This window comes from Hippopotamus amphibius, chromosome 2 (assembly GCF_030028045.1).
Source record: "Hippopotamus amphibius kiboko isolate mHipAmp2 chromosome 2, mHipAmp2.hap2, whole genome shotgun sequence".
Taxonomy (NCBI): domain Eukaryota; kingdom Metazoa; phylum Chordata; class Mammalia; order Artiodactyla; family Hippopotamidae; genus Hippopotamus; species Hippopotamus amphibius.
The window spans coordinates 53,247,860-53,390,361 of NC_080187.1; the positions used below are offsets into that span (position 1 = coordinate 53,247,860).

Below are 142,502 nucleotides of genomic sequence, written 5' to 3' on the forward strand. Positions count from 1 at the left end.
GCTGGGACATGGGTGTGGGCGAGGCTATGGACAGGATGGCTGAGCCTCCCTCAACTGGGAGAAAGGCAGAGCAGAAGGGAGCTATTAATCCCTTTATATGTCATTGACAAAGCCCAGTGTCAACCAGGACTTCCAGTGGCTTCTGGGTGCTAGAGCAGTGTTCCTAGCCCAGCTGGTTCCCAGGCTGGCCAGGGTGCCTGGTGTAGGCTGGAGTGGTACCCATTTTCCCTCTCCACCACCCCTTCCGCCCCCCCACACACACTCCCCATCCACACAGGCTGGAATCCTGGTCAGGTCTGGACCAGATAGGACAGTAGCTCTCACACTTCCCTCGGGGCCATAGCAGTTTCAGCCACACAGTAGATGTGGGTGTTGAGAAATGTTTGTGGAGTGAAGGATAACTACATGAATGAATGAATGAAAAATTTAAGAAAAACCTGGACCCTCCTTCCTCTGTCTAAAGAGGTATTGGGAAGCCTAGCGCACTGCTCAGATATGGAACACACTCCCTGTGGCAGCAAGGTACGATGGGCAGGAGAGTCTGGAGTAGTCCTCCCAGAGGGGCCCCCTTCCCAACCGGGGGCTTCCTGCCTCACGGACTTCTCTCAGAGGTCCCAGGGCTGACGACATGCCCTCTCCAGGGCTCCCTCAACATAGATCCAGCATGGCCGCCGAAGGCAGGCCAACTCTGCCTGGAAACATGTAGACCCAGACACACCTGAGTAGGGAGCAAGACCCAGAGAGCAACAGTGTCCCTGGAGAGCGGGGCATGAGGGATGGGAGCCCGTGCAGTGGCCCGGCCCAACGTGAGTGAGGACCACACGGCAGACAGCAGAGGAGACAGAGCGGGTCATTGGCCTGGCAAGAGGAAGTGAGTGGTACCATTCTTTCTTCCCTGATCTCGGAGGCCATGGTCACCTGTCAGTGATATAGCTGCATTACTAAGCCAACAACCAGCAGGTTTGTGAGGCTCTTTGCACAAGGTCCAGTGCTGCAGGGGAAGGAGCACAGATAAGTGTCTGGCAACCTGAGTTCCAGTTCTGATGCTTTCACTGCCTCGCTCTGCGGCTTTGAGGAGGTATTCAACCTCCTTGAACCTTGAACCCCTTGAAAACCGTGAAGAGTCAACCATGCTTCATCTCTCCCTTAGGATGTCAACCTGGGAGAGGGGACTTCCACACTAACCAGCAGGCCTCCTACTTGACAGGAGGGAGACCTAGACTCAGAGACGGGAGAGACACGGGCAAGATAACAGAGCTGACCAGCGGCAGAGCTGGGTTAAACACCAGGTCTCTGACCTCTAGGACGGTGCCTGTTCCCCTGCCTCAGACTAAACAATGTGGATACAAACAGAAGAAAGTGTTTTCCAGAGACGTGGGCTCTGCTTCCTCCAGCAGGAGACCAGGCGGGCAGGGCAGGCTGCATGCGGTGCATCCCCTTGTACAAGCCTCAGAGAGGAAGGAGTCCCAGCACCTATTCCCCACACTGTGCTGGCTGAAGGTCCTCCCTGGCATCCGGGGTCACCCTCCCTTTTACCTGCTGAAACCCTCTGGGGGCCATTCTGTCTTCCGTGTGTGAGCCCAGGCTTAGTCAACAGTGATGTTTGCCTGGGCTCACAGGACAGCCCTCTCTGCCATGCTGGGAAAATCCATTTGGGTTGGGTTTTCAGGTGGTGAAAGATGGTTTCCAGCAAGAAGACAGAGAAAATACAAGTGTTGTTTGGTTTTGTTTTAATGGCTAGAAATCTGTGATCTATTACATCACATAATCCTTTCATAATTGCCAGTGGCTCTTCAATCAGAGTCTTCAGACCATGGACACCAGGGGCCTTCTACTTCTTCTTTGCTTTTGCTTTCTTTCCTTTGTTTGCTTTGTAAAACTTAAAAGCTTCATCTTGGCCTGACTGGCCAGTGACGGGAAGTGGGGAAGGGATGGGAGCGTTGAGGTTTAAAGTTTTCTTCTGAAGTTTCAGGTCCAAAATATCAAAGGTTATCTGTATCTTGTACTGCAGCAGCTCCTTCAGGCATTCGATCTGGATGTGAATGGCCTCGTTGATGAGGTTTTCTAGCTCCTGGAAGAAACGGAATGTGGCTGATGAATAGGGCCCTGGGGAAACCTGAGGCTGTCTGCAGCCAGAGTCCCACTGCAGTCACCATTTCTCAACACAGTCACCTCCTTTCTCTGTGTGCTGGGACCTTCTATTCCACCCCCAGACCTACTCTCCATCCATTTCCACCCCACTCTGGGCCCTGGGAGACTGACCTTTAAGGGCTGCATCAACCAGCTGCCTAGACCTGTGGGTTCTGGCTGAGTTCAGCCAATGGGAGGCCCTGGCAGGAGATCTGAGGGTGGGGAGAGGATGAAATCTCTCACCTTCCTGCCAACCAGCTGGGAGTTAGTCAGGGGTCCTCTACCTGCAGCGGCACCTCCCACCCCGTGGCCCTCTCCTACAGCTTTTAGCTTCTTGCCTCCTCTCTCTAGGCTTACTATGACAATCACCCCCACCTGAGTGCGTCATTTACTACAAACACTGTTCTGGGCCAAGAGGCCGGTCCCATATCCCCTACTTTCTGGTTAAACTCCATTTGTTTTTTGTTTTGTTTTATTTGGGTCATACCATGTGGCAGGTAGGACCTTAGTTCCCTGAGCAGGGATGGGATCAAACCCCCGCCCCCTGCATTGGAAACGCAGAGTCATAACCACTGGACCATCAGGGAAGTCCCTGGTTAAGCTCCATTTGGATGCCAACCTCCTTCCTTCCTCTTCTGCCCTCATCTCATTCTCACGTCTCAAAGTTCCAGTCGCAGGCTTCATCTCAGGGGGCAGGGAAAATTACTCAGAGAATGGGTGTGTCCCCCAAATAGCCAGCCTGGGGAAGAATGAAAACTCAGCCACCATGCGCCAAGTTAAACAGGAGACCCTGTCTGTCATCGCAGTCAGGGTCGTGGCATCATGGAATCCTGGCAACATGGACCATGTAACTGTTTCCCCAAGTTCCCTGCCCAGCAACCAATCAGTAGCAGAGAGGTCATGCTTGTCCTAGGAGGGTCAGGGAAACATACCTGGAGTATCTGGTTGCCTACAAGTCATTTTTTTGAGATCTCATATTTTAACTTAGAATCTCATGCAAAATCTCACATTTGCCCTAGAACATCTCCTTGGTTGTTTTTATATAAAAATAATGTTCTTCGCCTAGATCATTGGGAAGAATTGTGCTCCAGGAAGATGCACTATGTTTATGCTATGGTGCTGAGTGTCCCCAGCTCAGGGGCACAGAGTGGAGGGAACTCTAGCCTACCAGCTCCACCTGGCAGGGACCAGCTGGCAAGTAACAGAGACCCCCAGGGGAGCTGGGGGGAGCAGGAGGGAAGGCGGCCCCTTCCACCTGTGGCCTTGCCCACATATCTAGGCAGGTCCCTGGAAGGGGGTGGAGTCAAGCCGTTTCTTGTGTTCTGTTGGGTCCCTGCTTAACGCATGAAGATTACAGGGTAACCGAGGTGCTGTTTATCGGGAAGACTTAACCTTAGAGGAGTATCACTTGTTCTGTTGTGTTAGTTGTTTAGAGATTTCTTCAATGTTTTATGTATGTTTAAAGGAATGCTTCCCAAAGCCACACACTCCTTGGCTGATAACTCAGAACCAAAATGCTTTTTGGAACACAGAGTCCCTGGGACTCCCCTCCCACCCCCAGCCCAGCCCTCCCCCACACCTGCACACACATATACACACGCGCACATACTCGTGTCTGAGTTCAAAGACAGGCAACAATGATGCAATCAGTGCCTACATATAGTTAAAAAATGAATTTAGACTCAGCCAGGCCCTCAAGAAGTTGGTTGCCTTGGGACCAAGCTAGTCATCATCTATTGAAGAGCTGGTTGTTGGGGATGCTGGCTCCTGGAGCCCCAGTGGTCCTTAAGACCTGCCAGGAGGGCAGCCAGTTTCTTAGATCCACACACACTGGACTGTTCGAGGTTCTCCCTGCGCCCCTGGCTGCACCCCTCCCCCACCTCATCACACCCCACCCCTGCGCTGTCTGCCCCCCGTAACCCTTCCTTCGACCCCCCTGCCCCACCCAGGCAGCGTCCATGGGGGCTGACTCTGCAGCAGACGAAAGGCGCTGTGGGAATCTACCGTGGTTCAGAGCCTGGGGGCTCTTTTGGCAGAATCTGCAGTGGAGAGAACTTGGGCTTGGAGGTCGCCCAGACCTCAGTCCAAATGCAAACTCTACCAAATGCTAGCTCGGGGAGCTTGGGCAAGGCGATTAAAATCTCTGAGCCTCAGTTGTCTCATTACTAAAATGGGGACGTGAATTACATGTCTGAGGGATGTTTCATGAAACATGCATGCAAAGCCTGTCCCCTTCTGTCCCCTCCCGGATGTGAGGATCACAGGGTCCAGCCCAGACGTCCTCTTGGTTGGAAGGGACATTTGCCAGGGCAGAAGGGCCTCCTCCCCCACTTCGGGCCCCACCTCACCTCTCTCTTCAGGGCCTGGTGCCGCCGCCCAGGCAGCTCTGAGAGCGTCTCCTGCAGCAGGTGCTGCTGCTCCAGGTGCAGGGCCTCCTTCAGCAGCAGCATGTCTGTCTGCTTCTGCACCTCGGCCGTGCTGAGCTTTGCCACCTGCTGCTCGTGCTTCCAGACATCCTGGTCCTTGCCCTCGGCCAGCGGGAGGGGCTGGGGCGGCGCACACACCTCCAGGTGAGTGACGGTCAGGTTGACGTCCTGGTCCTGGCTCAGGACATACTGGTAGAGTTTGTAGTGGCGGATGAAGGTGTTGTGGAAGTAGTCGCACATGGCCAGCAGATGGGTGGTGTTGAACTGCCCCTGATAATCTCTGAGCTTGTTCCCCAGGATCGTCACAGCCTCAGTGATGGAGCAGCCTGTGGGCACAGAGGGGCTGGACATGGAGCGTGAACTGGACTGAAGCTGCACTGATGGCTGATGGATACAGGTTTGGACCCCAGAGCCCACGTCCTACCAGCTATTCTATGTCACCATTTATTAGGTCTTGAAAGCCATGGAGTATATCACATTTCCCCTTTTACCTTGGCTTCTGGGATGCTCAGAGGCAATTTTATGCAGTAACTTACATTTATCCTATTTTTTCTTATTTGGTTATCCCACGCCTTACCTACATTTTGACATTTAACTCTTGTTTTAAAGACATCTCAGCTGTGCTTTCTGTTGTTTCCACTTCAAACCCTTTGGGAAGGAGATGAGGGTATAAAAAAGGGATTCTGATATGAGTGAAGCATAAGATGACAGGAGAGACAGAGACATTATATTGGTGACTTGGGTCACAGAGTTAGGCAAGTGTTGTTTAGACCATGCAGAGATCTAAACAAGGTAGCACCTGGCAACGCTCCTTGGAGGGTAGACTGTCTTTTCCCATCTCCTCCCTTTCATGCCTCTTGCTCACATCTCCACCAGAAACCCAGGGTAGGGGAGTCCTGAGGGGGCAGGACTCTCTCCAACACATGATTGCGTCTTAAGGCAGGGGTGGTTCGTTAAAGGGTCGTGGCTAAATGAGGTGCATGCCCTGTGGACAGACCTCAGGCAGAGAGAAGGCAGGACAAGGGACAGAGAAGGACCCTGGCCCCAGGGGGGGAGCCCCGAGTCCTCACACGGATGCCATCCCTGAGGCGAACTATGAACTCGGCCAAGTCTCTCCAGCCTCCTGACTCAGGGTCAGCTCTGCAGAATGGGAGCTTGGGCACAGGCTTTGGGGGATTCCACAGCTCCGTATACTGAAGACAGAGACCAGGCATTGCATGCAGGGAGCCTGGCTTTCCTCCTGGGGTGGAGGCCAGCCTGCCTGCAGATCCCTGCCCTCATCTTCCCTGGGCGACCCACCCCCGCCCCACGGGGTCCTGCTGGAGCCTCCCTCTGCCCCTAGACATCCAGTCACTCATCATCCATTCCTGCATCTCCCTATCCATCCACAAGGAGTCAGACTGTTACCCAGGGCCTATTAATTACGAGGCACTATGCTGGGTTCTAGCAATCTTATTAGGTTCTAGCATCTTATTAGACACAACTCTTGCCCTCAAAGTTCTCCCAGGAGAGGTTCATAAGCAGACGTTACTACATGCGTGAAGAGGAACAGGATCAGGTGATAAAGAATGCTCAGACGAGGAATGCGCAGTCAAGGACGTGGGTTCTCCTGGAGAAGATGACGCATGAGCGACATCTCAGAGGCAGAGTAGGACTGAGCCAGCAAAGGTGGTGGGATAGGCATGGCCTGGGTGTAGCCTGAGCAAGACCAGAGGGGCAAGCAGCCACATGACACAGGTGGGGAACAAGACCGAGTGTGGTGTTGTTGGCACCTAAAGGTGGAGGCAGAAAACGGCAAGCATCAAATGGAGAGGTGGGTGGAAGGCAGATGGGAGGGCTTTAAGTGCTGTGTTCAGAAGCCAGCGTTTTGTACTCCAGGCAGTGTAGGGCCTGCCCAGGGAGACTGTGGTCATGTGGTGGCCTGTGGGGAGAGTGTGGCCCAGCCTGGACCGGAGTCATTGTGGTCCGGAAGTGCTAGGTCAGCAGGCGTGGGCAGAAGGGGCAGATGTGAATGGCAGGACTGAGGGCTGCATGTGGAGGGGGATAGAGACCTCCCTGAATCCTAGGCTCTTCCAGGGACCCTTGAGGAATTGGGGGGACCACCAAGAGAATATGATACGGGTGGGACATTTACCTCTGTCGTGACCCCTGCCCTCAGAGAGCTTCCACTCTGTTGAAGAGGAGAGAGTTGAACAGATGACATCCCCTCTTTGTTCCCAGCCCCCAGCTCAGGGCTCTGTCCTCAGTAGGGGCTGATAGATATCTAGTGAGTAAATGAACAAATTCTGACATGTGAAGTGTAGTGATGGAGCTGTTCACTTATCCCTTCAACAAATATTCATTAGGGACCTTCCTTCGGTGTGTCAAGAACTCATTTATGGTCCAGGAAGGTGGTGAAGGGCTTGTAGAAAACACATAGATAGTATAACCCTGCTCAGGGCTTTGTAGGTCTAGGTGGGTGCACAGTAGGAAGAGGTGACTTTCTTAGGGAAATCAGGGGGCAGTTCCCTGAGGAAGTGGTGAAGGAGCTGAGATGAGCAGTGTCAGAGGAGTTACTGGGCAAAGAAAGGCGGAAAAGAATGAAAGCATTCAGGGGAAACAGCATGTGCAAAGGCCCTGTGGTTGGAGAAAACATGGCTCATTTGAGGAACTGAAAGGCTGGGTGTTGGGGCAGTTGACAGGTTAGAGAACAGCCAGTGGGTCCCCCTGGTTCTCACAGGGGCCTCCTGGACCACCCCACCCCACACCCCTTATCAACTGGTTACTTTGCTGTCTCAAGCAAAAGTTGAAAGTTAAATTTACTGAAAATAACTTTCAAGAAATTAATTTTGTCCATTGCTTTCCCAGAGAATGGACAGTTTTGAATGACTTTTTAAGATTTGATTGCATTGCTTTTATTATATATTTATATAAATTGCTTCTTTGCATATGGAATTTAACAACTACAACTTACGTATGTAAATAAGTCACTTAAATTAAAAGTTATTCAGAAAGTACATTTAAGTTCGATGTTGAGAGCTTTTCAATTTTTAATTTAACTTTAAAATGTTATTTAGTCATCTTTAACCTTGTATCAAATACAAAGAGTAAGCTTTATAATGTATAAAGCAGACATACATATAGTTTGTAATCAGGCATACAGAATACCTATGATATTAAAACCTGATCGCAGTGGGCAATTAGGGAAAAATATCTAAAATGGCTTCTCAAAAAGACCCAGCAATCCCACTTCTAAGTATATACCCAGAGAAATAAAATCAGGATCTTGAGGAGATATCCGCACCTCCGTGTTCGTGGCATTATTTACGAAAGCCAAGATTTGGAAACAGCCTAAGTGTCTGTCATGTCTGTCAACAAATGAATGGTTGAAGAAATTGTTATACACACACACACACATACAATGGAATACTCTTCAGCCTTAAAAAAAGAAGGAAATCCTGTCACTTGTAACAACATGGATGAACCCGAAGGACATTATGCTAATTGAAATAAGCAAGACATAGAAAGGTAAATACTGCGTGATTCTACTTGTACGCGGAATCTAAAAAAGTGGAACTCGTAGAAGCAGAGCGCAGAAGGGTGGTTGCCAAGGCTGGAGGGAGGGGGACATAGGAAGCTGTGAGTCAAGGAGGACAGAGCTCCAGTTAGGAGGGCAAGTAAGCTCTGGAGATTGACTACAGAGCATGTGCCTATGGCTCACAACATGCTTTGCATATTTGAAATGTGCTATGAGAGTAGATCTCAAGTGTTCTCACTACAAACAGAAGTATGACTCTGTGAGGGGACGGATGTGGGAATCATTTCACCATGAATATGTTCATTGAAACGTCACGGGGTGCACCTTCAACATTTATGTCTCAATTACTGACAAACGGATACATCTTTATTTGTCAATTATTCCTCAATAAAGCTGGGGAGTTGGGGAATCACACACACACAAAATACATACAACAGCTTCTCAGGGAAATGATAGTGAGAAAACCAGGTAGAAACGCAAGTCCAGAAGCTACAGGGCACTTTCCTCCTGTTTCTAATGGATCCTCACGGCTTCCCACCTTTGTCACCAAGACCAGTGACCTACACGTTCCTTGGACTGTCTCTTGTGCTGGGAAATAAGCCGGCCAGGCTGTTGAACCCTGGGTGTTGACCAGGCCCCTTCACCCCTGAACCTGGGCCCCAAGGACCATTGGGAGCTCTGGGTTCCATCACCACCCAGAGCTTTCTAAAAATACAGGCCCCCCACCACCGCCAACATATACATATACTCCCAACCATTTCAGAAAAAGAAGTGCTGATTCCAGGGTGGGGGCTGGCTTCGGAATTGCTGCCTGACTTTGATCAGAGCTATAAGCCAGATTGAGCCAGAGAACTCAGACTTTCACATCCAGGGGCCATCACAAAATGACCAACTAGTGGAAGGATGGAGCCGAAGCCCCATAAAGCTCTTCTCTGCCAGTGACCATGACGCGTGGTTTTCAAACCGCTCCCTTCCTGCACAGGCGTGAGCTTTGCACTGCTTGGATCTGGTGGGCATTTGTTCTATTCCTTTTTGCTTTTGCAGAGGGATTCTTAAAAGTGACTCAGTCTCTGGTTTTGTTCTCTTTTTATGACACTCCTGTACACGGACATAATTACATAAGAAGAATTGAGGACTCCTCTAAATGCAATATGCGAGCAAGTGCCTAGGCTTAGGGCAAAACCAGGTACCAGGAGGGGAGATGCTTGCATGGGGGAGGCACCCTGACCCAGGATGCTGAGGGCAGAAGCTAGGGAAAATTTCCTGCAGGGAGGATGTGGAGCCCAAGATGGGAGAACGAAGAAGAGTTTGGCAGGAGACAGTGGGAAAAGGCACCCCAGCTGAAGGGACAGTAGGGACAGAGGCCAGAGGCAAGTAGAGTGAGGTATGGGCGTAAGCAGGGACCACATCTGGTTCAGAGTTTCTGGGAGGCAAGGCTGGGGCACTAGGCTGGGGACAGAAGGGCTTGAGATCTTCAGTCTGCAGAGGGTAAGTGGTGTAGGTCATGTGAAAGAGCTGGACTTTATCACAGAAGCTGGGCTCTTGAAAGGGGAATTCACAAAAGACAAGGACATCCAAGGAAGGGCTTCAGGATAAACCAGGACCCCAGAATTGCATGTAGAACTTAGCATGCACTTTTTTTTCTGGGGAGAGCACACTTAGAGAGAATCATCGAATTCCTAATGGAAAGGTTAAGAATCTCAGCTAAGAGCTGCGGACCACTCAGAGGCATTAAGCTGAGAAATGAGACATCAGGCGGGTATTTCCGTAAGATGATATGTGGAGGACGGCAGGGACAGCCAGCGGAGGTGTCCCAGAGGGCAGGCAGCAGCGTGAGGTCATCGGTTTCTGAAGGCTGTGCGGAGGCATCTTTGTGTGAACTTGGTGAGGTGAATCATGGAAACTTCTCTGGGCTCTGTGGAGCTGAACTTGCTGGAAGGCGCCCTGCTCCTCCTCCCACCTGGCCAGGCAGCACGTGGGGCTGGGGTCACTGCACCCTCCAGATGTGGGCAGACACGGCTGCCTCATTCAGACAGGCCAGCCCTGGTCTTCTCCACTTGGCCCCAGCAGCCATGCACGGAGCCCAGGTCTGAATTAAGAAGTCCGCGAGCCCCATTGTGCTAACACCCACAGGTGTCCCAGCTGCCTGTGATCCTGGCAGATGCCTTCCTATGGGCTTGGCCGTGGCCTCAACTGTAAAAAGCAAATGTGGGCCTTGTTCCGGGTCAACAGGAAAGGACCCCTGGGCTGAATTCTAACTTTCAACCCCAAGACACTCATTGGACCAGTCCTGGTTTGATCCAAGATTGTCCCAAGCTGGCTCACGAGACACACTTGACCCCCAGACCATATTCCGTTTGCCATAGGTTGAGAAGCCCCTGATGACTCAGAAAGCCAAAGATTTAAGTCTCAGGGAGAAGCCTCTGGCTGCCAGGCAGACAGATCTGTCTTTGCAAGTTGCTCTTCAATTACAGGGAGTGGCCTTCATTTGCATTGGCTGCTGGGAACTTCCTGAAGACGGTCCCCAAGGGCCTGGAGGCCAGCACCTGCACCGAGCACACGGGAGGGGAGGAGGGGAACGTGGGGGAAGATCGTGGGTGGGATGACAGCCCAGGCACTCCAGAATCAGAGCAAAAAGGCACTGGGCCTGGACCAGGCACTCTGGGCTCCCTCCCTCCCATCCCTCACGTGCCGTGTCTAGGGCTGGGCAAGGGCGAGCACGTGGGTGCATCCCAGAGGGGGATGGGGAAAGGAGAAGAGGGGCTGCTCCTCCCGGGTGGGCGTGAGGAGGAGGACCCAGGTGCCACCAGTGCCCCCTGACAAACCAGTTTGTTTGCCCCCGCCTTGGCTGCGAGGGGAGGAAGCCAGTCAGGCTGGAACCTGGCCCGGCTTACCCTTCTCAATACCTGAGCGCCTACCAGGGCAGCCTGAGCTGGTGGGAAGCAGAGGAAAGCCTGGATCTTCCACTCCACCCCCATCCGGGGTCCTGAATGCTGCCCCCTGCCTCCCTTTCTTCTCTCATAAAGGTTCTGCCAAACTCATCCACCCCATGGCACCGGTACCAGCTCAGAAGTGGGGGTGTGTTTTCTTTGGGGTGGAGAGGACTCTTGTTCAGGGAGCTCCGCCTGTGGCCCGCAGGCCCTTGGGGTCATCTCAGGCTCTGCCCATCTCCTTCCAGCAAGGTGAGCATGTGGGGCCACCATCCCTACTTCACCTGTGAGAGAAACTGAGGCTCCAAGAGCTCAAGGGATTTGTTGCAGGGCACAGGGCTGGTGAGTGGCAGAGCCAGAATTCCTACCCAGGCCTGACCTGGGGAGGCCCCTTTTAGCATTCAGATCAAAGCGGCTTGGGCTCGCTTTGTAGACCCTGGAGATGCATACTGGAAGGGGCCCCCAGCCATCTCAGTCATAGTTTTCCAAAGGTTGTTTTGCAACAGGTATTACATAGAAATGCATAGCCTTGAACACGTATCAGGGAAATTAAACAGGCATCCTTAATATGCTAATGAGCTCAGCAAGATATGCTAAAAGGATCAGCAAATGGCCAAAAAGTGTTGAGCCTATGCAATGTTTCTTAGATTTATTTGAGGCAAATACAGGCAGACCTTGGAGATATTTCAGGTTCAACTGCAGACACCGCAATAAAGCAAATGTTGCAATAAAGCAAATGTTGCAATAAAGTGAGTCACCCAAAGTTTTTGGTTTCCCAGTGTGTATGAAAGTTATATTTACGGTATACTGTAGTCTAAGTGTGCAATAACATTATGTCTAAACGATGTGCACACCTTAATTAAAAAATATTTTATTTCCAAAAAGCGCTAATCATCATCTGAACCTTCAGCGAGTTGTAATCTTTTTGCTGGTGGAGGGTCTTGCCTGGATGTTGGTTGTTGCTGACTGAGCAGCTCTGTGACCACAGTACCAAGGACCTGGTCACACTGCACTTTGTCAGCCATGTGCTCTGTTCTCAGCCACCATTCACAGACATGAGGAGGCCCCCAGTGAGCCCAGGGCAACCCCCGGCCTGAAGATGGCCTTGATGCTGGGGCCATTCCTCAGAGCTTGGTGTGGTTGTAAGAGCACAGACTAGGAATTCATACAGCTGTAGGCTCCCAGCTTGCTTCTGCTTCTTAACCACGTGCACAAGTTATTTTGCCTTTCTGGGCATCAGTGTTCTCATCTATGAAACGGAAGCAATAAAACCATCTTCGTCATAGGGTTACATGCTGGCATATGTGACAGAGCTTCCCAAAGCGCCTGGTATACAGTGGTACTCAATACATCATGTGGTTGTGATCATAGTCATCGTGAAGATTCTAGGCATCCCAGCTCCTGGGGTCTGTGAACTACTGTGGGATAAACCTGGCTTTCCAGACGACCCTGCATGCTCTTAGGGCAATGCATTCCCAGAGGCTGGTTTTCTTCAATCCACTCCTTCCTAGGTCCTCACGTGGAGACTCTCTCTACCTTGCTGGGGGTGGGGCATGGGATGCTGATGTGCTTTTTCTCCTGGCCACACTGGCTTCTGAGGGCAAAGGATGGCTGGGAGTTGGCTGTCCCCAGTTAGGAGGTTACAGAGGGTGGAGCAAGGGGCAACCCTTCTGGTCAGACCATTTACTGAGTGACCCAATATTTCATAGCTCTCCCCAACATTTCTGGAGCATTCTCTTCTCCCCCTGCTACTGTGGGCTCCTCGGTGTCATGAACCTGTTGGAATGGACTAGATTTCCCATTTCCAAAGGATTTTTCCAAGAAGCTCTGGACCTGAAGTTGTTGCCTAGTGCTCAGCTCTCAGTAAATAATAATACAACCAGCCTACACTGACGTGCTACTTTACAGTTTTAAAGCATTTAATTATTCATCAATTTATTTAATTGGTCACAGTCAACCTATGATGGAGGTAAATGCTGCCATTTAACAGATGAGGAAACTGAGGTTTAGTGGACCTTTGCAAAATCAGGACTCAAACCCAGATTCCCCAACTCCAAGGCGAGTATACCTCAGCTACTGAAGCATTTTTGAGGCGCGAACAGAAGATATGGAATACACAGAACTATAGTACTTCCACTAGGGCTTTTTAATTTTATTTTTATTGTGGTAAAATGTACACGATATAAAATTTACCATTTTAACCATTCTTAAGTGTACACTTTGGTGGCGTTAAGTCCATTCGCATTGCTGTGCAATCATCATCACCATCGATCTCCTTTTTTCATCCTGCAAAACTGAAACTCTCTACCCATTAAACACTAAACATAATACAACCAACCTCTCCTCCCAGCCCCTGACAACTCCTGTTCTACTTTCTGTCTTTATGAGTCTGACCACCCTAGGTAACTCAAATGTAAGTGGAATCATACAGTATTTGTCTTTTCTTTCCTTTAGCAGAATGTCCTCAAGTTTCATCCATGTTGTAGTATGTGTCAGAATTTCCTTCCTTTTTAACGCTGAATAAGATTCCATTTTATATATGGATCACATTTTGTTTATCCATTCATCTGTTGACAGGTCACTTCTACTCTTTGGCTATTGTGAACAATGCAGCTATGAACATGGGTGTACAAATATCTGTTCCAGTTCCTGCTTTCACTTCTTTTGGGTATATACCCAGAAGTGGAATTGCTGGACCTTAGGGTAATTCTATGTTTAATTTTTTGAGCGAGTACCCTACTGGTTTTCTATTCACTAGGTTTTTTGTGTTTGTTTTAAAGATAAACCAATAGCCACATTAAAGGAAAACTCTACCTGCATATTAAAATTTAGAATGATTTTGTCCTTTTAGAGAATTCCCCCCGTTCACTTTCCTGGGACTCAAAGGGCAAACACAGGGCCGGGTATTTTAAAGATTGTCATAAGCTTTTATCCAAGCTCTTCTCTTTGCCCATAGTGGTCCCCTGTCTTGTCTGCTTAGCAAATTCACCCCTCACTGTCCCTCACCCCAATTCCTCAGGAAGTTGGCTAATGCTAAAAAACTTTGGTAAGAAGGACAGAGTCTGGGGCCAGGCAATCTCAAGATTAATGCTGATTTTGTTCTTTACTGTGTGACAATTTGCAAATTACCTAACCTCTCTGAACCTCAGTTGCATCATCACAAAATGGGGACAGTGGTACCCACCCAGCTGAGCTTGCTGTGAACATTAAATGAGATGATCCATGTGGAGAGCTTGTGCATCATGACTGCTGAGTGGATGTCTGACCTTCTCCACCCCCAGCATGGTGCTCTGGCAATGCTTGCTGTAGAATAGCTGAGTGAGTGAAGCAGGATTAAACTGACTGATTTTGGAGGGTTCAGAGGTCAGAATGGGAACCATCATGCAGAAGGCTCAAAGACACAGATTTCAGTTCAACAGCAGGAAGAACTTTCTAGAAGCAAGAGATTTATCAGCGTGAGGCTGGGAGAAGCTCCAGGTGACCCAGTTAGGAACCCAGCCCCCAGATGTGCTGCTTGGCTTTCCAGGTGCTCAGCACCCCATTGCACGCCTGCAGACTCCTTCCACTCACCACAGGGCTAGGTGCTCCTCAGAGTCTCACGTGCCCTGTGTACAGATCCCTCAGGGTCAGGACGGAAGGTCGCATGCCCAGGGGTCGGGGCGCGAGGGGGGTGTACAGTGTCCTCTGCTGTCAGACAGACCTGGGTTCAAATCCCAACTGATGTTCGATCTGGGGCAAGTTACTTAAATTCCTTGGGCCTCAGTTTCTTCATCTTTAAAATAATGCCTATAATGCAAGGTCACAGTGAGGCTCACAGATGCTACGTGTGAAAATTCCAGGATCTCTGTGCCCTCCTCTGCAGCAGGCACAGCCCTCCAGGGAAGGTCGGGCAAGGTTACGATGGCATGGTTTTGCTTTCTGGCTGATTGGCTGGCTTAGCCTCCCCTGGTGGCCTGTGACCTCACTCGGTGTCACGGGCTGTATTAATGCAGTTCCCCCCTGCCCCCGACTCCAATTCATATGTTAAAGTCCTAACTCCCAGGCCCTCAAAATGTGACTACTTGGAGATAGGGTCTTTACAGAGGTAATTAAGGTTAAACGGGGTCATGTGGGTGGCCCTAATCTGATATGACTGATGTGTTTATAAGAAGAGATTAGGACACGGACACGGACACAGAGAAGAGAGGCCATGTGAGGTACATAATGAGGAGACAGACATCCACAAGCCAAGGAGAAGGGCCTTGGAAGAAAGCAACATTGCTCACACCTTGATCTTGGACTACTAACCTCAAGAACTATGAGAAGGCTGCGTCAGAACCCAGGGAGCCAGGGAAGGGGAAGCCCTTTAAGCTCTTAGGAATTTTAGATGTTGAAAACATTCCCTGTGCACGAGATTCGATATTATATGGTTCGTTAGGATCCGTTGTGGCTGGCCTTGGACATTTTTTGTTAACTAGTAGCATTAGAAGATCATGATGTTGGAGTAGGAGGATTTATCTTGGTGACTTTAGGATGCTGGTTCCATTGTAGGTATAATTATGTAAAGCTAAGAATCCAGGAAAGACTTACCAGAGAAGGAATTAAAAACAAGATTTTATATGAAAGTACCCACCTTGATCTTGAGAGAAAACAAACCTATGGTGAGAGCAGCAGCAACTGAGCAGTCCTGAGAATAGGAGACCCAGATACAACTCACCTTCAGTGTGAACAAAGCTGAGATCAACTACAGAAAGCATTTTATGTACCATAAGGCAGCTTTCAATCAAGTAAATAAAGCATGTGTAAGTTGTAGCCTTTTTTTAAAAAAAAAAAAAAGAACTATGAGAAAATACATTTCTGTAGTTGAAACTGCCCAGTCTGGGGAACTTTGTTATGGCAGCCCTAGCAAACAAATACGCTCAGGGAGGGATCTCTGAAATGAGAGTTGCACTTTTGCATGAAGAGATGCTCTTCTAAGATCTCAGTCAGTGGCTTCTGCGGAAACTTCCAAGCTCCATCAGCAAAGTTACCTCCAAAGGCCCCTCCGCCAGGTTTAGTTCGAGGGGTGTGGGGTTCAGGCTACCCAGTAGAAAGCTCCTGGCCAGACAGACTTTCAGGAAGGTGGAAGGACACCTGCCCTCTGTGGGGCCAGTCCTGAATCGCTGGAGGCTCTCCGATGTGGGCGAACGCTTGGGGGCTGGCGGGGTGGCCCCTGGGCAGGGCCATAAGTGTGCTGGGCGGGAGAGTTCACACAGGGAGCTTGGGGGAGTCATAGCCTCCCTTCAGCCCCAGGCTGTCGGCGGTGGCTGAGGTGGCTGCCTTCCATCCTACAGCTGCCTGAATGACATTTTCTGGAGAGGCAGGAGTGGCCGTGGGTGGGACCATAGATACCAGGGCCGTGACGCACTTTACCAGACACTCGCCTGGTCGCCTCAAGCCTCCACCGACTGGTCATCAAGGCCCACTTCCTCCCAGACTCAGGATTTGGGGATCAGGCCAGCAGGCAAGGGGTTCTTCCTAGCCCAGATGTCCAGGTGGAGCACCAGAGAGAGGCCAGGGCTCGCCAGATGTTGACGATGACAAGAAGCAGAAGCTGCAAAGTGGCTGAAGTGATGGTGGGCAGGTGGTCATGGGCCCTGGGTGAGCATCTGTGCTGGCCTGGTGCCTCCAGCCCGGAGTGAAGCCTGAGACCAGGGAGGCTGCTCCCCGCCCCTCTCCCCTGTTGCAGTGTTCCAGTCGGAGAGGAGAATCGTGGGGCCTCCCTGGGCACCCTAAATCTCTGCAGCTCCCCAAGGTCCCCAAATGCCCCAGCATCTCTCTCCTCTCCTCTCCTCTCCTGGAGCCGAGGCAGGGTCTGCAAAATCTGCCGCTTCCTGTGATTTCCTCCCACCAGGGCGCAGCTGGCAGCCTTCTCTCTCTCTGTGCAGAGACGGGTGACTTCACCCTGGGCCCCAAGGACACAGCAGGATGGGATCTGCCTGGGGCTTCCCAGAGGCTGGCAGAGGAGGTGCCGACAAAAGGATTCTTTCTTCTGGCCTGGAGCTGAGACCAGAATGTCCTGGTGAGCCATTTGCCAGCATGGAATCAGCTTATGCTTTTGAATAAAGAGCCACACTTTCCCTCTGGTTCTGAGGCCCGATTGGGCCGGGAGATAAGCTGAGCTGGCGGCTGTCCTGGCAGAGCTCTGAATCATTGTTGTGCAAACATGACTCTCCTTAAAGGCTGTCTGCCAACTTTGTTACCTAGTATGCAAACAGAACTCAACCATCACGAGCCCCAGATTAACCTGACTGACTAACTAACTAACTAACTAACTAACAATAAAGAAAAAAAATCATCCCCGGAGAAGCTAGCTTCCAAGAAGAGTGACAGCCCAGTGTGGACTTCAGCTGAAACAGAAGCTGGAAGGTGAGCCAGCTGGCAAGTGGGACCCCCGCTGTCTGCATCGCATGCCCCATGACCTGTGACGGGTGGGATGTGCCCAGGAGAATGGGCAGGTGGGACACGAGATGAGAAGGACTAGAGCTCATCTGGGATCTGACCTTCCTGCCCCTTACAGCCCGGGTCCCCTAACAGAGGAGTGAAGAGACACTGTGTCCTCATGCTGGTGGACACTGAGGCTTCCTCACCTGTGTGCCCAAGGGTGGGCAGCTGCCTTAGGGGCCAGTCTGGACCTCCATCCTGCGGGCTTGTGACTCAAACACATCTGCAGTCCTTCCTGCAGGCCGAGGGGGAGACAAGAAATGGCCCAGACAGTGAGCCCCCGGGGGGTCAGTGAGTAGCAACCTGTGGTCCTGGACTGGGGGGAGCTAACATTTGCTGAGCACTTCCTACGTGCCTGTCGCTTTGCTATACTCTACAGGCCCTGTCTCTTTAGTTTTTCCACCTCCACTATGACTTGGAACTATTATGGACCTCATTTTAAAGATAAGGAACCGAAGGCACAGAGAGATGTAGTAATGTTTCCAAGATTGCAAAGTAATGTATTGGAGGCAGACTTGAACCCAGGTCTGTTGACTGCGGAGCCAGAAATACTGAAAGCACCAGTGTGATCTAATCTCCTCGGATTGAAGTTGGGTTATCATCATAATTGACTGTTTTTCAAGGGCTCAGCCTGTGGAAGGTTCTGATGGAAACTTGAAAGAGCCCGAGTTTGCACCTGCTTGAGGCTGACATTCTTCTCCTGCTCGTCAGTGTTTGTTCTGGCCATGACCCACTACAGAGCTCAAACAACAGGGCTGAACTCTGGTACCCAGGAGTTGCTAGTGAGCAGCAGGGAGCAGGACCCAGATGGATGCCAAGAAGGCCCCAAGTGAGCAGGGGGTGTCTGGGGTGGGATGAAATTTCCCAAGGATCTCTGAAATCAGCCCATGAGCATTGCTATGTCTTGCTTATTAAGACCTCAGGTTGGGGCCACTGGGTTGGAACACTGGCCTGGAGGAGAGACAGAGAAGGGCACCCGGACAGCTCAAGAAATTAAAAAAGGCTGATGCAAGTGCACATAAGATATGTGGTAGGAACCTTGAGTGGCTTGGAGCAGAGGAGTGATGGGATTTTATTTGTGTCTGAAAAGAACCATGGTGCAGTTTGGTGAATGGGTGTAGAGATACAAGATGTGAGAGCAGTGGACTGGTTAAGAGATGGTGGTTGGTTAGAAAGGGTGGTAGATGAGGAGGTGGTGAAAAGTGGTGAGACTGGACATTGAGATGCTGATGATAGGATGGTTGGGTGAGCTCTGGGTGCATTGGGAACAAGGCATCATGAGTCCTGTTTGCTTGACAGTTTACGATCTTGGTCAGAAGGCAGGTAGAGGACCTCAAATTACCTATTACAAAACTTTTATACTTAAAAAAATTGAAAGTAAATAAATACAGAAAAGTTTCCCCAAAAGTACATAAGGCAATGTAGTGTTGGCAAAACAATAGACAAACAGACCAATGGAGCAGAATAGAGCCCAGAAATAGACCCACGCAAATGCAGGTGATTGATCTTTGACAAAGGAGTGAAGGCAGTGCAGTGGCATAAAGACGATCTCAACAGATGGTGCTAGAACAAGTGGACATCTGCATGTAAAGAAACAACAGAAAAAGAATCTTTAAAAACAATTTTTAAAAGTTGTTTTGGCCATGCCTCGAGGCGTGTGAGGATCTTAGTCCCCTGACCAGGGATCGAGGCCGTGCCTCCTGCAGTGGAAGCACGGAGCCCTGACCACTGGGCTGCCAGGGAATTCCCCCCGAGAAAGAATCTTGACACAGACCTTACACCCTTCATAACCATTAACTCAAAATGGATCACAGATCTAAATGTAAATTAAAAAACTATTAAATTTCTAGAAAATAACATAGGAGAAGATCTAGATGACCTTGGGTTTGGCAATGACTTTTTATATACAACACCCAAAGCATGATACATGAAAGAAGAATTGATAATCTGGACTTCATGAAAATTAAGAAGTTCCACTTTGCAAAAGACAATGTTAAGAGAACAAGACAAGCCACAGACCAGGAGAAAATATTTGCAAAAGACACATCTGATGGAGTGCTGTTATCCAAAATATACAAAGAATTCTTAAAATTCAACAATAAGAAAACAACCTGACTGGAAAAGGGGTAAAGCTCTTAACAGACATCTCACCAAAGATATACAGATGGCAAATAAGCTTATGAAAAGATGCTTCACATCATTTGCCAGCAGGAAAATGTAAATTAAAACAATAAGATACCACAACATGCCTATGGCAATGGCCAAAATCCAGAGCACTGACACCACCAAATGCTGGCAAGCATGTGGAGCAACAGGAACTCTCATTCATGGCTGGTGGGGATGCAAAATGGTGCAGCCACTGTGGAAGACAGGTTGGCAGTTTCTTACAAAATTAAACATACTCTTACCGTATGATCCAGCAATTGCCCTCCTTGGTATTTACCTAAGGAGTTGAAAGCTTATGTCCACACAAAAACTTACACACAGGTATTTACTGCAACCTTATTCACAATTGTCGAAAGTTGGAAGAAACCAAGATGTCCTTTAGTGAACGGATAGTGAACGGGTACAAACACTGTGATACAGCGAGACAATGGAATATTATTCAGCCCTTAAAGAAATGAGCTATCAAGCCATGGACAGACATGGAGGAGATTAAAATGCATATACTACTTGTGAAAGGAGTCAATCTGAAAAGGCCACATACTGTATGATTCCAACTATATGACATCCTGGAAAAGGCAAAACTATAGAGACAGTAGAAAGATCTACTTTCTGCTCCTTGAGGGGGAGGGAAGGATGAATAGGTGGGTCATAGAGAATTTCTGGGTAGTGAAACCATTCTGTACAATACTCTAATGGTGGACACACACCATGATACATTTGTCAAAACCCACAGAATGCGTAACACCAAGTACGGACCTTGATGTAGACTATGGACTCTGAGTGATAATCGTGTATCCATGTAGCTTCATTGATTGTAACAGATGTACCCACTCCGTGGAGGGGATGTTGATAACAGGGGAGGCTGTGAGTGTGTGGAGGCAGGGTTTCTGTGGGAAATCTCTGTGCCTTCTACTCTATTTTGCTGTGAACTTAAAACTGCTCTAAAAAATAAAGTCTATTAAAAAATAGTACAGCCTGAAACCATAAAAATCCTAGAAGAAAACAATGTGAAAGCTCTTTGACATTGATCTTAACAATGATTTTTTGGGGGTATGACACCAAAAGTAAAGGCAACAAAAGCAAAAATCAGCAGGTGGGACTACATCAAATGAAAGCTTCTGCACAGCAAAAGAAATGATTAACAAAATTAAAAGGCAGCCTACAGAATGTGAAGAAATATTTGCAAACCGTATGTCTGATAAGGGGTTAGTATGCAAAATATGTCAAGAACTCCTACAACTCAGCAGTAAACACCTGGATAAAATATTAAAGATAAAATAATAAAAATGGGGCAAGTAGTGGAATATGGGTTTTCCCAAAGAAGACATACAGATGGCCAGCAGGTACATGAAAAGGCACTTGACATCACTAATTATAAGGGAATGCAAATCAAAACCACAATAATATTTCACTTCACATCTATTAGAATGGTTATCATTAAAAAGACAAGAGATAACAAGTCCTGGAGAGGATGCGGACGAAAGGGCACCCTTGCGCACTGTTGGTGGGAATGTAAATTGGCGCAGCCATTATGGAAAACAGCATGGAGGTTCCTCAACAAATTAAAAATAAAACTACCACACTAAACCCACTTCTGAGTATATATTCAAAGGAAATGAAATCACTCTCAAAGAGATATCTGACCCCCATATTCATTGCAGCATTATTCACAATAGCAAAGACATGGAAACAACCCATGGAACTATTGACAGATGAATGGATAAAGAAAACATGAATATATACTATACATGTGTGTGTATATATGCATACATACATATACATATATATATGTATACACACACACAAAGGAATATTATTAAGCCATAAAAGAAGGAAATCCTGCCATTTGTGACAATGTGATGAACTTTGAGGGCATTATGGTAAGTGAGGTAAGTCAGAGAAAGACAGTTATTGTATGATCTCACTTACATGTGGAATCTAAAAAAACGAACTCATGGAAATAGAGAAGAGATAAGTGGCTGCCAGAAGCATGGGTTGGGATGTGGGCAAAATGGGTGAAGGTGGCCAAAGGTACAAACTTCTTCGCGATATATTCATATCTCCAATCATGTTGCACACCTTAAACTTATACAATAATTTATGTCAATTATAACTCAATGAAGCTAGAAAAAATAGTACAGTACAAAGAAAAATTTCCCAAACTACTTAAAGAATAAGTGATCCACATAACGCCCCACCAGGATCCTTTACGTGTGCATTTCCTCACACAAGGACATTCATAACCACAACCACCAGGATCCAGAGAGCACCCTCGACACATCACTACCGTCCATCCCCAGACCAGACCCAAGTTTCTCCAGTTCTCCCCATGACATCCTGTACAGCAAAAGGACCCAAATCGTGACCACCTGTCACGTTTAGTGGACACGTTGCCTCGGTATCTTTCAGTTTGGAACAGTTCCTCCATCTTTCCTTAGTTCTCGTGACCTTAATGCTTTGAAGCTTACATGAGAGGAACTTTGTTCAGTGCCCCTAATTGGAAGGATTTTCGTGATGACATCAGGTTCTGAGTCTTTGTTAGAACCACCACAGAAGGATGCTGGCTGCTTCCTTTGTGTCCCATCAAGTGGCACAGAATTCTATGTCCTCTTATTGATAGATCATTTGATTAAGGAGGTGTCTGCCAGCCTCCCTCACTGTAAAGGTATTCTTTCCCCCTTTGCAATCAGTGAGGATGTTGTGGGGAGGTTCTTGGGAAGTGTGTAAATATCCCATTTCCCATCAAGCATTCACCCACCGGTTTTAGCACCTACTGATGATTCTCGGCTGAGTATTACTATGATGCTGGTCGTGGAGGGGATGCTCCACGTATTTGTTTAACGAATGAAGCTGCATCTCAGAGCCTAAGGGGTGGACAGATGTGGCCACATCCCCTCTTGGCGTGGATCACAGGGAGAGAGGCTTACCCTCTTCTCCTGAAGCCCAACACATGGGAGGGGTGGGAGAGATGCTCTCTCCATAACCCTCCATAACCTGACTGCAGGTCCCCATCCCTGCCGGCAAGCTGACACTGAGGCACTCAGCAGAGCAAAAACTGTTACTGGAAACAATTTGCAGTCTCTCAGGAATACATTGGAAAGTCAATGAAGGGTTTTAAGCAGAATAGCGACACACTTATATTCAGCAGAAACCAAACAACAGTTCTGAATTATGGTCCCTCCTCTCTCTTCTTTAAAACAAAAATTGACTTCCCTCTGAGCCTACTCTCAACTAGCTGCCCAGAGGTATGGGTCTAATGATGAAGTTCATACTAAAGTGTAAATGACTGACTGAAAGGCAGGCACCCCTTGTTGCTTTGTGAACAGCTTAATGTGGTACAAGAGTTTCCACCAGGGAGATCAGGGATAAGACTCAGCAAGGACATTCTGTTTGCTCCACTTTCCAGAAAGACTAGACAGGGACCCTGTTTGTGAGCATATGAAGAGGCTAAATGCCAGGGGAAATAGGAAGGGGCTCCAGGCTCCGCGGAAGGCTCCTGGGGTTTTGTGCCCTCCCTAAGCCTCGTTGACTCCTGCCCTGGATGCCCCGTACCTTTGGTTTCCTTGAGCAGCTCTTCTGTGAACTTGACCACCTGGGCCACCTCTACCCAGGGGAAGCCTTTGCCCACAGCGAAGATGATGCTTTCATAGAGGGTGTCCAGCAGGATGCTTCTGCGGGAGTCTCTGAGCTCATCAAACTCTTCCCAGTTCAGCAGTTTCCGTAGGTGCTCCCGACCTTCTGGTTTCTGCAGGGCATGATATGAAGGGTGGGGGATGAGACTGAGGAATCAGGATGCCATTGTCACTGGGCAAAACACTACTGGGAGCCTATCATGGGCTCCCCAGCATCCTGAAGAGTGACCAGGAATGGCTGTACACTTGGGCAGAATTAGTCTTTCATTTCTGGAAGCTTTCCCTCACCTTTTTAGCACTGCTTCTTCCTCTGGAAGGAAGCTGCTGCGACAGCTCCAGATTCTACACCTCCAGCGGGCCCCAAGTCCTGAATTACTAGGATCCTTGCTTTCTCTTCCCTCAAACAAAATTTGACATCCCTCTGAGATGACTCCCAACTAACTGCTCCAGAGATAGCCATCTGATCATGAAATTCATACTAAAGTGTAAGTGACTGGCTGAGAAGAGGCTTGGGGAGGCAATGCTTTAGCAGCAGCAACGCGTCTTGCTTGGTGAAGCTAGGGGATAGAGACTGGTCAGGGTACCTTTTATTCCTCTCTGTAGGTTAGAATTCATTTTACTTGAGAGTTCACCTGGTCCTTCTTCCAGAAATGTTCTTAGAGATCACCAGCGCATGTAAGAGAATCAAGTGCCTTTCAAAGAGGGGGTAAGAAAAGTTGTGGCGTGACGTGGGGACCCACCAAACACAGGAGTGTTGCTCCCCTGAGGTGATGGAACGGGGAACTGATGGCAGATGTTGCCCAAAGGAGGCCCAGAGCCTTGTCTCAGCCTCCGGGGACTCCTCTCCCCTCCTCTGCAACCCTTGTAGAGCCCTAGGTCAGCACCTGATGGGACAGCTGGCTGGAAGATCCAGGGAAGGTGGTGAAAGCACATGTCCCGGGCTGGGGAAGGAGGGCCCAGCGGGGGGCAGCCTGGCCTGGTACCTGCTGTCAGCTCAGGGCTGCGGGTCAGAGGCCAATCTGTGCACACAGCCGGCCTGGGGTCTTCTTGCCTAAGGTCTGCAGCAGAGCCCTGATACTCCTCTGTGGATGGCCCAGAGGCCCGGGCCCTACAGGCAGGATCCTCTTCACGCCACAGGTGCCCACCTTGCTCATGCCTTTTGGCCTCAGAAATGGTTCTGAGAAACTGTTGAAATCTGCCCCCTCCACTGCCCTAAAGACACAGACCCCCAACCCCCACTATATACACAACCACACACACACTCCCTCCCTCCACATGTTGGCATACAATCCCAGAGGGCTCACGGGGCCCTGGGGCTCCTGGTGAAGGTGGCATCCCTGTGACCGGCCCCAGGGTCCTCCTGGGTCCTCCTTGGAGTGCAGGTGGGCACAGTGCCTGCGTGCCCACCGCCTCTGTCCCTCCAGGTGGGCTCTGCTCCACCAGGGGCTGTCACTGCAGGCCCGGAAAATAGCCCCCAAGCTCCAAGGGCTGGGAAAACTTAGGCCTGGCACCCCCCCAGGCACATCCCCGTGGTGGACAGGCCTCAGAGCTGGCCTGCTGGGACAGGAGTCCCTCGGAGGACACACCTCTCTCTTAGACCAATCTGAGCACACTTCCTTTTACAAGTCACATGTTCTCTTCACCTGAAATTGGAAGACTTTTTTCACTCCCTGGGGTGCTAGGAGTGCCATGGCCCCTGCCTCCAGTTGCTAGGAGACCTAGCCAGGACTGACTCAGAGCTTCAGGAACGCTGGGTGAGGGGACTGCTTTGTGAGGTCATGAAGACCCACTTCCATGTGGCTCTCAGACTCTTTCCTCTGGCCCCTCCTCTCCAGCTGGCTCTGGGCCTCAGCCCCCCACACCTGCCCAGTGACCTGGAGCCCTTTCCTATCTCCAGCCTCGCCTTCACATGCCGCTTTGCTTCAGGCAGTGAGCCTTCCCAGGCTTTCCTGTGAACACACACAGACACACACACATACACACGGCCCCCACACTCCACATCCTTCTAATCCAAGCCCTGCTCCTCTCCTTCCTTGCCCAGCAGGGATTTGTCTCCATGGAAGGGTTGTCCTCACCTCCTCACCAACTCCTTGTCCCACCAGGATCTGTCTTCCCCCCACTTCTGCACTGGCCCATGGCACTGTGACTTCCCACTTCATGTATCCCGGCTTTGCGTTGAGTGCAGAAAACAGCTCTGCCAGGGTGTCCCTGTGCAGTGCCCAAACACCCACGTGCTGAGATCCGTGGGGATCTGGTCTCTCTTCTCCTGGTCAGCCTTGCCCTTCTCTGTCCTGGAAGCCCTGCTGGTGACCTGAGGAGCGAGCTCTGCTGCTCCTGCCTCCCTACCCATAAGCCCTGATTCCCTGCCCAGGAGCCTCAGGGAGGAAAGCCTGGGATGCCGCAGGAGATGGTAACGTAGTCTTCTGGTCCTGGGATTGCCTCCACTGATACCTGCCCAGGCTCTTCGGGATCAGGCCTGGCCAGGGGTGTCCTGGTCAGGAGTGAGAGCTTGCAAAGATCCCAGCTTCTGCCACCGCAACCATCGGCCATCATCCCCATCAGCCATGTGACTCCACCTTTCTTGCCCTTGTGGTCATATTACCTCAGGGCCCTCTGCCTTTCCTGCCACCAGGAAGACCTGGGTGAGGGCTACTTTGTTTCAGTCCCACAGATTACTAGGGCCAAAGGTGGTGGTGGGGGGGCTCCCTCGGGCTCCGCAAGTGCACTTACCCATTTCCTCTTCAGCAACCATCACACTCTTGTTTATCTCATGGAGGGAATGAATGGACCAAGTGTGCTCCTTTGCAATGTGCAGTTGCTGTGTCACTGTCCCTTTCTGCCCTTGTTATCCTTGGCTGATGCCTCTGTTGAATATTTGTTTACTTCTTGGCTCCTAACAAGCCTCTCTCTCCTGAACCATCTGTTTCTCCACCCATTCCTTCTCTGCCTTCTGTGAAGGCTTCTCTGCATCTGGTGGTCCCTTACATGTTGCCATGATCCAGGATTCTGTCCATACCCTCCTGTCTGTCTAGGCTGTGTATCTTTTTTAAAATTCTAATGGTAAGAACACTTAACATGAGATCTACCCTTAATACATTTTTTTGGTTGTCTACTTAAAAAAAATTTTATTGGAGTATGGTCGCTTCACAATGTTGTGTTAGTTTCTGCTTTTCAGCAAAGTGAATCAGCCGTATGTATATGTATATCCCCTCCCCTCTTTTTTGGATTTCCTTCCCATTTAGGTCACCACAGAGCACCGAGTAGAGTTCCCTGTGCTATACAGTAGGTTCTCATTAGTTATCTGTTTTATACATATCAGTGTATATATGTCAATCCCAATCTCCCAACTCATCCCACTCCCTCTTTCCCCCGTTGGTGTCCATATGTTTGTTCTCTACATCTGTGTCTCTATTTCTGCTTTGCAAATAGGTTCATCTGTACCATTTTCCTAGATTCCACATATATGCGTTAATACGCGATAGTTGTTTTTCTCTTTCTGACTTCACTCTGTGAGACAGTCTCTAGGTCCATTCACATCTCTGCAAATGACCCAATTTCATTCCTTCTTATGGCTGAGTAATATTCCATCGTATACATGTGCCACATCTTCTTTGTCCATTCCTCTATGGATGGGCATTTAGGTGGCTTCCCTGTCCTGGCTATTGTAAATAGAGCTGCAATGAACAGGAGGTTCATGTATCTCTGGGAATTATGGTTTTCTCTGGGTATATGCCCAGGAGTGGCAGAGTCTTGTTAGCTACAGGCACACTGCTGTACAGCAGGCTTCTAGAACTTATTCACCCTGCATACCTGAAACGTTATGCTCGTTGGTTAACAACTCCCCATCCTCCTCTCCCCCAGCCACTTACAACCACCATTGTATGCTCTGATGATACGATCTGACTATTTTAGATATCACACATAAGTAGAATCATGCAGTATTTGTCCTCCGTGACTGGCTTATTCTACTTAGCAAAACGTTTTCAGCAGTCATCCCGTGTACTCTCTTTTTATTTTTAAAATTTAATACTTTTATTGGGGTAAAATATACATAACATAAAATTTACTCTTTTTTTTTCTTTCTTAAAGCCTTTACTTTTGAGACATGACAGAAAAATCTTACAGGTACACATGGAAAAGAAATACGTGATCACAGCTGAAAGCGAAGACAGTTTAGTCAGAAAGCTTTTACTCCTGTCCAGCTAATGCTGAAGCTGAAGTTCTGAGTATGACATGCTGTAGGGATGAAAGGAATCGTAATCAGTACTCTTCTCCTTCTTCCTCTCCCTCTCCTGCAACAGAATTCACACCAACCTCCTCATAATCCTCAAGGGCAGCCATGTCCTCATGGGCCTCAGCAAACTCTCCTTTCTCCGCGCCCTCACCCACGTACCAGTGAACAAAGGCACGCTTGGCGTACATCAGATCACACTTGTGGTCCAGGCGAGCCCAGGCCTCAGTGATGGCTGTGGTGTTGCTCGCTGTACTTTGACCAGGTCTCCACCAGATACCACGGTGGGAGGCTGGTAATTAATGCCAACTTTGAAGCCAGTGGGGCACCAGTCCACAAACTGGATGCTGCACTTGGTCTCGATGGTGGCAATGGCAGCACTGACGTCTTTGGGAACCACGTCGCCACGGTACAACAGGCGGCAAGCCATGTATTTACCATGGCGAGGGTTGCATTTCCCCATCTGGTTGGCTGGCTCAAAGCAAGTGTTGGTGATCTCTGCTACAGAGAGCTGTTCATGGTAGGCTTTCTCGGCAGAGATGACAGGGGCATATGTGGCCAGAGGGCAGTGGATTGTGGGGATAGGGCACCAGGTTGGTCTGGAACTGTCAGATCAGCATTCAGGGCTCCATCACACCTCAGGGAAGCAGTGATGGAGGACACAATCTGGCTCATGAGGCGGTTAAGACGCATGTAGGTTGGGCGCTCAACATCGAGGTTTCTACAACCAGCGTCATAGATGGCCTCATTGTCTACCGTGAAGGCACAATCAGAGTGCTCCAGGGTGGTGTGGGTGGTGAGGATGGAGTTGTAGGGCTCAGCTACAGCTGTGGAAACCTGAGGGGCTCGGTAAATGGAGAACTCCAGCTTGGACTTCTTGCCATAATCGACAGAGAGACATTCTATCAGCAGGGAGGTGAAACCAGAACCAGCTCCCCCCACCAAAGCTGTAGAAAACCAGGAAGCCCTGAAGACCTATGCACTGGTCAGCCAGTTTCCGAATTTGGACCAAGACGAGGTCAATGATCTCCTTGCCAATGGTGTAGTGACCTGGGGCATAGTTATTGGCAGCATCTTCCTTGCTGTGATGAGCTGCTCAGGGTGGAAGAGCTGGCAGTAGGTGCCAGTGATAACGTCATCCATGTCTGCGGGTTCTTGGTCTATAAACACTGCCCTGGGCACATGCTTGCCAGTGCCTGTCTCACTGAAGAAGGTGTTGAAGGAGTCGTCTCCTCCTCCAATGGTCTTGTCACTTGGCATCTGGCCATTGGGCTGGATGCCGTGTTCCAGGCAGTAGATCTCCCAGCAAGCATTGTCGGTCTGGACACCAGCCTGGCCAACGTGGATGGAGATGCACTCACGCATGTTGGCTGTTGGTCAATGGGTGCAGACAACAGGAGTAGACACCAAGTCCTGGTTACCATCCCCGACAAGCTAAGAGTTGAGGTAAGTAACGCACTCAACTCTTTTTTTTAAACCATCTTAAAGGGTAAGTTCGGTGCCATTAAGTACATTGACATTGCTGTGCAACATCACCACCATCCATCTCCAGAAATTTCCCAACTTCCCAAACTGTCCCCATTAAACACTAACTTCTCCTTTCCTCCCTACCCCCCAGCCCCTAACAATCCCATTCTGCTTCTCATCTCTATGAATCTGACTCCTCCAGGACCTCATGTAAGTGGAACATACAGTGCTTGCCCTGTGACACCAGCTTCTTTCACTTAACATAATGTCCTCAAGGTTCACAGGTCACATATTCTTCAAGGATTTTATCCAGTGCATGATGTTGACATCCGTCCATAGAAATGACTTCCAGATTTATATAATGGAAGTGTCTACCATCCTCTGTCCCGGCTTGGGATGTGCTGATGTCTTTTCCCAGAGAATGGATGATTGACAAGCTATGCTACATCATAGGTTTCCAGGGGTCCCTGGGGTTTATGCATGTTGGGGTGTGTTGCCAGAGGGAGTCCTCATGCAGTGGTCCAAGGGGGTGAGTCTCCAAGTTCAGGCCTGCCTGGCAGGAGCCGTCCCTGCCTACAGGCTGGCCACCATGACTGAACTCTCAGGTGATGCCCCTTACTTGAGTTCTCTCACAAGTCTGAGGTGCCAGGCATGTTGCAGGACACATCTGGATTCCAGAACCAGAGCTGGGGTGGGGCTTGATGCCCCAGATCTAGAGCCCTTTCTCATTTCATTTCCCATCCCTTTCAATGTTCTCCTTGGGGTCTGTAATTCACAACTCTCTTTGTTGCATCAGAAGCTCAAACTGGCTTAGACCAAGTGAGAATCTATCGTTTCACGGAACCAAAGTATCTCAGGGTATGCTTCAGGTGAGGCTAGATCCAGGTGCCCAAATTTGTGTCCATTCCCAGGATTGTCCCTGAGCTTTTCCTTTACCAGCCCCCTTCCTGAAATGCACTTCTAACCCCCATCACCTAGCTAACTCTTACAGATTCTGCAAAAGTCTGCCTGTGTATCAGCACTTCTAGAAAGTCTTCTGAACCCTCTTCTCCCCCAGCCGATTCAGTGTTTCCCCAGCTGCTCAAACAACTCAGCAACCTGCAAGTCATTCTTACCTGCTCCTCCCCCACCTCCTTCCCAGTCACTCCAAGTCCTACCGACTTTACCTCCTGAATATTTTCCAGTCCCTTCTCTTCTCTCCACCCCCATCACTACTACCCAAGGATAGTCCTCCATCATTTCTTGCCTAGATACTACCATAACCAGACCCCAAATACCTATTCTCCACACTGTCACCAGAGTAAACAAAGAACTGTTTATGGACTGGAAATTGGTGAAGGGGAGCTTGCTGGGGTGGTCACAGTGTTCTGCATCTTGTTTGTAGGGTTGATTATTCTGGTATAACCAACTCACTTAAGATCTCTGAATTTTATTTTATATAAATTATATTGTCCCCTCTCTCTACACACATAGGTACGTGCACACTAAGTCCATTTCTTGCTTCAAAACCTTCAATGCTTGCTTGTAGAGTAACCCCCGAACACTTCATAGGCCTTACAAGGCCCTTTATGATCTGGGCCTCTCTTTTTTCTCCAGTCCTTTCCTCTCCTCCTTCCAGAACTTTGCATATGCTGCTTCTCTTCCTGGAAGCTCTTCTAACCTCTCTCTGCCTATATACTTCTGTTGCCTCGGGTATCAGCTTAATCATCTCTTTCCCAGGGAAACCTTTCCTGGGTCCCTGCAATTCTGGTAGCTGGATGCATTACCTGCAGCACTTTGCATATTGTAAGTGTTTACTTAACCATTTTGATGATTTGCTTTGGTACCTGTTTCCTCTAGGTTGTAAGACATGAAGGCATTTCCTCTTATTGATGACTTTTGCTCACCACTCTGTATGTCATGGTATACTTCACTGTTTTTGTTTTTTTGTTAAGATTTATTTATCATTTATTTATTTATTTATTTATGGCTCATTGGGTCTTCGTTGCTGCGCACGGGCTTTCTCTAATTGTGGTGAGTGGGGGCTACTCTTCATTGTTGTGCGCAGGCTTCTCAGTGTGGTAGCTTTTCTTGTTGCAGAGCATGGACTCTAGGCAGGTGGGCCTCAGTAGTTGTAGCATATGGGTTCAGTAGTTGTGGCTTGTGGGCTCTGGAGCACAGGCTCAGTAGTTGTGGTGCACAGGCTTAGTTGCTCCACGGCATGTGAGATCTTCCCAGACCAGGAATAGAACCTGCATCCCCTGCATTGGCAGGTGGATTCTTAACCACTGTGCCATCAGGGAAGTCCCTGCTCCACTGTTTGTTGACTGGCTGTGACTATCTTTATCATGACCCTATGATGTGGCATTTCACCTTTCTACTGAACAGTTGCCTCCCTGTCCAGCCTTCTTGTCCCATGATGGCGTGGGCAATGTCTTCTTCAGCCCTGGGCCCCTGGGGCCTGGTGCACGGCCTGCATGGTGGCCGGCACTCAGGAAATGTTTGCTAGTTGAATAATTGGAAGTATCATGAAGTGATATTGACAGAATGAAAACAGGCTATGGACCCAGCCTACATAGGCACTTGACTCATTTTGGCCACCCCCAGTGTTCTTTTATTAAAAGGGACATTCTCAAATCTCCCTTGAGATCCATACAAAAGCCACATAGTCTGACTTTGAACTTAATGACCTTTCCTATTTACTATTTGTGTAATGAGTATGTGTACCTCAACTTACCTACCCTGTAGGCCTGTTTAGTCGTAGAAACAAAACAAAACAAAACAAAACAAAAACCTCATAGAATTACCAAACAATGCTAAAGAGTGTTTTTAGTTAGTAAATAATGGGAGTTATATTCCAGGAGCTTTAAATACATTGTCTCTTTTAATCCTCCCAACAATTCCATGAGAGCGATATAATGATTATTATTCCTGGTTGACAGATAAGGAGATTGAGGTCTAGAGCGATTAGATTATGTATCTTACAGAAGACCGCAAAACTAGTGTTGGTCATGAAGATTGGCCATACTAACTGCTACTGCAGAATTCCAGAGTTTTCTAGATAAGTTCAGGACATTCAGGATTCAGAAACTCTAGTTAACACCCAAGTAGAGCTGACTTCACTGCTTGTTCCAGGCTACAATATACACAACAGCCAGGAGATTTTGACTATCCTTGAGTGATTCAGGGCAGATTTGGCCCCTATGTTTTCTTTTTATCCTTTATCATCATCATCAACATTGGTTTTATTTTTTTATTTTTTATTTTATAGTCACCATTAGATTCTCAGACCTCACTCATCTTTTCCTTTTTTTTTTTTCTGGCCGTGCCACACGGCATGTGGGGTCTTAGTTCCCCGACCAGGGATTGAACCCGTGCCCCCTGCATTGGAAGCTCAGAACCTTAACCACTGGACCACCAGGGAAGTCCCCTTACTCATCATTTAGCTGAAAGTTTGTACCCTTTTACCAACCTCTTTCTATTTCCCCCATTCCCCAGCCCCTGGCAACCACTTTTCTACTCTCTGTTTCTATGAGTTTGATTTTCTTTTCAGATTCCACATATAAGTAAACACTATGCACTATTGTCTTTCCCTGGCTTCCGTATCTCACTCAGCATGACGCCCTCCAGGTCTATCCATGTTGTCACAAATGGCAGGAATTTCTTCTTCCTACTGTCTGAATGATATTCCATTGTATCATTATATATATATGTAGCATCGACCGACACATTTTTTTCCCCCATCTTGGCTATTGTGAATAATGCTGCAGTGAACATAGGGGCACAAATATCTCTTCAAGATCCTGTTTTCATTTCCCCTGGATACAGACCCAGAAGTGGGCTGGATCACACGGTAGTTTCATCTTTAGCTGTTGGAGGAACCTCCATACTCCGTCATGTCGATTCTCATCATCATTATTTTTAATCATTTTCTCATCAGAACTAAAACTCTGTTAAGACATGAGTTTGGATGCTAGAAATACACAGAGCTACATGGTAAGGTCACATTATCTAAATATACTCCTTCTGGAAGGGAACACAGAGGTATTTTTGTCCAAACCCTAAACCTTATGGATAACAGCATGAGGCCCTGAGCAAAGGGGGCAACACTAGTTAGATATCAGAGTCTGGCCTGGAACTCAAGCCTCTGGCCCCGTCTTAGTGCCGTTTCATCTGCCTCATTTTACCTGCCTGTGATGGTGAGTTTTATGTGTTGACTTGGCTGAGCTGAAGTACCTCAGTTCTTTAATCAAACACTAATCGAGGTGTGGTTATGAAGGGATTTGGTAGGTGTGATTAATATCTGCAATCAGTTGACTTTAAGTAAAGCAGGTTACTCTCGATATTGTAGGTGGGCCTCTTCCAATCAGCTGAAGGTCTTAAGAGAAAAACCGAGATTTTCTGGAAATGAAGAAATTGTGCCTCAAGACTGCAGCATCCACTCCTGCCTGAGTTTCTAGGCTGCCAGCCTGTCCTACAGGTTTTGGACTTACCAGCCCTGGTAACCACATAAGCCAGTTCCTAAAAACAAATTTCTTAATATCTATCATCTGTCTACCATCCATCCATCTATCTATCATCTATCTATCTACTTATCTATTTAGCTATCATCTATCTGTCAATCATCTACTAATTTATCTATAATTATCTATCAATCTATTATCTAGCCACCTACCTATCATCTGTCTATCTATCTACCTACATATCCCTCTACCTATCTCTTATCTATCTACCTACCTATCTAGCATCTGTCTATCTATCATCTATCATCATCATCTATATATCCATCCATCTGTCTATCTATCTTCTTGGTTCTGTTTCTCTGGAGACCCCTGGCTGATAACACTACCCTAAAGGGACTTTCATGGCACATATAGTTTTTTGTTCACGTATATACAACATATATAAATTTAAAGTAAATACACAAAATAATCAAATTATCTAAAAAACCCATTTTACACCCATTAAGAATGCACAAGGAAAAGTTGAAAGCAGTCTAATAGGACAGTTGACAGATTGGCTGGGAGATGCTGCCTTGTGGTATTGAGAGAACTTGAGTTTCTTCAGTAGAATTTCCGAGATGCTGATTTTTATCCAGCATTTATTCTTCCCCTTTGCCTTGTTATCAGAACCCTTGTGTTTCAGGGGAAGGAGCAGCAATGTGTTCAGCTGAAAGCTACATTTCTCAGCTTCTGACTCAACTAGGGGTGGACATACAATAAAGTTTTTCCCTGTAAGATATAAGCAGAAGTTTCTAGATGGAATATCAGGGAAGGGTTTTAGGAGGAGCATACCCACCTGGAACACACATTTTCTGCCTTTTTTTCTCCTTTTTTCCTGCTTGAAGGTCATGGCTGAGACCTCAGAAGCATCTTGGACTGTGAATAAAAGGCCAGTTGAATCAGAGAGGTCTTGACCTTGTCACACTGAACCAACATCATTGGTTACCTACTTCTGGACTGTTCATTAACTGACAAAATCAAGCCCTTGTGTGTTTAAGCTACCACAACTGGGTCTCTGGTACTCACAGCTCTCACACTTCCTGACTGTGCAGACTATGGTACCAGGAGTGGAGTACTATAAGTAACAGAACCTAATATCTGAACAAGAATAAGACTGAACAAAGAAAGTAGGTGGGGAGATATTCATGTATCAGACCTTACAGACTAAAAGCTGGGGATCTTGTGATGCATTTGAAAACACTTGTTAACACTGTCTCCTGTTATACCTTGGAATGTATACCACCTTCCAACCAAGCTGTAGCATCAGGGAATTTGGGAAGAAGAATTCAAATGCTGGCAGCAAAGTTCAGGGAGCGAGATGAATTCAGATTAGAGTGAGACAGTCTGCAAGCAGAGACAGATGGAAATACTGCTTTCCTAACAGATATACCTTCTGCCTGTGATCTCTAATCCATGTTAGCTGTGAGCACTGAGATTTTTTGTTCATATATTTAAGATGATTTTTTAAAAATTGTGGCAAAATACACATAACATAAATTTTACCATTTTAACCATGTTTAAGTGTACAGTTCAGTGGCATGAAATACATTCACATTGCTCTACAACCATCACCACCATCCATCTCCAGAATTTTTTAATTTCTCCAACTGAAACTGTGTATCCATCAAAGAATAAACCTCCCTTCTCACCTCTCCCCAGCCCCTGGCAATACCATTTTACTTTCTGTCTCTATGATTTTGACTACTCTAGGTACCTTGTAACTCACTGGAATCATACAGTTTTTGTTTTTTTATGACTGGCTTATTTCATTTAGCATAATGTCCTCAGGGTTCATTCATGTTGTAGCACATATCAGAATTTCATTCATTTTTAAGGATGAGTAATATCCCATTGTATGGATATGCCGTATTCGATATTCATTCATCAATGGACAGAGGTTGCTTCCACCCTCTAGCTTTTGAGAACATGAGTGTACAAATGAGAGCACAGAAATTTGGAGTCTTGCAGCATCAAAACAAAACTCCAATTGCTTCTATACTTCAAACTGAACATTTTATAAATGGCGGATTCAAAATGGCAGCCACAGTGGGATAAGACTGCTATCCCATCAGGCAAAGGCAGTGATCTCATAGTAAAGATAGGATTAAACCTTCCAACTAGAACTTACTGGTGAAAATTACCTCAAGTCAGCAGCCATAGTTTAAGGGCTAAGGGATGACACAGTGGCCAATTAAAAAAAAAAAAGGCAAACAGCTTTAGCCCTAAAAATTATGTTTCGATAGGATTTTGGTTCCATGTGGTTACTTGCATGTGGAATTGACTAGAAGCAATTAGAGCCAAAGTCAACTAAATTATGAGAGAGACATGTGCCATTGTGACCTGCAACATTCTATCATTCTTAAATCCCTAGAACAATTCCTGAGCATCCAAACCCAAACAGGAGGTGGGTTCTAAGGGCTGTGAATTTCTAAGGGAAGTTATGCTCCCAAACTCTGTTCTGAGATGCAGCTGAGGGGAAAATGGATGAGGAGGAGCCTTCCAGAAAGGAGAACAATGGGGAAAATGTTTAAGGGAGGGTGAAGCAACTACCCAGGCTGATTAACCAAGAACTGAAGACCACGGCCAAGGCCAGGAGCCCTCATTAGTTCTGTTCAAATTTCCCATAATTGCCATGGACCAATGACTGCTGTGGTCTTCCCATTATTTTCTGTCCTTGATGGGAGCTTTTATGACAGTTACCTTCTGTGCTGGGGCAAACTCCCTGACTTTTAGTTCTTAGAACTTTGGGCCACAGGCACCACATCTACACACGATGGAAAGAAGCACATTGCCCTTAGTGGACATGAATATCAATGTGAAGAAGGATATCTATGGTTGATAGGTGGCACAAGAGGGTGGATCTGAACAGAAACTGTTTGTCGTCTGACTGGTATTTATTCTTCCCTATCCTTATCAATAGGACCCCAGTTTTCCCAGGGGCTGCGATGTACACAGCTGAAAAACACTTTCCTGCCTCCCTTGCAGATTGGAGTGGCCATGTGACACAGCTCCTGCGTACCTTTTCCAGGCTTTGAAAAGACCATTTGCCCTTTGCCCCTTTCTTTCTTCCAGTTGGGGATGCAGAGATGATTGCTGGAGCACCAGCAGTCATATTGCAAGCACATGAATGGGAATCCCATCCTGGGGGCCCTGATGCTAACCAAGGTCTGCTGCACCACCCACTGACTACTGGCCTCAGGACTTTTCGTGATGTGAGAGGAAAAACCACCTCCATCTTGGGACTTCCCTGGCGGTCCAGTGGTAAAGAATCCACCTTCCTATGCAGGGGATGCGGGTTTGATCACTGGTCAGGGAACTAAGACCCCACATGCTGCAGGGCAACTGAGCCCCCATGCCACAAGGAAGATCCCGCAAGTCGTAACTAAGACCCGACACCGCCAATAAATAAATAAATAAATACACCCTCATCTTGTTTAAGCCACTGTTATTTGGTTTTAGAGTTATGCGTAGCTACACTCAATCTCTCAGTGTATGGAGACTAGTTCCTGAAGCTCTCTTTGGGTGAAATCAGGTCATAAGAAGCGTTCTTGTTCACAGAGGTAAAGCGATTTGCCAGAACCAGGAAGCGGGGGCGTTTAGATTTCAGGATACGTCCCCTGGTCACCAATATGAGCTGCACGTCCTACTTCCTGGCAGGGCCCTGAGAAAGGGACAGTCAGGCAGTCACCTTGGGAGATTTTTCCAGGGCTGGGGAGGGTGGGAAGTCTGGTCATTAACATAAAAGGAGCCTCATCAAGGACACATCATCCTGATGAAACAAGAGTCTACCCGACTGTGCACACTTCTTAGAAGGCAGATTTAGGCTTTGTGAGCACATATCCCTTAGACAGGTCAGAACACTTTGTTTCCCTGGGAAGGACCCCTGGAGTGAGGGGGCCCATACATAGCTGGAAAAGGTCATTTTTAAGACAGTGTAAACCTCAGGGTGATTCTAAGTGTTCATTCACTCATTCAGTTCAAAGAATGTTAATGGAGCACACATTCTTTAGGCCTTGGGGCGCGCTCCTTCTCAGGGCTTTTGTATGTTTTCTTGCCTCTGTCTGGGAGGCTCTTCTGCCGGGTGCCTGCTTGACCAGCTCACTTCACTTCAGGCTTGACCACAGGTCACATCCCAGAGATGCCTCCCCTGACCCTGCCTCCTTCTCTCTCTAGCCTCTCATCCTGCTTTATTTCTTCACAGCACTTATGACCACTGACACTTACTGGTTTACTCTGTGTTTGTCTCCTCCCACAAGAACGTAATCTCCATGACAGCAGGGTCTTTTCTGTGCTCGCTGTGTGGACCCTGTGCCTAGAACAGTGTCGGGCATGCGGCAGTCACTGCACTTGTATTTGCTGAATGAATGGACGCGGGCCTCAACCTTGCGTGCTCCCAATCTCTGGCAGGAGCAGACCAAGAGAGTGGCTGAGGCCATGCCCTGAGGGTGGTAGCCTGGTGCAGAGCTTCTCGAGCTGGGAAGGGGCGAAGGGGTCCAGGAGGGTGACTGAGGTCTACAGGGGGTGAAGAACGGAGGCGGTGGGGGGGAGAGAGGAAGAGCCAGAGCCAGACGGCCGGGGCCGAGACTCACCCCACAGCTCTGAGGTTCCCAGAGTGGGGCCTGGAATGAGGGTTGAGGCCTGGGGAGTGGACGAGGCAGTGAGCTGGTGAGGTTGGGTGTAGACGCAGGGGGTTGAGTCAAGGGGATTGGAGGCCAGGTTGTGGGCTGGGTGCCACACAGAGGTCGCAGTCTCAGGGCTCGGTGGTAGGACTGGAGTAGAAGTGAGATTCTCCATCAAAGGTACCTAAGGGGAGCTGAGGAAGAGAGTGCACGAGGCGAGACAGGACAGGACAAGGGACTTTGCGCCACTGTGAGAAATGTGATCTGGAGGCCGCGGTTGCGGAAGACCAGCCCCGTCCCTCGGAGGGCGCAGGGGGGTGATGCGGTGTCCCCTTGGGGAAATTAGGAGAGTGAGCGGGATGCAGTGACAGCGAAGAAGTGGAGGGTTCACTCCACGAAAGGGTTGAGGAATTGATCTCAGAGGACACCACGCATGGGGGCAGGGCAGCATCCTCTGTGCAAGGAAGAATGAGCTCAACAGCCACATGGGGCAGCGTGTGCAATGCCCATAAGGGAAGGAGGGTGGGCCAGAGAGCCCCGAACTTGGTCTGGTGCTGGCGTGATAGGGACAGGCACATGGGAGGAACTGCAGTCAGGAGGCTGCAGTAATCCCCGTCCCGGGGATGCAGAAACCCACTGAGGTCTCTCCCCCAGGTCTGAATGGTCTGTAGCTGAATTCACAGGCTGGTCCCAGGTCCCAGTGGTGAGCGGTGACCCGTCCACTCACTGTCCCCTCCCTCCTGCATCCTCAGTCTTTTCCATTCACTGGCAAGTCCCTTCTGCCTTCAGGCTCTCCCCTCTGGTTACCATCTCCTTTCCTGTCTTCACTGGCAAACTCTCTAATAGAAACACTTTGCAGCCACAGCCTCTATTTTCCCAGCACCACCTCACCCACAGTGGCTCTCCTGAAGTTCGCCGAGGCTCTCTGAGCTGCCCACGAACAACCAGAGCTGCACGTCCCCCCAAACTTTCTTTTTGACATCTCGACAGCCTTCACTGGGTTACCGTTCCTTCACATCTGAAACAAGCTTTTCTTGGTTCTCATAATGCTGGACTCTGTTGCTTCTCAACGACTGCATCCCTCCTCGTTCCCTCGTGACACTTCACTCTCTTTCCTGCTCCTATAAGAAGAGCATTCCCTCCTTGGGCATGTGCTGTTCTCTCTGCAAAAAGCACAGCACAGGGATGAGACACATGGTGGCTGAGGCCAAATTGCCTGGCTCCAAATTCTGACTCCGCCACATACCAACCAAGTGACTTTGGCAAAGTTAGTTAACTTTTTCAGGACTCAGGTTCCCTGTTCATAAAGTGGCATGTAATACCTGCCTCAAGGGCTTTAATGCACTTTGATAAGGTAGTGTGTCTGAAGTTCGAGGGCAATAGCTACTATACAATAATTACAAAGCCTGTCTCCTTTGGAGCTCTCTCATCAGCTGCTTCAGCACCACATAATGCCCATTTTGAAGTCTTTGTCAGACTGTCTCATGAAATTGGCTCAGTCTGGAGTGAATTCATGTTCTAATTGCTGGTTTTGCCATATGTGTTTTTCCTTACGCTGTATTTGTCTTATGTTTTTAAATTTTGGTTTGCAGGTTTACCTTGAGTGGGAGGTTTGTTTTTGTTTTGTTTTCCCTCCTTCTCTCGCTGCTAACTCTCCCTGTGTAGTAGTTTTATGGTTGCCCTCATGTGCTTGTTGGTCTCCAGTCAGAACCAGTCATGACGTTTTTAGGGTTCTTGTTCTACAGTGATATCGGGGATATTCTAGAACCAGTCACCAGTAAAGAGACCCCCTACCCTTCCCACTTATGCCAATCACGTCTCAACCCCAGCACTACTGACATGTTGGGTTGGGTAATACTTTGTCGTGGGGGACTGTTCTGTGCATTGCAGGATGTCTGGCAGCATCCTGGCCTAACCCACTGGACGCCAGTAGCTACCTCCCCTCCAGCTGTGGCAGCAAGAATGTCTCCAACCATTGCTGCGTGTCCCCTGGGGGCAACCCCTGCTTTACCAGTTGAGATCCACGGTCAGTCATGTTGTCATAGGGGGTCAGCGTTACCTTTTACAGCTTTGTTTTCCTAAGAAAAATGGGTGCGCCCAGGCTGAAACTAGCCTATAGTTTCAGCCCTAATCACTGTTTCGTGTTTTTCTTCTCATTTGGGGCAAAAGAAATGTTTATCTTTTTTTTTTTTTTGTAAGCCTAGCTGTACTTTTTTGGTTTTCCTTTTTTTTTTTTTCCTTTTATCTCTCATGGCTATGAACTGGGAGGGGAGCATGTGAATTCATGTGTGAATATACCGCCTTAGAATCAGAATATATTCAGAATTCCTCTCTTTTGTATGTTTCAAGAATGGCATCCTCCTTTGGGAAACCTTTCCAATCACGGTACTCCTTCTAGCACTTTCTGTTTCTAATACTCACTTGGCATAACCTGCCTTGGGCCACTCAAAAGGTTGTCGAACTCTGGGATCGATATTTAGTTTTTGCTTTCTTATCTCTTGTCTCTATAATTTAATGCTAGCTTACCTATCTAAGATTTCTTTGGGCCTTAAATAGTGGCTAAAGAGGCAGTTGGAATACAGAAGTTATCTCAGAAACCTATACAGTCGTGAATCCCTTATTGCTTGATGCAGAAGCCTCTGAGGGCCAGGCACAAAAGTTCTAGTTACCCTCTTACCGCTTTGGTTCTCTGTAGGACAAAATCTATTTGACCACACAACTCATGGATTTGTAGATGTTTTTTACACATGGTTGTTCTTTGAGGTAGCTTAGCCCTAGGTCCAAATTGCCTGGGGCAGTCCTGGTTTATTCCTGTTGTCCTGAAATAATTAATAATTTCCTATTTCCCTCCCCAAAGTGTCTTGGTTTGGCTGATAAAATACATGGTCCCTCCACTTAGAGGTCACTTGGTTCACTCCCTTCATACCACAAATGTGGACCTTGAACAGATTATGTTTTCCCTTTGCTTGTAATGGTTTCCCACACTCCTCTGGGGTGGGGGAGAAGCCAGTGAATGGTTTGATTATCCTTGTGGGCTTATTCATATGTTCAGAAGAATTGGCAGTTACTGAATACCAATGAATGTTGTACACTTTGCAGGTGCTCAATAAATGTGAGCCAACACACACCACCTGCAATTTCTTTGTGCCGCCCATATTCTGTACTTTGCGTGAAGAATCTGCAACTCAACCAGTGATGCTTGTTTTTGTTTTAACTTATTACAATTATTTGGGAAAGTGCAGTGTGATGGTTCATTTTATGTGACATCTTGACTGGGTAAGAGATGCCCAGATAGCTGCTAAAACATTGTTTCTGGGTATGCCTGTGAGAGTGTTTCTGGAAGAGATTAGCATTTGAATTGTTACACGGAGGACAGCAGACTGACCTCACCAGTGCAGTGGGCACTATCCAATCTGCTGAGGACCCCAACAGACTGGCTGAGGAAGGGTGAACCTGTTCTCTGTTTGAGCTAAGACATCCGTCTTGGACATCGGTGCTTCTGATTCTTAGGTCTTCAGTCTCAAACCAAGATTAGTCCCATCAGCTCTCCTCATTCTCAGGCGTTCAGGCTTGGACTGAAACGACACCACCAGTTCTTCTGGGGCTCCAGCTGGCAGGCAGCAGATTGTGGGACTTCTTAGCCTCCCAAACTGCATGAGCCAACCTTTCCTACTAACTCTTCTTCTGTGTGTCTTTATGTATTTCTACATGTATCCCATTGGTTCTGTTTCTCTGGAGAATTTCACATACAGTGTGATCTCTACACTATAGCCCACATCCACCCGTATCTGGTCATTTGGACTGAGTTACTGCATCCGTCCGTCAGAAGCAAGCCTCGAGTGATTTTGTTTGAAGAATTTGTCAGGCATATCGACGCTGAACATGCAGTAGCTAAGACTTTGCCTCTGGCTGACTCAGCACGCTCAGGCCCAGTAGTTTCCACAGGTGGCTCATTAACCTGATTCATTTCCAGTGAGGAAACTTCTGGGCTTCAGATCACATAGTTCCTCCCTGCCTAGAGGCAACCCTGCACCACCTAACCACAGTATTCTAAGAAAGAATCATTTTCTGCCCTCAGAGAGAGTGGATTTGAAAATTCCCAGCTTCCCCCAAAGCATTGCCAACACAAAGCCAAAATGATCAGTTTAGTCTAAAATAGTAAGGGGAGGCCTCCCAGGGGAAACTGGCCACTCAGCCCTGGTAGGGAAGACAGCTGACGGATGGGTTTGTCAGCTGGTCCTTTCAGGTTTCCCTGCACCTAGTTCCTGTCTCATGAGATGGCATCATATTTCCTTTTCTGATTTATTCAGGAATGTGGCAACCAGCCAGCTACCTTTTTCCCGCATGTCCCCTACTCAGGACTGTTCTTTTCCTGGGGTCCCCCGGTGTCCCCTGCCAGTACAGGCTGCTTGTGGCCCAGGCAGGCAGCTGGAATCGGGGCGGGGGACGTCACTGGTACCCCTGGTGCTCAGAGGGCTCCCCTGCAAGCCCAGAGGGTGTGTTTAACTGTCTTGAAGAGTGTACCCTTGGGCAGAGGGCCAGGAACAATCTGTGTAACCCACTAAACTAATTATTCTCTCTACAGATGGCGTCCCCCTAATCCTCTCTGGGTTTGTCATAATCCAGCTCTGCTCCGGAGAGAGCTGCCAGGTGTCTGGCCTCAGTGCGAATGGGCAGAGGAGGCAGGGTACCTGCTCTGTGGGGCTGGGGCTCTGGGCTCTGGGGCCAAGAAGCGCGGCCGTGAAGAGGACCCAGTGGAGGACCGTCAGCTGCGCGGCCCTGGGAGGCTGAACCACACTGGCCTGACTTCCCTCCGCTGGTCGTTCTCCACGGCTCAGAGGACTCAGGAAAGCTGGCCGTGCCCTTGTGCTTCCCGGAGGATGGTGAGTAGGTAGCTGTCGGTGTCCCACGGGGCCGGTCACCGGAGGGGCAGAGTATCTGGGGTCTGGGAAGTCACAGACGAGAGGGAGGCGCTTCTGCCTGAGACTCCAGGACAGACGTCCTGAACGGGATGCTTGTGTGATGCAAGGCTGGGTCTCTTCCCCCACCAGCTGGGCTGTGTGCTGGTAGGTCATGTTGAAACACGGCGCTGCTGAGATGCAGGTTCCTGCGCGTTGATTTACGGGATGTTAATATCATAGCCTGTCTGGTTCTCCCACCTGGACCTGGAGGGGGAACAATGCAGTCGCTGGAGCCAGAGAGGGAGAAATCCCTCCTGAGGACCTTCCTCAGGCTCCTAGAGGAGGGGACTGCCCCTCCACACCTGCAGGGGGAGAACCCCCATGTAGGAGTCAGAGCATATTTGCTTCTCAGAGGATCAAGAGCCAGGGCAACAGAGAGAATGGCAAGGAGTGGGTCAGGGTCCCTAGGCATTGCCTCTTTGATTTTTCTCACTTCAAGGCTGGCATTGCTACACCCGTTTCTACAGGAGAGGAAAGGGAGGCGCTGAGGGATTAAGTTACGGAAAGGCCACAAAGCCAAACCTGGATCTACCTCTACCCTCTTTCCTCCTTGTTGCTCTTTTCCTGTTCATCCCTGGATGAGGCAAGAGCCAACCTCCTGTCCCGGGTTTGCCGACAAAGAGACCATGGCCAGGGGAGTAGGGTGATTGGCAGAGGGCGCTCCACCAGTGAGGGCCAAGCCCAGCATGACTGCCACTAACTGTGCCTCTGCCTCGGGTCTGTGCCTGCCCCACGCCCCTGCTGAGGGCTCCCTCCAGGGAGGAGGAACCTGTGCCCTAGCGACAGGGAAGGGCAAAGCCTCTGCTTCCCGGCGGTGTGACGGTGGAGGGGGCCCTGCGAGGGCATCTGGTCCTTTCTTCAGCCAGAAGGGCCCCTCAGACAGTGCAAACACCCCTGCTCAGGGCAGCCTCCAGAGAAGTGTAACCTGCGCTGTCCTCTGTGTGCTCTCTTAGTTGTGACAACATCATCCTGAATTCCTCTTATCAGTTACCGTGACCCCGGGCAGGCCTGCTCGCCTCGGCCAACCTTGGGGGGAAAGAAGAGCTTGTTGCCATTTTCAGCACCTCGGTGCTTAAATGCATATGTATGTGTGTGTGTGTGTGTGTGTGTGTGTGTGTGTGTGTGAGCCTGCATATGTATGTATGTGCAGGGGTGTCCTTGTGTTTGTGCATGTGTGCAGGTGCTGGCTGGGGAGACATGGCACTGGGGAGAGATCGTTGCTACCAGCAGCCACGATGCCCAGCCCTGCTCTGGCTGGCTGCGTGGTACCCCTGCTCTCTGGGCCCTGGTTCCCAGGTGGGAAGAGACTTGGTTAGACACGACCAACCATCACTTCTTTCCAGCAAGATGGCCTGTGCATACAGCCTTCAACAGCTTCTCAGCTCCAAGTTAAATAACCCCAGTCCCTGTAACCTTTCCCTGTAAAGCACATTTTCCAGTCCTTTAATCATCTTGGTTGTTTTCCTCTGAACTCCCTCCAAGATACCTATGTCATTGGATAAGTATGTCATATAAATTAGTCAGTAAATCAATCTGTCAACAATATCTCTTGAGCAACCACCCTGTGGCTTACAGGAGGTGCTGGGCTGATACAAGCCAACAACACAGGAACACAAAGAGTGTTCACTCTGGCTCAGATCATGGGTTCATTTGTCCAGCAGTGGCTGGGGGCATGGGGGGTCACGCTGGGAGGACATTGTTCCTTTAATGCCAGCATCCCCCAAAGAGCAGGGCCTTCTCCCAACCTCAATGTCTGAAAATATTTTAAAGAATCATTGAAGGAATCACTGTGAGGGTTACAAAAACAGGCTGGATGCGGTCCCTGACCCCTGGAACAAGAGGCAGGGGTGCAGGTGGAGAGTGGGGAGGGGGGTGTGGAAGTAAAGAGGGCTAAGATGCTCCTCAGTGGGGACCTAGCCAACCTCAAGGTTGCGGACAAGACACTGGTGGGCTGCTTTGAAAGGTTTTCCTCCCAGGTGTAGCATGATCAATAATAAAGTGAAGCAGCCAAAAGAATGCAGAATTTGGAGAAAACCAGACCTTTATTTGAATAGTGATTTCACCACTCATTAACTGAGTGAAGCTTGGGTGAGTGATTTAAGCTTTCTGAGCCCCAGGTTCTTTAAGGATAACATGGCAGGATTATACCTACCAGGAAGGATTGTTTGAGCTTAGATGACATCACATTTGTAAATGGCTGGTGCATAGTAGGCAATCCGTACTTATTATCTCTTCTCTGCCCCAAATTATGGATCTGTTTCTGAAGAGTGAGTGGATATCCATTGTTGGCCATCCCACTAGCTGGGATTCAAAGTTCTGTTAGTCGACTATGTGATATACACAATAGTACTGTCTCTGCTTATTGATACTAAGATATTTTCTTTAAGATTGAAGGACAATCTTCTCTCAATAGTACAGTGTATGCTTCACAATTATATAGTCTTAGGTCAATAGCTGTTATCTTAGCTTTTATCTTTATGGTTCGGGGTCCTTTTGTTTGTTTGTTTGTTTAGTCTCAGTTTTCTGTATTAGAAAGAGCCCTTGGCCCTTGACTGAGACCCCTGCCTCATGGGCAGAGTGACTTTGGACCAGTCATCGAAGAGACAGTTGTGGTACAAAGCAAATGTTTCTCAAACATAAGTGTGCATCAGAATCTCCTGGAGGTCTTAGTAAAGGAGATGGCTGGCTCCACCCTGGAGTTTCTGATTCAGTGAGTCTGGGTGGAGCCCTGTAATTTGCATTTCTAAGAAGTTCGCTGGTGATGCTGAGGCTGCTGGTCTGGGGCCTGCACCGTGAGAACCACTGATGTAGGAAGAACAGCCCTGGAGCTTAGTGGAGCTTGGCCAAGTGAGCTGACCCTCTGAGCCTACCTCTTCATCTATAAACTTCCACCTTACAGATTGGATTGAAAGGTAATAATTAGAAAATTTATGATGCGCAAAGCACTTTATAAACTGTAGAACACAACACGATTATTAATAGTTTAATATTCCCCATCAGCTTTAGCTTACTAACCTATAAAGTGGGGATAATAATAGTAATTTTTGTAAAGATTAAGTGTGATGATATATATAAAAACAATTTGTGAAACACAAAGAACCATGGAATCTTGTTCTTATAACTTCCCTAAGCCTCAATTTTCTCACCCATCATACGACAGGCTGGCTGCTGGGTTCTTCTTGTGTGCCAGCGTTGGTCATGTGTCAGTGCATCATTCTAGATGTGGATAATGCAGGTTTGTGTTTGATACCCTGACTGGTGCTACCCTGTGTCCTTGGGCCCCTTTGGTCAAAGCTTCATGTTGGGCCACTGTTGCAAGTTAGGATGCTTCTGCCTGCAAGAAACAATTTCCAGCTAAAAGCAGTTTTCAGTTATGGGGTTTGTTGTCTCATCTAATGAGAAGTCCAGAGGAGGGTGGTTTCAAAGTTGATTAATTCAGTGGCTTGACCAAGTTAAGACTCGGAATTTTGGGGGCTTTTTCCTCATGGTCACATGGTGGCTGCAGCAATGCCAAGCATCATATCCACATTTGACAACCATCAAAAGCAGGAAGAGATAAATCTTTGACTTGTATTCCTTTTAATGGATAAAAATTTTCTTAGAAGACTCTTATAGTCTGATGTTGTATCACATGCCCTATGACAAGGAAATGGAATTGCATGATTGGTTTAGACTAGTCAATATTCAACCCTGCGGCTGGGAAGAGGCTCATGAAACACGTGGTCGGTGTCTGCTGCACTCTGTGTCTTTTTCCGACAAGAATCATATTTATAAGGGCTTGACTTGCACGTCTACCAAACAACATGGTGAGATCTTCCTGTAGCTGGGGGCATGCATCAGAATCTCGAAAAGCTGTTTAAAGAGGTATTCTCGAGCCTTTACAAGAGCGACTGAGCTCCCTGAACCAGCCCTCTGTCCTGACGGAGCAGCTTCCCGGTCTAGAGAGTCAGGACAAGACCACAGCCTAGTGGACCCAGCGGCCACAGGGTCCTTCCCAGGCAATGTGTTTGATCTTGAGGATATATAAATCAACATCACAGCGTTACTGTCGCATGTGGTGCTTCCTCCTGAATCCAGTGTAGGGCTAGTACCGGAGCAGGTGCTTGACAGACACCTAAGTGCTTAAGAAAGATGCTCGAGGGACTTCCCTGGTGGTCCAGTAGTTAAGACTTTGCCTTCCAATGCAGGGGGTGTGAATTCCATCCCTGGTGGGGAAGCTAAGATGCCACATGCCTCGCAGCCAAAAAAACCAAAACACAAAACAGAAGCAATATTGTAACAAATTCAACAGAGACTTTAAAAATGTTCCATGTCACAAAAAAAAAAATCTTAAAAAAAAAGTGCCCCAACTGCCGCAATTGAAGTGGTCTAGTCAGCAAGTGGGGGTGGGGAGAATGAAGAAGGCTTTGTGTGGAATAGGTGTTGCTAGCTTCTGAGACAGTCGTGTCTGTGGGTGGTTCCAATCTCCTTCTTCCTTCTCTGTAAGAGCTTTGTGGACCCATGAGAGTGGTGGATCCAGGAATTTTCTAAGGCAAGGGGAGACCCCACCGGATTTCTATTCTAAGAAGCAGGCTCAGGAATGGCTCCACTCTGAAACGAAGCAGGGCAGGGAGGGGAGAGGACGGTGCAGCCTCACTTCCCTGAGCCCTCAGGCCTGCGCGCTGGGTGTTCTTGGGCCTGGGGCCCCCTCCTAGCTTCTATGAAGTGCGGTGGGAAAGCTGTGAGGTAGAGACCCTCATTGGGCGGGGGTGGGGGGGTGTCCCTAAGGGAGGTGCGTGCAGGATTGAAGAGGATAAACACCGAGAAGGAGGAAGATTGTGTCTGATTCCCATGTGTCTGGGGTGTCTCCGTAGAAATGATTTCCCTAAACAAGTTCCTAGCTGAGTCTCACAGATAGTACATGAATTGGAGAGCAGAAAAGTCAAACGGGTCTTATTGTTCTTCTTGTTTGAAGCTCCTGTTATACTGGCAAAGCCGTGGTGGCCGCTTCACATTGGGAGATTGGGCTTGACATGTATACATTACTAATAAGAAAAAAAAATCAAATTGTACACTTTAAACATATGCAGTTTATTGTATGTCAATTGTATATCAATAAAAGTTCTTACAGAAAAAAGAGAGACGGAGGGCGCAGGTCTTTCGAAGTTAGGATCCCAGCCCTATTCCACTATTTCTTGTGATTTGTTTCAAAAGCTTGGAAACACATTATCTGATCTGTGCAGGAGTGGGATGCTGTGACTGCTGGATTTCAGAGCTGCGGTTCTCAAACCTGTTTGTGTGTCAAACCTGCCTGGGGCACCTAAAAACACAGCACGTCTAGGAGGGGCCTGGGAACCTACATTGAAAAACAGTAGCAGCCATTAGGATGGCTACTATCAAAAAACCCCAGAAAAGAACAAGTGTTGGTGAGGATGTGGAGCAGTTGGAACGCTTGTGCACTGTTGATAGAAATGCAAAATGGTGCAGCTGCTGTGGAAAACACTACGGTGGGTCCTCAAAAAATTAAACATAAGATTATCATTAGCAATTCCACCTCTGGGTATATACCTAAAAGAATCAAAAGTAGGGTCAAAAAAGATATTTCTACACCCATGTTCATAGCAGCATTACCTGTAATAGCCAAAAGGTGGAAGCAATCCAAACATATATCAATGGATGAACGAGTAAAGAAAATGTGGTGAGTGCATACTTGTACATACAAGGAAATTCTGACACAGGCTACAACATGGATGAACCTTGAGGACGGTATGCTGAATGAAAATAAGCCAGTCACAAAAGGATAAATATTGTATGATTTCACTTTTATATTCTTAGAGGAGTCAAACTCATAGAGACAGAAAGCAGAAGGGTGTTTGCCAAGGGCCAGGGGAAAGGAAAAGGGGAGTTAGTGTTTAAGGGAGACAGAATTTCAGTTTTGCAAAGATGAAGAGCTCTGGGATGGGTGGTGGTGATGGTTGCACAACAATGTGAACCTACTTCATGTTACAGAACCGTAGACTTAAAAGCGGTTAAGATGGTAACATTTATGTTATGTGCACTTTATAGCAATTAAAAAAAAATTAGCAACAGTAATAAAAGCACATCCTCAGCTGTCAGAGATTGTGTTCCCCAGGAAGCAGACTCTGAGAGAGAGGTTAGGGAGCCGAGGTTTATTAGGGGAGACCTGGGGACCAATCCCCATGGAGGGGAGAGAAAGAAGCAGGATGGGAAGGAGAAGCAGGGTTACCGTGGAGTCCCAACGGAGACTCAGTGAATTTCACAGGGTGTCTGAAAGCGGGACAGCTCTTTACTGCAGCTCCAACTTGGGGCAGGAGGACAAGCGTTCAGAGCCAGGAGTGAATCTGTCATTGGATGTGCGCTGCCTTGCAAAGGGTGTGGTCTTGGGCAAGATGGTCTTCTGCTGAAGCAAGCTCTAAGGGGGGGTAAGAGCTGAGAGCTGTTATTTGAGATAAATGGATGCAAAGTGCCTAAAAGCAGGGGCACATCATAGGCCTTCAGTACCCATCCTTTTGTCTTCACTATAGCACTCTCCGAGGAGAGCAGTATCTCCTTGCTTTGTATGTGAGGCACTGCTCAGTTGTCACTAGCTAGGAGCTAGGGAATAGCTGAGCTGGTTTAGAAGTCCAGCCTTCCTGTCTGAGTCCAGGGCTTTATCCACACCTTCCACCCTCAGGTGTGGCAACAGAAGCTCTGCCTTGGGCCCTGGACATTTGAGGGGCTGGCTCTAGACTTCTTCTATCTACACCCCTCCCTAGGGGATGAGAAGTCCAGAGCGACAAAAGGATGAGCCCCACCCGGAGCTCATATCCTTCCCTCCCTTCCTGACCACACGCTGGTGACCTGGAATTCCCGGGAAGTTTCTAGGGTTTGCATCACCTCTTCTCTGAGTCCATCCTTCCAGGGCCCCTGATAAGGTAATGCAAAATCCTCCGATAGCTCATGAATAAAAGACAAGGTCTTAATAGAGCACAAAGGGCACCTAGCCATTCAGAAAACCAGCACTAGTGTCCTCGCTTCTGCGCTCCTCAGCTGTCACCTGCCTCTAGGTAATTTAAATCTCCGAGCCTCCATCTCCCCCACCATCAAGTGTCGATGACAAGAGTGGGTTGTGAGGACACGTTGGTAGGGTGAGCCATCCACAAACGGATGCTGAGGTTGTGAGGTCCCCATCACAGCAGACTCTCAGGAATGTCGCCGGACCTGATGCCCATTGGTGCTGCTCCCATGGTACCTTCTACTTTTCCTGACACAGCCTGGCCCTCACCTGTCTCCCAAACTAGACTCTAAACTCCTAGGTACAGGGGAAGCTTCTGTCATGTTCTCTGCAGCGGCCCAGTGCTGAGCCTGGAGCTCAGTCTGTGTCTACTGAGTGAAGGGATGAGGATAGGGCAGGATGGCCTGCCGGGTGCTGAGGGAATCAGGCTTTCTGAGTGAGAGGAGGATCAGGCAGGAGGAGGGAAACGTGGAATCTGTTTGCTGGTGGCCTCTACCTGGTTCTGTTGTAATGGAGCTGTGCTCCCTTGCAGTACAGGAAACTGCATGTAGGCTCTGTCTCCGAGCATCACCAGAGTCCATCATTTACGTGGTCCCATTTCACAGCTGGGAACATGGAGGCCCAGTAAGCAAAAGCTTAAGGCTCAAGGTCACACAACCTCCTCCTTTCAGAGGGCGCTCTTTCCTGGCAGGATGTGCCCATCCCAGAAAGTGTGAGCAGAGATTCTCCAACCTGGCTGTGCTTCAGAACCACCAGCAATGGTGGTTCATATTCCTTCCCCACTCAGAAGTTTGCACTCACTCTATGGAGTGGAGTTTGGAAAATCTGTAACTTCTACCAAAACCTCTAGTGGTTTGGAAATATTTGGTCTTGAAGACTGATGATTGGAAATCACTGGTTTGTTTGGGGATCTTTACAGAGGTTAAGATTTTATTTTTTTCTATTTGTTTATTTCTTCCTTTCTGCAAGAATCTGAAGCATTGTAGAAATCCAAGCGAGCACAGTATCTGGTCACTCAATATTATGTAGAACAATGTTAACATAAATGGTCATTAGGACAGAAATGGGTCAAACTGGTTGTTAGTTTTGTATAAACTAAATAATTGCTCAATTGAAATTTTCACCTTCATTGGCAGTAAGAGCCCCCATATTTGTGCAGAGTTGGAGGGAAGTGTTTCTGTTCCTGACTGTACATTAGAGGCCCATAGGGAACATTCAAAAAGTGCCATTTCAGTAGAGGTCTCTGAGGGGGTGGATTCTAACACACAGCCAGGTGTGAGAACTACTGCCCTGGCATCCACAGAGCTCCTCACCAGCTTCATGGCAACCTTGGGGCAAGCCTGTGAAATAGGCAGGGACTTCGTTTTTATTTTATTAATGAAAAAGCTAAGGTCCAGAGAGGTGAAAGGACCAGCCAAAAGCTAGAAAGGGAAGGGGCTGGTTTCATGTCTCTCTTCGTGGATATGGTAACCTCACCTTGACCTGGTTAGCTCTTAGTCATCACAGCTCTCTGCATAATTGAGAGCAGGAGTGAAGCAGACCTATGTGGCCTCATGTGCACCTTCTAAGGGCGGGGGGTGGCAGGGATGGACTGCCATAGGCTGCCCTACAGTTCAGGAGAACTGCTGGCTTCCTGCGGAATCACAGACTTTGAAGATAGGCAGGCTCTTTAGGGACCACCTTGTCCGGCCTCATCCCTTTTTGGAGAAGAAATAAGAAGTCCAGAGATGAGGCGTGAAGTCCCTGAGTCCTCACCACCCCAGGGAGACAGCATCCGGGTCACCCAGCCCCTGTCCTGAGCACTCTATGGAGCCAGTTGCCCAGTCCTTGAATGGAGCTTTGGTCCTCCAGGAGCAGCCAAGCTTTCCCAGAGGGCAGAATTGGGCTGGATGCTCTCAGAACCCACTAGGGCCTCCCCACATCCCAAACCAGCCCCTGGCAACACACGCCCTTGTTGACAGATGCTGGAACAGTCGGCTACCCTCCCTGACCACCTCCCAATCTCCTTCCACCCACCCCTGGCTGTGTTTGACAGAATGACATGCAGTGTATCCAGTTTTATTGCTCTGGTCTTGTAAATCAGTCTCTTGTAACATTCCAGTTGCTTCCATTCTCTGAATTTCCGTGGATCTATCAACATGCTCCTGAAACTGAAGGCTTTGCCTAGTACCACCACCTGCCCAGGTGAGAGGTAGCCGGCAAGCCCCAGGCAAGAAAGGAGTGTTTTGCCAGCACTCACATTAGGTTGTTGGCTGAACCAGGATCTCTCTTTCCTGGTGCAAGAATTGGCTTTCCTCTCCAAGGCAGGAAGGATCACATTCCAGCTTTTTCCAGATTCTTTGTTACCTGGCAAGAGAAACAGATAGGAAGACAGTGCTTTTTCCCTAAGACTTGAGTATACAAATGCTTTTTCCTCCTTTCTGAGAAGCTAAGAATCAGCCCATCACTGATCCTCACGTTTTTCAGGTAGCTCAGAGCAGATTGGCATCCTATGGAAGAAGTTGGATTAGGAAACCTTACAAGAGAGACAGAATTGACACAAGTACTTACTCTGTGCCAGGCATCTTCAAATGCATGCTCTCATGTAAAACTTGAGGTTGTTTTTATTTTCTTTTTCAGATGAGAAAACTGAGGCTTGGGGTACTAGCTAATTTACCCCAAATTACATAACTAGTAAGTGGGGGGGAAAGCAAAACCTGATTGTACCTGTGCAGCTCTAAACTTCATCGTACCTTGACTGAACATCAGGTCTGCATGAAATAAAGAAGAAAAAGAACCTCCCTGACTTTCTTCTTAAAACTTATTTTTTGTACTTTTAAAAAGTTGATCATGGTTTTGCTAGAACAGAAGTTCTCCTGCCTGTGCCCCCTAAAAGAATGTGCTTTCTTCTTATCTTTCACTTACATTACTGAGCATCAGTACAGTATAGCTCAGGATACCCCGGACAGGTAGGCAATTCAGGTGTAGCCCAGATACACCTGGGCTGCCTGGTGGCACTTCTCAGCATGCTGTCACACTTAGGGAAACACCGTTCTGATATTTTAAAAATAATTTTTCAAAAGCCAAATCTTTACTGAAACTTCCCTAAAAGGCCCCAATGGGGTTATTTCACAGCAAAACATCCAACAGATCTTTATTGATCATCCCCCCCCCAGAATTTCCTAGAAGCTTCTCAAAAATTTTCTCTCTGGATCTTAGCCAGTACAATTCACTATTCTCTCTTCTTTTCCCTCACTCTCAAATTCCCAATTATTTTTGTTCTTCTTAAGTTTCTTGAGAGTTTTGCAGTATAAATGAATCGAGCCATTCTCTGCTCTTTCAGTTCTGCAGACTTACTCATTAACTGTTAAGCAAGACTAAACCCTAAACCAACAAATCACCTTTCCTCTCTGGGGGGTGGGGGCAGTTGGGGTTGGGCAGGGGGAGATGAGGTAGAGAGAAGTATGGTGAATTATATGATATACCAATTAGGATTAGGTTTGACTTCACGTGACGGAAAATCAGATTTCAGTGGCTTAAATGAGAAACTCAGAGGCAGTCCAGGGCTGGTATGGTGTCTTCATAGCCATTGGTATCTAAGCTCTTTCTGTCCTTTATCCCTCATCCTAGATTCCATTGTGGTGGCAAAATGGCGTCTGTAGCTCCAGCCATCGTGTACAAGTTCCAGGCATCTGGAAAGAGAAAGGAGTGAGGGAAAAGGATTTTAGCATTCCCATCTGAAAAAAAATCTTGGAAATGTAGTTTTATTAAGTGGATATATCGCAGCCTCCAATATAGGACTTCAGTGAGTAAGAAAAAGGGGTGAGTCTTTAACAGTCTTTGTCACGCATGGTAATAATTTCTTTTTTTTTTTTGGCTGCATTGGGTCTTTGTTGCCGCACAAGGGCTTTTCTCCAGTTGTGAGAGGGAGCTATTCTTCTTTGCAGTGCACAGGTGGCTTCTCTTGTTGTGGAGCAGGGGCTCTAGGCATGTGAGCTCAGTAGTTGTGGCTCAAGGGCGTAGTTGCTCTGCAGCTTATGGGATCTTCCCAGACCAGGGGTTGAACCCATGTCCCCTGCATTGGCAGATGGATTCTTAACCACTGCTCCACTAGGGAAGTCCCATACACGGTAGTAATTTTTATCTCTGTCATTCTTGAGACTTAAAAAAACACTCAAAAAATTAAACATTTTATTTTGAGATAACTGTAGATCTATATGCAGGTGTTAAGAAACAATACAAAGAGCTCTCCTGTACCGTTACCCAGTTTCTGCCAAAGATAACATCTCATAAAATTATAGTAGCATGTCACAACCAAGAGACTGACACTGATGCAGCCGAGAAACAGAAATTATCATAACCACAAGGATCCCTTATTTTACCCTATTATGGCCACATTCTCTTCTCTCTTTAACCTCAGCAATGGTTCAATCTGTTCTCCATTTCTATGATTCTGTCATTTCAAGATTGTTACAGGAATGTCATCATAGAATATGTAATACTGTACATCACAATGTGCTGTGAGCAACAATAATTTGTTCCTTCTTGTTGCCGAGTAGTGTTCCGTGGTATGGGTATACCATTGTTTATTTAAGTATTAAGTCACTGAAGAATATCTGCGTTGTTTCCAGTCTGGCTATTATGAATAAAGCTGTGATGAATGCTTGTATAGAGGTTTTTGCATGAACCTGTTTTCATTTCTCTGGGATAAATGCCCAAGAGTGCAATTGCTGGATTGTGTGGTATTGCTTGTTTAGTTTATAGGAAACATTTCCCCCCACATCCTCACCAGCATTTGATAGAATTTTTTTTTTTTGCCATCCTTATGGGTAGGTAAAGATATCTTATTGTGATTTTAATTTGCATTTCCCAATGGCTAGTGTTGTTGAACACCTTTTCATGTGATTATTTGCTATTCATATCTCTTCTTTGATGGAGTCTCTGCTCATGTATTTTGCCTATTTTCTAATTGGATCCTTTGTTCCCTGTTTGTCTTGAGATTTCTTTATATAGTCTAGATACTACTTCTTTGTTGGGTATGTGGTTTGGAAATATTTCTCCCATGCTGTAGCTTATCTTTGCATCCTCTTTACCGAGTCTTTTGCAGAACAAAAGTTTTACATCTTGATAAGGTCCAATTTAATCAATTTTCTTTTTCTGGATCATGTGTCAAAGAATTTTCATTTAGCCTTAGATCCTGATGATTTTCTCCTATTTTTGAAAAAGTTTTATTGTTTTACATTTTACATTGAAGTTTGTGATTTACTTTGAGTTAATTTTTGTATAAGGTATGATGTTTAAGTGGAGGCTAATTGATTGATTGATTGATTTTTTTACTGTGGATGTCCAATTGCTCCAGCACCATTTGTTGAGAAGCTATTCGTTCTCATTTTTTTAAATTTTATTTATTTATTAATTATTTTTTGGGGTTACACCAAGTTCAATCACCTGTTTTTATACACATATCCCTGTATTCCCTCCCTCCCTCGACTCCCCCCCCACCCTCCCTCGAGTTATTCGTTCTCATTTTGCATCTTTGTCAAATCAGTTGAACACATTTCTGTGTGTCTTTTTCGGGGGGGTCTCTATTCTGCTCCATTCATCTTTATGTCTATGCCTCTAACAATAACTTTGGGGACTTTTAAAAGAAAAGTATTGTTTCCACTTTAAGTAATATATTACATTATAGAATATTGAAAACATCCAAAAAGGTTTTTAAAAAAAATTACATGTAGATACCACGATCTGCAAACAGATTTATAAATATTTTGAAATGTTTTCCCCATGCATCTTTTAAAAATGTGTGTTTTTATTTTTGTTGTTCTCATATTTATATTATGCATTAGTGTGGATAGGCTAGGTTATGCTGTAGTGACAAATCTCAGTGGTTTAATCCAATGAAGTTTATTTGTCATTTACGTAGGATTGTTGTCAATCCAGGCAATCCTCTGGGACTATTGTCCTATAAGTGGTGACACAGGGATGGAAGCTGCTCTAATTGGCCCTGCTGTCCCCACCTGAGGCCTCCGTACTCACCGCCTCAGCACCCTGATGACACACGTTATGTTTGTTCTCATTTCATTGGTGAGAGCTGGTCACATGGCCCACCTGCCTGCAAGGGGCAGAAAGGGTGGTCACATATAGGAAGAAGAACTATGACATAGGATTCAGTGAGCTGTGGCATTGCATCTGCTACACATTGTATGAAAAATGTTGTATTTTATTTTATAGGTTAATTTTATAACACAACCTCTTTCCTACTTACAAATACTTCCAAAAATTTTTAGAATGATTTACAGCATAGAAAAAAAAATATCTTAGAACAGTATCATTGCTAAGATGAACGAGACAGAGGGAAGCATTTGGATCATGTAGCTTTACATCCTGGGCCTGTTCAAGGCTCCCGTCAACTTCACTTTAGAATCTTCCAGTTTCAGTACTTTCTTTCTAATGACTGGATCACTCCAAGGTAGCTTTATTTTTTTTTTCTTTTTAACTAGAATAGAGTAGAACCAAAAGACAAACAAAAAACTCTAACCATTTAGCACCCTATAATAAATACATCCCATGCAACATTCTGCCAATACCATCTCCTAAAAGGAGGGAAATGTCCCAGGGCCTTTACCCGTGCCATTCCTTCTACTTGAAATGCTTTTCATTTTGTCTTTGCCAAGTTAAATGCAATTCATCTTTTGAATTTGTTGTCTGGGGATATTTTGATGCTTTGGTAGTGTATATAGTATTCAGCCAAGTTTTCCCAGGGGTCATGAAATAGGCTCACAGTAAGATGCTCAAATAGCATAGTTTACTAAATAAATTAAAAACATCAGCAAGGGGCTTCCTAGGTGGCTCAGTGGTTAAGAATCCGCCTGCCAATTCAGGGGACACAGGTTCGATCCCTGATCCAGGAAGATCCCACATGCCGCGGGGCAACTAAGACTGTGCGCCACAGCTATTGATCCTGCACTTTAGAGCCCATGAGCCACAACTATCGAGCCCATGTGCTGCAACTACTGAAGCCCACGCGCCTAGAGCCCCTGCTCCACAACAAAAGGAGCCCACGCATTGCAACAAAGAGTAGCCCCCACTCACCGCAACTAAAGAAAGCCTGCACAGGGCAAAAATAGACCCAACACAGCAGATACATAAATTTAAAAAGTAAAAAAAAAAAAAAAAAAAGCCATCAGCAAGAAGCAAAAGGAAGAGATGGGACAGGTTGACACCTAGGATAAAGCTGCATTACCTGAACCTTGGATTACAAATATCCGTATGCCCTGTCAATGTGTCAATCTCTCTCTCTCTTCTTTCTCTCTCTCTCTCCCCTACATCACCTTTCCTGCTGGTAATGGGGTTACAAGGACCAAAACTGAGGGTGATCAAAGGGCCTCAGCAGAAATAACACATGCCTGTCCCATCAGAGATCAGAGGTGAGAACGCCTGACCCAGCTACCCATGTGTAGCTCCTCCATTAATCTCTTGAGCAGCCGATGAGTTTTATCTGCATCCCTCTATCTGGTGAACCCCCTTATTTGTCCTCAGTTCTGGTCCCAATAATTCCAACCCTCAAACAATTTGAGTAGAAATTTTTATCTAATTTTATGAGAAAAAAAATCAAGGCAGTGAATTACTGCAATTCTTCCTTCAATTTTTTGTCCATGTGAGACAGTCTCGAATTCCTATTTAAGTCCCCAGCATCCATGGAAAGCTCCCACTTCATCCTTGCATTTATACTTTTATCATTAAGGCTAACCACACTGCTTTAATGTCAGGTTAGACCTTGGTGAGAATCACAAGTGCTTGTGGATAAATGGAAATGTGTGTGAATGTGTTTACTTTGCACAGGCAAGCTTAGCCAGTATTTTTGTGTTCACACATGTCATTGATATAAGCCATACCTGAAACTAACAAAATGTTACAAAGCAGGTGTTTTCTAGTTGTTCTTTCTTGTCATGGATTTAGGGCTTTTTCCAGGCTCTGGGTCTGTGCCACTAAGCTTCTCACCGGCTCCAGGAATGGGTGCATTGCCTGCTCTCGCTGCAGAGGGGACCCTGCCCTGGGGCTGCAGACGGGAGGGTGAGGCCATCCCAAGAACCAGTTCCTTATCAAGAGGATACAGAGTCCTGAAAATCCCCCCCCTCCCCCCGCCGGAGCTTGTATTTCCTTTTGGATCTCTGAGCATCTTTTGATCTTGAAACTAATCCATTTTTCCTCTCTCTCTTCCTATTCCCCCCCTCTCTTTCCTCTGCTGTTTCAACCAATTTAGGGAAATAAGAGCTTATGTGGGAGATAAGTGACCACAAATAACAGCTCCATTAACTCTTTCCCTGCAGGAAAGCTTAACTGAGCTGTAATTAACTAGAGCAGCTAGTACACATCAAGTGGGTTGGCTGACTAAAAGGGAGTTCTTTTGAGTATATTTTTTATTGATGTGTTTATCCCTCCATTTAATGTCACAAAGACCCAGAGAAGTCTTCTGGTCCCTACATAAGATTACACGCAGTAAATGTTCCTTAAATGTATCACCTGATTGGCTTGATTTCGGTGCATTAGAGAAATACTGAAGGAGATTGTGGGCTCCACTCAGGGGCAAGAGGGCCCTGTCACTCAACAGATTCTGTGACAAACCTGGGAGGCCAATACCTCTGACTGTCTGTGTTCAGAAACCTGATCCAGAAGGTTCTGCTCTCTCCTTACCTGCTCTGTGGAGCCTCAGCAGGCCCGTCTCTTCTCTGTGCCCCAGGTTCTTTCCCTCTAAACCCTCTGCCTGTCTAGCTCCCTCACAAGGTGACTGCAAGGATCAGCTGAAAGTGGGTGAAAGTGCTTTGTATGTTGCAAAGGGCTTCCCCAAGCAGGGCCTTTTGTCATGGCCTCAGGTCCTGAGGTTGGGTCGGCTTGAGAGCTGTCTCAGGGAGCCGTGTGGATGGGCTGACCCTTGCCCCTGTCACTCCTGCTCCGTTTGGGAATCTGGCATCTTCCCGAGGGGCTTCTGTGCCCAGGCAGCCTCGGTGGCATCAAGGATGGGTTGGTTCTGACCTGCTGCAGGCATCAAGCCCAGCTCTGAATTACCTAATCCCGGCTAAGAGCATTTCTGATTGCTTGACCACTGACCTCCTGCAGCTGGATTATCAGATGTGGCTTTGGGGAATAGTCTTGTTTATAATGCTGGAGACAAAGGGAGGAAACGCAGAACAGTTAAAACAACAGTCCTTCCTGTTGCCCCAGTGCCTTTCATCCAAGGAGGTCATTCTGAAGCAGGCTCCTTGGGGCTGGCAGGGCCTTGAGATGCGAATTGAGGGGGAAGGGGAAGAGGGAAGGCATTGAGCGTGCAGGAGGGCTCAGGGAATCCCCAACACAACCCCGAGGGCAGGTGTTGACGTCATTGCTTCATACAGAAGAGGTGACCGGGTACAGACAGGTTCATTCATTAGTCCAAGTTCAAGGTTTTACAGATGCTAAAAGCTAGCCCTGGAACTTTGAGGGGGTCTGGCTGACCTTCCTGCTTCTCTTCCCTTTGCCTTCAGTATGCTGGACAAAGCAAGCCTTAACCTATCCTGAAAGTCCTTAGCACCCCTCTTCTAGGCCCAGACATGAGATGGCCTGGAGCCTTTGTTATGGATTCAGAAAGGTGAGCATTAGAAAGACCCATAAGCATCACTGAGTCCAAATACCTCATTTTAGAGAGGAGGAAACTAAGGCCCAGAGAGGGGAAGCGACTCATCCCACACCCATACAGCATTCAACACCATACCTCACAGAAGGCGGGTCATCCACAGAGAGCTGTTGAGTAAATGATGGAATTAGTAACAAAGCTGGACACGAACTTGGTGTACCCCCCCCAAAAAAAAAAAAAAAAAGCTGGACACAAGCCCAATCCCCTCCCCCAGCCTGGTTCTCTCAGCCTGTGCTGGCTGCTTCAATAGGAATGGTTTTGTCCACAGGTCAGTGCAGTGGCCTGACTGCGGTTGAGGGGGGCATGTCTTCTCGTGCCTGCTACATCCAAGCATTCTACCCACTGGCCTCCCCCCAATCTATCCCGAGTCCCCACTATTCATGCTCTTTAAGTAACTAATATTTATTTTGAAGTAGTTCCAAACCTACTGAAAAGTTGCAAGAAGAGCACAAAGAACTCCCACATCCACCATCTCCACAAACACCCCATTACCCTCAGCAACTGCTTCCTTGACCAACAACACTGTGCCGGGAGGGGAAGGGAAGAGAAGACTGGAGGAGCTGGGATGCTATTCGTATTGTTTAAATCAAAGGGTTTTCCCTGTCTCAGTTTCATAATTGCCAGGATAGTATAACATTAAACAGATTCTCTGTCCTGAGAAGTTACCTAGTCTTCCTTCTTGACAAAGCCCAGAACTTATTAGGTGTTCAATAAGTCATTGCCTGGGACTTCCTCGGTGACACAGGGGTTAAGAATCCACCTGCCGATGCAGGGAACATGGGTTCAATCCCTGGTCCAGGAATATCCCACAAGCCACGGAGCAACTAAACCAGTGTACCACAACTACTGAAGCCTGCATGCTGCAACTACTGAAGCCTGTACACCTAGAGCCCGTGCTCCACAACACGAGACGCAATGAAGAGTAGCCCCCACTTGCCGCAGCTAGAGAAAGCCCCCGCCCAGCAATGAAGACCCAAGGCAGCCAAAAACAAACAAACAAACAAACAAATAATTTTTTAAAAAGTCATTGCCTTAACGAAGGAATGACTTGGTCTCATACAACAACGTGAGTTTTACTAGTCATGTTCCTTTAGGACACCCAAGAGAAGATAGAAAGTATATGAGGCATTGGGTCTCTAGGGTGGGTGGGGATGAAAAGGTGTGGAAGGTGAGGAAGGCCCAGAGTTCAACTTTGAGGGGGTGGTGTGCGGGATGCCAGAAAGGTCTCCTCGTGGAGGAGGTAACAGAATCACAGGCTACTGAGGCTCAAGGGTCGCTTGGCCCCATCTTCTCCCTCACTTTCCCAGGGAGGTAAAGTGACTTCCTTAAGGACAGGTATTGGTCTGTGGCAGAATTAGGATGAAGACCCAGCCTTCTGACTCTCAAGCCTTTGCTTGTTTGCCTCACCCAATTCAATTGTTCTGTGCATGTATTAATATTGGCCCATGTTATTGTTGCAAAGAGGAGACAAAAAGCTCCCTACACACTTTCACAAGATGCATTTCAGGAAAAAAGTGATTGAGAAGGCTCAACAGTACCCCAGGGTCTTGGTCGATGCATTTCTGAGGGAGGTGGGCCCCTAATTCCCAGTGAAGGGGGTCCCAAGGAGACTGGAAAGGTCATGTCTAATAGTCTCCCTTGAGGAGGGTGAATCCCCATTGAGGCTGGGTGGGCTGATCCAGGTGGAAGAGCCATAATGTCTGGAGGTGGATTTGCTCTGCCCACAGGTGGGGTGGGGTCCCCAGGCCTGGTGGGTTCAGCTATAGCAACTGCCACCAAGCCTGTACACTTGATTCTGGTTGGGATATCCCCCAGCCCCTTGGATGGTGTCCACATCCAGCAAGAACCCAGGGACTTGGTACTTTTCTGCCAAGTGCCCTGCTAAACCCAGAGCCTCCTTCAGCTCCAGCGAGTGGTACCCAAGCAATACCAGTGACTTTGTGGGTGGCCCTGGATAGTCATAGAAACCAGGTTCTCCCCACGCAGCAACACCAGACCCAACACCCAACGTCTATGCTCTGGCTGTTTCACATGCTTTGATTTGCTATTCCTAAGCTTGTCACCATCACAGAGGGTCAGCTCCTGTGTTTGCAGAAGCCTCACAGATGCCAGTGAAGATGAGGTTGGCCTGTAGGGTGCATCTTGTTCTGGGCTCCACGTGTTGAGCTCTTGCCCACAGCCATGATTGCTACTCCTTCTTGAATCCCGGGAGAGCATGTTTTCTGAACTGTTTGCAGAAGAGAGGAGTAGACACGTGATTGAGCTCATGTAGGAGGTGAGTGAGTGGGATGATGTCAGAGAGGAGCCAAGAGAACCTTCTCACCCAGTGGGTGCCGCGTGGCATGAGGACTCGACCCCGTTCCATGCACCCATCACCTCTCTTCCTGTTCAGACAGCTGTGGTGTGGTCCAGTCTGACCCTCTGAGCCCCGTTTACTCTGCTTCAGGAGCCTGAGGCCACCTCAGGACTAGTTGGGGAGCAGGGTGAATTTGGGAGCCTGGTCAGGCCCTCAGCCACCCTTTTTCACAGGTGAAGAGAGAGGGCAGGGTTCCTAGTGTTGTAAAGCCTGGGTTCCCCTCTCATCTGTCAATCAATTTTCTCACCTGAAAAAATGTAGGGAGGGTAGAAAGACATATTAGTTCTTACATCTTTCATGGGACTATGTGGGGATTATATACAATAACATGAAGATGTTACTGGTGACCCTGCCCAGGGTTTCCTTTGGCTGGAAGCTGATCTCACTTGGGGTGTTTGGCTTGTTAAATCTCCATCTGCCTTTCCTGATCTATTCTTAGTCCTTTGACCTAGGAGTTTGACCTCCATGGATTACCTCACAGGCTCTCTTGCCCTCTGGCTTCTGGTTGGGTTTGGCCAATAGGAGGCACCAGCAGGAGATGAGAGGGAAAGAGGAGAGAGAGGTTGAAATATTTGGTCCCCTTCCCTGCCAGGTCATTGCTTTGACAGTGTCTGTGTTCTTCTACTCAGAGCCATTGGGTGGCTGCTCGGTAGTTTCAGCTCTCACTGGTTTAGCAATGCTATCTCCTGCCCGTGCCCCTTCAGGGCATCAGCTTCCTGATGATACCATCACCCAGGCGCATCTTTGTCCCTTGCTGGACACAGAGTGTTGGACATGCTACCCATGTGTCTTCCCTAAATTCTCCTCAATTAACCCTTTGTGCCCTGTATTTCCCATGGGGACACTGACTGACGCAGATGCTGACCGTCCCTCTCAGAGTGGCGCTTGGGGTTCAGTGGCTCCAGGCTCTGAGCTTCCCAGAGCTCAGACCATGGGGGGCGGGGGCAGCCCAACATAATAGCTAAGCAACGGCAGTGGCTGGGGTACCACTCAAGGATCATAGTTTCAGCCCAAGGAGGAGGAAGTAGAAACTGATGACTCTGATAGATGGACCGAGCAGTCTCAAAGGGTAGGTCATTCTTGGCTCCAAATATTGTCAGAACCATCAAAGGGGCCTCAAGTGCTTTTTTTAAAAGAACTTTTATTGAGATACAATTGACATACAATAAACTGCATATAAAGTGTACAATTTGATATTTTTTTTCTTATTAGTAATGTATATATGGCAATCCCAATCTCCCAATTCATCCCACCCCTCACTTTCCCCACTTGGTGTCCATATGTTTGTTCTCTACATCTGGGTCTCTATTTCAAATGCTTTTAAATCCTAACATTGATCTCACTGACCCTATATCAGGTCAACTTCAGATGGAGAATCATAGGCCATTCTGTCTAACGAATGGTCATTCATTTACTCATTCAGATGCTGACCACACATTTCCTAAGCACCTCAAGGCGCTGCACTGTGCCATACACTGGGGACCCCAAAATAAATGACCTGGTTCTCATCCCCAGCCATCTCCTAGTATAGCAGGAGAAAACAAGCCATGCACACACATGCCAATAACAGCATGAAAATGAGACAGGAAGAGATAAAGTGATGAAGGAGTTCAGGTCAGAGAAAGGAAATCAGGGTGAGATAGGGGCAACCCCTCCCCTGAATTTTGGGTGGAGATAAACCCAATAAATAACTTACATAAATCAATACGCTGGACTGGGTACCCAAGAGCTGTTTACCACCAAGCTAAACCGAAAGGGAGGCCTAATGTTTACTGATGTCCTACTATGTGCCAGGTGCTTAATAACATCATCTCAAACTTCCTGGTAAACAGTGTGATCCCCACTGCACAGGGGAGGAAACAGCTTTGAAGGTTGGACGGTTGCCCAGCAAACTCCAGATTCAAGGTCTGTCTCCCTGAAGCCTCTCCTCCCTCCAGACATTACACACAGACTGCTGCCATCCATTTTCCAGAAGAGAAAAGGCTGAAGTAGAATGTTCTGCCTCCACACCAGGGAAGGGTTGTGAGTGGCGTGCTGGCCAGTTGTACCTAAACCTAAGCAGGGGACACAGGGATTTCCCACTGTTCTTGCTCTATGTGGCTTCCCCAGGTTATTTTGTGTCATTTGTTAGAACCGTTGTGTGATGGTTAATTTTGTGTGTCAACTTGATAAGGCTAAGGGATGCCATGATAGAGTGTAAATATTATTTCTGAGTGTGTGTCGGTGAAGGTATTTCTGGAAGAGATTAGCATTCAAATTGTCAACTGAGTAAAGAAGATGGTCTTCACCGATGGGGTTAGGAATCTTCCAAACCACTGAGAGCCTGGATAGAACAAAAAGGAAGAGTAATTCTCCCTCTGCTTGTGCTAGGACAGCCAACTTCTCCAGCCCGTGGACACCTGCACTCCTCGTTCTTGGGCCTTCAGCCTCCACTAGGACCTGTAACTGGTTCTCAGGCCTCTGGACCCAGTCTGATGACATCCCTGGCTCTCCTGGGCCTCCAGGTTGCGGACGAGATGGCAGACTGGAGGACTTCTCAGCCTCCTTAATGCCTTGTGATGAATCTCTTTCTGTGAATCTGTATATATCCCATTGGTTCTGCTTCTCTAGAGAACCCTGACGAACACAGTGACAGGACTGTGAAATTAGGACCCTGCCCCAGCCGCAGCCTAAACCCCTGGGCCTCCCCCCGAGGCTGGGTCTGCCCCCTCTTCTCTGCCTCTCCTTCCTCAACAGGACCGGCCTCCGGTGGCCCCTCCCACATCCCTCCCCCATAGCCCTGATCACAGATGACAAAAACATTCTTGAGGAAGCGCCCTCCCTGCTCGTGGAGGCCACCGTGAGTGTCAGAGAAAGCAGGATTTGGAGTTATTCATTCCACTTCCATGGAACCATTCCAAATCTGCCCTGGGCTGGTTTCCCCCTTCCTGTTTTTGAATCCGGACACTTGCGGTCACAGTGTCTTCCCCTCGGTGGGTGCAGAGTCTTTAAGGGCTGGCTGTCCTTGGTTTCCATTTCATCAAGAATGGGCTGCTTCTCTTTTGCCTTCAACCAGCCCCCATTGGATAGAGGCCGTGCTGTGGATGAGAAGGCCGAGGAAGGCTTCCCAAGGCATTTGGTCCACGACCCAGGGCTAAGAGACCCACAAACCCTGGAACTCTGCCCACCATGACGTCTCCTTTGTTCAGTGCGGTTTCCCGGCCTCTCCTCTCCTTGGAGGTCATTGTAGGAGCAGTGAGATAACCCATGTATCTATGTTTATATTATATAAAGGCCATTACATTTATATATTATTTAAAAATAGTTCTATAAATAAATATTAATTTACATGAAATCACTTTGTAAGCTGAAAAGAGCTTTACACATGTTGGCTTTAAGAGTTCTTTTAAAAAATTTTTGTGTTTGCAAGGGCATTTATTTCGGTGTCACGCGTAATAACCTCAGTGGGAAATGCCCTCCCGTAGGGTATTGGTTACATATATGTGGTAAATCTCTTCAAAGGGTTATCGTGAAGCTTTTTTCTCAATTCAAACTTCATTTTTATTGAAATATAATGTACATACAAAAAAGCGTCTAAAATCGGGAGTAGAGAGCGGGATGAGTTATTGCTAAGTGAGCCAGTACAACCACCACGCAGATCAAGAGTCAGAACAACACCGGCACAACATGGTAATTCAACTACACTTCAAAAAAAGAAAAAATAAATTAAAACAAAAATAAAGAAAAAGAATCAGAACATCACTGGCTTTCCAGAGCTGTCCTCGGTATGCTCCCAGTCTCTAATCCCTCCCTCTGCCTCACACAGAACTACTGTCCTCTCCTCTAAGAGCATAGATGCATTATTCCTGTTTCGAACTACATAAACAGTTACATACTCTATGATTTCTTGTGTCCAGTTAAGGATTCTTTAGGCTTTGTGAACTCTTGCTGAGCTGTGGTTGCCTGTTCACTATGTGTTCTGTGTGTATGTGTGTGTGTGTGTGTGTGTGTGTGTGTGTCTGTGTGTGTGTAGGTACTATTGTCATGACAATATCCCGCCTGGGTGTTACTCCCCACAAGCCCTCCAATCCATCCTGCTAGTTGATCTTGGGGGATCACCACGTTTAGGACATTCTGCCCCTGCTCAGAAGCCTACCAGGGCTCCTGACTGCGGTGGCTGCTTTATCTACAAACCAGGCAATGCCACCCCTCCTGAGAAGCAGGTATTTGCTCTATCAAGCAAGGCCCCACTCTCAAAGTTGCTGGAGGCCTCACCCTGCTCTGTCAATGTACATCTTCCCATCCCCCTGAACCCACTGGGAAGTCTCTTTAATTCTCTGGCAGTGATGGCCAGACTCTCCTTTTACGAACCTCTGTTGTACTTAGACTTCACATCATCACATGGGTTGGCACGCAGTTAGCATCCAGTCATGTCCGGCTGTTACTTTAGCTCAGTGGTATTCACCACTGGCTGAGAATCAGCTGGGGAGCTTTGAAAAAGAAAAAGAAACTGAAAAGGTCTTTAAATACTAAAAAAAGTAGTTTGGGCCGCAGGCCAAACCCAAGGCTCTGAATCTCTGTAGGTGGACTCTGGATGTCAGTTCTTTCAAAAACTTTCTGGGAGGTATGGGCTGAATTGTATATGCCCCTCTGCATTCACATGCTGAATGCCCCAACCCCCAGTGCACTCTGAGGAATGTGATTGTATTTGGACTTTTAAAGAGGTGATTAAGTTAAACGAGGTAACTAATTAAGGTGGGCACTCATCCAACATGACTGTGTCCAGATAAGAAGGAGATTAGGACACAGATACACGGAGGGAAGACCACGTGAAGACACAGGGAGAAGACAGCTGTCTACAAGCCAGGGAGAGAGGCCTCAGGAGAAACCAACCCTCCTAACTCTTTGATCTTGCACTTCCAGCCTCAAGAACTGTGAGAATATACTTTCTGTTATTGAAGTCTCTCAGCCTATGGGACTTTGCATGGTAGCCCAAGCAGACTAATGCAATAATTCTTCTGCACATCCAGGGTGCAGCCCTGCTGCAGAAGCCAGCCACGTGGATCCCCCCACCCTCACCTCCTATCTAGATGGTTACATCCCTGAGGCTTAAAAGTACAGGGGCTGTACTTTTGATTCCCTTGGTATAAAGCTGGCTATTGACCCATCGGTAAGTAACAGCTCATAGTGCCTTAGGACGTGGCCGCCACGCACTTGTATTCATGGTTCTTTACTTCTTATGCCCCCATCACACTTAGAGATGCTTTGGACCTTTTAAAAAGATTTAATTTGTTTTTGTCTGCATTGGGTCTTCGTTGCTGCGTGCGGGCTTTCTCTAGTTGCGGGGGGCGGGGGGGCCTACTCTTAGATGCGGTGCGTAGGCTTCTCAGTGTGGTGGCTTCTTTCATTGTGGAGCGCAGGCTCTAGGCATGTGGGCTTCAGTAGTTGTGACATGAGGGCTCAGTAGTTGTGGCTCATGGGCTCTAAAGTGCAGGCTCAGTAGTTGTGGCGCACGGGCTTTGTTGCTTCGCGGCATGTGGGACCTTTCTGGATCAGGGACTGAACCCATGTCCCCTGCATTGGCAGGCGGATTCTTAACCACTGCACCAGCAGGGAAGCCCTTGGACTTTTTTTTTTTACAGTGTTTTTCTGCTTATCATCTTGGCTGGTTTTACATCATGAACAAATTTCTAGCATTTTTTTCTATCCCAAGGATCCTGACTTTGTTGGCATGTTTAATATTTTCTTGTATGTTGGGTAAACATCTGACTCTTCTAACCCTCTTTATATGGCCCACTTGGCTCCCTGGCATTAGATAACTTCTACCGATGACTTGCCATTTCTGGGAGGATTTTAATCTTTTCTTTTTTCTTCTTCTTCTTCTTTTTTGGGCCACACCACACAGCAGGTGGGTTCTTGGTTCCCTAACCAGGGATCCAACCTGCGCCCCATGCAGTGGAAGAGCCGAGTCTTAACCACTGGTCCACTAGAGAAGTCCCAGGATTTTAATCTTTTTCGGAGATGCCACTGGCCTTGCCAGCTCCCATCTCTCTGGGGCTGTTGTCCTGTCACTCCTCCCACTGTGTGTGCAGGAGAGAACCTTGCCAAAGGCTCACTTGCCTCCACGTGCCTTGTATGACTCCAGACCATCACGCCCAGGAGAGCTCCTCTTTTCAGAAGATGGACTGTTTAAGAACCACTGGATATGGGGTTTGGAAGTAAACTTAGAGGTCATTTTACTGATGGGAAACTGAAGCCCAGAGGTGGAAGGTGATTTGCCCATGGTCATAGAGCAAGGCAGTGGCCACGTCCATGCTGGAGGCTGCCTGCCTGGGAGTGCAGAGCTCTGCTCTCTGAGCCACTCTGCTACCCTGTCGAGTGGGAATTCTCCAGGGAAACTGTCAGCAGAGAGCAAAAGCAAAGCTCTCCATTCTCCAGGATGCATCTTGAAGTTTTCTCTCTATCCTTTATGGCCCTCAAACTTTATACCACTTTCCCTTTTCTCTACTGGAATGCCAACCACGACCCAGAGGGGTCATCACTGCCAGGCCTCATTTCACCGTCTGCTGCTGTGGCCACTTCCAGCTCCCTGTGCAGGTAGTGATGGCCACGTAAGTAGGTTCTGCAGTGGGATGTGGGCAGAAGTTGTTAGAGGAAAGTTTCAGGCCAACTTTCTAAGGGGCTAACTCAGTAAGTGCCTTGCCTTTTCCCCTTCCTCCTGCCCGGAATGTGGGTGAGTAGGAAAGAGAAGAAGAGCACAGAGCTGGAAAAATGAAGACAGGCTCCAGGTTCCCAGTTCTTCACTCTCCACTCCCAGATTAGGGTCAAATAGAGGAGTGCTGGTGGGACAGGTATCTAGATAAGGTAAGACACACTCCAACAGTAGAGGGCTTCGTTTCAGTCAAGGCCCTTAAATAAGCTCTAAAGGAGACCTCCTTTTGGAATCCTCATCCTACTCCCACTCAGGACAGGGCCTCATCAAGGTATATTTGGAGGATGGATTGGAGGAGTGTCTGATGTTCAGCTTTCCTGAGCCACTTGGGTTCTATGGGGTGTGGACAGAACCAGACAGGAGCCCAGGGGGTGACTGTGAATCTATAGGTGGTCTTGCTCAGCACAGAGACTGAGGAGGTAGACCATTAGTGTCAGGCTGAATGGATCCCAGTCAAACGGCAGGGCCCACAGCAGCCATCTTGTGACTATGAGGAAATTTGAAGAGGGAAGTCAGCAATAAGACAATCAGGAAAGAATTATGGAAGGTGCTAGGAACATTGATGGCATCTTGGAGAATCTGTACTAGCTCAAGAGTGTTTATCTCTAGATTTCTTTTATGTGATAGAAAAATTAACTTCATTTTGTGGGAAGGCTTCTGTTACTTGCAGCCAAAGGCACTTTCTGATACAGCAGTCATCTTGGGATCACTTCACTTGTTTAAAAGTTGTTTCTCAAGTTGAGCTGAGATCAGCCTCAGTGTCCTGGGAAAGTCCTTGCCCTTCCTAACTCCCAGTTCTTCCTCCTAGGGTCACCCCAGAGAAATCTAGTTTCTTCCCTGTCTCTGGCATCTTCCTGTTTCCTTCCCATTGGCTTTATCATGTTATTGTTTTTTACTCTATCTCTTACAGCTGCGATTGTTTGTTTGTTGGACCTCAAGCTCCCTTAGTTGCCTTCTCAGCTGCTCAGGGCCCTGGGCAGCCTGAGGGTGTGTGTCCTGTCTGTCATTTCTCAGACCCTTTCAGCCCACAGCAGCTGTTGGATTTACACTTTCCTTGGTTATTTATTTGTTTCCTCCATGCCCTGGTCCATGGCTGGGCAAGAAAGCTTTCTTCCCTTTGGTTATCCTGCCCCCATTTTGTTATTATCATATTCTTTGCTGACTGTACTCCTCACCCCCCTTGCCACTGCATGGCCTCCCAAGCATCATTTATTCTGCAAACATTTGTCAAGCACTTAGGATGTGTCACGCACTGCCTGGGACAGCAGGGCACAACCAGAACACTTCCTGTCTTCAAGGAGCTCAGCCATCCCACTTTACCCATTCTGCTTTGCATTTTAATCTCTGTAAATCCACGCCATCTCATTAGCCTACTTCCCTTGTTGATAAGCTGTCTAGAGAATATTAGCAAGTGTGGGGGGTGGAGCAGGACAGGAAGATACTCTAATGCTGGTGGGTTTTTTTAAAGACAGTTTCCAAGGATTTTCCTTCCTGTGTCAATATCAGATATCAGGGTTCTTCCAGTGCTAAGTCTCTTTTCCTGAGTTGCCATGAATTTATTGTCATGTGTGTATATTTCCATTATCACCAGAAAGAAAGAGAACCCATCTTTGGGAAAACTTTTCTCAGGAGCTACAGGTTGCACAAGAGGGTTTATATTCACAAACACAATCTCTTTCTTTTTAAGTCACATGATCTGCATATACTATGCAGCCCAGAGCTCCACATTTTTTCTCTCTCCTGTTCTTTCTCTCCTTGCTTTCCTCATCTTCAAGGACTACATCAAATGTTCTTTTTCATTGTTGATGTTGCAAATATTTAAGCTCTCTTCTCTTAGCAAATTTCAATTATACAATACAGTGTCATCAACTGTAATAGCCATGTTATACATTAAATCCTCAGACTTACATCAAAGGTTTATAACTTGGGCTTTGTGATCTCTGGGAGGCTCCTGTGGGTGAGTTTCAAAGGCCCATGTCTGCTGAAATTGTATGCAGTATTTTGTGCACATGGGAAAGTGCTCATTTTTTAGAAGAGGATCACTATTCGTGGTTTAACCATAATTTTGAACACGTAAGGTGTTACCTGGAAATTTTTAAAAACTAATGCCTTTGATATTTTCTCAAGAAGTCATCCAGATTCAAGGGGAATCATTTATAATACAGCATCATGCACTATCTTTTCATGCAAACTCCTAGTGTAATCTCAGCAACCCTTTCGTTTAGCACCTTCCTTTTAGGTGAAAGTGAAACTCCGGGAAGTCAGGTAGCTTGCCCACAGCTGTCAGCTAGTTACGGGCAGAGCCAATGTGGGCTCATGAGCCTGGGGTCCCCTGGAAGCAGTGGGGACTCTCATGAGCCAAAGGGTGAGGACTCAGGTGCAGAGCTTCTGTCTTCTTGCCCGTGTTCTAAATTCTGTGAGGCGTGAGGCTGTCTCACCACACTGTGCCTCATTCTCTGTGTCTAACCAAATTTCTAGCACATCATAGATCTCAATATTGGCTGCTAGATTGCTTTACAACTGTTTATTAAAAGTACTACTCTTGTTGGACCTGCTTTCCTTCTAACTCTGTTCATTTTCTCCCTGAATCCACCACTCAGAACCTCCAGCACAGGGGGTTCTGCTGCATGGAGCCCTTTCCCTCACCCGTCACCACCTCAGCCCCAGCTTCAGGAAGTCTCCATCCATTAAATCACCTTTCTTTCTTTCTCTCTTTTCTTTTTTAAGATTTATTTCTTTATTTGTTTATTTAATTTAGTTTTGATTGTGTTGGGTCTTCATTGCTCTGCTCAGGCTTTCTCTAGCTGTGGCAAGTGGGGCTACTCTTTGTTGCAGTGCACTGGCTTCTCGCTGAGGTGGCTTCTCTTATTGTGGAGCACGGGCTCTTGGTGCATGGGCTTCAGTAGTTGCTGCACTTGGGCTCAGTAGCTGTGGTTCACAGGCTCAGTTGCTCCGCAACATGTGGGATCTTCTCAGACCAGGGCTCGAACCCGTGTCCCCTGCACTGGCAGGTGGATTCTTAACCACTGCACCACCAGGGAAGTCCCAAATCACCTTTCTTAAAGGGCAGTTCACCTCACCTCCTCCTTTCTTACACTTCCCATCTGATCATCATGACATGACCATCAGGTTACAGCACACTGGCACCCTGATGCTGTCATCACTCAAAATCAATCAAACCCACCCTTGAATAAGTGCTGGGTCTTTATCATGGCTCTGTGTACAGCATATGCTTGGCTCCTTGTCCTGCTGTATTTCACTGACTTTAATGCACACCCTCCCCCTGCCATGTTTTAATATCTCTGACATCAGGATGCATCTTGCAATTAATTGCATGGCTCTGTCTTTGTCATCATTTTTTTCTTTCTTTCTTCTTGGCTCATAAAATAATGGCAAATTCGAGTCACTGAAAGGTGGTGTTGAAAGTGGTTCCAGACCCCCACACAGCCTGTGTAGACTCTGGGGCCCTGGAAGACCCCCGTGCAGGGCCTGGTTGCCTCTGATTGGTAGCAGTTCTCCCTGGAGGCTACGTGCCTCAAGTGCTTTTCTCCAGGGACTGTTTTTTTTACTGTTCACACCATCCTCGCTCCTTCCAGCTGTTCATTTGTAACATCAGTCAATCAGTCTTCAAGGTTTTGGCCACAGCACTCCCTGCCCCGCCCCTTCCCGCTCACTCCCCCTTAGGTTGGCTTTGGTGTCTTTGCCACTGGAAGTTTTCCTCTAGCAAGCCCAGCCTCTACTCATCACCCCCACCCCCGCGCCCCAGGCCCCCGCAGACTTCTCTCACCCTGTTTATGCTCTTCCTGAATCCATCATTCTCGCTGCCTGCACTGTTCCCAGCCCCTGGCCGAGCCCACTGGCAGGACTGCCTACCAAACTGTTTCCTCCCCTGCAGGCCCCCCCTGCCCAGTTCCTCCACCAGGGCTGTCACCTTTCTGAGCATTTCCTGAGATTTCTATTTTTTTCTCCTTTTGCCCCTTAATCTGTTTTTCTCCGCTTCCCTCCCCCACCCACACACAGCTGGGATGCCTCCTCTGCTTTCTTCCTCCTGAAATCCCCTGGCACCCTCCCCCAGCCTTTGCTGCCCTAAACCAGCCCTGGCATTGCTAGGATTTGGGGCTGTGGGCCTGGGTTTTGCTGGGACCATTAAGCAATAGTGATTCACTCCTCCCCCCCTGCCCCCTGCAGTCTGTGAGTTGACCAAGACCACCCACCACAGCTTGACAGCCGGACCCTGACTTCCTGCCTCCTCCTGTCTGCACCCCGTAGAACCCAGGTGGCTCTGGAAAGCTGGACATCGGAGCCTCCTCCAATCCGCTCTGCCTAACATACCTCGAGGTCCTGTCTCGAGTGGGAGTGGGGTAGGGGGTCCAAAAGTAGGTCGCCTTTAGAGCTTCGTCATGGGTGCAGCTGGGAAGAAGCCGGCTGCTGTTGGAGAGTCCCTCACCTTATGGAGATATTTCTCCCTCACCATCGGTCTCCCCCACATGACCCCATGCTGGGAGGCAGACCCTATTTGCTGTTCCCCAGCTCTGCTCCCTTCTTCTCTTTGCCCTTCTCCCCAACATTTCCTTGCACCCGGGTCAGGCTCCCCACTTCCTCCAGAGTCTTCTCTTGCTGTTTCCCCAACCCTGACAGTGAGTGTGTGCGTGTGTGTGTGTATATATATACACACACCTGTGCCGGGTGTGAGTTGAGACATGTGGGATCTTGGCTGTGACATGTGGGATCTAGTTCCCTGACCAGGGATGGAATCCAGGCCCCCTGTCTTGGGAGCACGGAGCTTTAACCACTGGACTACCAGGGAAGCCTCAAACACAGTGAGTGTTAGTGGAGGAAGGGCTGTCTTCTCTCTCCTGTGAGGGGGTTTATTGATTACTTAGCCCACCTGGTTCACACGTCGTAAAGAAGAGCTGTATGGACCCTCCGTGTGGACCAGGCCTGGTAGCCTACCTATCTTGTTAAAGAGATCAAGTCCTCCCACTCCTGCTTAGGGAGAGAAACATCATGATTTTGAAAGGGAGAAAGCAACGAGGAAAAACCTGATATATGTGACTTTGCATATCAGCTGAGCAGTAACCCTTTCCCACCTCTGAGGCCTGTGTTACACTCCCCCCTCCCCATCAGGGCTTGTAGGAATGGGACAGTTGACCCCATCCCCAGCGACAAGGTAGGAGGAACTGGGAGGGGCCTCAGAGCCCCGCCGTTCCGCCCCCAGAGGCCCCCCTAACTCAGAAATCCAGCTTCTGAATCTGGGAAAGACAGGGCACTCACTGGTAATGCTCCCTGGAGGATCCGTGTCCCTTTCTGTTTCAAATGACAGAAACGCCAACTCAGATCCATTAACCTGATGTATCTGAAGGGTCCAGTTTTCCAGTTCGGGTGCTGGTTTCAGGCCTTAAAGCATCCAGGGGTGTGGCCAGGTCGTTAGGACTTGGTTTCCCATCCTTGGTGGCAGCATCTTTAGCCAGCTCCGTGAGGCCTCCAGCTTATCTTGGCCTCACTGCCAGCTGGGTCAGTGCCTGGAAGAGGCCCACCTGATCCTGGGAACCTACCAGGGGACGGGAGGTGGCAGGGGATGGTGGGGTCACAGCACCGGGTCCTTCAGTGCTAAAACTGGGGCAATCGGGGTGAAATTAGCCTGCAGTGACACCTGCTTCTTATTTCTCCTTTGTTTTTCCAGACTCAGTTACCATCCCCCTCTTCCTTACTTAGCTGTTCCTGGCTCTAAGGTAGGAGCCCCCTGAGTTTGCTTTTGCCAGCATCTCAGACTTCAGTGGCGAAGGGCTCTGTGCTCTGCTGTTGTGGTTCCTGGGGCCAGAGCTGATCTTACTGTTGTGCTGTTCCATCCTCGCGGGGCATTCATCAGCTCTCTTAATAAAGCCTGTCAGATGCGCTGCGTGCATCCATCGAAGGCCCTTCCAGAATGGTCAAGCTTTCTCTTCCCACCGTAGTTTTGCAAGTATGCCCCCATCCCGAATGCCGGGAGCAGAGCAGGGACGGGAAGGCCAGGCACTGTGTGGCCCTTCTCTGCCCTGATGGCATGGCAGCACTGCCATCTGATCGGGGCACACAGGAAGCCTCGGCACCTGCTCTGCCCGTCCTTCCAGCCCACCTGTCATGTCCACAGGTCAGAGTTGGCACCAGGGCCATATCTGTTTGCCACACCGGTCCTAACTTCCTCCTTCTCTGGCTAATCCCCAAATTGTCCTTTAGGTTTCTACTCAGGAGGCTGCACGTCACCTCCTTCAGGAAGACTTCCCTGACTTGCATACCCCTTAATCTGCTTTCAGTCACACCCTCTGTATAATTATATCTATATCTGTATCTCAGAACATGTGTTATGCTACCTTTTAATAATGTACCTACCTGCCCACTAGAATGTAATGTTTTTGAAGATGGGTACCATGTCTCAGTCATATTTGTATTTCCAGGACCCGGCATAGTGGCTGGCACACAACAGATGCTCAGAAATCTTTGTTGGGTACACGAGTGAGTGAATGAAGGAGTGATTGAATGAATGAATACCCTGGTGGGGGGCGGGGGGCAGATCATTTTGAAGGTGAAAGACTCAAAAGTTCATTAAGCCTCTCTGAAGAAGGAAATCAATTTGCTTCTCTCTTGCCTGTGGCTGCAGGAGGAGGTGGCAGTTCTCAGTGACTCACCGTGCAGATGAAGCAGGGCCTGTTTGTTTCTGCTGATGAAGCTGGAGGACAAGTGGTTGCCTCGTCTTCCTGAGAGGAGCTGTGCAATGTGTGGAGTCCTGTGTGCCCTCCCCTTGCACAGTCCACACGGCCAGGCCACCCTGCTCCTTCAGCTCCTTCTTCCAGGTCCTAAGTGTTTTCTGACTTGCTTGTCTGTGTGTATCTGTGTGTATGCATGTAAGCATGTGCTTGAGTGTGTGTGTGTGTGTGTGTGTGTATGTGTCTCTGTGTGTACATATGTATGTGTGTGTCTGTGTCTCTGTCTGTATGTGTGTGTGAGTGAGAAAGCCACCTGAAGCGATGTGCAGAATGTTGTCTGTTATCTGGGTGCAGGCACGTTACCAGACAGGGGTGGTCCATCACTTCCCTCACTTCTCTGGCCTCATTTTGGGAAGGAGTCTTCAGGGTGGAGCTGGCTGCTATCAGCCTGATCTTTGGGACTTTAGGATCTGTTGGGTCACATTTCTCTTTTAATTTCAAAAATCCACCTGGCAATTGAAAATTCCAGTCCAGAAAGAGGTTATTTGCTAGAGGAATGTCAGAGGAAAGGGGCCATTGGCACTTGAGGGTACTGAACACCTGGTTGCCATGAGACGCTTTGGCCCGGGTCCTGGGGAAGCCCAGACAGTCTCTGCCTTCACTGTCTCTCCCCTCCCTGCAGGGCTGCTGTCGGGAGGACACCGGGGAGGCCCTCTCTGTTCAGAAGTGGGATAGGCAGAGCAGCCGTCCTTGGAGGCAGCAGGGACACTGGGGGACATGGTGATGCTGGGAGACACAGTGATACTAGGGGACATGGTGACCCTGAAGGACATGGTGACATTGCAGGATGCAGTGATGTCAGTGGGGTATGGTGATGCTGGGACATAGTGATTATGGGGGATAGGGTGACACGGGGACACGGTGACACTGGAGGACACGGTGACATGGGAGACACATTGACACTGGGGGACATTTTCACACTGGCAGCGTGGTAATGCTGGGGGCACAGTTATGCTGGGGGAACCATAAGGAGATAGTGACAATAAAGGATATGGTGACACTGGGAGACTTGGTGACACTGGGAGGCACAGTGACATTGGGGGACACAGTGATGCTGGGAACATGGTGACACTGGGGCACGTGGTGAGAGTATGGACATAGTGATGCTGGGGGACTTGGTGGTGACTGTAGGGGACACTGACCCTTCCTCCCCCTCTCAGCCCCTCAGTGGGTGCCAAGAAGGATGCTTATAGTCACAAGTGAAACTGCAAATCAAGCGGGAAGAGAGGGAGCCCTCAGGGAAGGTAGGCCCGAGGAGCAGCGCACAGCAGCTGTGGAGAATGGTGGGAGGCGATGCTAGGAAAGCAGCTTAGAGGGATTAGCTGGGAGGGAGGAGGCTGAGGAAGCTAATTATAAAGTTTGTGCAGAGATGAGAGAAGATTATTAGCCCTCTTGTGCACCAAGATTTTGAAAATTGAGAGCAGATTTCTTTCCCCGAAGACGAATGGGGATAAATGTGAGTAAGGGCTAAAAGGAGACGTGGGCGCTGGCTGGGCTGTGAGCAGGGACGGATGGCTGCCGCACGGGAGGCCGTGGTGCCCTGCAATGTGCATAGCCACACGAGTCCTGCTAGATCTGAACCCCATGTAATCAGGGGAGGCCCCTCACCGGATCCTGACTGCACGTGTGGCAGCTGCTTGGCAGGCCTGGGCTCTGCTGGGCGGCTCTGTGAAGCACGGGTGTCGTTAACCACCAGTATTTCTTGGGCCCCTGCGCTGTGTCAAGCTGGGGGCTGGGTGCCCTTGGGGGGTACAGGTTGTGCCCCATGCCTTGAGGTAGTTGACCAGGAAGGATACGGGGTGTGGGAAATGTTGGGGAGCCGTGCTGAAAATTGGGGTTGCCCCAGACTGGGGGGCTGGGGAAGGCTCCACAAAGGAGGACAGCCAAAGCAGGGCACAAAGAATGGGGACTGCCCTGCGGGGAGAGCCTCCGAGTCAGGCGGCCTGCTCAGAGTGGAGGATTCCTGCGGGAAAGAGGCGGGAGCCAGGGCCCAGGGCAGAGGCAGGAGCAAGCCGGAGAGGCCTTGAATCATGGGGTAGAGACTTGGGCTTTCTCTGCGGACACTGCAAACCACCTGAAGGGCTTGGTACACAGGCAATGTCCGGTGAGAACTGGGTTTCAGGATAACTTGGCAGGCAGGTGCACAGAATAGAGCACCAGGCAGTGACCTGGGCAGGAAGAGCCTGCGACTGGCTTTTCCAAGAGTCCCAGATGAGGCAATGGGGCTCCACCACAGCAGGAATAGAAGTGAACAGTTGGACAGGTGGCCTTGACCCCACACGGCTGGCCTGCAGCCCTGTCTCCCATGTCGGTGGCAGCGGGCTGTGGTACTCACCCACAGGGTTCATCACGCATCTTCCAAAGACTTTGGAGGGATGCAGGGCGGGGGGGGGGGGGGGCATCCTTTTTCTATGAAAGCAAACCTTCCTGTGCAATGGAGACAAACACACGGCATCAAGTGGTGGTATCCTCTTCAAGCTATGAGTCTCCTTGTCTGCACGTCACCCTGAGGGTTTGGGACAAGGGACTCTGCTCCATCCTCCCACCCGGCAGCTGGAGGGTGTGGGTGCGGGGAGCTGGGACTCCCCCACGCTCACACATGAGACTTTGCTCTGAGAGAAAAGGAAGGGCGCCCAGGTCTCCTGACTGTTCAGTGTTCTGGTGTCCCCTTATTCACCCACCTCCTTAGGCGATAAACTCTACACTCTTCAAAGGAGTTCCAGGTGGTAGAAGAGGGTAAGAGGAACAGCAAGAGAAGGGGAGGAATAAAGGTGTGTTGATGCTTGCTCTGTACACGTAATTTCATTGACTCATTTTAACCACCATGCAGATAAACATGGCTGCATTTCACCAAAACACAGACTGTGTCATCAACCTCCTGGGTCACACAGGCAGTAAGTGGGGGGTGGGGGATGGGATTTGAATTCAGATCTCCTGATGCCAAACCTTTGGCCTTCCTTCTCATCAAAATGGATTAACCTGCCTCTACAAGGTTGAGGGGAGCAGATTTGGGGTGGGCAGGGAGCACCTCTGTAAGAGGGGGAAGGAGATGCACAGACCCATGGGTCGCTCTCTGACTTTCCTCTTCCTTTGATCCATTTCAGCTGCCTGGCCCTCCGCGCCATGAACAGCACCCCGAGGGATGCCCAGGCCCCCGGCCACCGCGAGGGCCTCCTGCCGTCTGTGGCCCGGACCCCCTCCGTCACCCGGGTCCCGCCAGCCAAGAAGATAACCTTCCTCAAGCGAGGGGACCCGCGGTTTGCCGGGGTTCGCCTGGCGGTCCACCGGCGAGCCTTCCGGAGCTTCGGCGCTTTGATGGATGAGCTCTCTCAGCGGGTGCCGCTCTCCTTCGGGGTGCGCTCCGTCACCACGCCCCGGGGCCTGCACGGCCTCAGCACCCTAGAGCAGCTGCAAGACGGCGGCTGCTACCTCTGCTCCGATAAGAAGCCCCCCAGGACCCCCAGCGGGCCGGGCCGGCCACAGGGGAGAAGCCCTTCTGCTCAGCCGCGGCGGGATTTTGAAGGTCGCTGCGAGGCACCAGGCACAGCCTCTTCCTGCAAAAGTCTCAAAGCCCCGAGGAGGATAACGCTGGTTAAGAACGGGGACCCTCGATTCCAGCAGGCAGTGGTGCTCAGTCACAGAAACACCAGGAACCTGACGGCCTTTCTCAGCAAAGCCTCGGATCTGCTGCACTTTCCCGTGAAGCAGGTGTACACAACCGCTGGCAAAAAGGTAGGCTGTCGGGTATATTTCCTTCAAAAGTTCTCAGAACCTCAGCTCAAAACACTTAGAAGGAACTGGGAAGTTATTCCCTTAAAAGAGGCGCTGACTGCCCTGCTACTAATTAAAGCTGAATAGAGTGGAAACATTGTCAATCAAAGGAGCAACTGTTATTCATGTTTTTAGCTATCATTTATCAAGTGCTTAGTATTCTGTGCCTTGCACACTTTAATTATTTTCTTATCCAGTCCTTTTATCCTATTTTGGTGAGAGTTCAGTGTAGGTAACAGAAAAGACTCAAAGTACCTTAAGCAGAAAGCAATTTAATACAGGACATTGGCCAGGGTGGGGGTGGGGGCGGGGTGGGGAGCTTCCAAATCTTTGGAAAGCTGGGGAAGTGAACTCCAAGTTGGGTCTGTAGGCTTGGGTCCCAGCATCCTGCAGAAGGCTGCTCCCTCTGCTTGAAGGCGCTGTGATTATGGAGCTCAGGAAGACTTCTCTGTAGTGGAACCGAAGCTTATAAAGCTGGATCAGGAATCTGCCACAGCTGCATCTCAATGCCCAGGAACACCAGGCACCACTGCCTGAGCACCATCGCCTCCCGATACCCACACACTTGCTTTGCAGCAACGACATCCAGAAACAAGAAGAGACAGTGTCCACCTCACTTGCCTTCCCAGGCTTGACCTACTTGACGGAACGCAATGGGCATCCAGCCTAACTGTAAAGAGGGCTAGTGAATGTCATTTTTGCCTTTCCAGGTTTTGCTGAACATGAATGTAACCCAAGATGGGCAGGCTGGAGAATGGAGGTTGATTGATCTAATCCACATAATCTCCCACAGTTTAGTCATATAGCTACTGACACCTGTATACACCATGCTACCGATACTTAAATTTACAACTGCAGCTACATTAGCGTGTCCGCACCTAATAACGGAACCATCCCTCCTACAATCAAGACATATTCGCCTGCTCCCCAAAGTTGCATCAGTGCTGTACCGTCCTCTTTCAGCTCAGTCCCCCCTTTATAGCCTCTATCTTAGGAATCCTTTTTTTCATTTCCTTGTTAATGAGCGTACCCTTCTAATTTGAGAAAACAAAAAAGAATAGGCTTTATACTTTCATGATGGAACAAAATCCCCCAACATCGCTAATTGCAATGTAATGCTATAAACTGTGCAAATCCTCAGATATGCAGGATCCTCAGGGCCAGGTGAGATTTCTCTAAAAGCAGGGACTTATTTCCCAGAATGCAATCCAGCACTGATGTTGCCTGCACGACCCCAGCCCAGGACATCATGATGGTGGGGATGGGGGGAAGTGGGGGAAGATGACCCAAACATCTGGGTAGGAGCCTAGAAAATCATTGGAGGAGCCTGGGAGGTAAAGGCTATCTGTGCCTTGTCCTTCTCTGCTCCACTAGGGGCAGAAGCAGAGGCCCTGGGCTTGGATTAGTCTGGAAAGCACAGATCGGACCCAAAAGAGAATGCTGCCTGGGAAAAGGGTGAGATGGTGAATCAGGTCTCCATATGGGAGCTGGAGGATCTTCTGTTACATAAGGTTGCTCTAAAAATACGCATTCTGGGACTTCCCTGGTGGTCCAGTGGTTAAGACTCCTTGTTCCCAATGCAGGGGGCCCAAGTTTGATCCCTGGTTAGGGAACTAGATCCCGCATGCCACAACTAAGACCTGGTGTAGCCAAGTACATAAAAAATATTTTTTTAAAAATAATATAGGTGAGGTTATATTAAAGTAATAATAATAATTTAAAAGTACATATTCTGGAGGGAGGAAGTGTGGGTGGAAAAGCAAGTCAAAGTCTTCTTGAAGTCTTTTCCACCTGAGTATCCAGAATAACCTCTAAACCACAGGCCTCGTACCAGGTGGAGGTAGGAATATAAGTAGAGAAGGACATCTTGGCGGGGGGACCTCAGCCCCCAGCCCATTATGGAGGTGTGATGAAGAGTGGGTGGGATCCTTCTCTTGGATCAGAAATCTGGGTTGAGATGTGAAAATGCCAAAAAAGGGACCAGCGAGAGTGGATTCTCCTTCTACCCGTGTCTCCCTGGGCAGAAGGGGGGTCCTGCAGACCACACCACCTGACTCAACATTCTCCTTCCCCAGGTGGACTCTTTGAAGGGCCTGCTGCACAGCCCCACAGTGCTGGTGTGTGCTGGTCATGAGTCCTTCAGACCTCTGGCGATGGAAGATGTCAGAAGAAATGGAAGCGAACCTTCATCTGGAAAGACTTCAAGGAACAAAAGTGGTGAGTTGGTTCTGGGGGACCCCCAATCTTATTTGCACTGGATGGCTGAGCAGATATCCTAAATTATCCAGGTAATTTAGGAAACCTTTTATCCCATGTCTTGGGCATCCCAGTTGTTTGGGGGGTCTCTCTTGCCCCTTCCTCTTTCTCATCACCATCACCCTTAACTGGGTTGAATATTTGGCTGGAAGAAGAGAGAGGGGAGACTGGTATTTAAACAGGGATTAAGAGATCTTGAACTCTAAGCTTCTAGGATCTAAAATAAGCTTTACTAAGGACCACAGTGGTGGGCATGACATTATGGAGGCAGTGGGCCATGGGTATGTGGCATTTGCATCTTTCAAGAGTCATGACTCTCTTAGGCAACAGTGGGGACCAAACAGACCAAAACAAATGATAACCATCAATTATCCATCCATCCATCCATCCATCCATCCATCCATCCATCTATACAGCCAACCATACATCCATGCAGGTGCCAGAGGTACCCTTCATTATTTAAAAAAGAATTATTTTAAAAGCACACTTCATAAACACAGAGAAAAAGTTTCAGCACAATTATAGGAATGACCATGGGCAAATTTTGGTGATTAAACAAAATAATATCCTTTGTGAAATGCTATTAAGAGAATGATGACAATGGTTTCAGTGACTGTGTCATGCCAGGTGCTGGAGATACAAAGACCCATCAGCTACAGCCCCTCCTCCGGGGGAGGCCCCAGTCTCATTTGGTGCTTATGGAGGAGCAGGGCTTGGCAAAACCTTCTCTTTCCCAGGTGGACTCAAGGGGGTCTGCTCTTCTGTTGCGCCCAGGCTCAGCCTCTGCCAGCCCCTCCCTCTTGCCAAGCGTTAGCTCAGGCGATGAAATGAGAAAGTACCAGGGGCTTCATTCTTTCTCGGGGTCACATCTTTCTATCCCCAGTGACCCCCTCTTCTCTTTTTCATGGCTGAGGGGCAAGCTTAACTATCAGGACCTGCTATCGTATGTCCAGGTCCTTCCTTGGAATCATTTATCAACCCCAAAGCTTGATGAGTGTTAAGATGATAAATCACCACTAATAATTGCAAAGCATTTCACAGTTACAATCAGGTGTGTCTGCAGCAGCTTATTGATTTTTGCTTCCTGAGCTGGGGGTGGGTGTGAGCAGGGCTCAGAGTTAGTTCTGGGCACCAATGCTCTGCAATCAGCTCTACTGTCTATTGAGAACGTACTTTGTGCCAGCAAGTCTGCAGGAAGTTTTACATGCACTGCCTTGCATCCTCAAAACAAACCTACCCAATAGATACCGTTACTCTTATTTTATAGCTCAGGAAAGAGGCTCTGCCAAAGACCACACAGCTAGGAAATGGCAGGGTTGAGGCTGAATTGGGATTTGCTTGGGTTCTCCTGATTTGTACCCTGGCAGCTCTGTGAATATTCATTCTAGAATGGGTTCTGTCCTTACTGCTGGTTTTGGAGGTGGCAGGGGTGTGCAGACTGTGAAAGGCTCACGAACGACCTTGCCTCTTCTACCCTGCAGCTCCCCCAGCAGCTCACTCTCTTTCCCTCTTGTCTCTTGCTTGTCATCATGCACCAGGGAGCTGGGGGCCAAAGGCCAAGCAGAGTGTGATGCACGTGCGGTCCAGGCCGGGCAGCAGGCCACGGCAGTTTTCCTTGCTGTCGGAGAAGTCTGGGCTCAGCGACGCCTCGGTGCCCCTGCATCGTGCCTGCATGTGCCCTGCCCCCGACAGGCACCCTCCGGACACGCCTGCCCAGCTCGGCCCGTTGGTGGCCAGTGAAGACATCGAGAAGAATGTGCATGTGAACGAGGATGGCAGCCTGTCCGTGGAGATGAAAGTCCGCTTCCACCTGCTGGGGGAGGACCCACTCCCATGGTCCAGGAGGGTCCAGAGGGCCAGCACCCTCACGGCAGCCAGTGGGGAGGGCCCCGTCCCAGGGGAGGCAGAACCCCTCGGCTGTGTGTGGAAGGGCCACCCCGGGGACCCCTCAGAGCCTGGGGTAAAGGGACTGGGGCCGTGCAAGGCAGGAGGCGTGGGAGCCTCTGACCGAGGCCGGTGGCAGCCGGGGACCAGATATGAGATCTGGATGAACCCCCTTTATGCCTCCCAGGGAGATAGGATGGCCTCTTGGAGGAAGTCAGGGCTGACCCAGAACTCCCACTCCAGAGCCCTCCGGAGCCAAGGGGTGGCCAGCAGGAAAAGAAGGAGCAAGGACAGTGCCAGCCCTGCCTCCAGCGATAGATCCCCCGAAGGCTCTGAGCCAAACTCTTCCTGCTGCTCCAGATCCCTGGAGGATGGTGTGGGCAGCTGTGGCACACATCTGGTCTCAGGGGCTGGAGAGGGTGCAGGTGAGGGAGCAGCACCTGGCCGCGGGGGGCACCACCGCTGCCTGAAACCCAGGACCCGCGGCCCAGCAGGTGCGCTTCGTGACTCCTCGACGAGCTGCAGGTCTCACGAGGAGTCTAGTGAAAGGGGCGAGCCACAGCAGGGCCGCCCCAGCAAGACGAGCAGGGCCGTTACTTCCCTGGGGGCCACCCAGTGGGGAGGCCCCCATCCCCCCACTGTGAGTCCCTTGTCTGTAAGGAAAGAGAGCCCACAGGAAGAGGAGAATGGACAGGGCGCCAAGTACCCCCAGGCCAGGAGTGGGTCTGGGATGAAGCTGCCCTTGGCTCAGCGTCGGGCTGGCTCTGGGGAGGATGCAGGAGGCTGGTCCCCACCTCCTGCCTGTGCCTCAGCCCCGGGCAGGAGCAGAAAGCAGAAGAGCAGAGCCAGCGCCCTGTCCTCACCAAGCATTATTATCCTCAACCGAGGGGTCCAGAGGGACCACTCCAGGCAGCCCCACAACCCAGAGGACACCCACTGCCCACTCGACTTGCCTGTGTCCAGGCCAGTGCCAGGGCTGCCCAGCAGAGGCAGGGCCTGCCCAGACAGCCCAGTGCCTGGCCTTTCTGAAAGCCCGCAGAGCACCAGGAACCAGGAATCCTGGGACCCAGGGCTGCCCTTCTCTGCCTCTCTTCATTCCCAGGACACACGAGGACTCAGCAGCATCCCCATCACCCCTGTGAGCAATTCTGACTGTGTTTCCAATTTCTACCCCCCAAACTCCCCCTCTGCTGAGACCGAAGGGGGCCCTGCATTCAGGGTGTGTTCACCGGCTCCCACACCTTCAAACACATCTGGCTGTTTCAGCTCCCAGGCTGATGGCCTGGGTGAAAAGGCAGTGGGTGACAGTCCCAAGCCTTCCTGGCCGTTGGTCCTGCCAGTTGGGTGGGCTGAGGGAGGGAGGCCGGGAGTGCACCGGGGCAGCTGCTGCTCACAGCTGGGCACATCCCCAGCCCGCGGGTACCCCCGTGCGAAGATGCGGTCACTGCCAGTCTCCCAGCCTCAGGGCAGCCAGGGGCCCTCTTCTGAGGCCTGCTTGGTGTGCAGCAGGTACTGTCCCATGCCCCCCAGGCCACAGCCCTCAGGCAAGAAGCATCCTTCAGGCAGCCTCAGCCACAGCGAGGGCGACTGCAGTGCTGATGGGGAGCCGGGTGGGGATGAGGCAGGGGAGGAAAAGTTGGACGTGTGGCACCCTCGGCCCCCTGGCTCTCAGGGAGGGGCCATGGGGAGAGCAGTCAGAGCTGTCAGAAGGGGCAGCCCCCACAGCGGTCCCAAGCTTGGGAGGATGTTCCGGGGGAAGGTCTCGGGCCAGGGGGAAGGCCTGGAGGAGCAAGAGGAAGGTGGCAGTGTGATGCTGGGCACCCTGCCCCGAGCCTCCCCGGAGGCCGTGGTCCATGCATGGCTCAGCAACATCCCAGAGGAGCCCATGAAATATGAGATGGTGGATGCGGGCCAGGATGTGGCTGGACATGGGCTGGAAGGCCCCTGCGAGGACCTTGCTGACAAACATTCCCCAGATAGCCTGGAAAGGCTGATTCAGGCCAGACAACTGCCCCCGGAAGGGGCCGCCAACAAGAAAACAGAACCAGATGGAGCCCTCCCAGTGACTGGCGGTGCTAGTCCCAAGTCAGGAGAGGGCCTGCCATGCCGTGGCGTTTCAGAAGCCCCTACGGAGGCTGGAACAGGCAAAGGAGCGGCTGTGGACAGTGGGATGGACCAGTGCGTGCTTCCCAGCAGGGTCTCTGCCTCCACACAGATCATAAAGGCACTGATGGGATCCGAGCCAGGCCGGCCCAGCAGTCTGCCCGAAGTGTCCAGCCCAGCGGGCAGGAGGCTCGGCCGCTCGGCCCAGGCCCTCATCACCTGTCTCGCTAGGCTCCGCTTCTTTGATGACAACCTTGGGTCTCCTGCTGGCAAAGTGAGGTTCACAGACTCTCCTCGGTACCAAGAGCTCCTGAGCACCTTCCAGGTCCTTTGGCCGGGGAGTGGCCTCGGGCACAGTGAGCTGGACTCGAGCCTCCGGGAGCTCGGCTGGTTCCAGGCCCCGCCAGCCCTCGAGTCCCACCCTGCAACTGAGGACTTCACGCCAACATCCTCCTCTGGAGTGGACGTTGGCAGTGGTTCTGGAGGCTCGGGGGAGGGCAATGGACCCTGCGCTGTGGACGGTGCCCTGGTCCCTGAGAGGATGGAGCTGCCCTTAAGCATCCCCTGCCAGAGGCCTGATTCCAGAGCCTCAGGGAACTCAGAGGACCCAGGAAACCAGCAGAGTGGTTCCAAGGCTGGTGGTGCCTCCAGCGAGGACGGGGCAGAAAGAAGAAGTGAGGAGCTGCCGTTAGGCAGTGACCTGGACCAAGGAGTTAGAAACGTGATGCAAGAAGAGGGGGTACAATTAGAGGGAATAAAAGAAGAAAAAGATAAAGCAGAACTGCAAGAAGAGGATGTCCAAGGAGTTCCAGAAGAGGAACCAATCAAGGGAGGAGACTTGTCAGGGGCGGGCTCTCAGGATGGGGCGGGTGCCTGGGAAGACAAGAGCCTGCAGGGAGAGGAGGCAGGAGACCCCTCCTCAGCCACGCTGAGCCCTCCATGGAGGAGAGAGAGCCCAACAGAGTCTCCCAGGAGCCTCAGGGACAGGGCCCCGAATGCCAGTGAGAGTCAAAGTGGCCCCAAAGTCGAGCCCGCTTTGGAGAAGTTGCCCAGAGCAGCTGAGACAGGCTGTGGGCAAACCCAGGCCAAACTCACCCAGGGGGCTGGGGAGAGGGGCACTTCCGTAGCCCGCAGAGGGTCTCTGGACCCTGACCCCCTCTGGGTGTCCAAGTTGCTGAAAAAGATGGAGAAGGCCTTCATGGCCCACCTCGCCACTGCCACGGCCGAGCTGCGAGCCCGCTGGGGCCTGGAGAGCAATGACCTGCTGGACCAGATGGTGGCCGAGCTGCAGCAGGACGTGGGCCGGCGACTCCAGGACAACATCAAGAAGGAGCTCCTCAAGGTCCAGAGCCGGGTGGGGGGCACGGCGCTAGGGCCGCCCAGGGAAGCCCTCTGCCTGCAGACCGAGCAGCGTAGGCAGCACCTCCAGGTCCTGCACAACCTCTCGGCCTTCTCTGAGCAGATGCGGGACTGGGGGCCCCCCTCCTTCTCTCTGGAGGATGTACCAACCTTCAGAGGAGCCCTGGGAACCCGGCTGGGGGAGGAGGTCGAGGGGGAGGAGTTCTGTCCCTGCGAGGCCTGCATGAGGAAGAAAGTGGTCCCTGCATCTCCGAGGGATGCAGGGCGGGCAGCCAGCGCACCCATCAGAAAGGCCTTTGACCTGCAGCAAATTCTGCAGAAGAGGAAAGGAGGGTGTGCTGACAGGGAGATAGCAGAGGCGGCCCCTGAGAGGAGGGTGACGGAACCCCTTCAGAAGGACCCCTCTGGGACTGGCATTGTCCGGGGAGCTGACGGAGACCCTGAGCTGGGATCAGGCCAGGGCCCCGGGGCGGAGGAGGGGGGTGAGACCCTTGACAGAGATGAAGACCCCCGGTGGGCAGAGGAGGAGGCAGCTGCTGAGAAGAGAGAAGGGGAAACAGACCCCTGTGTAGGCAGCGACCTGGAGTGGGTGGGGAGGGCTGAGCAGGGCGCAGGCAGGGAGGAAGGAGACCAGGAGGTGCGCTCTGGGGCTGAGGACACTGGAGAAGGTGGAGCCCTGGGAGTAGCTGACCTAAGTTCAGGAGAACAGAATGCTGGTGCCAAAACTGCAGAGGCCCAGGAAGCTGAAGGGGAGGAACAGCCAGAGTGGGGAGGAGGAAATCGAGGTGAGAAAGAATGGGGCCCTCAGCTTCGCCCCGGACACGGCCAGTTGGGGGAGGCTTATGGAAACAGTGGCCCAGAACAGGAGGGCAGGCCCGCGCCTTCCCCGGCCCCAAGTGCAGACACCCCCTGCCAAAGGTCAGGCCCAAAGCCAGGCCTTTCGTCCTCTAGCATATCATCTCTGGGAAACTGCTCTCAGCTCTCTCAGAAAGGCTCTGAAGAAGAGCCTTCAGACAGATACACGGAGAGCACTGAAGATGAATCCAGAGATGTCCCTGATCCAGAAAGAAAAGTCACAGGCACATGTCCAGAAAGCTCCACTTTGGAACAAGAAGGGGCCCCCTTGGGCTCAAGGACTCCAGAGCAGGGGGAAGAGGGAGACCCGGCTCCAGAGCAGGGGGAAGAGGGAGACCCGGCTCCAGAGCAGGGGGAAGAGGGAGACCCGGCTCCAGAGCAGGGGGAAGAGGCAGACCTGACTCCAGAGCAGGGGAAAGAGGAAGACCTGACTCCAGAGCAAGGGGAAGAGGGAGACCTGACTCCAGAGCAGGGGGAAGAGGAAGGCTCTGACTTAGAAGCTGAGAAGGTAGTGAAAAGTCTCCCTTCCACAGAAATGAGGTGTAAAAGCCTGTCCACAGACAGGACAGATAGCTTTGGCCAAGACGACTTAGATTTCTAGAGATCCAACAGTGATACAGTCCTGAGTCTGGAGCTCAGCCCACTGGAGATGCACAAAGGACACAAGCAAAGATCAAGGATACGGCCACCCCACGCTGCCCTTGGTTCTAAATTCTGGGGCTTCCGAGGCCCCATCAGCCCATCTACCCATGGTGTGAGAGAGGGTCATCTCAGATCTGCCCTGTTGTTAGAGGTCAGCTGCCCCTCCACTTGCCTGCTGAGGGTGGAACTGCCTGGCAATGGTCCAGGAGAGGTTTTGTTTGTGTTTGTTTTTTGCTAGTGAGTGTTTCCCTTGTGTTTCTTTTGCATATCGATCTCCATTTATTTCTCTCCTTGGCCTCTCTTGGGCACTGACCTCACTCGACTTTGAAGTGCTTTTTTCTAGTCTTGACTGTATTTGGTGACTATGCAGATATGAATACTTGGGAGAAGAGGATAAAGTCAGGGTCATTGAACAAAGTTTGTTCTTAGCCCTGAAGTCCAAGTGTCTTTCCTTAACTCATATATATTTTTTGGAATGAAAAAAACTGGAAAATGCAAAAAAAAGGAGAAAGAAGGAAAAGTAGCCCCTCATAACTCCCCCCCTCAGGGGTGACTCATGGTAGCAGCTTGATGTATCTCCTTCCCATCATCTTTCTAATTATTCATAGTCGTGCTCACCCTTACAAAGTTTTTTAACGTAATACAAGAATTTCCCCTATTAATCTCGAAATCTTCATAAACCTATTTTTAATACCTGGATAATGTTTTTAAAGCCCAAATAATATACGAGGGTGAGTCAAAAATAATCCGCACTCTGGCTGTAGAATTTATTTTAATTAACTTTTAGAAAAGACAAATATATCATTTTTCAACATAATCTCCTTGCTTTTCAATACATTTTGTCCATCTGTCAACAAGCGTTCATATTCCCTCATTAAAAACTGCTTTAGGCTGAGCTGTGAGCCACAAATGCACCGCTATCTTCACTTCATCAGAAGTCAATCTTCATCCTCGTAGGGCTGCCTTCAGGGGACCAAACAGGTGAAAGTCTGATGGAGCAAGATCAGGACTATAGGGAGGATGCTATAACACCTCAAAACAAAGTTTTTTGCAGAGTGTTAACAGTGTGGGCAGAAGTGTGCAGATGTGCATACTCTTCACAAAAAAGGAATCACTGCACACTGGTCTTCTTTCGTGCAAATTGCCAGTGGGGCATCCATTTTTGCTCGTGCCGCAGCTGCAGATAAACTGATATAATACATTCACACTTGCACAGCAGTGACTGGGGAGACAGTAGCCTTGAATGGAAAGCGCTGATAAGACATTGCGGCCAACAGAAGTTTTGATATAACCGAAGTGTGGATAATTTTTGAGTCACCCTCATATTATGAGACTATAAAATATTTTTCCACCATCTGCTGTTTGTTGACCATTTAGATGGTTTCCGTTATTTTTTTCCATATATATATATGTATGTATATATTTATATATATATATATTTTCCCCCTGAATGGCAGATGATTTCTTTAGGATAGATTCCCAGGCACAGGATTACTTGGTCTAAAGATATTGACTTTTTTAAGGCTCTTAATACCTTCTACCACATTGTTTTTCTAAAAGTCCACTAGTTGTACTAAGTTACATCACCTGGCTCACCACATTCTCAACCATGTTTGGTAGAGTCATTAAAAATGAAAAATCTTTTGCTAATTTTATGGGCAAAAATATTACCTCATTTCAATGTGGAACTATTTCAGCTATATTTGATTGCTAATGAGATTAAAGAGTTTTCTAGTTTTTTTTTAAAGCTATTTGCATATGAATTATATGTGTATGACTTTGGCCCATTTTCAGCTGGGATTCTAGCTTTATGTTTTAATGAATTGATTTATGTGTGTCATTTGTAATTTTTTAAAAACATTCTATTTCTCATTTTTGAGATTGAAAAATAATGCCCTTTTTTGGCACGCTTTTTCTCCAGCAAGCCTTGGACTGGGGCCATCTGGGTCGGGAGGCCGTTGATGGGGCAAAACTTCCTTCATGGGTTCTTTCCAGCATTCCTGCCCATACAGGACCACTTTGTATATTCAGAATTATTAAAACAGAGGCCTGTGCTACAAGAACAGGTAATGTTCACTGGTTGTTTAAATGTAAATATAAACATATAAAATAAAATAAATAATTAATAATAGAAAATAAAGCAAATGCTGGGTGTAGGTTGTGTCCTCATGCCAAAGTCATCTGTTCTGCTCTGTTTCTGAGTGTTAGAGATGTTCTTAATAAAATTTGACATGTTTTTAAAATTTCTTGTGGAGGTGAGTCTTTAAAGTTCTTACACTGAAAGTACTGTATACATGAAAAAGAACATAAGTATATATATATGTTCTTTTTCATTATATATGTATATAACTGAATCAATACTGTAAATCAACTATACTTCAATTTTACAAAATTAATAAAAAATAAAAATTTACAAGTGTATACACACACACATAGATGAACTGGTATCTTAGCCAGAAGCCCCCAGTGAAACAGATTGCATTGTGAGCTTCGATTAGATATGGTGAAAGCAGGATTATCCAGAACTTGTCACTATTAGTTGACATGGAGTATCTACCATGCACCTCTTCTGTGACTTGAGGTCCTCAGTCATTTCCTAAGAGATGTTCCAACCTCTTTGCTTCATAATCTGCTATCTCCCCAAATGACAGAGACAGCCATCCCTGGCACCTGCCGACCCGGCACATCACTAAAATGGCATGTCCATCTCTGGTCAAGAGAAGGCAATGGAAAGAGCCTGGAACTTATAGTTGGATGACCAGGCTCAAGTCCCAATGATGGCACCTCAGTTTCAACATCTGTGAAATGGGCCAAGTAGTATTTTCTTCACTGCATTGTTGAGAAGTACGTGAGATCACATATGAAACTTCATTACATGTGTGTTGGGAAAATATCAATATTTTAATTAGAACTGCTAAGTTTTCAATGCCTATGATGTGTCGGGTACCACATGAACATAAATGATCTCATTTCGTCTTCTCAACGTGTAAGCAAGTCGACAGTTATCCCCATTTCAAAAATGAAGTAACTGAGGCAGAGGAGACTTACATAAACTTGTCCAAGTTCACACAGCTAGTCAGTAGCAGAGCCAGGATCTAAACTCAGATATTTCAGGCTCTGAAGTCCACGTAGTTTTCTATTGTATCGTATTTTCTTTCATTTCAGTTTGGGCTCCCTAAATAAATCACTTAACTAAAGATGATCAAAGCTTTGTTGAATGACTTAACTGCAAAAGAGTTAAGACTTAGGAAAGTAAATTAGATGGGATTCTTCATTCAACCAATTTCATTAGGTCCTTAGCAATGTTCTAGTTACGTACAGACATTGGGAGCTTGAGATAACCTGGTTTTTAAAAGCTAAGAGCTGAACTCAAAAGTTTTCTATCCATGGGATTCTCCTTTTAGTTACAAACTCATCTTCTTGAAGCCCCCAGATATTAGGTTGGCCGAAAAGTTCATTTGGGGTTTTCCCATAAGATGGTATGAAAAACCCGAATGAATTTTTCGGCCGACCCAATATTTCTGCATTTTATATTTAAAAAACTTGCTATTAATGGAAAACTGTGTTTTCTTCTGACTTGGAGATAAAGTATTCCAGGGCCATCAGCTAAGGTGGAGATTTCAGCGTCTCTGCCCCACCCCTTTTCTCTATAGCAACCATACTGCACAGCATTGCACAGGCCTCTGAAATTCAGCACCTCTTGAAAATGTTGCAGTTCCTGCAGCCCATCCCTGAATCAAAACTGGGTGCATTTGCAACTCAAAGTGTTGTCAAAGTACTTTTAACATCAGTGGTAATGCGAACATTTGTAGCCAGTGGAATCTCCCCTTAAAGTAAGTGGGAGAGGGAAGTGAGTGAACAGAAACTAAGCTCTTCTTCCCCCTCCTCAGTCCAGCTGCTGGGGATCAGAGATTCCAGCTGAAAGGGACCACTTTTCAGTGGCTGGGAACTAAAGCCTTGTGTCCAGGTCCCATGCCAGAGATTCTGACTTTATGGGTCCAGAATTGGGCTCCAGCACAGCCACTTTGTCCAGTTCCCAGATGTACATAGCATTCAGTCCAGGTGGCCTGTCACTGATTTAGTCCAGCTGCTTTTTTCCAGGTGAGAAGACACTTATCTGGAATAAGTGAATTGCCTAAACCATGAAGCTGGATAAGTGGCCATGTTGAGAGCAGACCCCAGGTCTTTCTCTGGAGTTCACTTCATATTCCCCTGTCCCCGAGCAGAGGGAGGCCCTGCCGAGAACCACAAGGAGCAGTCAACCCTGTGACCCTCCCCTGCTCACCCCCTACCTCCCCCTCATCCAGCTCCCTGCATCTGAATCTGACCCAGGAACCCAGGTGCTGTCTCCAGGAGGGCCCTTCTTTTTTTTTTAATTAATTAATTAATTTATTTATTTACTGTGTTTATTGGCTGCATTGGGTCTTCATTGCTGCACACGGGCTTTCTCTAGTTGATGCGAGCGGGGGGCTACTCTTCATTGTGGTGCGTGGGCTCTACATTGTAGTGGCTTCTGTTGTTGCAGAGCATGGGCTGTAAGCACGTGGGCTTCAGTAGTTGTGGCACATGGGCTCAATAGTTGTGGCGCACGGGCTTAATTGCTCTGTGGCATGTGGAATCTTCCCAGAGCAGGTGGATTCTTAACCACTACGCCACCTGGGAAGTCCCTGGGAGGGCCCTTCTAAGGTGGCCAGGGGAGAAGTAACCTGTCCTTAGTCTGGAAAGCACTCGATACAAGTACAACTGGGAAGGGGATGTGTCCTGAGAGGTTTCCAAAGACGTCAGAGGCCGGGGGTTTTCTCCTTCACTTGAATGAACATGTAAACCACCTAGAAAGCATCACTAAAATGGACAGTTCCACTTAAGAGATTCTGACTCCGTGTGTCTGAGGGGGACCCAGGAATGCACGTTTCAACAAGTCCCTGGGGGCCCACACATACAGTCCTCCCCTGGAAGTTGCCTGCATTCTATGGCCAGACCATCCCACTGGAACTGGGGGTCCCCCCAGACACACATACAAACACACTCTCACACACCCCCACACACACACATCCCCTCCACACACATCTCCCCCACACATACCCCACAACACATCCCAGACACACACGCACATGAACACACACACACACACACACATGCACGGCTTCCCTGCCCTCCCTCACTCGCTAGTTTCCCTGAGGGACAGTGCGGGTCTGTCAGGGACAACCTCTCTCCCTGCTTCCCTCTCCTGAGAGGCAGGTGAGGGGGGGGAGAGAACTCTCTGGGCCCCCCTTGGTCTGTGGGACTCACCTGGGGCAGACGCACCCCCGGGCGGCGGGTCCTCAGCTCCGGTCTTCTCACCAACCATACTGCCCATAACAGTGGCCCCAGCGTGTCTCACGGCTCCAGGACTAAAGGGCCTTCAACCCTCCATCGGGCGACCCGGCCCAGCACCTGCGCGGAGCCCCGCGTCGGGGGGGTGGGGGGCGGCCGCCTTGCGACGCCCCTGCTCTGGGCCAGCTCGCCACCCTTCCATTGCCTCCACACCCTCACTCCGGGGGCACCTCCAGACCCCACCTGTGCCTTCATTCCTAGAGGCATTTACAGAGCCCTCTGCTTGTCCTCCCGGGTTAAACATTTCAATCTGGGTGATGGGGCGCAGTAGCAGCCCAAGGCACCCAGCGTGTTGGTGAGGAGACCGATCGAAGCCCCCACAGGTCAGGAGAACTCCCCGGCTCCCACCACTTCAGCCCTCCTTCCTCCACTTTCATATAATCCCCCCCTCTCATTTCAGCTCACCACGCCCCCTGCTCGACCCTGAAATCACTGCTGGTTGTGAATTTTCCAAACACTGGGGCCTAGCCTGGTCATCATCTCTTGAGATGGTAGTGGCCCACGGTCCTAATGATGCCCCCCGACTCAGGGACAGCACCACCTCTTCATGGCCCCGCCAGCCCGGCTCTGGCCCCCCATCCTCGGCCTGCACTTTGCACCCCAAACGCCGGTGTCTCCTCCTTCTCAGCCCATTGGTCTTCTCTCTCCTGCATCCTCCGAGAGGACCTCACCTTCTCTTGCTGTTTCTGCTCCTACTTTGGTCTGAAGACTCCCAATGAAAACCTTCAATCCTCACGTGTGTCCGGAAGATGCCTTTATGTACATGGTCGCCTACTGCCACTTCCTGGCTGACGAAACAGGTTCAGAGATGAGTTGCCTGAGGACATATGACTGGTCGATGCAAAAGCCATGATTTGAACCCAAACCTGACTCTCCCAGGCCTGGGTACCCTCTTCCACACAGCCAGGCCCGAGCCCGAGGCTCCAAGAGACCTCTTACCTTGTACCCCTTGGGCTGGGCACCAAGCCCCGCTTCCTCACCTTGGGCCCCCATTGCCCAAGGCCAGCTGGGGAGACTGGACTCTGCTGGGATGCACTTCTGGCCACCTCACCATCCTGCCCTTGGCCTTCGGGCCCAAGCCTTCCAAGTTCATACCTTGTCCTAGCCAGCGTCTCCCCACCCCAGGACCCATCCTCCTCGGCATACCCCTGTCACCTCCACTGGCCTGCTCTGATAAAGATCAGGGAAGTTGTGGTTTTCCAACTGTGAGTAGCCTGGGATAAGCATTGAATGTTTTTTTCCAATCACAGTGATTGGCGGCACCAGTGATGCAGCGTGAGGGCCCAACATGCTGAAGGCCTGGCCACACTGGGGTCTGTCCCTCACAAGGATGGGTGGTCCCACCCCAGATGCCATGGGTGTTACTACAGCTGCACTTTACAGCGGATGAGACTGAAGCACAGAGGCTTCCCCAGAGACACAGGGCCAGGCACAGACGAACATCCCTCTCCTGAGTTCTGACTCTTCCATCATATCCAAGAAGGAATGAGACGGCCTTCCAGCATTCCAGGCTGGGTTGGGAGCACCTGCCTCAAGGCAGACGGATGAACTGGGTAACCTCTTGAAGCTTCATCATCACAGCAGTTCCGGGAAAAGACAAACCTTAGGGTCAGATGCCCGCTGGGTGCAATGGATAAAAGGTGGGAAGGGTGAGAGTTGGAAGTGACTCATTTTCTTGGAAAAGGCTGAGCCCCACATCTTATTTTGTTCTGCCCCAGCTTGGCGAGCTCTTCCTTGCCCTTGAGAGACAGGTCCCAACAAGACAGGCAGCTCTAGAATATGTTGGGGACCCAGAATAAATGGAATGCTTTGCAGGTCTTTTGTTCTGCCATCCAGGAGCAATGATCTCTCTTTCCGTCTTTGATCTCAGCCTTCCAAGCACACCTGACCTTCCCAAATGCATATCAGAATCAGACGCACAGAAAGTTCTGAACTTAAGGGATAAGGGTGAGGAGAGAAAACATCTACAGGATAAACTGAGTCTATTCCCTCCTGGGTCCAGGGCTCTTCACATCAACTATGAAGCTGGTCTTACAGACAGAGATTATGACTTGTGTGGTTGGATTCACTGCAGTCACATGTCATAACAGCAAAGGCTCATTGTGATAGGGTTTTCCCGTGTTACCTGGACCTGCATTTCAGGGCATACTACAGGACCATTGACATTTGTTAAGTCTTTTATCCAACCTATGATGAGCGGCTGTTCCATGCCAGGCCATGTGACAGCTGCTGAGGATGCAGAGATGAAAGCGCCGCCCCCGTGAGCCCCACTCCCTGGACCTGCTGTGGCCCCTTCCTGGGGCTCACCAGTCAGCGGTGCTGCCCTCCTGACGGACGCGTGAAATAACAGAGCTGTGTTCCTACTCCGGGTGCCCACAGGTGGCAGTGACAACAGGAAGCCCAGACAGTGGCTGAGAAAACTGGGAGATGCCGTGGAAGTGGCCACAACAGCAACCAGAGCGGCAGAAAGGCCAGTTTTCAGGAGTTATTTTGACTGGAGGCCGTGGTGGTCTGGGTATCCTCTAGGCAGAAAGGATGGGAGCCGAGACGGGGTATGCTTGTTATGAGCTCAGGCTGGGGGTCCGGGGCTGCAGGGTGGGGGTGACAGTGATTAGGAGTAACCACAGGGAGTCGTGTGGCGTGTTGGGAGGTGTCTGTGGGCAGTAGATGTAGGGCAGGAAGGAAACTGAGAGTCACGGAAGAGCTGCCTAGCTGAGAAGGGAGCTCAGATGAACTTCAAGCCAGTGACCTGAGAGACGCCTGCTGTGGAAGGCGGGAGAGTTTTGTTAGAACGGAGGAGGGTGGGAGCAGGAATCTTGGGACCGCCTCAGGAACTTCCAAAGAAATAGGTTGGAGCTTTGGCCAGGGTGAGGGCAGGCATCTTCCTGTGCTCAGAGAGGACCAGGCCTCAGGTTGGCCCTGGCTCAAAGTCCCACGCAGCCACCAGGTCCCCAAAACACAGGGAGGGGTAACAGAGAATCTAAGAGAGGCAAGGGCTGCTGTCAGGCTGGGGAGCCACTGGACGAGGCAGAGAGAAGCTGGGACTGCCAGGACCCCTGGGTTCTCAGGGGAGGGGGTCAAGGCCACCACGAGGGGTGTGATCTTCTTTCGTCTGGTGTTTCCTGAGGCTGTGCACTCTGACAGTCAAGGTGGCCTTCCTTGCTGCTGCTCCTAGTCTTGGTTCTGTCCTTAACCAGCAACAGCAGGATGACCTGGGGCATTGGAGGGTCATTCTTGGAGGTCCTCGAAGGGTCCAGACGTCCCTTCCCTGTGGTGCCACAACAGAGGAGCCAGAAGGAGAGAGGCTGACTTCCCATCTTACCCAGAGACACTTGGCTTCTGGGGCTGGTGACAGTGAACCATTGGAAGAGCACTGCTGTTTTCCAGTTCTCTGCGTCCTGAAGCAGGAGACTCATGGACCAGGGGGACTATACACCCGCTCCGTCTTGGCTCTGCCATTTATATCTCTGTGTCACTTGAGAGATAATAGCACAGAGGTCCAGAGACGTCCCGCCCTGGCCCAGGGTCACACAGCAAGGCAATACAGAGTCAGGCCTGAAAGCTGGGTTCCCGGATTTGCAGGCCTGAGTTGGCTCCACAGCCCGAGAGCCTCAGAGCCAGGGCCGCCTCCTCTGCGCGGGGGGCAGACAGCCCGGCAGGGAGGGCAGCACCGCAGCCTAATTAGAAGCTGTGGAGGAGCGGGGACACGGTGCTCGCAGATTAGCGCCTCTCCATAGATCATAGGCACGCCAAGGACATAATAAATAATCTGCCCAAAGGTTTTAAAGGTAAAAATCAGCAAACCATTAATAACATCTCCGGCACCATCTATCACTCTGAAATCTTCCCATTACGCCGCTCCCGGAGCTGGTTCGCCTTTTCTAGGCTGTAGTTTTTTTCGCCTTCCCTTTCCAGTGTACTCTGCTGCACCTCTGAAGCCCCTCCCCCGCAGCCTTGTGGACCAGGAAGGATGGGAGCATGAAATCTTTTTGGATTTATCATCCAGGTTCTAGTCAGGCATGTGGAGGGAAGGGCACCCCTTCCTCGGGGCCCCGTGTTTCTGCCTCCACTTTTCCTTTTAATGGATGGGATGGAGCTCGCCTACCTCCCCCACCCTCATCCCAGCTTGAAGTAGGAATAACTCTCTGCCCTCCCTCTCTAAAAGGCCAAGGAGGCTTAATTAATTAACACAAGGGAGAAGCTGGGCCAGAAGCTTGACAGCCTGTGACGTGGGGCGGCGAAAGGATGGGTGAGGGTCCAGGAATGCCTCCGGTGTGGGCCGTGGCACCCCCATTTGGCCTCAGCTTCCTCAACTGAGTTAGAAAAGACAGCACTTTGCAGTGGCTGAGTGCTGCCCTCTGTGAATACTTTGAAGGGCATGTGGGCCGAGGGGCTCCCCAACTGCCACCGTGAAAGGGTTTCTCAGACGCAGGATGTATGGTGAAAACAGAGGAACTCTGCGCTGGTTACTTGGTGCCTCCTGGTGTGGTCCCCTTGATGGGGGAGGGTGACCCTCGGGCAGCATGCGGAAGGGGCTCCCGTCATGGCTTTTTTGAGCTGAGTTCTCAGCTCTCATGAGCTGAGCTGGGTGACGTCAGACGCCCCCTCACTCCTCTGGGCCTATGTCCTCACGTGCGACATCCTTAGAGTCCCTTCCAGCTCTGAGGCCGGGCTGAGCCACCTTCCCGAACTCCCCGTCAGAGAGCCAGGGCCACATGCTGGCCATTCTGCAAAACTCTTGAGGAGACCTGGGCCAGGGCCTGTGAGCCGCCAGCCTCGGCTGTTTTTGGTCTTGGCTAAGACATACACCTCTCCACTTCTATTCTCGACCCCCACAATCCCACGCAGTAGACAGTAGGAATACACCAGACCACTCCTCACGTGTGAGGGGCACATTTCACAAAGCACAGCCTGGTTCCCCTAGGCCTTCAGAACAACCCAGTGAGGAAGCAACACAAGGTCTACTATACCCATTTGATGGATGGGGAAACTGATACAGACGGATGAACAGGATCGAGCAGTCCTCCGGCAAAAGGCCTCTCGTGGAGAGAAGCCCAGGGTGTGAGGGCCGGGATCAGGGTTCTGAGAGCCCGAGGGGACAGATGGCTGTTAGGCAAAGACAGCTCCTCCCTATGCAGGAAGTTTCTTTCCCTAGAATATCTTGGGGTTTGGTGCAAACCATGCTCACTGTGAGCAGCTCTCAGCTGGGCATCACATTTTACAAGAAGGACTCGAATTCCCTAGGCCTGAGGGACATCCCGAGTTGACTCTGCAGGGGGGTCTGGAAGCCGGGCCCCAGCAGCCAGAAAGGAGGTGGGGCCCCACAACCAGCAGATGTGTGCTGACCTCCCCCAGCCCTGGCAGTCTCTCCTGCAAGACCAGCATCCTCCTGCAGCTGGTGGGACTTCCCAGGACGGACCATCTCAGCCTCCCTGTGTCCTGAGGGAGGGCTCCATCTAGCACAGGGTCCCCAGGGGCACATCAGCAGATCCAGAAGGCTCCACTGGCAGACCCCTCTGTCATGCCTTCCTTTGTACCCACAGTTTGCCCATCTGCCACACCCTACCTATCAACTGTGTGGTCTGGGCAAGGTACCAATAGCTCTGAGCCTCAGTTTACCCATCTATCAAAATGGGCCTAATGCCCACCTAAGTGGCTATGAGAATTAAATGGTATAGTAACTGTGGACGTGCCATAGTGAGTATTTAATAAATTAGTTTTTCTTGGGACAGGTTGGAAATGATTTGTCTCAGGGGGTTCAGAGGCTCCTGGAGTTCAGCCAGAGGAGAGAAAGCACATTTCCACTGGAAGGGAGTAAACTGGGGAAGGTTTCACAAAAGAGAACACATTTGATCAGCACTGTGACAAAAGAGCTAGGCTTTGATGGGACGCGTTGGGAGCCAGGCTGGGGAGATTCCAGGGGAGGAGAGAGAATGGTCAAAAGCCCAGAGGCTTAGGAGGCAGGGAGGGTCCAGCTTGACCAGACACAGGCACATGAGGGAGGATGGGCGTTTTGGTCTGGACACCTGGCTCCGAAAGGCCTGGTCCCTCCATCACCCTGGCTAAGCCCCGCTGCTGAAGCATCAGCCCTGATAATGGAATGCACTTTGCCAACCAGCTGTCCTGAGAGGCCCTGGCTCCCCTCAGCCTCCTGTCACCGAGCCAGACCCATGGCCCCTCTTAGGCCTTGATGGATGGCCCCCATGCTGGATTTCATACATCTCCGTCTTCTCCAGAAGCTGTGACACAAGTAATTGGTGTCACCTCTGTTGATTGCATGCCAAGTGCTGACAAAACAGTCCCTAACAGGGAGCTCACTCGATTGTGTGGACGAGGAAACCGGTGGGAACTGACCGAGCTGACCCACGGAGAGGCAGCTGGCCCTGCTGGAAAAGTGGGGGCCAGTGCAAAGGTATCCTGGCCCCAACTTGAAGAATGTGCTGGAGTCCTTCTAAACTGAGACAGCGCAGTGTTTGGGATCCGTGATTCGCCCCTAAGGCTGAGTTGGGGACTGACCCACACTTCTCTGATCACAGCCGTCCGTGCAGTTCCTGGGCCAGGCCAGGGGTAGGGGGGTGGACCCTTGAGGAGGGGCCCTGCCTCCTGCCAGCAAGGATGCTGCCCTTCCGCAATGTAGATGATGTGTCTAGGGTGAAATGAGTTTCACCCACAAATGCAGATGTTGGTGAGGGGAGGTGTTGGGGGGTGGGCTTGGGTGGGTCAAAGCCACATCACCTGCTCATGACCAGGCAGATCTTGCATCAGGCCAGGCCCAATTTGACCTGGGGCCTTGGCCTCTGTAACCTCCGTGGTGGAGCGGGGGAAGGGCCTCCCAAACATCTCATCTTTCACAAGAGGATGGCAGCCCCGCCCAGGCACACAGCTTAACAGAAGTGCCTGCCGTCAACCAGGAACTGGCACAGGTGTGGCCCTGGAGGAACACCTCCTCCGGGCTACCCCATCTCTAGCCAGAGTTCAACCAAGACAAACTGGCCAGTGGAGAGCTACCTGGGGGCAGGGCCACACGTCACTTCTCTCCATCCTCTAGCATCTACCTCTTAGAATTTTCCATTAACACTTCAGCTGAAACAGCTGACGGCAGGGTGCACAGACCCAGTCTCAGCGGCCTCCTTGTAGGGCCTTTCACGACTGGCCCTTGTTGGACCCTGGGAGAAGCTCTGGGAAGCACGGTCCTGGAGCCCAGGAAGGTTCCAGTGCCCCACTCTGAGTTCTCTCCATGAGGCCTTTGGGCAAGGCTTGGTTTTTGGTTTTAGTATCAAAAATAACATTTTGGTGTTTTTGTTGTTGTGTTGGTTCCTCCCAAACAACCTGTGACCGATGGTGTTTCTCCCTCCTGGTGGCGGCTGCACCCCTCGCCCATGGGGGACCTCACGGCAGGCACTGTTGTACCCTCACCCTCTCTCCTGGCTCTACTTAACCTCCCCTCCTTGTTTTCTTTTTCCCTCAACTTTCTTCATTTTGTTTTATCCTGTTATGTTGTCTGCATCTTATAGATTGTCATCCTTTTCAGTATAAGGCCAGACTAAGCAATGAATAAATAGACATACACTCCGTCTGGATTTAGGAAAAAGACAAATATTCTCAAGGTGTATCTTTTATCCCCTGGGCCATTCCTCCTGGGGTCTCCAGATCTGGCCTGGGGAGATTTGATCATATAGTCTAGACACTGCTCCATACCTATCACATGCCACGAGCAATAAAGTGACAATTGCACCTGGAATGTCTCAGCAGCCACACCTGGCTAAGAGCAGAGGCAGCTCCCCTTGGGATGACTTGGTCAGTACCTGCAGGCACTCAGCCACCGAGACAACTTGGTCTCATGTTTGGCCAAGCCCCAAGGTCTTTGTCTATCTGCTGCCCCGATGGCTGGTCTACCTGTGGGATTGGCAGGTCTACCAGGGTGTCCTGCATGAGCACCCAGCTGCACTGCATGCCTGGGGCAGTTGAAGAGCCCTCCTGCCGGGCATGGGACGGGCCAGAGAGCAGGAGAGTGAGTTAGAGGTCACAGGCCTCCAGGGGTCAGAGCCGAGGTCATCCTGGGAGCCAATCTCTCCTCGCTCCAGCTGTGAGATGCTTGCTCTGCTGCCTGGGGAAGGCTGGATGGTCCCTTCCTGGCATAATGATTCCCTGTCTGCCCCTGCCCCACCCACAGAGAGAGAGGGGTCTCTCGGGGGGTTGGAGAAATGCGGAGGCCGCCCCCTCCAGCTCCTTCCCTGAGCCCTGGGCTCCCCCGTCACAGCCCCGCCACGCAGCAGTCTCCAGCCTGGCCCCTGGGACCTGCAGATCCTTCCTCCGTCCCGCCTGGCCTGGGAGAGTCCCCGCAGCCCCGGCTCATTGTCCCACTCCTGCCACTTTTCCTCTGCTCATTGTCCCTGTTATCAGCATCCTCCACGCTGCAGCGGCTGCACAGGAAGGCGTGGCTGCAGCTGAGGCCACGGCAGAGGCCAGCGGACGGGGCCCAGGTGTCCTGCTGGCAGGGCTGCCTGCACAGTTGGGGCCCCCAGGCGTGTCCCAGAGCCCATGGTGGGTTTCACGGCACCTGGCCATGCTCTCATTGGGGGTCTTGGTTCTCAGTGCTTGGGAGGAGGGGCGGGAGACTCTGCACCCAGACCCCCTCCTCCCCCTTCCAGCTGTGATATCTGGAGGTGCGAGCAGCCTCTCCAAGCCGCTCCATCAAGGCTGATGCTCTGCACAGTCAGAATCCCTGAGTCTCTGTTTCCTTCTCTTCAGGTGCAGGCCTGCCTGTTTTCTTTCCCTTTTTTTTTTTTTTTTTTTTTGATGTAGACCATTTTTAAAAGCCTTTATTGGACTTGTTACCATATTGCTTCTGTTTTATGTTTTGGTTTTTTGTCTGCGAGGCATGTGGGATCTTAGCTCCCTGACCAGGGATCAAACCTGCACTCCCTGCATTGGAAAGCAAAGTCTTAACCGCTGGACCACCAGGGAAATCCCCTGCCTGTTTTCTTGACAAGACCAAATAAGGCCAAGGAAATGGAAGTGTGTGAAGTGAGTGGTTTAGATTAGAGCAGGCCTAATAAAGCAGATCCTATCCAGAGTTTTTGCAGGAAAAACGGGCTGGGGGAAGGGAGAAGGAATCTTGCTTTTGGTCTGTACTGGGCTAGAACATTCTAGGCATCTCAGGAGAGCTGGGGTGGCACAGATTTAGTAAATAAAAAGAAAGGATACCCAACTCAATTCGAATTTCAGATAAAGAAAGATTTGTAAAATATCAGTGTGTTCCCTGCAATATTTGGGACAGACTTATACTAAAACATTATTCTTTGTTTATCTGAAATTCAAATTGAATTGATCTCCCTGTATTTTATCTGGCACCCCTACATCAGACCCCTTGTGGGGCCCAGAACGCTGCAGGGAGGTCGTTGGGGTGTTCAGGCAGGATTGGGAATAGGGGACGGGGGAACTTTGAGTCTTTCTCATTCCCCAGAGTTTCTCTGGGTCATCTTTCCCAGAATCCTCTAGGAGACCTGCAGGCTGGAGATGGCCCTCCAGGGCACAGGGATGTCCCAAGGCTGAGGCCCCCAGAACAGCCCGGATCAGACATTTGGGCCCAGGGCTCTTTGCAGCCTTCTGCAGTGGAGCCTCCTCATCAGGGCGTGTGGGTGCAGATGGGAAAGCGGGCAGCAAAGCCAGCCTAGTAATCCGCATGGACTAAGGGAAAAACCCGGGCAGTGTGGCCAACTCCGTTCCCACTTGCGGGGATGCCTCGCCCTCTGCTGGCAAGTGCTGATATGACAGGTGTGTCTTTCAGGGATGGTCCCTGCAAGAATGACCAGACAAGATGCATCCTCAGTTTATCTTCCACTCTTCTGTATCTGCTCTGGGAGAATCGGAAATGTGGCTTTTCTGTGAAGAACGATTCACTGTCATGAATCTTTGCTGTTGAAAAGCCTCATTTCTTTCACGCTAGCCAAACAGGATCTTGGAGAAAACGAGATACAATGGTCACTAATTTTGCCTTCCAGGAGGAGTGGACTTGGGAACTTCTAGAAACAAAAAGAGGTAATGTCTCTCAGTCTGCGAGGTAATGTCTCTCAGAGTCATTACTAGTGGTGGGAGCATGGAGAAGGGATGACTGTCACCTGGTTCACTGCACCAGGAACGCAATTCTCTGGCTTGGGTAGTTTACTCTTTGCTCTTTGCTTCTATTAACATAGATAATTATATGCTTCCTGTGATCCCCTGTTTTAGCTCAAGACACCTCCAGGTGACCAGAGATCTTAGGACAGAATTCTCTACACTCAACAAGCCAGTAGCACAGTTCCCACAGATAACAGCCAAAGGGGAACATGAGAGGTGTCCATTAACTCCAGCCAATGAACAGTTTAACTTCATGTACTGAGTACAGGACATAGTAGATACTTTTTCATCATCAAGACATTTATAATCCAAGTGCAAAAGTGACATAGTGTTAAGCATGAGATAATACAACAGCAAGGATTTATGATCTATGAACAGGGCAGACCCAGGTTTTGTGGGGACCTCAACAAACTGGGGGCTTCTTAAAAAACAGAATATAAGGTTGCAAATGCGTAACTAGGCTTATAGGTGAATATTTATTTGGAGTGAGTAAATGAATTACAACAAATTGCAAATTTTTAATAGACTATTTTTGAGAGCAGTTCTAGATTCACAGCAAAATAGAGAAGCAGGTACAGAGATTCCCATGAGTCCCCTGCTCCCACACATGCACAGCCTTCCCCACCATCAACATCCCTCACTGCAGTGGTGCATGTGTTACAATTGATGACCCTGCATTAACACCTCATAATCAGCATAGTTTACATGAAGGTTCAGCCTCTGTGTTGTAAACTCCATGGATTTGGACAATGTACAATGATATGTCTCCACCATTAGAGTATCATAAAGTGGTTCCACTGCCCTAAAAATCCTCTGTGCTCTGCCTGTTCAACCCTCCCTTCCCCAACCTCCGGTGACCACTGATCTTTTTGCTTTCTCTATAGTTTTGCCAAGTAGCAGATTTTTAAAAGATGAAAAACAGGAATATCAGGAAACCAGGATAATAATCCAGACAAGCTTCTGACTGTATATTTGTTTATCCTCTGCTGGGGACATACTTCCAGTGCTGGGAGCCCTAAGACATGTTTCCACTGATGCACGACTTCCAGCCTTGCACCTTCATCTCGTGGCACTGGTGGGTCATTGGACTGTGCCTGGAAGCCATTTCCACACCAGGACAATTGACAATGTTTAACTACACAGAAGCAACTAAAGTGTTAAATTTAATCTGCAATGTTCAAATTAAGTTCAATTTGTGCTGTCCCAACCCTACTCTGTGCCCCACCCCAGGGACGTTACCATGGTAGCGAATGCTGGGCAAACAAGAATAATAGAGGGAAGGCATCTCAGGGAAGCAATTCATTCTGCAGCAATATGGACACGAGGTTCAAAGTCAGTGGAACAGAACAAGAGGAAATGTAACACAATGGGTGCAGGTTGGTTTAAGGGCTTGTGGACAAGGAGGACAGTTACTGAGTCCCCAAGTAAGACCAGGAGCTCTTTGTGGACTTACGACCTTCCCATCTCTTGGGCTGGTTTGAACATGGTTTGGAGGAGATGGAGAGGCAGCTAGATGGCCACTTTTACTTCATCAGAATTCTCTCTCTTATCCAAGGCTCATGCTTGGATTTTAAGTAAACAGCACCCTCTACTGCTAAACAGCTTTCATGACAGCTCATAGGGCAATGGTTCTCTCTGAGGTTCTGTCTATAGGGAACCCTCAAGGCAGCAGAAAAAGGAGGGAATGATGGTCCATAAGACACCAAGAGTCTTCAACCAAAACAGAAGTTTTAGTCTCAGATTTAGATTCCAGCATTGGGTTGCTGTTGGACTACATGGACCTTAGAACTCTATCAGCACCACGACAGAAGAATAGTCACATTTGTTTGGGTAATTTAAAAAAAAAAACAAATCATTTCTCTACTTCTTTGGTTCTGATAGATTGGCTGGTGTCTTATCTCACCAGATCAGTTCTTTGCAAACAGAAAGGAAGTCTTTATCAATTCAGAGGTTGTTTTAAGAATCAAGAGTACATTTCTCCACCTGGGACCTCTGAGTTTACTTAAGAGAGGTCAAGACCATTGGCTCCCGTGCTTTATGTGACTTGAAACATCTCCCCCAGGAAACCTTAATTTTCTTCTAAAGATGTTTGGCCATGACTATGTGGGTGGTGATCTAGGATCACCTGGGCTCAGCCACTTGAGACAAAGCCCAGTGTCCACACTCTGGTGCCTGGGCTGTCTGGGTGGTGTGGCTGCCACTTCCTTCTCACCTGGGTTTGGGGGGAAATGCTCACTCTCCCCGCTGCCCCTCCCTGGGGGCTGGGGGCCTGGGGGGGCAGGCCAGCCTCCCCTGATGCTCTGCCAGTAACCAGCAGCTTGAGCCCAGGCATGCTGCTTGACTTTCTCATCCTCTCTCTCATTGCCTGTAAAGTGAAGAATCGGATTAACTCGATGACATCTACAGTATCTGCCAGCCCTCTCCCGGACCCACCAACCCCACTTCTCTCTCCCTCAAGCTTCTGCTGGGCTCCTTCTGGGGAGATGAGTTGCACCGTGAAGCCAAGAAAGGGTCCCAGCCATGTCTGTCTAATGCAGATGGCCTCTGTATGCTGACACATCTACTAGCCTCTCTGCAGCCTGTGCTTTAACATCTGAATCCAGGGTTCACCTGCTTCTTCCCAGGATGAGGATGGAGGATATTAAGGAAAGCCCTAACGCCCTGTGGAAGGACCATTGTGCACATGCTCCCTTAACCACTGGTGATGATTTGACAAGATGTTTCACTGGCTTCAGTGGTTACATGAGGCATCATGCCTAAACCCATCTATGTTTACATTTTCAAGGTTTAAATATAACCAGGAGATCCTACCCCAAGGGACCCAGGGCTGTTCTCCATCTAGAATTACATCCCAATGGTCTGCAAGCTCATAGGGTCCTTAAAAGTTCAAGGTGGCACTTCCCCCGCCAGGAACTTGGCTCAGGAGGCCTGTGCCCTCCAGGAGCTCCCAGTCAAACTCTAAACACACGATTCTCTGATGTGCCAAAGCTCTGTCGTGAAGGTGGCCACTCCCCATGGAGATCTCAGACTGCATCTCTAAGCTTCTTGGCTGCTGAAGACGGGAGGGGAGACTTGATAAAATCAAAGATGAATCCATGATACTTAACCAAGTGCCTAGAGAGGTTCTTGAAAACTCCTCTGGGCCTGGGAAACACCTCAGAAGATAATAAATAATAGTGACAGACAGAAACAGGGCTGAGTGACTCCCTTTGATCTCCCATTTCCTCCATAGGGGTCGTGGCGCCTGGGTCAACGTTGACTTGAGCGTTTGTTCTACTGTTTGTGCCTCGGTATGAAAACACAGACGCCAACTTCCTTCTGAAGGCAAGGCCCCAAGGAGAACCTGGAGGAAACTCTCCAGGGACAAGGCCCTGTTCGTTTCCCCTCCCCCAATTTCAGTAGGTTTCCATCTGGGGAATCTTGGCACCTTCATCTACGCCAAGGTTCAGGTGGAGAACTTGGAAAGTGAAAAGCCAGCCTTAACATCCTGTGCATGCGTGTGCATACACACACACACACACACACACACACACACACACACACCCAACACTCCCCACCCCCCACACACACACCCCTGACTGTAAATACAGGATTCAGCCTATAACAGAAACAATAAGAGCTGGATTCAATGAGGTTCCCCTGGCAAATGGAGTGTTTAGGGTTTTGTTGGGATTCTATTGTGTAGACTGGAGTTTCTAAAACAGTAAGACAGCAAGCAGCTTCCTGTTATGGAAACAGCCCAACCCTGACATTCAGAAAGTCAATCTATGCAGCAACTGGATAAACACCCAAGATAACCATCAGCCATCATGGGCACAATAGCCAAGATGGGATGGCTCGGGGGAAAGGGCTGGCGCCCGCCCACGCCGCACCCGCGAACACAAGCCCTCTCCTGCTGCACAGCCCCCCCGTCACTGCGCCCCGGGCTCGCGCACGCCGCCCTGTACGCGGCGCCGGGCGGGCGCGCGCACACGCAGACCCAACGCTATTTATAGGCGGCTGGCCGGGAGCCCTGTGACTGGCTCCCCGGGTGACCCCCTGGAGGCCTGCCTGGGCACTGCGCCAGGACAGGTGTCCCCTGTCTTTGCCGGCGTGGAGACTGGTGTCCTGCTCCTGTCTTGTCGCTCGTGGGAGGGAGCGGGTCCAAGCCGGGGCTTGAATCCGGGTCTTAGCTTGCCCATCTGTAAAGGGCCATCACCACGATGTGTCCAGACTACTCTGCTCTGTTTCCTCTGAAAGCTGCACAGATGACACTGCCTTCGGATTACGGAAGAAGAGACAGCAAAACTGGCTGTTTTATAAAGTGTCTGAGCACTGGGCTCAGCCCCTTGGCAATTGCCTGACTGGGGGCAATGAGAACTCCTCCGACCCCCAAATAGCTCTATCCTGAAGGGACCCTTCCCATCAGCCCTTATTCAACACATGTCCACCTAGTTAACCTACCCTGGGTGTCATCAAACTAACACAGTGAACGACTTAGTCTCTCTGGCCAGGTGGACTGGTGATCACCCAGGTGTCTGACCAGAAGGGCCTAGAAGGCCTTGCTGACCCCGAATCTTTCACGTACCCGCCAACTTCTTTCTGAAAGGAAGTAACCACCACATGACTCAATTCTTTGGGTTAAACTAAAAGTTGGGGTTGCATCGTTAAGTGGGGACATTGCATCAGGGGAGACCCTATCAGTGTGGACATAGCCTGGGAGGGAGATCTGAGGTCACACCAGGGTTTTCTCCCATGCCTCAATCTCATTGTTTGGGAAGAGAAAGCTGGTCAGACGGGCCTGGAGGTCAGAGGGCAGCATGGGGCAGTGCCAGGGCCTAGGCTGGACATTGCGGTGTCAGGAGGCTAGCCTGGGGTGATGAGGACTCTTGGAATTATTTATTGGGACACAGAGGCAGACAAACACTAATCATTTTTCTTGCCGTAGCATTCAATTCTGAGCTCTAAGAGCAAAGGGGTTACATTGGGAGTTTTTGAAGGGCAGTGGTTTACTTTTCAGAGCTGGCAAGGATCTTAGAGATCATTCCAGGCCAAAAACAGAGGCTCAGAGAGAGGGTGTGACTTGCCCAAGGCCTCAGAACAGGTGAACGCAGGGCTGGAGTGAGAACCCTGGCTTTCTGAGCGTGTCCTGCTTCCCGCAGCATCCATCTGACTCGATCCCAGAAAGCCGGCTTTCTGCCCACAGTGGAAGGAAGGGCACCCAGCTCCCTGGACACTCCCTCCAATCCCTGCCCACAAACAGGGCCTGGTCTGGGCCAGGAGAAGCCTGTGACCTGCTGCCGTACTTCACCCAGGCAGCTCCCCTTCCCTACCACTAGGGAGAGTGGGGGTGGGGGGAAGGGGACAACACCAATAACAGCTTTGAGCAAGACCGTCTTTAGGCCAAGGAAATCAATCCCAGAACTCAAAGAGTATAGCATCTCCCATTTCTAATGCTCCATATCCCATTCAACTGTAGACAACTTCCCTACGCTCATAGCATCCCATTGTCCCATTTTGCAAGTGAGAAGAACCATTGCCCACAGGACTAAGTACCTTACCCAGAACCATGGATCCAGGGTGTCCTGTAATCAGGGTGCCATCAGGCCCTTTGACTCCAAGCCTAGTTCTGGCTCCACCAAATCTCTCCAAAGCTGAGTCCACTTACACATGACACTGTATCCAGCGATGCCAGGGATGAGTGTTATTTTGTCTGTATTCACTACAGCTGGTGATTTCGAACTCATATTAGATACTACTGTTCAGCGGCTGTGAGCTCAGACTGAAATCTGTGTTCCCATTAAGTCCTTGGGAGTAAAGCAAGATCTGTGCTTGGGGCTTCCCTGGCGGTCCAGTGCAGGGGACACGGGTTCAATCTTTGGTTGGGGAACTAAGATCCCACATGCTGCACGGCGTGGCCAAAGAATAAAACATTTGTTTTAAAAAAGAAAATCTGTACTGCTTCCAGTCTCAAAGGAGGTGAGTTTGGTGTGGCCCATGATGGTCCACATGTATCCATGGTGGAGAAATCAGCTGCCTTCAATCATGTGGAATAATAAGAAGTGGCCTGATCAAGAGGCCCGAGGAAAAGAAAGCCTCTCTGTCTACCCCTCCACCCCCTGCCAAAAAAAAAACAGGTTATTTGCTGGACCCCAGCTTCCTGCTCCTCGTTGACCACAACCAGCTCTGTGACTTGGAGGTTCTAGCCTTGAACCGGGAGTCACAGTCCCAGATTTTCTTTCCTTATGGGGTTCGGGACTGGGGCACCTGGAGTCCACACCTGTTTCATCTGTCTTGCTCTGCCAACCACACACCTTGGATCCCAGTTTTCTGTGGCATTCGTGTCAGGTGTGTAAATCCAGTGCCCTCGATGGAGGCCCCTGGCTGCATCCATGTGTTTTTCCTAACAGCCCTGAGAAGGTTGCCGATGCTCTTACTATGAGGAGCAGCAGGTTAAAGCTCATGCAGGTGTCGTGTTGCCCCCTGATTCCACGCTAATCAGTCGAGGAACCAGAACAGAATCTGGCTCTGAATTGCTGGAGCCCAGGTCTGGGGCTCTTTCTAGCACACACTGTGGCTGATCCCACAGTCTTAGGCTCAGCCTGGTCTTGACCAAGGAAGCCCCTGGCCCTCTGGCTCAGCCAGACCTCTGGCCCAGCCTCCTCTCACCCTGTGGCCCTCAGCACCCATGTCTCAGAACGCCCAGACCGTGTGTTTCTCCCCTGACTAAGGGGTCCACTTGCTTACTCTTCACACCCATTCCTGCACGTTCCCATGGGGCACATCTTTCATTGACTGCGCCTGCCTTTCTCTGCTTTCCTTGGCATTGACAACATGGGAGGAATGATGAGGAAAAAATCCCAGTAGCCAAGTTCACATTCAAGCTACACCAACAAACCTGTAGACAGGCGTGAAGGAGCACGAGACAACCCCGGGCTCCCTGCTTCTGCTGCCGAGAATGGACCCCCCAGGGCAAGTGCAGGCAGGTCTCTGGCTTCCAAAAACCATAGCACAACCTGCAGTGTCATGAGGTCACGTCCAACACAGGTCAAGAGGCTCGACATGGAGCCTCCTTGTCCTTCGAGACTTCCGTGGTCCCCTTTTGCTACAGAGGAGAGCCCTGCCCACCTTGTGGCCAAGACCTCCGTGATCTGGCTTCCCCGGCCCTCTGACCAGCAAGGCCGCTGTCTGTCCCCCTCCCCCATCTCCCCAGCCTGCCTGCACCCCGGCCTCTCTCCTCTCCATTTGTCCCAATCTTACACGCCCCTCCAGGTTTAATTCACATGATGGTTCCTTTGCAAAACCTTTCCTTAGGACCCTGCTTTGAAAACAGGGAAATGGAGGGTCAGCAGGATTCACTAACTTGCCCAAGGTTACACTGCTCAAGGGGTGAAATATAGATTTCAAACCAGAACCATCAGACTCCAAAATCAAGGCTCCTTCTCCTAAACCCTACCTTCCCATGAGGAGCACGTGGGTTGCCAAGTTCAAGGTGCCGAAGCTCTCTGAGTTTCTCTCCCCCACCTGCTCCAGGCAGGAAGCACAGGGAATAGGGTCATGCCCTTGGGTGTTCGTGGGGGTGGGGTGGGGGGGTGGGGGCGGTGGGGGGTGTAACTTTGAGAGAAGCCACGATGCTGGTTAATGACAGCATCTGCTGTTTGCTGTCTTTACCGATGACAGTAGCTGTCATTTATTGAGACCCTCCTGTGTACGCATCTCCCCCTGTAATCCTCACCCCACCTTGCAAGGTAGGAATTACTATTTCCATTTTCAGAAAAAGATTCTGCATTGTTTTTTTTTTTTTGGCTACGCCGCCCAGAATGTGAAATCTTAGTTCCCCAACCAGGGATTGAACCCATGCCCTTGGCAGTGAAAGTGCTGGGCCATCACCACTGGACAGCCAGGGAATTTCCAGAAGACTCTGCACTCAGAAAGCTCTCTCTAGCCTGGCATTTCCCCACTAGTTCTTGTAACAACCGACTGAGGTATGGATGGCTATTTCTATGTGAAAGTTGGCCAAATTGGGACTCAGAGAATTTCAGCCCCTGGCTGTTGTGTGTGAAGCTGCATGAGAACCCAGGCCGGATAGCTGTTCCCATGAGGCCACTCTGCCTCGGTTGATGGAGGGTGAGACGGACCCTCAGACAGGAGCCCAGCCCTGACTCAACGTGCATCAGTAACCGTGGCTTTTGTGTGGCCTGAGTGGGTTCCCACTGTCCGGCTGAGTGACGGAAAGGAGGTGGGAGATGAGGAAGGGTGCAGGCCCAGTCAGAGAAGTACAGGGATCTAGAGAAGGATCTGTGAGGAGCAGCAGGTAGACAGTCTGGGTGGCCCAGGGACATGGTGCCCGGGTACATGGAACAGGCTGGAGGGAGAGGCTGGCAGAGAAGGGGATTGTCCCCTCAGCTGGATGCTTTCACCCAGTTCTGCTCCCAAGCCTGGCATGTGAAAGTTGGGGCCCTGACTGGACCCCAGCAAACAATCTCCAGCCTCTACTCTGGGAAAAGAGAGCAACCTGGAGAAAGGAAGTCTCTGTATACCTCCCTCAGAGCAGGCATTGACTTTGCCTCTGGCCTGCAGAAACGTGGGAGTTTTGTTGTCTAGGGAAACAGGCCCAGGGTGGACCAGCCCAGGACCCCTGCATGAGGAAACTGCTGGGCAGGAGGGGCCCCAGCAGAAGGAGAGGAGGACGGGGTTCAGTTGCCTACAGAGTCTGAGCCTGTCTGGGACCGTGGTGCTGGGGACCAGGTGCTGACTCTCAGGGAGGGTCAGTGACCAACCACAGCTGGGCTCAGCTGAGTGAAATCTGTCCAGCACCCCATCTGTGTTCATTGACCTCAACAAACATTGATTGAACTGGATACCAAAGTCGAGAAGAAAACGAGATGGTGATCCCCTACCTAAAATGCAGGGCATCTTGGTGCAGACTAAACCACAAGGCTGCTGCAACCTCCTTGGCTCTTTGGGGCTCAGGAGAGCTGAGAAAGCTTCCAGGAGAAGACATCTGATTTGGGCTTGTCACTGCCTTCAGGCACGGTGAAGCAAGTCTCACGATGCATGACATGGTTCCTCAGCTAGAGATCCCAGGACCTGGGATGGGGTTTTGCCTCTGCTACTAGCTGTGTGTCATGGACACAGAACAACCTCTCTGAGCCTCCGTTTCATCTAGGGGATAATGATAACGTTTATCGTGGTCCAAGCGTGGGCTGGAAAAGAATTTCCAGACACGAGGCAGAATGTAAGGAAGATAGAATTTATTAGAGAGAAGGGACACTGTAAAGCAGTGGGACGACTTCCTGGCAGATCAGGGAGAGCCGACCCTCTGGTGGGCTCACAGCCAACTTTTTTATAACCCCAAGACAAGGGAAATTCCTGCTAAGAAAATGGTGTTGATCGATTGGTCAGTGCGCCATAAGGTAAAAGGTGTCATTAGATAATAGGCTGGGGTCCTATATAGTGAATACCTTCCCTAATACGGGGTTGGGTTATTCGGCTAGCCCAAGTCATGAGTCACAGATTGCTATGGGGGTTGAGATAACTCTGGAATTTTGTCTCATGACTTTGGTATAGGGCTCCACAACATTGACTGAAAAAATATACAACCTAAAAGTTGAGAATTATGTTTTATCCAGTGGACATACTGAGGACTTAGCCCGGGGGAGACAGCCACTCAGATAGCTCTGAGAGGCTGTTCTGAAGAAGTAAGGAAGGAGCCAAGATATATAGGAGTTTTTGCAAACAACAACAATAAAAAAAAAAACCCAGGTTGTCAGAACATCAAAAGATTATTGTTAATTAAAGAAAAACCAGACATCTCAAGTTAATGATTTTAGTGCTTTTCTGAGTATGGGAAGATGCAAGGGTCTGGGCTCACTGAAATCTTTCCTTTGGTATGCACCCTAACTATCTAGGGCCCATATCCTGCTTTCTCTCCTTTCAGAACCCCCTCAGAGTACACAGTGCTTGATGGCTTGATGGCCACAACATCCTTTATTTACTGACATGGCAGGTGACATCCTCTGTCCACAATAACAAGGGTTTATTTCTAATGAAGAAATCACTCAAATCATTTGAGTGCCAACTGGTACCCGTCTAGGCTCCAGGAACACAGAGAACAAGGGCAAGCTCTCATGGAGAAGAAGCAGAAAGTGAAACAGTGAAGGAATAGCAAACAAGATCTTTTCAGCTGGTGATAACTTGATAGCTGTTATGGAGAATACGAACAGGGCAAGGGGTGGGGGGGCAGAGAGAGAGAGAGGAGGGAGAGAGAGAATGTTGTGGATCTTTCTCTACTGACTCTGTTGTCTGCCCTGGCAGAAGTCAAGCCAGAGCTCCCTGTCAACTCTGCCATTGTAATGAGTTATTTGCTTCTTCATGTCCCACCAAATTCATATACTAAAATCCTAACCCCCAGTGGGATGTTATCAGGAGGTGGGGCCTTTGGGAGGTCATGAGGTCATGAGGGTGGGGCTCTCATGATGGAATTAGTGCCATTATAAGAAAAGATAAGGGAGCTTCCCCTGAAAAGATAGCTGTCTGCAAACCAGGAAGCAGGTTCCTACCAGACATGAGATCTGCAAGCACCTTGACCTTGCACTTCCCAGCCTCTAGAACAATGGAAAATAAATTTATTATTTAAGCCCCCAGGTCCACAATAATCTGTTAGAGCAGCGCAAACTGACTGAGAAGCTATGCTGCTTCTGTCTACTTCCCCTGCCCTACAGCATGAAAGCAGTGGTCTTGCTGGTTACTGTATTCTTGTCCTCCTTCCAAGTCAATTCCATGACTGAATTTTCGGCCCTGCAGGTGGTTGTTTTGTTGCTCATTCAGCCACCTCGCAGTCCTGGCAGCCACCACAAGCCAAGTCAGAAACCCAGGTGCAAAATTACGACATCTGCACGAACCCCTGCTGATCCCAACCCTCCAGCTCTCCCCACCTTTCATGCCGCACCCTTAACAAAAATCATGAGCATCAGAAAGAAATCCACGGCCAGCACGAGGTAAGTTCCAAGCCTAGGGGATCCTGGAAGGGGTGGAAGCCGGGGCTGTCCTGGTTTGTGCCTGTGGCGCTTTCTGGAAAGTGAGAGTCAGAGCTCAGATTGGAAATCGCAAAACCACAGGTGATGTGGTTTGGCAGTAGAAAGGGTGAGGGAGGCAGTGCCCTGGAATAGGAGGGGGAGCTGGGGCCGGGGTGGGTGTGAGGCGCAGGGATGGTGGGGGAAGGGGGAGGCCAGGCTGAGGCTGTTTCACACCAGAGGCTTGACCTGGGGGTGGCTGGGATTTGGACGGCAAGAGCAGATGGGAGAAACCTTCTCCACTGTAGCAGCACCGGCTTCCTGCTCTCACACTTTTTTTTTTAAGTAAGAGGACGGCATCATAGCAGCCTCCACTGAGTGGGCTTCTGGAAGGTACAAGTGGAGCCCAAAAGGTGCTGGAGCCATTGTAGACTCAATTATAAAACTGGAAGAAATACAAAAGAGTATCAAGTTTAATCCCCCCACTTTATGGATGAGGGAACTAGGGCCAGAGGGGAAGGTGCTGACCCAGGACCACACAGCTAGTACATGGTTGCCTTGTGAGCTGATGCAGACTTTGACCTTCAACTTGGAGTTCTTTTCCTACCACACCTTTCGTCTGCTCTGTGCCCAGTGGTCCAGCACCCAGAACCTGTGTGCAGACTGAAGGATGGAGAAGGGAGGGCAGTATCGCCATCCTTCAAGGTCTGGCAGAGGCCCTGGGCCCACTCAGCTTCCCGAGGAGGTGGAGGAGGACTAGGGTTTCCATGTTTGTTTTAGGAAAAGCTAAAGTCATCCAGCACTGGGGGTGTTTCGGAGCCCAGTAGATTTCCCCAGCGTGGACAAAAATATTTGGCCCACTTAGCATGTCCTGGGTGATGCCGCTGCGGTAGACAGCGCTTTGTAGACCTGCATTTCTTGGTTGGGGAAAGAAAAGATTGTCTCTGCCACTTACAGGCTAGGAGAACTTCGATGCACATATGACCCACATGCTTCTATGAGCCTCAAAGCTTTTACCTGCAGAAAAATATATACCCTTCTTACACCACATTGTTACCAGACCCCAAATAAGACATACAGTACAAGAAGCATATAGCTCTGTAGTCACTCTGAAGCTCTTATCTGTGTTTCACCAACATCACCTCTGACATAGCATCATCACTGTCGTCACCTGGGGGAACCAAAGATGCACATTATCCTGGATGCCATGATGGATGCATAACTCTAATCACTGATTACCGAGGGCCTCAGGTGACTAATAAAGACATCAATCAGACACCTGAACTGTCCATAGTCACAACTTGCTCTCCAAACCCTGGCAACCAGAGGGCTGCTCTGCTCCCAGTTGGTTCCTAGTCCCTGTTTACTGCCTGGCTCACCTCCTGTCCTACGGATGGAACCAAGAGGCTAGAAGTGGTAGGACTCAGGGTTTCCAGCTGGAGGACCTTCCTCTTGCCACAGTGATGCTGCCAAAGAGGAATAATCCCAGCTAATATGTTCTAGTGCCCATGGGATCCCTCAGGGCTGGGCAGTCACAGCAGGCTTCCTGGAGGAGGTGGGGCTTCCTACTTGTGATCAGGGAGAAGGGACTGATTCCCAGTACAGGATCAGGGCCACAGCTGGCTGGTCCATGACTTCTTGTCCAACTGGATGGTGTGTGTTGTAAACCATCTACTGAGTAAAGAGCCAAGTCATTTATGATGTATTTCTACCTCGAGAGAATAAGTCCCCCAGTCCCCATTTCAGAATGACAAAGCCCCTCCTTGCTGTGGTAGCATCTCTATGAAGCTGCTTGATTAAGATGGTTAAAGTGCAGCCTTGCCGTCTCAGCAGCTTCCTCAGCATCTGGTGTCAGGAGGGCTGCTCTGGGTGGGATCCTCCAGGTAGCGGGCAGGTGTGTGTTCTGTGGCCTGTGTCATGTAGGAACTCTCCTGTCCCCACCATCCCCTCTTACACCAGGCCGACCTCAATTGTCTGCACCCCACCTGGTCATGTGGGCATCTGAGACCTCAGTCTCCTTTTCCCTTTGGTTAGTGGTGTTCCTGTCTTACAGTCTGACTTCAGATCACAGAAGGCAGCACCAGGTGGGCGGCGTGTTCCGTCCAACCTTCTTGTTTGGGAGCTGAGGGGCAGGCTCAGAGGGAATGACAGGCTCGAGGTCCCCGGGCAAATGAGTGGCCTGGGGGGCACCGGCCTCCAGGTGCTCCCAAGGGCCTGTGCCTTGTGTGGACACCTCTCTACCACCCTCACTGATGGGTGTCCTTCTCAGCCTCTAACCCCAATCCTCCCTGCTATGGGACCCTCTGGCTCCTGGCCCCGAGTCCCTCGACATGTCTGTTACCAGTAGCTTGTGGCCACCTGTCTCCATGTGCCCTTGGGTTCCCTCTCACGAGCTTCTCTTACCAGACTTTGGCGGGGGGAGAGGTGCTGTAATGACCCCCTCCTCGTTCCCACTCCTCTCCTTTACTCTAAAACCAATGCCACAGAATTGGGGTCCTGGCAGTGAAAACTCGCCCATCACCTAGTCCCAGGAGTCCAGTGGCTCCTAGTGGATGCTGAGGTCAGGAGAGTGGACCAGGGTCGCAGGGAAGATTTGGCACCTCGGCCATCCCCAGCCCGAATGAATAGAAGCCCCGGGGGCGGAAACACCTGGTGGTAACGGAAATCCAGGACAACTTTTATTATGCCTGTTCACAGGTCCATTCAGACCGCATTGGGGGCTTCCTATTTCCTCTGCTGGCACTTCACACTCATTCACAACAAGAAAAGCCATTGTGCTTCTGAGTTATGGGCCCAGCATCCCCACGGGGCAGGCATTAAACGCACTGGTCCCGAGACTTATTTTTAAAATTGTACTCCCTGATGAATTGCAGGTTCTTATTTTTTCCTCCTCCCACAAAGAAAACTTTAGAGGGTAGTTTTCTCCCAACTGCCAAGGTGAAAAATAACTGTGAAATTCATCCTTGAGTCTTTTTGGAAATGATCATGTGGGATTCTGCTCATTGGAAAGACTCCAGTGCTAGATTCTAACCTTTTCTGGTTGGCCTTGGGTGAAGCATCTTACCCAAGGCTTCAGTCCCAGCTGTCAAAGGAAGGAGTGGGCCATGTACAGGCAGACCTCACTTTATTGTGCTTCACAGATACTGCCTTTTTTTTTTTTTTTTTTTTTTTTTTACAAATTGTAGGTTTGTGGCAACCTTGCTTCAAGCAAGTCTATCAGCACCATTTTTCCAACAGCATTTGCTCACTTGGTGTCTCTGTGTCACATTTTGGTAATTCTCACAATACTTCAAACTTTTTCGTTATTATTGTATCTGTGATGGTGATCTGTGACCAGTGATCTTTGATGTTACTATTGCAAAAAGACTTGCCGAAGGCGATGCTTAGTGTTTTGTTTTTCTTTTTAGCAATAAAGTATTTTTAAATTAAGGTATGACATTGTTTTTCTAGATAATGCTATTGCACACCTAATAGACCACAATAGTTTAAACATAATTCGTATATGCAGTGGCAAACTAAAAACACGTGTGTGACTGGCTTTATTGAGGTCCTCACTTTGTTGCCGTGGTCTGGAACCGAACCCACAGTGTCTCCGAGGTCTGCCTATACTTAGAGTCTCTTTTAGTTCCCAAGTGCTGAGTACAAACAGCACATGGTGATGAGTGAAGTCTTCCTCTTGGATGCAGCCATGGAGGGGAGTCTCTCTTTAGAAGGGGCAAGACTAGCCCTGCTCATCCCCGGCGAGAGACACCCGGAGCCCCAAAGTTTCCACAAAGGCCCTTGGGCAGCGCCCCCCCTCCCCCCAATGAATGGAGACAGTCAGACGAAGAGGGTGGCCATGAGCCCAGGTTCCGTTTCTGAGTCAGATCTTCGATAAAGAGGCATCAGCTTTGCTAGCCTCCGATGGAGCGAGGGTCCCATTGTGCCAGGTGTGTGTGTGTGGGGGGGTGGCGCGGGGCGGGGAAGGTCAGAGCCAGGGCTGATGCCTGGAGTTGCTGAGATGTCTGTCCTCATTTCTAGATTCTTGTCCCTGAAAGAGAAATCCGACAGCCTGGAATCTTCCACCTGGCCACAACTCTGTGTATTGCAAATAATCCTCATGACTTTTTCTCAGAGGTTGATCAGCTGGTAAAACTCAGAAGCAAACCTCTGTATTCAACAGAGGCACCTTACAGAACAGGTTTGTGTTTGCTTGTTTGCTTTCAATATTACCTGTTAAAGGAAAGATTATTAAGACTTCAGGACTATCGTGATAGTCAAGGCTATTGCAGTAGGAGAGAGATGGGGCTTAACCTCGAATACAACAAGGACAAGTGGGGATTTCTAGCCAAGGAGCAGTTTAGGGGGAGGAAAGTCAGTGGATGGAAATCAAGAGGAGACATCAAGAGTAGTGGGATTCTTGGGACTTCCCTGCTGGTCCAGTGGCTAAGAATCCACGGTCCCAATGCAAGGGGCCCAGGTTCAATCCCTGGTCAGGGAACTAGATCCCACATGCCTGCGGCAACTAAGAGTTTCTATGCCATAACTAAGGAGCCCGCCTGCAGCAACTAAGGGAGCCTGCCTGCCGCAACTAAGACCCAGGGCAACCAAATAAATAAATATAAAAAAAAAAAAGAGTAGTGGGATTCTTGCTAAAATGATCTAAGAGGGTGACTCTCACTGAAGGCAGGCCCGGGGGTTGGGTTATCACCTGGGAGGCCGTGGGGATGAGGAATTTGATCCGATGTCGAGGGTGATCGGGTCCCCAGGGAGGAGGGTCCTCTCTAAACTGACTTAGCAGGGCTCTTGCTAAAACTAGACTCTGAAAAGACAGACAGAAGCTCAAGGTTGAGGCCAAGTTGAGAAGAGGGCTCGGAGGGGCCTGTGTAAAGTCTGGTCAGGAGAGTCTTTGTCACATGCCTGCCGCAAGCACGGGAAGTGGGTTTGCCAAGGGACATCATGGCTTTCTTTTCTGGGTCGCCGTGACCTGCCTCCTGGCATGCAGTCCAGTTCTCTCCCATCTCCTGGTAGGAGGGGCCCTGCCTGGGCTGGGAGCGGAGCCTAAATCCTGACTCAGCTGCCTTCTGTGTCTGAGTCTAGGATTGGAGACGTGTTTTGGGAATGACAGGGAGGCTATGGGCTCCATGTGGGGCAGCTTGTGTGCAGCTGGCCTTTCTCGTTGTTCATCTTTTTCTCACTTGCTTGTAGCTGGGGGAGGGGAGTGGGTGTGAGCCGTCAGCTCTGGGAGGACTGGGTGGGTGTGGGGCTTGCTTTCCACTGTGGGCCAGGGCTCAGGAAGCAGGGAATGGACATGAGTGTCTCAGGAATGAATGTATGTGGGGTAGATGTAGGGGGACAGGGAGGGTGAGAAGCAGGGCGGGGGTGGGGGGTGGCATTGGTGACCTCCGAGCTGCTGTTTGCAGACCCCCGGGGAGGTGAAGCTCTGGAGCCTGGGGGACCCTCGGTCACCATGGGTTCTGAGAAGGGTCCAGGTGGGCCTGCCTCTCTGCCTTTTTAGTTCTGATCTGGGATTTGGCTAGTTTGGGGGCGACTAGAAGTAGAAAGTAGGGAAGACGCGTTGGTTACTCAACTTTGTCTTAGTCTCAGATTTTGGAGCCTTGGCTAAGAGGCAGCCTTGAGGTGGGACAGGTGAACAAAGAGATGTCTCGAGACAGGTGGAGGGTGGGTGCAGACGCATGCTCTGAGTCTAAGGCCTGCCCTCCGTGACCCCAGGTGGAGGGGGAGGGAGGGGAAGGGCTGCCACGCCGCCTCGAACTGTGTTCCGTGTTTGGCCGCATTTATTTCATCCATCACTGCAAAAGTTCCCCTGCAGGCGCTGAGACCCCCATTCTACATCTCAGGAAACTGGGGGTCAGAGACTTTGCCCTAAGCTCCAAGTTGCTAAGTAGCTGAGCCAGGATCCCAGCCCTGGTCTCTCTGGCTCCCAGGCCCCACGGCCAGGCTGCAGGATGGGTTGTTTTGCCCTCCACAGTCTGCCACAGTGAGAAACACAAAGGAACTTGAAGGAGTGTGTGTTTCAACTCCAGAGCTGTGTGCCATGTAGAAGGGCTTCTCGGGACCCCTGGCATTGGTCCTGGGCAGAAGACACCCCCTCTCTCAAATCCTTTCGGTCCCTGTCACTCTAAAGCAGTGGCCTCCTGGAGAGGAGCAAACAGACCCACAGGGAGCGGAAAGAAAGCCACTGAAGAAGGGGTGGGCAGTGGGGAAAAGTGGGTGTCCCCACCGCCCCTGGGTAAAACTGGGTGCTTGCTGTGTTGGGCCAGTTGGTGGCAAAGAACCTTGTGGCCTGAACTGCAGCCTCCACACTCCGACCGGGCCCAAGTCCTTTCCTCAACTGCTCTGTGGTACTCGGCCACTTGCAATGCATGAGCACGCACACACATGTCTGCATGTAAGCACACACGCGCGTGCTCATACACAAACACACAAACATGCATGCACGCGTACACATGTGTACAGGCATAAACATGCATCATGTGTACAAGGGGGTTATGGAGTAGAGGCTGGCTCCCTGTAAGGGGTCTTGGCATTCCTGGGAAGGCTTTTGCTTATGCTACCCTTTGTGTGGCCTCGGGTCAGGGTTAGCAGCCTTTCTGGGCATCAGTAATCCCTAAATATCCCAACCCGATATATCCGTCCCCACCCCAGCTAGGCCACTTCTCTCAAAGTGCTGTGTATCTCCCCAAAGTGGACCTGACCTCCACTCAGCCCACTTCTATCACTGTCACAAATATCATTACCCTTGTACACAGGCCTGACTGAGACCCTAACCAAAAGGCCATGGATGGCCATGGTAGGCTTTGGACCACCCACAAGGTCAACAAGTTATACACCTGTCCTGGCCCCCAAATACATGAGCAGAAGTGAGAACTTCAACTACAGAGCAGAGACCTAAATGTCAGAAGCTCTGGGATACGATACATCTATGGGGGCAAGTAATACACTGCTGCAGAGGCAGGAACCCCTCGGAGCCCTGAGGACACATCGGGGCAGGTTCCCTGGGGGCATGTGAGCTGTTACAAAGGGAGATGGGAGCCTCACGGAGGCACAGGGTGTGGGGGTAACAGGTGGGAGGTGGCAAGTCAGGAAGGAGGTGGTTCCTGATGGAGTCTTGGCTAAGAGGCCGCCTGGAGGTGGGACGAGTGAGCGAGACAGGTGGAGGGTGGGTGCAGACGCATGTCCCGAGGTGGGAGCAAGCTGGCTGGGAGCTTGGGCAGCCCCGTGACTTCCTGAGCTGGAGCCAGGGATGCAAGGAGAGAGGTGTGGGGTGTGAGGGACCAGATCAGGGAAGAAATGAGCCAAACTATGTTGGATGTTAGAAAGGAAGGCCAAGCAGAGTGAGAGGGTGAAGCCAAATGTCCTCCAAGCTTTGATCTCGGTGTGGAAGGAACGCGAAGCTCCTACGGGACAGCCTTTTGGTTGCAGGGCCCTGTGCGGCCCTGAGCTGGTCACAGGGTAAGGCTCACCTCTGGCCCCGTGAGACCTGGTCTCAGGGGTACCTGGGTACCTTCTGGCGCCCACCATGCCCAGGCTCTACTTCTAGAGAGGGGTTCATGGCTTTCACAGGGCAGCACATCCCACCTCCAACATGGAGGGCATTCTCAATTGACATGAACTAGGCTTCGAGCAGCTTCCATCCTGGTCCAGGTTCGGCCCTTTAATTTACTCCATGATGCCCCAATAACCAGGGAACCCCCGGCATGGCCCCCCGTCCTCTCCAGCCCGGACCTCCCACAACCACTTGACTGCCCAGCTCCCAGTGCCACATCCAGGCCTTCGTCAGCTGGCAGCCCTCGCCGGCACACCCCCTGGTTTGTCACTGTTCCTTTGAAAATGTGTCCTGTGGCTGATGAGATGTCAGCCCTCTTTAGGACAGCCCCATTCCCCACCACTCCATCCTCTTGCCCTGCAGCCTGTCCCCACATCCCAGCTTTTAAATCTGTGATCCCAAACTGCTTTTCTCCCAAGCCCTTCCTGGGACCCTGGGTTTCTGCCTGCAGCAATCAACAAGGAGCTGGGTGTGTGGGGCGGGGGGTGGGGGTGGGGGTGGGGTGGTTGTTGTTGGAGAGCCCTGCCCTCTGGCTGTCCTAAGGGTTAACAGAGTCCAGAGCCTGCAAGGCCGGGGTAGGAAGCTGGCTCCAGGAAAGGGGAAGGATATCTTGCCTTTTTATCCGGGTTACAATGTTGACCGTGAGCCAGTTGGGGGAGGGGCTGGAGGCCGATAAAAAACACCCCCCCCCCCCCAAATAAACTTATGAATGGGCTGATTCCACAACAATGCGTGTGGCTGGTGTTGACAAGCATCGAGGTCAGGGCTGCCCCGTAAACAAGGGCTCACAATGCCCTCCTTTCCTCCGAGAGTCGGCTCCTCTCCTGGCCTGGTCCCCTGGGTCCCCAGCCTGCCCTGTCCCTCATCCTTTCAGGAGTCTGTCACTGAAAAGCCACCGCTGCTTCCTCAGGGAAAAGCCCAGCCTTTGTGAGCCTTTACTTCCTCCTTCTGTGGGAACCACTTCTGGGCCTAGGACAGCTGCTGCGAGGCGTCTTTCTCAGGGGCCGAGGTGGGAAGGGGGGGGGCTGTGCTGGCTGCGGGCGGGGGGGGGCTGCAACCTGTCCGGGCTGGGATTGTCATCACGGGCCTGCCTGGGGAGAGAACAATGGGGGAGCCTGGCCCCCCCACCCCCAGGGGTAGGTGCTGGTGCAGCTTCCTCTTCCCACAAGCCTGCTCTTTTGTGTGTGTGTGTGTATTGGGGGGTCAGGGGAATTCTTTTGTTTGCTTTTGTTTCCCTTTTTTCTTTTTCCAGTTTGCCCTTTGGATAGCCCCCCGGCTGGGGGTGTGTGGAGGGGCGGTGATGCCCGGAGAGGGATTGGGGAGCTCTCTGGAGGAGAGGGAGTGAGCGTGGGAACGGGTGGCGATGGGGTTCATGGGAAGGGTTTGTGCAGGGGAAGTGTGGGGGCTTTGGGAAGAGAGGAGAGTGAGATGCTGGGATCTTGGTTTTCTGCTGGGCAGACGCAGCCTCTGAGCTGTGGGTGCTGTCCTTGGGACAGTGCACCTGAGCCCCCGGGCAAAGGCCACACGAGGGACAGATGCCTGACAGCTCGCTGAGGATGGGAGGAGGGCACCCCTACCTTAACCCTGACTCCGACCCTGATCCTAAGCCTAGCCTAACCCTGACCCTAATCCTAAGCAGGGCCAAGAGCTCCATCTTGGGGGGACTTGAAAAGCACCTTGGAGACCATGACCCAGACTCTTTTTACCTGCCTTCCAGAAGTGGGTTGGAGGAAGTCCTGCTGACCTCCCAGTGCAATCACTGCCCTGTGCCCTGCCCTGTGGCTGGGACAGACGTGGTGGATGTACCCAGATCACCAAAGGGAGCCCACAGAAGTCACAGCCCCTTGGGGGAGAAACTGCCTTGACTTTGGTCTCCTGTGGGAGCTCCAGGGTGGGGCTCAGGCTGCCATTCTCTAGAAAAACTCCAAGCCCTCAAGAGAGGAGTGGCAGGAGTCAAAGAGGCAATTGTCCTGGCTGCAAGCTCAGTCTGACTCCCCAGCCAGCTGCACTTAGACCAGTTTCCCAGCATTAACTGCAGCCCGTGTGATGCCAGTGTGGACATGTCTTCTTGAGCTCATACCTGAGGGCACCCCATGTAAGTCATTAGGAAGGCGGAGGAAACAGCTCACGTTGGTCCTTGGGGAACGACTCAGGAAGAATTCCCAGGAATTATCCTCGAAGAAACAGAGGGGAAGACCTCAACCCATTCGCCGACAGTCCCGTTGCTCGTGGGAAGCCTCAGTCAGGCTTGCAGAACAGTGATTCGCAGCCCTGGCCGTGCAGCAGAGCCAGACAAGAGTAAAACGTGACGTCAGGCAGCCACTCTGGGAAGGAACTTGGCAGTTGTTTCTTATAGAACTCAATAGGCAACTACCAACAACCCAGCAACCACACAGAGAAATGAAAATTTATGTTCACATGAAAACCTATACTTGGCTATTCATAGAAGCTTTGTACATAATAGCCCCAAACTGGAAACAACTCAGACATCCCTTAATGGGTGGATGATTAAGCAAACCACAGCACGTCCACACCGTGGGCTACGACTCAGCACCTAAAACAATGAATTATCCACACAGGCAACAGCCTGGTAGGATCTCAAGGGAATGCTGCTGAATAGAGAAGCCAGTCCCTAAGGGTTACAGACTGTCTGAGTCCATGTATACACCATTCTTGAACTATCCCAATTATAGAGATGGAGAAAAGATTGGGGTTGCCGGGGGTGGGGATGGGGGCGGTGGTGAGGCTGTAAAGGGACAGCATGAAGGGGCCGCGTGGTCACGGGACGGTTCTGAATCTCGATCGTGGTGGTCACACAAATCTGCACGTGGGGTAAAATTGCATGAACCACACACATGCACACACAAGCGTATGTAAAACTGGTGAAACCTGATGTTTGGTGGGTTGTATCAGTGTCTTGGCTTTGATGCTGTCCTGTAGTTGTATGTGGTGTTATCATTGGGGGAAATTGGGTGCAAGGGACACAGGACTGGGTGCAGGACATCGTTCTGCAACTTTCTGTAAATCGATAATGGTTTCAAAATAAAAGGTAAAAACCACAATTAAATACAAATCATTTAGGCTTCATCTCTACGGTCGAGTCAGACTCCCGTCCAGCACACACGTGAGATGAGGTCAAGACCTGCCTCACAGGATGAGCCACTGCTGGTCAGACAGCGTATTTCCTACAGTGACAGCGAAGAGAGGAGCGAGCCAAGTTACCAGCTCCCCATGAGCCCCATCCCGCACACCAGAAAGGACAACTCAGGGACAAAAGGGCCAGATGACCGAGACAGGGGACAGCACCTCCTCCCAGGCTCCCGCCCCTTGTGCTCGGATGCTTGTGAGGCATCCTGCCAGGAATGAGACGCGCTCTGCCTCCCGCCTTTGCCTGTGTGGCCTGCGTGGACCCGTGCAAGGGCATCTGGGGGCCACGGGGCAGTCCTTTCTCTGCTCCGCTCTCACCCGGGCCCAGGCCTCAGTGGTTTTCAGAGCCTCCCTGTAGTTCTACCAGGAACCAGGCCAAGCTCTATAGCAGAGGAGCCAGAGGTTTGCATCCTGATTCTGTCGGCAGCTCTCCCCAAGGAAATTCAGCGGCCCTGTGGGACCTCCATGTCCTGCATGTAGGGTATGAGCCTTGCTCCCCAGGACACTCCAGCACCTGCTCTTCTGCACACAGCCTCCCTATTGGGGGGAAGGCTTAGGACATGCAAACGTCACATCCAGTGGCCGCGGGTCCCAGGGAGGGCTTCTCCTGGACGTGAGCAGGCAAATGAAAAAGCACGAAGAGACCAAGTGCCTTGAAGGGAACAGGGCACCTGCTGAAATATGCCTCCCCTGTGTGCATGTCCAGCACAGAGATGCCTGGAGCCGTGCCTCTCTTGGGGCAGGAGAGCCTTTCACACGTGCACTTGCACACACACACGGACATTTAGGAAGAACACCATGGTCTCCACTTATACACGGAAATCAATCAGAATGACATCCCAGATCCTAGCTCATCACTGATTCAGGGAATTCATTTGTTCATTCCATCATTCATTCATTTACTCAAAACACACACATTTTAAGTGGGTCTTATAATTATTGGGCACTGCTTAAATGAACTTTCAACTTCTCATTCGTAACTGCACACTCAGGCTTGAAGTCTGGGCCCTCCAGAAAGCCCCAGATATTTCTATGATATTTGTTATCAGGACCAGGAATATAAAGAGATAACCAAGGGCAACCTCAAGGCTGGGGGCTTGGTGAAGGAGAGCACGGGACTGGGCTGGGATAGCTGGAAAGAAAGAGCAGTCCCTGTGCCCGCCAGCCACCATCTCTGTGCAGCTGGGGCAGTGCCGTCTGCACATGGGTGTCGGGGGGCTGCCTCTGCCTCTGCCATTTGTGGGAGGTTCACAGGTGTTACACGGAGAAAGGCTTTGCAGGGTCACGAGAGTCTAGGGAAGGCTGCGTCTGCCCAGTCAAGCAGTAGCCCTTTCTGGAGGATTCTCCAGACCTTTCCTGTGCTAACATGCTTTGAGTGTCCTCAAGATGGAGGACACAGAGTTTCCCAAACCCATCTGAATACAGAGTGTTCCATGGGACCCTTGGAACTCTCTTTGGGAAACGTTGTCTGATGCTACCAGCAGAATCTGTCTGGAAAGGGAGGGCTGACTCTGGGCCCCAGGAGAGGACAGCTCATGCCAAGAATAGACAGGGTCAGAAAGCCTCGTGAGGGGCAAGGGACAGGGAAAGGAGGAAAGAGGGTCAGAGGGGAGATTTCTGTAGGATTTGGGACAAGTGACCTAAAAGAGACAGGGGGACATTGTCTGCTTTGGAGGAAGAGACTACTCCTTACCCCTGGGGTCTGGGGGACTTAGGCACACATGTTAGACTGAAAGGCCAGCTTCGAGTGAAGTTCAAGGCAGGAGAACCAGGAAAGGACAAAGATCCTGGTGCGAGCAGGGGCAGCTCAGGGATAGCCACAGAAGAGATCCCAGCTGAGGAAGCTTCCAGACTCATAGCCCAGGCAGCCTGTGGCCTGAGCCACCCTCTGAACCAGCATCCTCCCTCCCTGGTAACCTGCAGTCTCCCAGGCAGTCACAGTAAACCAGGGACATCTGCCACCTAGCGGCAGAGGAAAATGTTGCATGACAATGTGTTCCTGTATAGCCTGCCAGCATCTGCAGAGACTTCATGTGGTTTAACAGAATCTTAGCTAATGCACAGCACCTGCTGCATAGTTGCGACTTGCTGATCTGTTCCAGCCAATAACATCAGCACATTTGGGAACAGCAAGGCTCACTCCCAGAGCCCCGTTCCAGGACTGATTATCCTTCTGCGCTTATGTCGTTGGAATCCCAGGAATCTCCAAACCCTCTGGAGGCAGCAGGGCCAGGAGTCCCCAGACCCGAGCCCTCTCATCAATTCTTGGGTCCACTCAGGGAGGACCTCGAGTCCTTGTTGTCCCCCAAGGCCCTACTAGGGGATGACTGTGTGCTCCTAAGATCGATGTCTTGGGTCTATTCTCCTTGAAAATTGCCCAATTACAGAGGAACGATCAAAATCTATTTCCACTGTGAGATGTTAAGGGACTTGCAGGAACTTCACGTTTTTAGTTCTCGAGGTTTTAGTTTCGGTTCTTTGCCAGCGTGTGGGGAGCTGTTGCTTGTGATTAACCAGCAGGAGACAAGTCTCTTCTCCTTAGTATTGCCACTGGCAAAAGGCCATAGCTCGGAATTCCAGCCAGTGAGGGGTGCACACCTCTTCCCCTGCCTGGCTGGAACCCAGAGAAGTGCCTCCTACTCCAAGTCCCCATCGCTGTGCTTTAACCTGCACCACTTCATTCATTCATGCGTGCATGCGTTCACCCATGCGTTCGTTCACTCAAATACAAACAAGTTCACAGGCAGTTACAACCAGGGCCCTGGGAGCCGCCCTAGAGGGCTGTATAGTTGTGGGGTCTGGAGCACATGCACCCAAGCAGTCCTGGGAGGTGACTACAAACTGTTCCCAAAGGAAGTGACATCTCAGAGGACACTAAAAGAACATGAATTACAGCAAAAAGCTGGGGAAGGAGGGAAGACACTGGCCAGGCAGGCAGAGCCCGCAGGGCTGGTCTGCAGAGCTGAGAAAGAGTAGGGCCGCCTGGGGACCTGAACCTGTGTGTCGGAGGGGCCAGAGGCTGACCCTGAGCAGCTGTCCTTACATTCTCATTGAAACTGCAGGCGTGTATTGGGGTTAGTCTGAGTGAAGTTTGGAGACCCCACCTGAATGGTCCAAAGTCTGTAGGATGGTCTTGGACTTGAGCATATCTCCTAATAATCTTCTGGTCTGGGGGTAAAATGGGACTTGGTAGGACCCGCGGGACTTCTCCAGGAAGGCTGAATGGAATGGATGGGAGGTTTGGGAGGGTGGGGATTGATGGCTTTCTTTGGGTCCAGTCTAGATGGATAGACCAAATACGCAGCCCTCTGGACAAACTATCCAGAGATACCCCTGGAGAGGCACGCGCGTGCAAGAGTCTGAGGTGTGGAGTCAGAACACTGGGTTTGTAAGAACATGACTATCCAATACCAGCTTCCTCCCCTCAAATTCAATGACTTTTCTCTCTGTTAGTCTTGGTTTCCTCATCTATAAAATATGAAGATTGGACTAAATAATCTTAAGGATACCTCCAGTCTGGAAACTTCCATGATTATGAATCTACCTCTTATCAACGTTCCCTTTCTTCTGGAAAATCTTTCCCCACCATCCTCCCTGAGGGCAGCAGAGGGCCCCATCCACGGAGCTGGTGTCACACTGGGCCTGCCTCCCGTGCAGTGTTTCAGACACCCACCCCTTGCCAAGACTTTCTGCAGTGAGCAGGGCGCTGGCAGCCTGCCAGCGGTCGCAGGATCAAGGTCTCTCCAGCACACGTGCATCACGCTCCGAGGGGCTGCGGGTCTCACCCTCCCCCCCCGGGAGAGCAGAGAGCCCTTGGGGGGTGGTGGGGGTCGGCACCCACAGGAGCAGAAACCAGACCTCTGGGAGGGAGGGTCAGTAGCGACTGCTCTGCGCCATAGAGCTGCCCCGTGAGGCCCAGTGGTCATCTCACAGCCGCCTCCCTGCCGGCCCCGTCTCTCTGGCTCTGTGCGGCACAGTGGGGGCAGTACGGAAGTTCACAGCCAGGGGCCAAGCCAGTCTGGGAAGCTTCCTGTACCCAGATCTCCTTCCTGAGGGTAAGCCAGAGGGGCACAGAGTGGAGCAGCTCCGGCTGACCAGAGAAAGGCCAGGAAGGCAGGTGGACCCTCCATCCAGAGAACCAGGCAGGCAGCTGGCATCGGGGCAGTTGCCAGAAGGATGCAGAGGCCCCACTGGTGAGGGGTTGGAGAGAAGAACCAGGACATCTCCAGGAGGCAGTGTCTGGGGATCATTTGGACCTTAGTTTCCTCATCTGTAAATGAGGATAATGATTGGATAATAATGAGGATAAGTAACTAATTGAGGATGGGGATTAAAAGAGATCAGAATATGTAGAGAACAAACACATGGACACCAAGTGGGGAAAGCGGGGAGGGTTGGGGGGGAATGAATTGGGAGATTGGGATACCAAATTGTACACTCTAAATATATGCAGTTTATTGTCTGTTAACTGTATCTCAATAAAAGTTCTTTAAAAAAAAGAGAGAGAGATCAGAACAGGGAAGTATTCGTTAAATGGGGGATGAGTTTCCTATTGCTACAGGGGTGCAATCTCCCAGCACAGGTTCCCCATATTCTTGGTTTTGTTTCCAAGGCTGAGACAACCAGGAGTGATGGGATTTCAGACAGACTTCAACAGAATTTGACGAGTCCAGAAATTCTCCAAACATGTCAGCCTTTCTGCCCATGGAGTCTGCCTGAATTCTTCACGTACTGTTTCCTGCTGTGCACATGGTTGGGGTGGGGGTTGATGGGGGGAGGGCCAAGGGCACGGAGACTGTAGAAGTCATGGGGGTTGACTGGGAGCCTCGGATGGATGCAGTCAATGGAGACATCGGCAGTGGCCTAGGCGCTTCCTTGTTTCTTTAAAGCACCCAGGAAGTCACTCAGGATAGGAAGGAGTTAGTCTGTTAACTACTGACTGTCCTGAGGAGGGGCCGCAGGCTGGCCAGGTGAGCCAGTGCCTGCTGTGCATACATCCTGTCTGTTTGCAGGAGTCAGAGGCATCCCAGCTGACGCTCCTTCCCTGTCTCGAGGAGTTGCCTTCTCCTCCTCCAAGAAATCTAGGTTGCAGTTAACCTTTGAACAATCAAGTTGACCCTTGATGTGGTTCTCAGTATCCAAGGATCCTCCTTATCCGCCACTCAACCAACCATGGACTGTGTTGTGCTGTGGCATTTACAATTGAAACACATCCACAGAGAAGTGGAGCTGGGATGTTCAAACCGCATTGTTCCAGGGTCAACTGTCCTTTCTTGCCCCACCCCAACCCTGTTCAGCACATCACCAAGTCCCATGAGTCCAGCCACTGAACTAGCTCCTCCCACCACCTCAAATGCTTCCCTCCTGCCTCCCCCAACACCCCACCCCCACCGCGGCCACTCGCGTCCTCACCCCACCCCCTCCCCCAGGCCATCGACCTCTTCCTGGACCACATCACAGGGCCCAACGGATCCACCAGCATGCCCTCGGCTCCACTCCCATCCCCTCCCTGATGTACCCACAGGGGCCCCCCAAATGCAAGCTCCATCACATCATGCGCTGCCTCACCACCAGTGGCTTCCCAGGCCCATGAGAGGAGGGCAAGGCTCTGTCCCACGGCATCCTTGGTCCTGCGTGATCTGCCCAGCCCAGCTCCACAGCCATGTCACATGTGCCCCTGAGCCCTCGCTCCACAGCCACTGACCTCCGGGGACCCCTGGGCTCACCATGTTCTCTCCTGCTGAGGCCTTGGACCACACTGTTCCTCTGCCTGGAATGCTCTCTCCATCTTGTTCTCCTACTCATCCCTCCCCTCTCACTTTCCTTCTCTTTTTTTCCTTTTATTGATTTACAATGTTGTATTAGTTTCAGGTGTACAGCAAAGTGATTCAGTTATATACGTAAATATATACATATATATATTCTTTTTCAGATGTTTTTCCATTATAGGTTATTACAAGATATTGAATATAGTTCTCTGAGCTATACAGTAAATCCTTGTTTCTTAATCTATTTTATGGATAGTAGTGTGTATCTGTTAATACCATATTCCTAATTTATCCTCCCCTACCTTTCCCCTTTGGTAAACATAAGTTTGTCTGTGAGTCTGTTTCTGTTTTGTATATAGATTCATTTGTATTGTTTTTAAGATTCCACATATAAGTGATATTATAAAATATTTGTCTTTCTCTGATTTACTTCACTTGCTAGGATCATCTCTAGGTCCATCTCCCATCTCACTTTTTTTTTGGCCAAGCCGTGTGGCTTGTGGGATCTCAGTTCCCTGACCAGGAATTCAACCTGGACCAAAGCAGTGAAAGCCCAGAATCCCAACAACTAGGTCACCAGGGAACTCCCTCCCATCTCACTTTCAATGTCACTTTCTCGGGAAGCCTTCCAGGAGACCCCACACAGGCCAGATCCTCATCTCGTCCCCTCTGCATCACTGGTTATCTCTCCAGCATCACATTTATCACAGCTGCAACTTTTCCACAGTTGCCGGTCCCCGCCACCGTCTAGGTAAGCCCCACAAATTTATGGCTGTTTCTTTTTGCTCACCGCCTACCTCCCCAGCACCTGCTGTGGAAATTTTCTCATCAGGCACCTGTTAAATCAGCGGTCCCCAGCCTTTTTGGCACCAGGGACCGGTTTCGTGGAAGACGATTTTTCCATGGATTGGGGGGGAGGGATCATTCAGGCAGTAATGTGAGCGATGGGGAGATATGGGGAGTGGCAGGTGAAGCTTCGCTGGCTTGCCCGTCAATCACCTCCTGCTGTGCAGCCCAGTTCCTAAGGGCCACGGATTCGTACCGGTCTTCGGCCTTGGGATTGGGGACCCCATGTTAAATGATACAAGACAAAATGGAGGCCTTAAGGTCAATTAGAATGGGCAGTGTAGGCAGGACAGAACATTTAGAGTGTAAGGAGTTATAATTAGAACTCATCTTGGGACTTCCTTAGTGGTCCAGTGGTTAGGACTTGGTACTTTCACTGCCAGGGGCCCCAGTTGGATCCCTGGACAGGGAACTAAGATCCCACAAGCTGTGCGGCCAAAAAAAAAAAGAAAAAGAAAGCTTATCTTCCTTTTAGATCCTTCTTTTAAAATAATTGTTGATTTCTTTTCTAGGTGACACAATGATTCATATTAATTTTTTTTTTATTTAATTTATTTATTGGCTGCACTGGGTCTTCGTTGCTGCACATGGACTTTCTCTAGTTGCTGAGAGCGGGAGCTACTCTTCATTGTGGTGCGTGGGCTTCTCATTGTAGTGGCTTCTCTTGTTGTGGAACACGGGCCCTAGGCGCATGAGCTTCAATAGTTGCGGCACATGGGCTCAGTAGTTGTGGCTCACGGGCTCTAGAGCACAGGCTCAACAGTTGTGGCGCGCGGGCTTAGTTGCTCCGCGGCATGTGGAATCTTCCCAGGGCAAGGCTCGAACCCATGTCCCCTGCATTGGCAGGCAGATTCTTTACCACTGCGCCACCTAGGAAGTCCTAATTTTTTTTTTTGACGTGAGCATCTCCGTTGGAGGATCCCGAGGCCTAGAGGGAGGTCATGTGGCCAAGGTCATGAAGCAAGAGCAGGAGGAAACCTCAGAGCCCCAGCCCCTAGGGTCAGAGGCCACGTGCCGTTCGGGACAAAGCCTGGCTGGCTACACAGCGTTCCAGTTTTCCTGGGGGTTGCTCAGCAACCTCGGGGGGTGGCCAGGCTGGCAAGTCCACTGCTCGTCCCGTGTGCCCCGGGAAAAGTTGTTCAAACCCCTACGTGTCTCGTTCCCGTCATCTGTCAAGCAGAGGTAAAGAGTAGGTACTCTTCTGTTGGGTCGTCTGGAGTTTTAAGTGAGATTTTGTAGCACACGTCATACAAGTCCAATAAATAGCATTATTACGTTAATTCTTGGGTTCATCAAGGGAGACTCCTGGCCCCACTCTTGTCATGGAATTTAACGGATAGAGTCACCATCGTGAAGGTGCGTAATTCTCCGTATCAGTGTAACTTGTTCCTTGTCCAGGTAATTGCCTGAATTTCACGATTAGGCAGGAAAAACAAGCCCTTTAACAACAAATTGAGGCTACTCCTGCCACAGAGCGCAAGGATTACCAAAGTGGAGAGGTTTTTCTTGATTTTTCCATTCATTTGGACAGAACAAGTCCTCGAAGACTTTCAACTAATGACTACACCCAAGGAATGTGTTTTCCACCTGAAAAATGGTTGACACAGAAGAAAAAGAAAAGGCACGGATTTTGCAGATGGAAGGCGTGGATCCATGTGGCCCTTGTTTGCTAGCTTCCTGGGCTCAGTTCTTGCAAAGTGGCAAAACAGCTTTGCCTTTTCAACCCAGTGCTCCATAGGCTCAAGCAGGAAGACATTCCCTGGAGCCACACCAGCCATCCCTGGGTTTTGCTGTTATCAACACTCCCATGACTTCACTCTCCCCAAAAAAGGAATTTCTCAAAAGTTCCAACTTTAGGGCATCAGTAAGTTAGAAATCGGATCTCTGATTTCAGACAGATGGTCCCTAGCCTTTAGGCTAAGGGGAAGGTGAGCTTCTTCATGGCCAGTAGCTCCCAATATATTTTCTCTAAGATATGGAGAAACTCCCTTCGGCATGATTCACATTAAGGCTGACTGAGGCAAGGCGGCAGAACAGCCCTTTCCCCAGCAATCGCCAGCCTTTTCCTGCAGTGTGTCTCACCACCCATGGCTCCACACTGCTGTCGTCCAAATGTGCGATGCCTCTGCCCGTTAACTGTCCCTTAGGGCAGGAACATTTGAAGGTGGAGATTTTGCAAAGATTCTGCTTTTGGAAGTGGTTTGTTGGCTCCCATCATACATATGGAGAGAAAAGGGGATCTGGAATGCTCTATAGTGAGGTTAGTTTGGGGCTGGACCCAGGACAAAGCAATCTGCAATTCTTTTTTGGCCCCCTAAAAGGATGTGGTGGGGACTTCTCCCCAGAGCCCCTGGGCCACTGCAGGATGAGGAGACACCGTTCCATCATCTTGGCTGTGCCCTTCAGCCCCTCTTGTTAACCGAGACAAACACATCACAGGAAAGCTTGTCCTCAATCTTCTGGGACACAAGGCCCCATTAAAACCTCTGATGTGGCACTTCTATGACTACCCCCATTGACCTGTGATGTTGCTGGGGACTCTGCCTCCCCCACCAGATGTTGAGCTGACTCAAGACAGTAACGATGCACTGTCTGTCATGTTTCCCAGCACAGAGCAAGGCACTTAGCACCCCCTCTGATTCCATAATAAGATGAGAGAGTGAGTGAATGAGTGAGTGGGTGAGTGAGTGAGGGAGTGAGTGGGTGAGTGAATGAGTGAGTGGGTGAGTGAGTGAGTGAATGTGAGTGAGTGAGTGAATGAGTGAGTGAGTGAGTGAATGAGTGGGTGAGTGAGCGAATGAGTGAGTGAGTGAGTGAGTGAGTGAGCGAATGAGTGAGGGAGTGAGCGAATGAGTGAATGAGTGAGTGGGTGAATGAGTGAATGAGTGAGTGAGTGAGTGAATGAGAGAGTGAGCGAATGAGTGAGTGGGTGAGTGAGTGAGTGAGTGGGTGAGTGAGTGAGTGAGTGAGTGGGTGAGTGAGTGGGTGAGTGAGTGAGTGAATGAGTGAGTGAATGTGAGTGAGTGAGTGAATGAGTGAGTGGGTGAGTGAGTGAGTGAGTGGGTGAGTGAGTGAATGAGTGAGTGAGTGAGTGAATGAGTGAGTGAATGTGAATGAGTGAGTGAGTGAATGAGTGAGTGAATGTGAGTGAGTGAGTGAATGAGTGAGTGAGTGAGTGAATGAGTGGGTGAGTGAGAGAATGAGTGAGGGAGTGAGCGAATGAGTGAATGAGTGAGTGGGTGAATGAGTGAATGAGTGAGTGAGTGAGTGAATGAGAGAGTGAGCGAATGAGTGAGTGGGTGAGTGAGTGAGTGAGTGAGTGAATGAGTGAGTGGGTGAGTGAGTGAATGTGAGTGAGTGAGTGAATGAGTGAGTGAGTGAGCGAATGAGTGAGTGAGTGAGCGAATGAGTGAGTGAGCGAGTGAGTGAATGAGTAAGTGAGTGAGTGAATGAGTGAGTGAGCGAATGAGTGAATGAGTGAGTGAGTGAATGAGTGAGTGGGTGAGCGAATGAGTGAGTGAATGAGTGAGTGAGTGAGTGAATGAGTGAGTGGGTGAGTGAGTGAATGAGTGAGTGAGTGAGTGAGTGAATGAGTGAGCGAATGAGTGAATGAGTGAGTGGGTGAGTGAGTGAGTGAGTGAGTGAATGAGTGAGTGAGTGAGTAGGTTAGTGAGTGAGTGAGTGCATTTTAAAGCCAGGGGTGTTTCTGCCTCACAAAGTCATTGTCTTGTGAGGAAAGCCGCCAAAGGAGAAGGAGCTAGGTAAGAAGCTCCGTGTGCAGGATTGCTTCCTGTGCCTTTTGACCTTCAGCAATGAAGCATGACCTTTACCGCTTGTTGAGCACAGACTGCTTTTAAATTATATCCTTCCACTGCCCTCCCAGAAGGAAGGGGAGATTGGATGGTGCTCAAAGCCCACCACTTTCAGGACCTTCTGTGCTTGTTCTGAAATAAGAAGACAGCGAGGGAAGGTGGCAGTGGTGGGGAATTTCGAAGCAGTCCGGAGGGAGGCTGGTACATTTTGGCTGACGGGGGAGGGGGTAGGAGGAAGTCTCAGTGGAAGTAGTTGTTTGATTGAGAATTATCTGAATGTGAAAGAAGACAGGATAACTGAGCAAACACCCTTCTCCCAAGCTCCCTCCACCCCATACAAATGTGCACATGCACATAAACACAAACACAAATCACATCCTTTGGGAAGTAGATCATGTGGAAGTAGGTCATACCCAGGTATCAAACGGAAAGCCTCTGCTTCAGAAGAAGTTAATACAGAAAAAACCCCAAGATGCCAAAGCTCAGGCTAACGGGAATTTAGATATAACAGAGTTGTCATCAAATATCTCATGGGTAGATAGGCAGGCTGGGAAGATAGGGCTGAGCTGGGTAGAGAAACTGCAGAAAACCCTGATTCAGAAGTGGGAAGGTAAAGGATAGGTCCCTGCACCCCAGCTTTCTCCATAAAGGACAACAAAATGGCTCCAATCAGGGGAGTCCTAGAATCTGTATCTGTCTTGGAATTCCCCCACAAAGTCCCATGACCTAGAACCTCTGATATTTAAGCCAGGGCAGACAGCTGCCACCAGGAGGCGCCAAACAAGAGCTTGTGCTGGGACAGGCCATACATTGCCACGCTCACGCATTCGTTCATGGATTTTGCAACACCCCAGCTTTGCATTTTAGGGGTTTGTATTTCTCAGCTCTCCCCACCCATGGCCCCACTTATGGCCTCGTGGTGGGGTTTTACTATAGTGGTTCTCTATGGGATAATGGTGCTCTTTGGATGTCTAAAACTCCTTGTAGTTTTTTAATTGCTTGCCTTTGCTTTACTGCATTGCAACAAGACTGACAGCTAGGCAAGAAGGCATCGTTACTTCCACCTTGCAGGTAGGAAAATTGCAGTTTAGAGAAATTACAGAGAGAAGGGAGCAGCTGGCTGGGTTTCAGCTGTTTCGTGGCCCAGGGCATTCTATCATAATCCTCTTTATTGATCTCAGGCATATTCACAATGTGTAAAGGCTCTGTGTCAGGAGTTTCAAGGGACTCAAGGGTGAAAAAGTGTGTCCCTGCTGTTGGGGAGCTTTGGGACTGATCACGTCTCTGTCCCTCCTTACACCTTTGCTGTGATATCAGCACAAACAGCTGCCTCTCTCTCCAGGCTGCAGCCACATCCTCATCGTCCTGCCCCAGACCCTCACCTGGCTGAGTCAGAGATACTGGGAGCTACAGAATAAACCTGAATACACTCCTTGAAGCATCTTCTTAGAGCATCACTATTAGTAAGTAATTTAAGAATTTCTTCTACTTCAAAACAAAAAAAGATATATGATAGAGCAGAATGCAGAAGGCACCTGAATATTTTTTTTTTAAACGTGAGACTTCAGAGACCCCCTCCTACTTGAGGAGCCTTTGCGTCTGGCCCCCCAGGGCTGGTCTGGTAGCTCCTCTGCAGCACCCTGGTCACCTTAGGGGAAATGTGTGAGGCTGCTTCAGTCTCTGCCTTTCTCTCCCTTTTGGTGAAAGAACTTGGGCCGGGGGGTTGCTGGGTTTTCAAGGCTCCCTGAGTTCACATAGCCCTGGTCCCACCCACAGGGCATCCTAAAAGGTCCATGCTAATGACACTTGTTAGGAAATTCCTGGAAGATACCACATACCACACACGCAGCCAGAAAGGGGCGCAGAGCAGAAACTAACGTCAGGAGGTTCCTGCCTGGCATTCCCAACGTTGCCACTAAAGCTTGGAACTCACTTCCCCACCTTCGAAGGAGGGGCTTCTCTCTGCGATCCGCATGTCTCGTCCACAGCCGCATCTGGCAGGGCTTGGTGAGACTCTGCACAGTCCCAGAGTTCGGAGATGCAGGGCGGACACAGACTCAGCCCTGGCCCTGTCTCTCCCTCCCTCACACTCGGAATCCCACCAGCATCGATTCCTTCTCCATCCCCACAGCTCCCTCTCTCTCCTCTCTTCTCCCTCCTAGGCAGCCACCGCAGTCTCTTACTGGGCTCCTTGGCTCTGCTGTCACCTCCCCCTCCTCCATTTTCCACACAGTAGTTCCTGGGATGGGATCTTGTCACTCCTGCTCAAGATCGACCCTTCAATGGCTCCCCGTGGCTGCTTCAGGGGCCTTTGGGGGTGGGGTCCTAAAGGATAGGCCCACCTGGGCTCTCCCCCAGCCAGACAACCCACTCAGCTTCATCTCTCACCTGTGCCTCCAGTCCACCTCCATCGTGGCCCCATCTCCATCACAGCTCTCTCTCTTTTTTTCCTCTTTTTAAAAACTTTTATTTTATATTGGAGCATAGTTGATTAACAATGTTGTGTTAGTTTCAGGTGTATAGCAAAGTGATTCAGTTATACATATACACGTATCTATTCTTTTTCAAATTCTTTTCCCATTTAGGTTATTAGAGAATATTGAGCAGAGTTCCCTGTGCAATACAGTAGGTCCTTGTTGGTTATCTGTTTTAAATATAGCAGTGTGTACATGTCAATCCCAAACTCCCAATCTATCCCTCCCACCCACCCTTCTCCCCTGGTAACCATAAGTTCGTTCTCTAAATCTGTCAGTCTGTTTATGTTTTATAAATAAGTTCATTTGTATCATTTTCTTAAGATTCCACGTATAAGCGATATCATATGATATTTGTCTTTCTCTGTCTGGCTTATTTCATTTAGTATGACAATCTCCAGGTCCATCCATGTTGCTTCAAATGGCATTATTTCATTCTTTTTTAATGGCTAAGTAATAGTCCATTGAATATGTGTGCCACATCTTCTTTATCCATTCCTCTGTCCATTCATCCATTCAGCTTCATCTCTCACCTGCCCCCCGCCTCCATCATGGCCCCACCTCCATCACAGCTCTCCTCATCTCTCCTTACAGTGATGTGATCCTCTGTTCACTTCCCTGTCTCTCCCTCCACATAGGCCGTCAGCAAACGTTTTCTATAAAGGGCCAGCTAGCACATGCTTTAGGATTGTGGACCATATGGTCTCTGTCGCAGCTAAACTCTGCTTTATAGCACAAAGCAGCCATAGACAATATGTACACAAATGGGCAAGGCTGTGCTCCATTAAAATTTTATCTGCGAAAGCAGGCAGCAGCCTGGATTCAGCTCTGGGAGTGTAGTTTGCAGCCCGCTTTGTGAATGGTCTGTCTCCTGGACCCCTGGGTCCCCAGCACATTGCCTGGCACATGTAGATCATTCTTAAAAGTTTTGAACGGATATATGCCCAGGAGGGCTGTGTGGAGAGGACGGTGGAGGAAAAACGTATTTTTCTGCAGATCCAAGCCTCACACTGGCACGGTGAGCAGGCTCAGACAGCAGGTTCCACTCTGTGCGGCCAGACCAGGGCTTCTGCCTCCAACAGCACAGGAGGAGGAGCCCCAGGCTTTGCAGATGAGCACCAGGGGAGATGTAGGGCGAGATTCCCGGCTCACGAGGGCAAAGAGAAGGCCCCAAAGTGACAGCCACAGAGAGAGGGGAACCACTCGCCAGCTCCCAGTCCTGAGCAGAGCCCCATGGGGCCAGGCTCCCTCAAGAACATCTGTCAGGTGGGGCTGCTCTGAGCTCAGAGCCCCACCTGTGAGGGCCGAACTGGTGGTGGCCGCCGTTGGGAGGATGGAGAATCCAGTGGCTCTGGAAAGCTCCAACCAGTTGTCAGGCAGGGAGCCTCTTCTTCCGTCTCGCCGTATTTGCTGCTCCCCTGGGCTTCCGGGGATCCTGAACCTGCGCGGGCACTTCTCATTTGGAGGAAGAACGTTTCTCCCCAGGCTCTCTGGTAGACTTTTTGTTTGAAGTCACTCTGCCACCTGGTGGCTGTATCCGGGAATTGCAGTCCCATCCGAGCCAATCACACAATCTCGCACCTCCAAAGCCCTCCCCCAGAAACCTGATGGAGTCCTATTCATCCTGCAAAACTCTGAAGCTCTACTTGTAAAGGCACCTGATACCATCTACGATGCTCTTTTGCTGTGTAGCAACACGGCTCTGTGCCTCACTTCCTCCAGGTGTGAGCTGTCAGCAAGGCCCTCCTAACACCCATATAAGGCAGCCGTCCTCCTACCCATGCAGCCTTCCCACCCTCTTCCCGGTTTTTCCTTCTCTTCACTGCACTGTCTCTACCTGTCATATTAAGAAACATCTGTTGTTTATTGTGTCTGTCCCCACACTGGAACCCAGGCTTTCTGAGGGCATGCTGTCCTGGTCACAGTTCTATCCTCCGGGTAGAACAGGCTGGCACACAAAGGCTCCCAGGAAATGTTTGATGAATGAATAAACAGCAGACACACCCGACGGTGATGACTTCCTTTCTGTGAACACTTAATTTCCGTCTTGTGGACCCTGTTTCATTATGTGCCATCTTGTATGTAGTTTTATGTGTGTAACTCTTATATTCCCTCCCAGATTGCAAATTCTGGAGATTATATTTGCATTTTCCAACTGAAACAGAAGCTCAATAAATACATTTTAAAAATTGTGAATACTATCGTATTGCTGTCATTAATAGCAATCCCTCACATTTATAATCTGTTTATAGTTTCTATCAGTTTCTACACTTGATCTTGGCAATTTTATGGAAGATTAAAAATGGAAATTTTGAATCCTATTTTTATATAAGGAAATGGGGGCTCAGTAAGGTTAAATGATTGCCCAAGGCCACACAGCTCCTGAGTGGACGTGCTGGGACTTTGGACTCCAGACTGAGCTTTCTGCTCCCTGATTTCGTTGATCAGGATCTAGATGGGGAGAGTGTCACCTGATGGGGTTGTTGAGGGAAGGTGACATTACAGGTGGGCACAGGGGATCTGTGCAAAGAGCCTGTCGTCTGTAGAAAAGTCAGTTCTCCAGCATTCCTCACCCCTGCTGTATTAATCTGTTAGGCTGCTGTAACAAACTCCCACAGACCACGGGACCTCAACAACAGAAATTTCTATTCTCATAGCTCTGGAGGCTGGATGTCCAAGGTGAAGATGTCAGCAGCACTGGTTTCTCCTGAGGCCTCTCTCCTTGGCTTGTCGGTGGCCACCTTCTCCCTGCCTCCTTACATGGTCTTCGCTCTGTGTATCTGTGTCCTAATCTCCTCTTCTTATAAGGACACCAGTCATATTGGATTGGGGCCCACCCTAGTGACCTTATTTTACCTTAAGCACCTCTTTAAAGGCCCTAATTCTAAGCACGGTCACGTTGTGATATACTGGGGTTAGAACGTCAACATACGAATTTGGGGAGACACAGTTCAGCTCATAACGCTCTACCTCCTGCCCTTGTCCCTTAGCAGACAGATGTCACCTTCTCTCCCCACAGGCCTATGAACTCCTTAGGGAGCCTCTAGATGCTTTTCTGGCTCTTCAGAATTGCCAGCTGGTTGGCTGACGGCTGGCACATGGAGGGGCAAGGTCCTAGGCTGTCAGTCACTAAGAGGAAAACCCCAGAAGATGTAGAGACGCCTGCAGGGAAAGTCGCTCACGAACACTACGACATCTTTTCCTGGCAACAAATTTAAAACCCCGAGCAAGTGGCAGAGGACTTCCCTTCTGAGAGGAATGGGCTCAGGCCAACACCTAGGAGAACTTTCTGTGCACATGGACAGAGACAAGCAAGCAGAGTTCAATTTCAGACACTTAAGAAACTCTCCAAATTTGTCCCAATTCAGCTCATTTTGGGGTAAATCTCTTTGTGACCCCGCACTTCAGTTCCTTAACCTGTAAGATGAGGGACTTAGACTAGATCTAACCAGAAGACTTAAAAGGAGGGTTTGGGTCCCAGAATCTATTAGCTGTGTGACTTCAGTCAAGTCACTTTAACCTTTCTGCAACGTTGTCTTCATCTCATCAATAGAGCTCAGGATCGGGTTATCTCTAATTCAATGCCAGCTACAAAATTCAAGCAATTATAAACTACAGAAAAATAGAAAGTACTGTTTTATGTAATAAAACCTTTTCCTTCCTGGTCATTTGAGAGTAAGTTGCTGACCTGATTTTCTATCAGTGTGTGTTTCTACACACAAAGACTCTCTCCTCTATAACCAGGAGACTAACACTGATACATCACCATCATCACAGTCCTCAGACCCCGCTGATATTTTACCAATTGACCCAATAACATCTTTCACAACAAAAGGACCTATTCAGGGACTTCCCTGGCTGTCCAGCAGTTAAGACTGCTCTTGCAATGCAGGGGGCGCAGGTTCGATCCCTTGTCGGGGAATTATGATCCTAGGTGCTGCATGGGATAGCTCGTGCTGAAGGCCTGTTTCCTATGTGCTGCATGGGGCAGCCAAAGAATTAAAAACAAAAATTCTATTCAGAATGACATGCTTCCCCGTGTTGTCTCTTGTCTTTGGTCTTCTTCAGTCTGGGGCAAGTCTTCCATTTTTCCTT

General features: G+C 49.8%; 2 protein-coding genes and 2 pseudogenes across 2 annotated transcripts; 2 read left to right on the top strand and 2 right to left on the bottom strand.

The window, feature by feature from the left end:
• Positions 1-1,724: 1,724 nt before the first annotated feature.
• On the bottom strand, positions 1,725-24,975 carry C2H8orf74 (chromosome 2 C8orf74 homolog). The gene is made up of 4 exons (XM_057724297.1): positions 24,907-24,975; positions 23,184-23,376; positions 4,479-4,882; positions 1,725-2,071 (listed from the first exon to the last, which is right to left on the bottom strand). The coding sequence occupies exons 1-4, from the start codon at positions 24,952-24,954 to the stop codon at positions 1,832-1,834; spliced, it is 885 nt and encodes a 294-aa protein (XP_057580280.1). The 5' UTR covers positions 24,955-24,975; the 3' UTR covers positions 1,725-1,831.
• LOC130846619 (cytochrome c oxidase assembly protein COX20, mitochondrial-like) lies at positions 10,816-15,663 on the top strand (annotated as a pseudogene).
• A 2,548-nt stretch (positions 24,976-27,523) lies between the features above and the next one.
• Positions 27,524-28,859, bottom strand: LOC130845490 (tubulin alpha-1B chain-like; annotated as a pseudogene).
• A 13,954-nt stretch (positions 28,860-42,813) lies between these two features.
• RP1L1 (RP1 like 1) lies at positions 42,814-90,487 on the top strand. The gene is made up of 4 exons (XM_057720635.1): positions 42,814-42,944; positions 78,560-79,187; positions 81,302-81,443; positions 83,021-90,487. Exons 2-4 carry the CDS (start codon positions 78,579-78,581, stop codon positions 88,282-88,284), a joined length of 6,015 nt encoding a protein of 2,004 aa, XP_057576618.1. The 5' UTR covers positions 42,814-42,944; positions 78,560-78,578; the 3' UTR covers positions 88,285-90,487.
• Positions 90,488-142,502: the final 52,015 nt, after the last annotated feature.

What these genes read in the sequence shown, in the direction of transcription:
- C2H8orf74 (XM_057724297.1), bottom strand. Translation starts at nt 24,954, where the DNA reads ATGGCACTCCTAGCACCCCAGGGAGTGAAAAAAGTCTTCCAATTTCAG. An exon ending in AAAAAGTCTTCCAATTTCAG is followed by an intron (nt 23,377 to 24,906) that starts GTGAAGAGAACA and finishes CATGCCCTGCAG; the next exon opens with AAACCAGAAGGTCGGGAGCA. An exon ending in GCTGCTCAAGGAAACCAAAG is followed by an intron (nt 4,883 to 23,183) that starts GTACGGGGCATC and finishes CTGTGCCCACAG; the next exon opens with GCTGCTCCATCACTGAGGCT.
- RP1L1 (XM_057720635.1), top strand. Translation starts at nt 78,579, where the DNA reads ATGAACAGCACCCCGAGGGATGCCCAGGCCCCCGGCCACCGCGAGGGC. An exon ending in ACACAACCGCTGGCAAAAAG is followed by an intron (nt 79,188 to 81,301) that starts GTAGGCTGTCGG and finishes CTCCTTCCCCAG; the next exon opens with GTGGACTCTTTGAAGGGCCT. An exon ending in GACTTCAAGGAACAAAAGTG is followed by an intron (nt 81,444 to 83,020) that starts GTGAGTTGGTTC and finishes ATCATGCACCAG; the next exon opens with GGAGCTGGGGGCCAAAGGCC.